Source organism: Coccinella septempunctata, chromosome 1 (genome assembly GCF_907165205.1).
Source record: "Coccinella septempunctata chromosome 1, icCocSept1.1, whole genome shotgun sequence".
NCBI lineage: Eukaryota > Metazoa > Arthropoda > Insecta > Coleoptera > Coccinellidae > Coccinella > Coccinella septempunctata.
Genome location: NC_058189.1, coordinates 51,014,711 through 51,158,889, shown reverse-complemented (window position 1 = coordinate 51,158,889; position 144,179 = coordinate 51,014,711). Strand labels below are relative to the sequence as shown.

At 35.7% G+C, this 144,179-nt stretch overlaps 7 protein-coding genes across 8 annotated transcripts; 2 read left to right on the top strand and 5 right to left on the bottom strand.

Annotated features, from left to right (window-relative positions):
• Positions 1-9,606: 9,606 nt before the first annotated feature.
• Positions 9,607-20,544, top strand: LOC123317881 (probable cytochrome P450 6a14). The gene is made up of 5 exons (XM_044904493.1): positions 9,607-9,753; positions 12,076-12,615; positions 15,901-16,488; positions 18,465-18,716; positions 20,259-20,544. Exons 2-5 carry the CDS (start codon positions 12,084-12,086, stop codon positions 20,438-20,440), a joined length of 1,554 nt encoding a protein of 517 aa, XP_044760428.1. The 5' UTR covers positions 9,607-9,753; positions 12,076-12,083; the 3' UTR covers positions 20,441-20,544.
• A 19,251-nt stretch (positions 20,545-39,795) lies between these two features.
• On the bottom strand, positions 39,796-64,040 carry LOC123313595 (cathepsin B-like). Of its 2 annotated transcripts, XM_044898554.1 has the most exons (6): positions 63,973-64,040; positions 52,670-52,748; positions 52,247-52,612; positions 43,696-43,896; positions 41,535-41,796; positions 39,796-40,169 (listed from the first exon to the last, which is right to left on the bottom strand). In XM_044898554.1, the coding sequence occupies exons 3-6, from the start codon at positions 52,601-52,603 to the stop codon at positions 39,964-39,966; spliced, it is 1,026 nt and encodes a 341-aa protein (XP_044754489.1). In that variant the 5' UTR covers positions 52,604-52,612; positions 52,670-52,748; positions 63,973-64,040; the 3' UTR covers positions 39,796-39,963. The 2 variants fall into 2 exon arrangements, with proteins under 2 accessions (XP_044754489.1, XP_044754482.1); XM_044898547.1 differs by lacking the exon at positions 63,973-64,040 and having other exon boundaries at positions 52,670-52,757.
• Positions 55,716-64,051, bottom strand: LOC123313588 (cathepsin B). Its single transcript, XM_044898534.1, has 5 exons — positions 63,894-64,051; positions 63,471-63,836; positions 61,339-61,539; positions 56,502-56,763; positions 55,716-56,089 (listed from the first exon to the last, which is right to left on the bottom strand). Exons 2-5 carry the CDS (start codon positions 63,825-63,827, stop codon positions 55,884-55,886), a joined length of 1,026 nt encoding a protein of 341 aa, XP_044754469.1. The 5' UTR covers positions 63,828-63,836; positions 63,894-64,051; the 3' UTR covers positions 55,716-55,883.
• A 10,581-nt stretch (positions 64,052-74,632) lies between these two features.
• On the bottom strand, positions 74,633-96,247 carry LOC123315539 (two pore potassium channel protein sup-9). Its single transcript, XM_044901272.1, has 7 exons — positions 96,037-96,247; positions 88,455-88,677; positions 82,514-82,796; positions 80,368-80,572; positions 78,716-78,889; positions 78,489-78,655; positions 74,633-75,066 (listed from the first exon to the last, which is right to left on the bottom strand). The coding sequence occupies exons 2-7, from the start codon at positions 88,579-88,581 to the stop codon at positions 74,934-74,936; spliced, it is 1,089 nt and encodes a 362-aa protein (XP_044757207.1). The 5' UTR covers positions 88,582-88,677; positions 96,037-96,247; the 3' UTR covers positions 74,633-74,933.
• A 10,487-nt stretch (positions 96,248-106,734) lies between these two features.
• Positions 106,735-114,773, top strand: LOC123313771 (cathepsin B-like). Its single transcript, XM_044898781.1, has 4 exons — positions 106,735-107,084; positions 109,063-109,242; positions 111,042-111,300; positions 114,463-114,773. The coding sequence occupies exons 1-4, from the start codon at positions 106,761-106,763 to the stop codon at positions 114,666-114,668; spliced, it is 969 nt and encodes a 322-aa protein (XP_044754716.1). The 5' UTR covers positions 106,735-106,760; the 3' UTR covers positions 114,669-114,773.
• On the bottom strand, positions 114,761-116,855 carry LOC123313780 (60S ribosomal protein L7-like). Its single transcript, XM_044898792.1, has 4 exons — positions 116,708-116,855; positions 116,184-116,465; positions 115,626-115,971; positions 114,761-114,899 (listed from the first exon to the last, which is right to left on the bottom strand). Exons 1-4 carry the CDS (start codon positions 116,716-116,718, stop codon positions 114,789-114,791), a joined length of 750 nt encoding a protein of 249 aa, XP_044754727.1. The 5' UTR covers positions 116,719-116,855; the 3' UTR covers positions 114,761-114,788.
• A 1,597-nt stretch (positions 116,856-118,452) lies between these two features.
• On the bottom strand, positions 118,453-135,550 carry LOC123319342. The gene is made up of 5 exons (XM_044906260.1): positions 135,392-135,550; positions 121,389-121,575; positions 119,728-119,951; positions 119,111-119,413; positions 118,453-118,902 (listed from the first exon to the last, which is right to left on the bottom strand). The coding sequence occupies exons 1-5, from the start codon at positions 135,402-135,404 to the stop codon at positions 118,733-118,735; spliced, it is 897 nt and encodes a 298-aa protein (XP_044762195.1). The 5' UTR covers positions 135,405-135,550; the 3' UTR covers positions 118,453-118,732.
• Positions 135,551-144,179: the final 8,629 nt, after the last annotated feature.

Here is a 144,179-nt window from a genome sequence, read left to right as displayed (position 1 = left end):
ATAATATGTAAATAGTTTGATTTATAACCTCAAATTATACAGGGTGTCTCATTCAAAAGTGTCCACCCTCAATAACTCAACAACGAATCAGAATTTGTGAAAACACTCAGACATGTCGATTTTTGATGACAAAGGGACACGATCTGGGATACAAAGCTTGTTTCTACTAGCAACTCCCCGGAGAGGGTTGCAATCCCATCAGGAATTTGAATAGGAAAAGTGGGTAGTTTTGTAGCACAAATGCAGAACATGTCATAAAAAATCGACTTGTCTGAGTGTTTTCACAAATTCTTATTCGTTGTTAAGTTATTGAGGGTGGACACTTTTAAATGAGACACCCTGTATATATTTTACTAGCAAATTTTTACCTTCAATCTTAAGCAAACTGCATTCTCACGAATATATGACACCACTTTACCAAATAAGTGTTTCCTGGTAAAGTTACATGCTTTCATAGATGAGTGAAAGAATATTATTATTTTTTTATTGGAAGTGCTGGACAGTTGAAGAAATAGCATTTTGTGAGCATGTTCTACCAATGAAAAGGATGTTGTGATCTTTCAGAGGGGTGGAACATGCAACCCCTGTTCTATTTTTCACTAGAACTTTCATATTAAATGAAATTTCTCAATTTGAAAATATCTGTTCAAAAAATGATTCACTGCAAATCTTATATGGCTGTCAAGTCGTTTTGATTCCTATTGCAGCCTTCTTATTGGTAGAACAATGCAACAAAATGCTATTTTTTTCATCAGCACCTCTTTCGAGCAAAAATAATTAGAATTGTTTTTCTCAATTCTGTGTAACTTTTCGAAGAGAGCTTCAGTTCACATGAAAGGTCCCCTCTAATTTTCGCCAAAAGACCATAGCAACGAAAAATAACTCATTAGAAGTGTCAATGTGATGTTTGATGTCAAAAAAGTAAACCAGAGTTAGTAGTTACGCAATGAATTAAAATAAAGAAGATGTCCACCGAAATTGTGAAAATCGAAAAATTGGAATATCGAGCCATCATCAAGTACCTGTATTTAAAAGGGTTAAGTAAGCAGATTTACAAAGATATGCTTAATACCCTTGGTTATCATCAATGTCCTTCTTATGCGACCGTGAAAAATTGGACTGCAAGCCACAAAAGAGGTAAATTTTCCATTGAATATGATGACCGATCGGGAAGGCTAGTTTCTATGTCAATCCCCGAAAATATCGATGCAGTTCATGACATGATTTTAACCATAGACTTATTACTTTTAATATGTCTATGAAAAATCATAAAATCTGTTAAAAAACAGACCGTCAAATTGGGCTAAAACGGACATCTGAAGCACTGAATATTTCATACGAACGCGTTCATCATATAGTTCACGTCAATTTGGACATGAGAAAAATTGCTGCAAAATGGATCCCCAAATGTTTGAAAGTTGACCAAAAGCGGTCAAGGTTAGAAGCATCGCATTCGATCTGTGCTCGATTTGAAAACGATGTAGACTTCTTAAACCGAATTGTTACTATGGATGAGACTTGGGTACATTTCTACGGTCCAGAAACAAAGCAACAATCGATGGAATGGCGACACTCTGGTTCTTCAAGACCTAAGAAGTTTCGTGTCCAAAAATCTGCTTGATAAGTTCTTGCTTCAGTTTTTTGGATTGCCATGGAGTTATCATGATCAATTTTTTGGATAAGGGTAGAACAATATCCGGAGACTACTATTCGACATTACTGACCACTCCACGGGAAAAAATTAAAGAGAAAAGAAGCGGAAAGCTATCCAAAGGTGTTTTGTTTTTGTAGGACAATGCCCCTGCACACAAATCTCATGTTGCCATGCAGAAATTTCGTGATTTAGGGTTTGAATTACTAGAATACCCTCCATATTCACCAGATCTTGCTCCATCCGACTATCATCTATTTCCTCAACTGAAAAAAGTTTAAAAGGTCGTAAATTTTTTTCCAACGAGGAGGTAATAAAAGGTGTGGAGGTCTGGTTTGCAGAGCAAGAAGGAAAATTTTTTTTTTAAGGTTTAGAGACGTTGCAGGTTCGCTGTAATAAATGTATCCAATTACAAGGAGAATAATATGTTGAGTAATAAAATATTTTGACATTGAAATTTTGTTTGGTTCTACAGTATGCTAAGAATTTTTCATGATTGAAACGGACGTCTGATGAGTTCAGCTCAATGATTATTAAAAATATGAATAATAATAAAAGTGTACATAAATTACTGTGTATGTAGAATTGAAATGGAAATTATGTGTAAGTAAAATGGACAATTTAATCGAACGATACCTAACTTCTGAAGTGTATTCTGCAACCAAAATAAAAAAACACAGCATTTATCGATTGTGCAGGCTCTGTATGACCACATTTGGCATCGACTAATGACCTAGCACCAATCAAGACGCGAGGTATCATCAAATGGAAGCGCACCTTAATGATGATCTCGTTTTTCATCCCTGTCCCGACACACATCACATGTTGAAGGGGATAATGATGTTACGCTCCTCGCCCCCATTAGCACGTGGGAAACCGCAGTCTCCCCTTCATTATCCTGACTTCGGGGTAACGGATGGGTTCGTCACTTCTTCGAGAAGCTTCTGACAACGCTTGGATGAAGAATGGGGAACATACGCAGCCGGTGAAAAATGGTCATGGGGTGCTATTTCGGGGAAGATGTGGTCGAAGACTGAGATTTCAGGTTGATTTCAGGAAATTTTCGCATCCAAAACAAGGTTGAAGAAATTGCTTTTTCGGAAAACATACAGAGACACTGTAAATTTATTTAAAAAAACTGTTTCTCTGCTCAAAAGACTCTATACACAATTTTCCGGCTATCTTGAAGAGCTCCTAATAGACACATACGAGGATATATTGAAAAATTCTTAGCCTACTATAGAACCAAACAAAATTTCAATGTAAATTGAAATATGTATTTTATTACTCAACATATTCTCCTCTTAGTTGGATATATTTATTACAGCGAACCTGCAACGTCTCTAGACCTCTCAGAAAAAATGTTTCTTCTTGCTCTGCAAACCAGACCTCCACAGCTTTTATTACCTCCTCGTTGGAAGAAAATTTACGACCTTTTAAATTTTTTCAGTTGAGGAAAGATGATAGTCGGATGGAGCCAAATCTGGTGAATAAGGGGGGTGTTCTAGTAATTCAAACCCTAAATCACGAATTTTTTGTATGGCAACATGAGATTCGTATGCAGGGGCGTTGTCCTACAAAAACAAAACACCTTTGGATAGCTTTCCGCGTCTTTTCTCTTTAATTTTTCCGTAGAGTGGTCAGTAATGTCGAATAGTAATCTCCGGATATTGTTCTGCCCTAATCCAAAAAAATCAATCATGATTTGGGTTTTTACTATGGATGGTCTCATCCATAGTAACAATTCGATTTAAGAAGTCTACATCGTTTTCAAATCGAGCACAGATCGAACGCGATGCTTCTACCCTTGCACGCTTTTGTTCAATATTAAGACATTTGGGTATCCATTTTGCAGCAATTTTTTTCATGCCCAAATTGACGTGAAATATATGATGAACGCGTTCGTATGAAATATCCAGTGCTTCAGATGCCCGTTTTAGCCCAATTCGACGGTCTGATAAAATGATGTCATGAACATCGATATTTTCGGGGACTGACACAGAAACTAGCCTTCCCGATCGTTCATCATCTTCAATGGAAAATTTGCCCCTTTTGAAGCTTGCAGTCTAATTTTCCCGGTCGCATACGAAGGACATTGATCACCAAGGGTATCAAGCATATCTTCGTAAATCTGCTTACCTCTAAACCCTTTTAAATACAGGTACTTGATGATGGCTCGATACTCCAATTTTTCGATTTTCACAATTTCAATGGACATCTTCTTTATTTTAATTTATTGCGTAACTCTGGTTTACTTTTTTGACCTCAAACTTCACACTGTAACTTCTTATGAGTTATTTTTCGTTGCTATGGTACCGCATAGCATTTTTTATGCATGGAACTGGTCTGGGCTGACTAGATATCAATATATCGTCGTACGTTTAAAAAAACGTCGCATTTTTCAAGTAACGCTTTTATAATTTATCCTCGAATGAACGCAAAATATAGTAAGGAAAAATACGTTCTATCTTGGTTTCATAGCAATATCACCATCATACGTTGATTCGTTTGTTACACGTAGCAACTATCCTATTTGTAACCAAAATAACGATGCAAATTCGTTTCGAAATAACGATATTGAGATATAAATTCTATATATATACACCATCAATTTTAGTTTCCCTTCAAACTTTTCCATTATTATTCCACAGGAATCATAGATACTAAGTAGAAAAACTCCATATTTTGTTGGTACACTATAGGTAATCAGATAATCATCGATTGAATCATAAATTCCTTTCTTCTTGGTTTTGTCATCCATATATACACCATCAATTTTAGTTTCCCTTCAAACTTTTCCATTATATTTCCACAGAAAACTAAGGATACTAAGTAGAAAAACTCCATATTTTGTTGGTACACTATAGATAATCAGATTCGAGATGAAAGTAGAATCACACTATCCCAAACACATCACCTTCAACAGGTAGATCCTATTGAACATTATTATCAGTTAGTGGTCTGATGAAGTTATTAAGTCATCATACTCAATGATGAGAAAAGAGATGGAACATATACTTGGAAACTAGAGGGGTACGCCAACGAGAAACTGAATTGGGAGAAAGAAGATTACAGTTTTCTTGAAACCACAGGCGTAGAGCATCGATAGAAAGGGGGTAGAGCGCTTCAACGCTTCAAGGAAATAATGGATAATTAATAGATATATAACTCCTTACTACTAGATAAAAGAAAGATGTTTATCTCAGTGGGAAAGAAACGTGGTTATTTCCTCAGAAAGTAATGTTTTTTATAAGTTGACTTTTTCCAGATAACCTATGACTGCGATCAAATATAAAACTCGTAACCAAAGATTATAAAGTAGAAAGATGGGAACCGAAACGACTGAAGTGATGTGAGCGCCATCTGTGTTTCAAATGTGTTACTAAGACCCTAAGACTGGTTGAAATATTAATTTGAGGGCCATTTGCAGAAACATATTAAATTTTGTAAGATTTCACATGGCCATTTTGATCAAGATGGTTTTGAATGTTTCGATTCTCGTACCGCTTTTTGTTTAACTCGCTCCTTCTAGTTGCTGATATGCTGATTATTAAATTTTTTTTTTCTAATTTCTTGGTGAAAACCTCAAAATATCCTTCGATAATTATTGCATGGTGAAGAACTGTGGATCAAATAAAATGGATTTTCCGAAATTAAGATTTTTACACTAAGAAAAATGTAAATGTTAGTATTTAAACTCGTAACATGTCACTCGGTCATTCATTGATTTTTATATTCAGTGCTCCGAAATGGATAAAATTTTCAGACTTGGGCAAACACTACAAAACTACACCATGTGCAGTGAACATTTTACTGTCGATTGAGAACTTTCATCCACTCAAATGATGAATACGTCTATTCAGTGATTCTTTATTTGTTGTCCATGATTGTAAATTTTTGTAAATTTTTATAAATTGCAAATATAGCACATTCCGCAGCGTATTTCATTGATATCAATTGATTCCAAACAATCTTCAGATGAAAACTAACATCCTGATCGCAAAACAAAACCATGCCTTTGTTTTGTCGCTCAGGATACTTGTTTTCTGCTCTCAACAAAGTCGATATTGAAATTCAATTGAGGTAGTGGAATTCGAATTTCGCGCCCTTCAATTAAAAAACAGAAAACTGTTATCAAAGAGTTTATCTGTATTGACAGTATATTTCCAGCTCCATCTCATTGTCAAATGTGGCAAACACAGTCCTAACTGTAGTCGGGTTTTAGTACTAGAGATGTGAGGGCGTTTCCTATCTTTCTCCTTTAAAATGTTTGCTCGTAACACTTAAAACCTTTCGTTTTCTTGGATATTGTTATGATGGTTATTGGACCGATCTAATTGGCAGATGGCATTCACGTGTTGGCCATCTCTCCATTAGATTGGTTAGTTTCTTAGGTCTTTGTTCTTAGGAGCTCTGCATGAATACACCATTACCTCATACCAGCCTCAGATCATCCTATCTCTCACTCTTATCCACCCAAGTGTTCAACTGGCTTGGTGCAGAGACCTTGAGTGGAATAACATTATCTATAGTGCTGAATTCGGGATTTGTATGGGCATGCATGATGGTCGTGCAGGGATGAAAAGACCATATTCTCGATCGATTTTTTTGTGGAAAGGCATGTGCACCACACTGTCGTGTGGTATGAGGGGATATTGCTTGTGGAAGTAGAGACTCTTTGGTATTCATCAGAGGCAATATGACCGCCGTGTGTTACATCACGAAGGCGATGGAACGGGAACCACATGTTCTATTTGATATTTGGATACTGTCCAACCCATTTTTCCAGCAAGATGTAGGCAGAATCACGTTGGGTGATTTGAAAATCTATCAAATCAATTTGTTGCATTCGGGAAGATCAGGGGACCTCTCATAAGGAGTATGACCGACTTGTTCCTGAGTTTATAAGACATCGTGGGGGCACAATTTTTGCCTCTTAGTGGGAATACTAGGTATCCTATCTACTGCAAAGATGCGTAGTGTGGTACAACGTACATAACCTCAAAATGTAGACCTCAATGGAACAGTCATCATCTATGTATGATGAAGCTTCAGAAACTCACTCCTATTGAGCGATTTGAATAGTTCGTTGTATACTAGCGAAAACTGAAGTTAGGCTGCCAGAAAATAGAACACACGAGGGCCTGAAGATCCTTTCTTTACTTTCTATACCTACTGCAAATATCAAATTTTCAAGATGGTACATCGTATGTGTTTCATCGTTGTGATGATATTTAATTCCCCTCATGCTTTCCATCCAGAAGCGAGGTACGCCAATGATGGCCGATGATCTGGCCAGTTGTTCAGAGGAGTGAAGAGATGCCAGGCGCTCGGCTAGCGACAGGTAACAAATCAGTTGAAGACCAGATCGGTCTCACCTGGCCACCCGGTCGGCCAATGCGACGAGGCCACCTCGATCAAACCACGCCCATATGGATCAATCCCAGATATGCGTCAAGACACAAATGCCGACCAGATAAACCCATCGGAATTTCAAAGAGCGCTCCGGTCCAGCTCCGAGGATGAACACGACCAGTGATTCACACAGGATGGCATAAGGGAATAAAAACTTACACCTCTTGAAATTTCACATGAGACCCTGCAAATCTAGATGACCATCCACATCTCCATCAGCTTGGTTGTGTGGAGATGTTGAAAGAAGCTAATTATTGAATAAGGTCTTCATTCCTGTTTTTACTCTTCATCTACTACATCATATCTAAATAGGTACGAAGACTGCACTCTTGTCCATACAAGTTCTAGCTCCAACTATACCTATATAGCTTGTATGGACAGGTTGCAGCCTCAACAGATGAGATCGCGGTGAATGGGCATGGCAGCAAATATCTTATCTCAATGAAATGCATGATAAATATATAGAATCTAGGGTTTGGTCTTTCAGTATATCTTCCCACTATGTTGAGAAACAATGGTGCTGTGATATAGGGCTTCTGCAGAGCGCATGCCTTTCAAGTCTAGTGGAGTTTTGTTTCTACTCAAGTAAAATTCAATTGCTGAATCCGTTACACTCATGCAGTGTATTTTTTGATGCCTTCTCTTCAATTTTCAACTCTCTACTGGGAGGATCGTTATTGCAAGGTGTGTAATGAAATTTCGTCCTTGAGATACGTCTAGCAGGTTTTGAGTAGTCCCGGACGACAATGAGGATATGGATGTTTTTCACTCATTTACGAAATTAGTATCTATAGGTACAGAATAAGTCTAACACTCGTACAAATAGTTTGACAGTAGATTGTTGAGGTCAGAAGAATCCTTTCCTTTCCTCTTAGTTGGAATGGGGAATTCTCCTCAATTTGGGTTATCACAGTATATGCAAGTTTAAACTGAATAATTATGAGTTTCATTTATGAATTTTTCAAATGCACCGCGGAAACTATTCAAAATCATTCTTCAAATATGAGGTTTTAAAATTTGAATCGTTTCGTTTCTAGTTTTCGATTTGGCAACAGCGCCTACTAGAAAATAAAAAGAACAATGACTTGTTTATAAAATAACAGTTGTTGATTTACAGCCTTCATAAGGCGCGTACTCACTGGCGAGCCTCAACAGTAACCGGCCATAAAATTTCCCATAAAATTTTACGACCTTCCTCGTTCGTCGCAAACTTCATAGACAGCCATCTTTGTCTATCTCATCAAAATAGTGTATTTCTTGTCCTTTATTATCAACGCATATTTCAGTCGATGCTGCCAAATCGTACAATAGAAACAAAACTCTTTAAATTTTAAATAACCATTCTTATTTTTTATTTTTGAGTATTTAAAATAATTTTTTTTGGGAAACGGTTGAAATGGTTATTTCAAAATGTGACGTTTCAACGATATTGTATAAAAAATATATTATTTTCGTTTCAAGGAGTATTCCCTATTGTGTTGTTTCATTTTTTTTCCTGTAATTGAGTTGTAACCTGTTGGAAATAAATGCTTGTTATTATTATTTTTATTTACCTTTTTTTTCGGAATCGGCTCGGTTTAAAAGAAACAGGCTGTTACAAAACCATGAAAAAATGATATTTTATTTATCGAATGAAATGAATTTCGGGATATAGTTTTTCATTAGGTCCTTTCGTTTGCATAAAAAGTGTAGCACTTTTCTACACTCGATTTCATTTACACCAGTGTAGAGGAAATGTAGTTTATCCACACATAGTCAAAAGGAGATGTAGACAAACTACACCTCCTCTACACTGGTGTAAATTCAATCAGCAAACGAATACTAAAATCGAGTGTAGAAAAATGCAAACGAAAGGACCTATTCATTTGATCAATCTTTTTCGTACACAAGATACCCACGTGTTCTAGTTTTTCATTTTATGACCATCACGTACTAAGATGGGCGCTATCTAATGAATATTTGAACGTTTTGTATAATAAAAGTATTCTTCATATTTTCTCGTTTAATGCACCGTTTTCGAGTAATTTGATATTCATCAATTGAATTATGTGTGGAATTTGAAAAATTGGGTGCTCTGGCTGAACACAACTCTGTTTTAAAGATCCACAGATGTGTAGTGTCACAGATTTAGCTAGTTATCCTGAAGGTAATTTTGTTTAATGGTAGCACAGCTCATTATGAAAACAAGAATCTACTGTTAAAGTATTTGTACGAGGCAAAGACTCACCCTGTATATTTTCCAAAATTTATTGATTTATTTTATTTTAATATGGGTACTAAATATTGAATTCAACATGGAAGAAAAGAACGGCCATTATGTTCATGATTTCAACGTTTCATTGTAAAATAAATGTGATTATTTTATGCGAAATGATTTGCTCGAAGTGGAAACCTTCCTCAACACGATCTAGCATTCAAATAATTTCGACTATTGATTCAGAAAACACGTGAAACTGATTCCAGACTTAGGGAAATTACTTTTCATAATCGAATTATCGCACCTATCTAAGCCAAATATTTGTTTTTCATTTTATGAGAACAGACGGTTTTGTTTCACTTATCATAGTGCTATCTTTCATTTGCTTTGTATGGATAAAATCGTCCAGTAACAATAATTCATTTTATATTCATACAAATGACTTAAAAGTTGTACATTCCTCTAGTTAGTTCTCTTATTCTTCCACAAGGTATGTTTTTGATCTTATAAATCATTTAGAACTTGAGCGAAGCTCGAATACCTTGAACTCAAAGAGTATGTGGAAGGCTGTACCTTCAATTTAGGAATACCCTGTGAATAGTTGTAGAATACGATATCTTAACTAATAAATAATACAAATCTTTCATTTTAAATGACATTTTAATTATTTAATAACTTATTAGCTACATATTGCTCACAGGGATTCACGGTTGATCTTGAATTAGTGTGCATTGTTAAGGACTCTCCTCCTGGAGCCGAACTCCTTCTATCTCGAAAACGGTTGACCGTATGGAAAAATGTCTGAAAATTTGTGGCAAATTTCATTCTCAATAGCTTTGAATATGAATAATAAAATCGTTGGAGCCATATGAACCGAGATAATCGCGAAAAACCGATGTGTTCGGCCTTTGACCTTGAAAAACTCACGAAGCAGACACGAGATTTGACTAGACTTTTGAGACAACTTCAAGAACGTCAAAATGAAGTTGTATACGAGTTTCCAGCTTACTATCTCTCATTCAATATAGTTGGGGAGCCGAAGAGGGAAATTCGGGATTTACTCGAGCGTGTCAGATTAATATAAGGGGACATACCTTGGACCCTGTAGAGTACCTCTATCAAAAATTAGACCTGTATATAGGGGGAATTGTCTAGGACAGCCTGTCAGAATAGTAAAAAAAAAAACGATCGTAGTACATACTCGAGCGTGTCAGATTAAGATATATGTAGTTAACCCTCTAATACCCAAGTCCGCCTTGAGACTGGTTGCATATAAGTGGATACAATATTATTCTGCCCATGTCCGCCTTCAGTATAGGTTCATTTTGTGAGTATACAGGTGTTAATGTAAATCAGTTAACTATTTGCGAAAAAAAGATGTAGATTACATAAGCTAATTTGAAACTATACGGAAATAATTTTAAAAAAGAAAAAAAAACTTGGGCATTAGAGGGTTAATTACATGATGAAAAGTATATATTCACTTAATCTGACAATTTAAGCGTGTCGAAAATGTGTGGGAAGGCGCCAAAGTTGCAAAAAAAAAGCGTCACGTGTACATTCTCGAGCGTGGTGGCGTTTTTTCTTATTTTGAAGCTAATGATTCCAGAATAACGGAGAAAATATAATCTGACAGTTTAAGCAAGCCGAAAAAATAAAAATTGGCCATAAAGGTCACGAAAATCAGTTTTTTCGAATTATCTCCTTCCTTGGGCTTCAAATCTTTTTCGCATTCATTATGAAAGTTGTAGAGCATAACATTTTCTACAAATTTTGTCCTTAGCATTTTCACGTTCAAACCTTTTTGAGATATATGGCGATTAATACGAGGTGTTTAGCGATACATGCTGAAGCGAAAATTCACTCGTTGGAAAATAGTATTATACATTCTAAGGTTCAGTCACAGACAACACTAAAATTTTCGTGACTAATTTCGAAATTGTCATCATAGAAATACCTTGTCATTTTGACAATTGGATGAATGTAGATTAGACTGGGATTCTACATTGACCTAGCCTTTTCGCATGTGTGGCTAAGCTTTTCGCCCTTATCGCCCTCTAACTCGAGAACGGTTAAGAGTCAATAAAATTGCTTCAGACAAAAGTTGTGTAGAATTTTATTATCTACAACTTTCATAATGAAAATAAAAACGATTAGAGGTACAGGCACGGAACTATTCGAAAAAAAAGAATTTTTATCATCTTCAAAGTGTCAGATTTAAAAAACCCCCCCTGATTAGTGTCAGATTAATGGGTCAACACGTTTACAACACCGAGATTAACCATCTGTATGAAAATCTGACACGCTCGAGTATGTACAAGTAACGATTTTTTTTTACATTTTCAAAGGACTGCTGTGACCTTGCGTCACGTCCAAATTGTCAGTCCCTTGAAAAGTAGCTTCCTTTGGGTCCAATTAACATATCCTCCAAAAAGCTGACACGCTGGAAATTTTTTTTTACCATTTTCAACTCTTCCGTACGGCCAGTCCCACCGCGCCAACTGTCAGATAAGCAATGAATTCATTATCAGAGACACATAGGGCATAAACAGTATCTTAATCTGACACGTTTGAGTATGTACACCTGACGATTTCTTTTTTACATCTTTGAGAACCTGCAAAGGCTTTCCCCACCGCTGAAAGTGCATACATCATAGAACCTTTTTTTCTTTCCACCATCTAATCTTCAAAATTCACTAGGTCTCCACGACGCTCGAGTAAATCCCGATTTAGCATCGTCGGCTCCCCAACTAATAGGGGTCGACCCCTATTTTATAGCAATATGACAGGACTAATCCAAAATCTTTTTCAGATACATAAATGGCTGTGATAACAACACTTTATTTCATATCGATCTGCATCGTCTTGTTATTAGTATGGCTGAAAAGCAAATTATCCTACTGGCACAAACGCGGTCTTCAGAGCCCCTCGTTTCTCCAACTTTTAATCAACATCAAAACTAGCCTTCGACACGAGCAATCGGTGATCGACAAGGACCTGCGATCCTACGAATGGATCAAATCTCGTGGCCTCAAACACGCCGGTCTTTACAGGATGTGGAGACCGATCTACCATCCCGTAGACCTGGACATCATAAAGCACATTTTGCAAAGCGACTTCGATCATTTCGTCGACCGAGGAATGTTCGTTAATGAGAAGGGAGATCCGTTGGGGGCGCATCTTTTCAGTTTGGCCGGCAAGAAATGGAGGTTGTTGAGGAATAAGCTGACCCCGACGTTTTCATCGGGAAAGATGAAGATGATGTTCGAGACGGTTCTCGATTGCACCAAGGGAATAGAAAAAGTTATGGATAAGCAAATTGGAAAGCCGGTACATATCAAAGAGATTGCAGGTAAGGTAACACTTCATAGTGAATACATCGACCATGTATCAAGTCCTCTGGTTACAGAGATTGAGCTCGCTAGCAATGTCGAGATTTTCTGTTACTAGGTGGCCAGTTTTTCTTTCCCCTCCATACAGAAACTACACTCTTGGATTTGTGCTGGACTTATGCATATTAGATGCCTGAGGGGCAGTTTCCTGGTAGGGCTTCATTGATAAGGTCTATCAACAAAACATATTCCTTCCTAGATCTACGAGGATATATTGCAAAATTCTTAGCCTACTATGAAACCAAACAAAATTTCAATGTCAAAATATTTTATTACTCAACATATTCTCCACTGAATTGGATACATTTATTACAGCGAACCTACAACATCCCTAGACCTTTCAATAAAAATGTTTCTTCTTGCTCTGCAAACTAGACCTCCACAGGTTTTAGAACCTCATCGTTGGAAGAAAATGTATGACCTTATAAACTTTTTTTCAGTTGAAGAAAGAAATGATAGTCGGATGGAACCATCTTTCTCTTTATTTTTTTCACGTAGAGGGGTTAGTAATGTCAAATAGTAATCTCCGGTTATTGTTCTACCCTTATCCAAAAAATCAATCATGATCACTCAATGGCAATCCCTAAAAAACTGAAGCAAGAACTTTTCCAGCAGATTTTTGGACACGAAACTTCTTAGGTCTTGGAGAACCAGAGTGTCGCCATTTCATCGATTGTTGCTTTGTTTCTGGATCGTAGAAATGTACCCAAGTCTCATCCACAGTAACAATTCGGTTTAAGAAAGAAGTCTACATCGTTTTCAAATCAAGCACAGATCGAACGCGATGCTTCTACCCTTGCACACTTTTGGTCAACTTTCAAACATTTGGGGGATCCATTTTGCAGCAATTTTTCTCATGTCCAAATTGACGTGAACTATATGATGAACGCGTTCGTATGAAATATTCAGTGCTTCAGATGGCCGTTTTAGCCTAATTTGACGGTCTGTTAAAATCATGTCAAGAACTGTATCGATATTTTCGGGGATTGACATAGAAACTGGCCTTCCCGATCGGTCATTACTTCAATGGAAAATTCACCTCTTTTGAAGCTTGCAGTCCAATTTTTCACGGTCGCATACGAAGGATATCGATCACCAAGGGTATTAGGCATATCTTCGTAACTCTGCTTACCACTTAACCCTTTTAAATGCAGGTACTTGATGATGGCTCGATACTACAATTTTTCGATTATCACAATTTCGGTGGTCATCTTCTTTCTTTTAATTTATTGCGTAACTCTGGTTTACTTTTTCGATCACAAACTTCCCACTAAAACTTCTTATGAGTTATTGTTCGTTGCTAAGGTAACGCAATATTTTTTTATGCATGGAACTGCATGCTGTCTAGGCTAACTAGATATCCTAAATACATCCTCGTACATACTTTTCAGATCGTTCAGTATTAATGTTCTGAAAAAACTTGTCGAAATCATTCATATCTGGAAGGTTCCAGCAGAGATCTTTTGATTTTTTGAAATTCTTTCTTGTAGATGCATTTTCCTATGCCACAGAAAAGTTCTGGGCTATCGTGCTTCCTTTCTGGCAAGAGTATTGGCCTCCTCGTGGCCAGGAGTCGATGCTGAAAGTTCTATTCTTGCCTATTTCGTTGACAGTGTTTTGACACTGCCCTATTATCTTTGAATTGATGACGTGATGAACATGAGAGCTCAGTGCTTTGAGAGCAATTATTTGAGCTTCAGAATAAAGCATTATGTGAGATCATTTACTGCGGGTTTCACAAAACATTGATTGCTCGATCAAAGACTTGACAGTCTTTTGATTTCCAAAACGAAATCACTAAAACTTTTTCACTCATGCTATTAAAGGAATAGCAATTGAGGATCATTATATGGACGTACATAGATAATAATTTGATGCGAAAATGATATTCTGAATGGTCAAGACTTAATTATCGATTGAAAACAAATTGAAGTTTATTTGTCAATCAAGCGTTGATTCCAGGATTAAGCTTTGTGAAACCGAGGTTGATAGTTTCTTTCTTGCTTCATTTTAACTCATATTTAACAAGACAGGGGCCCAACAAAAGTGATCTGTTGATAGTGCCAGGCCAGCCATGAATACTTCAGCAGAGTAAAACCCTTGTTTATACAGAGTGAGTCTTTGACTCGTATATTTTTATTATTATTATTATTTGAACCGGAGTCGTTAGACTTTCGGGAACTGCGACCATGCAGATCTTTTGTTCTCTACCCTACTCTTTCATAGGAAACCAAGGACGTCGTCAATGGTGTTGATAAAACTGACAAAATCCTTAGGGGCCTTAGCCGTTACCTAGTGAGTATCCAGGACCCGTTTCCCCATATGAGTGGTTCTTAGGTCCGCCAGCTCTGGACACTTGCATACCATGTGTTCAGCTGTTTCTGCTTCTGATCCACAGAGCCTACAAATTGTCATCTGCTGACTTACCCATAAGGTGCAAATGATATTTGTACCGACAGTGCCTGTCAGCAGTCCCACTTTAGCTTACTTTAACTTTAGCAGTTTTCTAATGTAGGTCGGTGAAATCATCACGAATTTCTTTGACTGAGTAAGTCCAGGAGTGTTTCTCCAGAAGGTTGATCTGTTGTTCAACTCCCATTGTTGGACCGCTGCCTTGTATTGGTACTTTCCAAGCCCACAGGAAGGCTCAGGTCCAGCAGGTATTAACATTGATGCTCTTTTTGCAAGTTCATCGGCTTTCTCGTTTCCTTCAACATCACAGTGCCCTGGTACCCATAGTAGAGTCACTTTGTTGTCTCTGGCCAGTTGATTTACGGCACTCCCATGTCAGCAGAGATCTCTGGCAGTGTCCAGGGACCTCAGCGTGACCTTGCTGTCCGTGGTGATATAGATATGCGCACCTTTGAGTATCACTTTAAGACACTCCTGAGCGCATACGTAAACAGCCAGTGTCTCGGTCTGTAAAATAGAGGGTTCACTTCCCAGGGCTTTGGAGATCCTCAGTTTAGGTCCATATACGCCAATGCCGGTACCCCTTTCTGATTTTGATCCATCAGTTAAACACGTGGACATATGTCCAACTTAGTTTCCGGGTAGGAGATTCCCGTTAAGGGATATTCTTATTGCTTCTTATGAATTGGATGGTTTTCAAACATTGTAAATGTTCAACATTTTTAATGTTGGGCTTAAATAAATAAAAGGGAATATTTCATTATAGAATTGTTTTCGTGATTCGCTAGCTTCTCTTATAATCACCCAATTATTTATTTTCACGGATTTTCCAGCTAGGTTCACCACAGACGTCATAGGCAGCTGTGCATTCGGTATAGAATGTAACAGCCTCGAAAATCCTGATTGTGAATTCAGACGTAAAGTGGGCGTTTTCTTCAAAGAAGATTTCTTCCAGAGCTTGAAGTATATAATGATGGGGGTATTCCCAAAGCTGATGCGAATGCTCAACGTACAGTTTTTCCCTAAAGAAACATCAGACTTCTTCATGAACTTGACGAGGGAAACTATTGAATACAGGGAGAAGAACGACGTTCGTAGAAAAGATTTCATGGACGTGATGATTCAATTGAAGAACACGGGCAGGATCATAGATGACGATCAAAAACGGAGTAACGAAAATGTTAGTGAAGAAGAAAACGAAATAACCATTGGTGTTATAGCCGCCCAATGTCTGATTTTCTTCGCTGCTGGCTATGAAACTTCGTCCTCAACGATAGCGTTCTGCCTGTATGAATTGGCGAAAGCTAAAGCTATTCAAGACAAAGTTAGGGCAGAAATTAAGAGAGTGATTGCGAAGAATGGCGGCCAGCTGACTTATGATGGTCTGTCGGAAATGAAATATCTGGAGCAATGTGTGAACGGTAAGCATTTCTATTTCAAATCAAATATGATGACTGAACTACAGAGTGAAAAATGAGTAAGGCACGAAATTCAAATATATTTTCTATTTTGTGAAGAAATGCTCAGATAAGACAATTTTTATTTTAAATTACTTATCTTTTCATGCATAATTGAGAATTTTGTCCTGTACTCTCTACAAGTGGTAGAGGGTAGATGAATTTTTTAAGTGGCAACCTCAACTTTTATGTCATAAATCAATAGAACTTTTGTTGCCGAGGATGATTTGGTCCTTAATGAGTTTTTTATTATTGAATTCAAATTTGAAATTGAATATGTACCTATCCGATACGTTCTCTATATGTGGAATTAAAATGAGCACCATAAGGCACTACTTTATAAGAATTGAAGGTTTCAATAAAGCAAGAAGTCAGAAACTGTATTGAGGCGCACTGACAGTGTTTATTTCAGGTTGGCATAATGTCAGGTCTCGGGTCGTTAATGGTCTTCAGTTTGAACATTTAGTTCATGCACCAAATAAAGAACCTATCAATTACATTCCCATTCATTTATGAAATTGATTGATTTTATTTCAGATGATTTTCAATTATATATGTGGAAACCAATCCAATAGAGGTGGTTCAATTAATTGTTCCAATAATTAAGTATATCTTCGTGTATTTTGTTGGCTACGTGGAACAAAGAGCAAAAAACAAACTCAATTCATTTGCCGACGTTTCGTCAAATTTATTGACATCTTCACAGGCTAAAAATCAAAAAACAAGAGACATAGTGAGAAGAAGGAATCAAGAACCGAACAAACAACAAAAACGGTCCGATTAAAAACTAACAATGATTGACAATTGAAACATTAATAAAAAACACAAGTGGAATGAAAGTGAGAAATTACAATAAATAATTTGAAATGATGGACAGAAAAACTATTGAAACAAACATACAGTACCTCAAATTGATCAAAAATATCTAAATTCAGACATTGTTCCTTGAATGAAAATTGAAATAATTAGGTTCTTCATTAAAAAACATCATTACTGTGTCAGCGACGAGTTAAACAATCAGAATGATTCCAGACAAGCGGGCAAACATATGAGACGCAAACATAAAAAATTCAAAATGTTAAATATTCATCATTATGTAGGTGTTATTGGTATTATACTAGGTGGACCTTCTGAAATCATATCTCAACTTCACCTTATCAATTAAATGGCTTCTTCTCACTATGTCTCTTGTTTTTTGATTTTTAGCCTGTGAAGATGTCAATAAATTTGACGAAACGTCGGCAAATGAATTGAGTTTGTTTTTTGCTCTTTGTTCCACGTAGCCAACAAAATACACGAAGATTTTCAATTATTACCCTGCGAAGACGACATGTTTTCGATCACACTTAGAAAAAATCAATCACTTCTAAAATATATGACTTTCATCTCAAAATACAAAAGTAAAAATTACAATACAATAATAAATAAAAAAATAATAATCATCTCATCCCTATCTTACAAGAGGGTTGATAAAAAATCCCAAAACTCCATCAATGACTGAATGATGCTCAGCAAAAAGAGGTCTATTTCCAGCACAAAATTATGGTTACCATTGCAAAAAACTCATCAATCCCTCTCGTAGAATGTGCATAACAAACTCCCTCATAATACATGAGAATCTGCGTTATTGAAAAAAATTGAGCTGTTTGAGCATTTTTCTTCAAAATAGTAAATATCGGAAAAATAACTTTTATGCGTTACTTTTTACTCGTTCTGCATATTTGAATAAAGAATTTAAGCTCGAGGAAAATATAGGTAGATCATTAATGGAAACAAGTTTTATTATCAGAATACTTTTTATTCACTTAAACTCAACCATGTCGTACTCAGGAAAAAGCAATTTAGTTTTTCAAAAGTCTTCAGGATTTTTTTTAAGTTACGAATAGCTTCAACTTCAAAACGAAAGTAAAACAAAAGTAAAAACACATGATTTCTTTCAGAAACTCTTAGGAAGTATCCTCCGGAACCACACTTACTCAGAATGTGCACCAAAGAATACCAGATTCCCAACACCGATGTTATACTCGAAAAAGGAACCAAAGTATTGATAAACTCGGTGGCCCTACAACGCGACCCTGATAATTACAAAGAACCGGAAAAGTTCGATCCTGACAGATTCAACGAGGAAAATTCGAAAACAAGACCAGCCTGCAGTTTTCTATCCTTCGGTCAGGGTCCACGTAATTGCATAGGTGAGAAATATTCCAGAAACAGAAAACAGCCAATCGTTAATTACTGAATTGATGATGCCGATACTTGATGATAATCCATAATTAAAAACTTAATTTTCTCTAACACGAGTTAGGGGAAAACTTCACCCTCCTGAAGATGGTACTGTTATAGCACTGATAAAAAAACACGTGTAAAGGTTAAGAATTGGTCGAAGGATATAATATATAACTAAATTTATTCGAAAGATAAGTCTTATTCATAAAATAAGTAAAAATGCAGTCTTTTCAGTTTCAGATAGTGTTATTCATCGAATAAATTTGTCATTGAAACTTAATTAAAAGAGTTTATTTGTCATAGATCGAATGTCGGTTCGTCATTTTTGGTTGAATTTTTTAGATTCTTGATATATGGTTATTCTTTATGTGATTTTCACGAAAAATTTGCTTTCTAGTTGGAATTATGACAATTTCTACAATGCGGTGTCTTATTTTACATTAATCAGTGAAAAGTATTAATAGTATACCGTGTTTTCATAGAATTGTTATTCGTCAAATAATTTCATCTGAAAGCACCGAAATAAGGTATCCTTCAGATATTCGACAGATACTTATTGACAGTGAATAAAATTTATTCGAAGGTGAAAGTACCGGGCCTTAGTGAATGTTGGACAAACCATAGATTAATCTATGGGACAAACTCATTGGACTCTATTTTTCACTTGGCTTCAACTACAGTGAAATACTGTCTTGTTCAATGTTCTGACATGGTATTTTAATCTAATGATCAAGCCATCAAAACGATTATGTAAAATTAACCTCTAACTGCAACAGATTTATTCCACCATTCTATTGCAATTCAAAATTGTGGGTTGCATGTCCAAATTCTGACTTGTACCTCAGAATTCCGACTATCATCACAGAATTCCCACTTACAACTCAGAATTCTGACTTGTGTCTCAGAATTCTGACTTGTTTTTCAAAATTCCTATTTGCATCTCAGAATTCTGACTTGTATCTCGGAATTCCTATTTTCAACTGATAATTCCGAATTGCATCTCAGAATTCTGACATGTATCTCAGAACTCCGTCTTGCATCACATAATTCCGTCTTGCAACTCATTATTCTGACTTGTATATCAGAATTTCGTATTGTATATCAGAATTCTGGCTAGTTATTCAGATTTCTGACTTTTTTCTCAGAATTACGATATTCAACTCAGTATTCTGACTTTTATCTCAGAATTTCGACTAGCATCACAGAATTACAACTTCCAACTCAGAATTCTGACTCGTATCTCAGAATTCTGACTTGGAGCTCAGAATTCCATCACAGAACGCCGACTTGCATCTCAGAATTTTGACTTTATTCTCAGAATTCCGACATACAAGCTAGAATTCTGACTATAGTATCTCAGAATTGCGATTTGCAAGATAGAAGCAAAAAAAACCATATTTTACAAATACACTTAACTCAATTCAAATATTCCGCTGTTATTGAAACATTAACAATTATACAACCATGCTCAAACCGTATCCCCATATTCATCATTCAACCTTTTGCAGGCCAACGTTTCGGAATGATGCAGACCAAGATTGGATTAGTGGCATTCTTGATGAATTACGAATTTTCGCCAAGCGAAAAAACCAAAGAGCCCTTCGAATACGATCGTAATTTCAATTCGATGACTGTTAAAGGTGGAGTTTGGTTAAATTTCAATAAAATAGCATCTCAACCACTCCACTAATTTTTTCATTCTGTGTTTGATGGATGGATCTTGAAACAGAGGAAAACTTGCATATTGTAAATATTACTTTCCATTTTAATAAAGAATATATTCAATAAGCCGAATTTTTCTGCGTTTTTTCTGTATTTGGCTAGAATGGAGGAACCTTCTGATATTGTGTCCTCAGTACTAAGAATATTTCACCGCTTTTCAAGCTATAAAAGTCTGAATTGCTACCGGTGTTAGCTCCAGTGTTATCTTGAGGCAAGATGATCATTTCTCTTCGAAGATGGTGAATGATATTGGAGACCAAAACTAGGCAGGAGAAGTGTGGAAAGGCCTATGTAAAGATGGAGGAACGACATCCGATCTCGGACAGGAGCAAAATGTGTGCAATTAGCCCATAATAGGTGGAAATGGAAAAAGCCAACTTCCACCAGTGGATCCTAATAGGCAGATAGTGATCGTGAGTCAAGTTCTACAACATTAGCTCGCATCTTCTTGTTGAGAAATAATCAGGTTTCAGTCCAGCCACTAAGACCTTCAAATATTTGAGTTTTTCATTGCTTTCACGCCAATCTCTGAAGTTTCTTCAAGGTTTCTTAATTGTTCGAATAGTTTACAGTCGATGTAAAAACTCATTGTGATACTGAATACGGTATCTGAAGAAAAATACTAGCAAGATTGTTAATTTTAGATTCTTTGAGTAATCTTTCACTACCCTTCGATCTCAAGGTCTATTGTGTCCCTTATAATGGCTGTTTTAACCGCTACGCCATCTATAGTTTGTCTGCCAGTTCCAGTGTTTCTAATGAACTCCAGTGCCTTATATGGCTTCAATGAGGTATTAACAATCAACACGAAGAAAAAGTTTTGTAGGACCCAGAAATGTTTCGCTTCTCCATATTCATACCCTGTACAACATGACGAGCTTGGAAAAAACGCAGTTACGTAAAGACTAAGGAAAATGCTGGCGAAAAACACATCATAGGCGAAGAAATTCGAAGGTATAGCTAGAATTTTAAGAAAGAATTGTGATTTGATAAATTGGCGTCATTTCTATAGAGCAACGCATTGTGTCGAAAAAGTGGCAAAGAAATCTCGAGATATTGACCTAACAAACAGCCCAGCATCAAAAACAACTTTGTGATCCTCTAGTATTGCCAAATCCTTTGACTAAAAATGGATATTTGCACAACAAGAATAGACTGAAAAAATACCCTGATCAAGGGACATACAGACAAGTTGAAGTTGAAGCTAGTTTTTTGTCCCACTTTTGCTGTTTAGCTTAGATTTGAATAAGATGAAATTTGGCGCAACAATATCATTGCATCAAAAGGCCTAGGGGTGAAGAATAATGTGAAAAATAGCCTTCGAAGCTATTTTTAATATTCGTATTTCGAAATTATAACTCGTACCTTATCTATCCAATGATTCAATAACTTTTCTCCGTAACAAAAACTCAGAAAAATATTTATATTCACGCAAGCTGACGCAAACCAGTAAATCCCAGCAGGATATTAGGCCTGGATGATTTCCACTATGCGTGAATACGACCATTATCCGCCTCGTATCCATGGTGTGGTTAGCGGATTAAATGACGAAAGCTTCCCTCAGGTAATTTGCGGGAATAATGGCTCATATTAAGTCCTCTATTTTCCCTATCAGAAGTTGGCAATAACAAGGCAGCTGTCATCGGAGGATTACGGAAGACCCCATAACATATCGTACATCGAATGGAGGGGGGAACAACTGAAGTCGATGATGAACATTTCAGATTAAGGGATTAAGTAACTGCCAACTTGGGAAGGATGGCTGAAGTTTGTAGCATGTTGGTCTCGCAGAGGTTGTTTCCATTGTTGCGAGTCACACCACAAGGCTTAATATGGACGTATTCATTACTGTTCTGACAGTTGGGTGGGAAGATATCAGTTCAACGACTGATATCGTTTTCCATGAAATGTCGGGAATTATTCAAGAAATAAATCAGAAAATCGTTTAGCGATTTCATATTAAAAAGTTCTTAGATTCTTGACGTGAAATTATTAATGATGAAACATTTATTATCAGACCATTTCTATCATTTTGGATTATTCTCCAATACATTGGTCACAGAGCCATCTTGACGGGTATACATATATACAGGGTGAGTCTTTCACTCGTACAAATATTTCAACTGTAGATTCTTGTAGTCAAAAGAAACACTTTTTTCTATATCATTTTTCCCGATTCGACCCTGATAAAAAGATTCAGCTCTTTTAAGTTTTCATAGGGGTGCCACCCCTGGGAAAACAAAATTACCTTCAGAATAACTAGCTAAATCTGTGACACTACACATCTGTAGATCTTCCAAAATGAGTTGCATTCGGTCAAAGTACCCAATTTTGAACATTAAATAACTCGTAAACGGCGCATTATACGAGAAAATATGAAGAATACTTTCATTTTACCAAAAGTTCAAATATATTTATTAGATAGCGTGACGAAGGTGATATCTTGTGTTCCGAAAAGATTCATTAAATGAACGTTTTTGAGATAAAACTAAAAATAACGTTTTATTTTATTCTTTTGACCTCCAGAATCTACTGTTGAAATATTTGTACGAGTCAAAGACTCACCCTGTATAGTGTGTCCATTTGAAAAGGTATCACATTTAATATCTCGGTGCCCATGTAATCTTGAAAGGAAGGAGGGGTTACCTTGTTTCATAGGTAATACGAATGCCATTTCTAAAATACCATACACTTGCCCTTCTGGGAGTACAACCGAAAAATAAGAAAGAAAAAGTAGAATAGTAAATAGTACATAATACGAAAAGTTGCTATGAAACATAAAAATATTGAAAATTTTTCACTATAATCGATTTCAAAAATGTTTTCCATTATTTTTACAACTCATTTTCAAATTAGGTCCTTACGTTTTGGAAAACTTCAACTTCATTTCCTCGGTATTTTTGCTTTCAATTCTTCTACATCTTTGGTCTGTGTTTTATACACAACCGACTTCGAATGTCATCAGAGAAGAAATCTGAAGGTTTCAAGTCTGGGGACCGTGGTGGCCATTCAATCGTCCCTTTTATACCAATCTATTTCTCTTGGAAATAATCCGTGAACTTTACTGCCCCATTAAATTTCAAATGATGTTTCCATCCTCATGCTTTTACAAGAAAACCTCATTCTCTTCCAATTAGATAGTTCCCAACTTATTACTGTCATCCAGTGCCAATTGAATTGCCACCTTTAGTGTGTTATTCGCAGTTTACAAACTGAACGAACTGTAAAATGATCTGTATTTTAATAGCGTCGTAGAAAACATCAGTTTGCAAACTGGCTGATTTTAGTATCAGACTAAGACAGATCCGACAATCAAACGTTAATTTGCCGATCAAGAGGAACAAATCCAGAAACATTGAATTTGAGGCTTGAGTATTGGTTTGATTTGCAACGATTTATATACATACAGGGTGAGTCTTTGAGTCTTACAAATATTTTAACAGTCGATTCTTTCTTGAGGTCGAAAGAAATACTTTTTTCCTTTTCCATTTTTCCGAATCGGCTCAGTTTACAATATATTACAACAACTCTATTGAAAAACCATAAAAATGTTATTTTTAGTTCTACCTCACAAACGGTTTCATCGAATGAAATGAATTTCGGAATATAGTTTTTCATTTATTTGATGAATCTTTTCCGAACACAAAATATCACCCCGTCTTTCAGTTTTCTCATTATGACTATTATACGTACCATAAAAATACAAAAAATTCAAAGAACTGAACTCAGGAAACTGAATTTGACGCTGTTTGATGAATATTTGAACTTTTTGTGAAATAAAAGTAGTATTCTTCATATTTTCTCGTTTTCAAGTAATATGATGTTCAAAAATTAAATAGGCCCTGAGAAATTTGACAAAAGGGGTAATTTGGCTGAATACAACTCTGTTTAAGAGATGCACAAATGTGTAGTGTCTAAGATGTCTAAAAACATCTTAGTAGTGTCACAGATTTAATTAGTTATTCTGGAGGGGATTTTTGTTTTTCCAGGGGTGGAATAGCTCATTATGAAAATTTAAAATGGCTATATCTTTTTATCAGGCCGAATTGGAGAAAATGGTATATGAAAAAAGACTCCTCCTGCATTATTATTTTTTTAAGAGAGTTTGACTGAATATACTTAATACCACTGAATTAATGAAGATGAAGTCCACAATGGAAAAGTCGTAATTCTGTTAATTCTCTCTTAGAATAAAGAATCTGTTATTTGAACACAAATCTCTTCATTAGTTCATTATCACGCGACAATCAGCAGCACTAATAATGATAGTGTTCAATTCCAAGAACGCCTTTCATTTTCATGTAACATGTATTTTGTTGGCTCGGCTCCCTATATGACTCAATTTCGTTTGCGAAATCCAAAAGAAATCATCTCCGGTGGTTCTAAAGCGCTAGAGCGCTTCATATCAAAGAACCCTATCGGATTCTTCCAAATTATAAGCCAAGTGCTAAATTATCTCCTTTCTATCCACTCAATCACATGATGGTGGCCTCCCCAGGTAAACGACGTGTGTGTTAAACACCGTTCATTTCCATATATCTCCTTATGATATCGTGAAAAAAATCTGAATATTCCTGAGCAAATATTCGGCAAGCTCTCCTTTATCGGATCTTGCGGTTTCGATACAGGCGCGAATTTCAAATGTCAGTTGATCCTTCAAGGTGATAACCACATCATCAGCGAATATTCGGCAGAAATAAAGAGCCATAAAATTAGGAGCCGTCACAATGCTATAATTTCGAAGCTATGATGTAGGTAGCTTGTTTCTGGAAGAAACAAAGACATCATAATTAGCATCGAAACCAGTGGCGGCTGAAGAATGCGGGTAATCTTGGCGATGAGGTATGCAAGAAATAGTCTTTTCTCGTTTTCTCACTCTTCTTCGTGCTGATTTTGAACATTTTATTACTTGTTAATTAATCACCTGGAAATAAACAAAACTGATTCTGGTCTGGTGGTAACCTTTTGAAATAAGAAGTAGGATCATGCACAGGCTTTCCGAAACACTCTATACAGGGCGAGTCTTTGAATCGTATGAATATTTTGACAGTAGATTCTTGAGGTCCAAAGAAACACTTTTTCCTTTAAAATTTTTCACGAATCGTCTCGGTTCAAGAGATATAGGCTGTTGAAAAACCATTAAAAAAAATGTTATTTTTAGTTCCATCTCAAATTATATTCGATAAAGCCAAACGGCTTTATCGAATATAATTTTTCATTTATCTGATAAATCTTTTTCGATTACAAGGTCCACGTCTTCCAGTCTTCTCATTATGACCATTAGGTACCAAAAAAATCCAAAAATTCCAAGAACCCAACTCTTGAAGCTAGTTGGACGCTATCTAATGTAAATTGGTACGTTGTAAAATAAAAGTATTCCGGGTATTTTCTCGTATAAACACTGTTTTCGAGTAATTTAAAAATAAAAAATATCTGTGAAATTCGATAAATTGGGTACTTTCACCGAATGCAACTCTTTTTATAAGAGATGTTGTGTCATACATTTAGCTTGTTATTCTGAAAGGTATTTTGTTTCGACAGGAGTAGCGTAGCTCATTATGAAAACTTAAAATATATATTTTTATCAGGGCCAAATCGGAAAAAATGGTACAGATAAAAAGTGTTTCTTTTGACCGCAAGAATCTACTATTAATAAATTTGTACGACTCAAAGACTCAGTCTGTATACCTAGATTCCCAGGATTAATGGGAATAATGGATATTGGTTCAGAACCTCAAAATAAGAGGAAAATTTTACATGGAGGTATGTCTGGGAACGCTTCGTTGAAGAGTTACGTTGCTTCAAGACTTGATTGAATTCATTCAATTTTCTATGGTTTCATCAAAGAACACATTAGTAGTTGAGGCGTTCTGTGATGAAACCATAGACTAAAAATAAATAAATTATGAGTCTAAGGATGAAATCATAAATAATATAATCCACGAAACACGGAAAAAACATGTGAATAATACAAAACTCACCTTGAAAATTCAATATGAATTTCCATTCAAGAATAATTGACATCTCGAGTGGCTATGGAAAATCGAATTTAAGTTGGTAATAGCCCATAAGTTAAGAATTTGTGTTCAGGAATTCAGGTTGGTATTATGAAAGAACAGGGATCTATTATATGTGAATCTATGCACTAAGCCAATGACTGACGATAATTTGAATTTCATCAATTTTCAATCAATCAATTCTGAATGCAGATTAATATACTCTGAATTTGAATATTTCCTCTTTTCAACTGCTTTTCTAGGTTATATTTATTTATTCCAGTTCTTTGATTAAAACTACAGAAATTATTGAAGCTCTTTTATGACCAGATATTAACCTGCGTCTGGACTTTCAAGACCTACTGGGATGTCAATCTTTCTTGAATAGACTATATATATTTTTTAAAAATTTAGTTTCCATTGGTACAGTGTAGTCGAATATTTACAAGGTTTACAAACGTTTTTAAAATCGTCCATTCCGTATTTTCTCTGTGGTTTATAAGGATGAAGTCTTGTCTGACAATTCCGAATTTTTTGAATTTTTTCTAGTTTACCAAATTCTGCACTCTTTCTGGAATTGCTCATGATGAACTTCTAACTGGATTATCTTCCGGTGAAGATCACTTTTTACTTAGGATTTCTTCCATCAATTCAATTCCTTTCTTCTTTCTTGCAGCAAGCAGCAACACTTCAACCTTTATTTTATACTAGCTGACCCGGCAAACCTAGTTTTGCCATTTAAATTATTTCTAGGGTAGATAATAATAACTAACTCATCGTGATTGCTCGATTGGTCGTAAGAAAAAGGAATACCTTTTTTTCTGTTCTGTACAATTTTTTTTGGGAATATTTTGTTATATAAACCTTGCCCTAACAATAATAAACACAACAAAAAAGAATTGTCCAATTTGGTGCGATAGTTTGAACAATAGAGCATTTTGAAGTAAACCATAGATCCTCTTTTATTAATATAGATTCTTCCTACTATTTCAATATCGTCCAATTATATCAAATGCATGGTTGTTTTTACAATATTTCATTCACTTAAGTTTAATTTCACATCAATCGATAATTTGTTTCTCAATTGTCGAAAGAAAATTTTAGCAACTTCCCTCTATGAAATATACACTCATTGATTTTTTCTATTTATAAATAATAATCATCCTTCAACTAACTAACCTAAACACACCGCAATTATTCTTTCAGTTAAGATCTTTCATGATATCTGAATGAATACTACATAAAAAAGGTATTTTTGATTGTTACATGTTTCTTATTAAAACTCAACGAATTGGGGCACCAATTTAAACAGCCAACAGCCAAAAAACTAGTTTTCACTGATAAATTGAAAACAAAAGGAAATGAAGACGGATGCGGTTTTGGCCATCTTTTGAGAGTCGAGGTCAAAAATATGACATCCATATCAATATTACTCTAACAGATACAGAGCTGCCATTTAATCCCATCGAATATTGCCCACTCTGTACATACAAAGAGAGTCGGTTTTGCCTGAAATTGGAAAGAATTGTATGTTATGATTTCATACGGCAGTATTTGCATAGGTACCTACACTCAAAAATGATTTCGTGAGATATGTTACTACTCATTTTGCTTACAACATAGGTGCAAAATATTCTGAGGGGGAATATACACCAATGAACTTGCGGTTAAAACACGAGCAATAAGTCTGAAGTACCTACCTTAAAAAAAATAATCATTCCTCTCTGAAAACCTTTATTTCCGGTTGATGTGTCACGAACAACAGTTCCCCGATCCGTTGTTAGCTGCCGGCCGGCGCGACGAACGCTAAAGAGGGATCAGGTTTTAGAATATTTATGGTTATAATCCTCTTTGCACAAATTAGCTCTTAATCTCCCATAGTGGCCGCGGTTCTCGCATGGAGTAACACGTAAAATGTCGCTTTCTGTTGTTATGCGAACGATCGCCGTTCGTTATCCAAAAAAAGAACTCTTCTTGGAAATGTCCCCTTTATCGGCGCAGAACGCTCATGTGCCCCTTTGCTACTTTACACCTTGAGAAACCGACAGTGTTGAAAAATTTCGCGGTTTTGAATCTGAAGACGAATCCCCAGGAAACAGTTACATCGAATAAAATTTGAACCGGTCTCGTGAATCGAAAACTCGATTTTTCTATATACAGGGTGAGTCTTTGACTCATACTAATATTTTAACAGAAGATTCTTGAGGTTAACAGAAACATTTTTTTTCTATACCATTTTTTCCAAATAGGCTCGGTTTAAGTTTAAAAGATACTGTTGATGAATGTTAATATTTTTAGTTCTATCTCACAAACGGTATTAAAGAATGGAATGAATTTCGGAATATAGTTTCTCATATCACCTACGACTTCCAGTTTTCTCATTATGACCATCACGTACCATAAAAATATCAAAAGTTCAAAGAACCCAACTCTTGAAACTAAGTTGGACGCTATGTAATGAATATTTGAACGTTTTGTAAAATAAATGAAATCTTAATATTTTCTCGTACAATGCGCCGTTTTCGAGTAATTTGATGTTCAAAAGTAAAAAATATCTGTGAAATTCGGAACATTGGGTACCTGGATGAATGCAACTATACTTCATTCACTTTTATTTTAGCAGTCGGTTGGCCATGGAAATTTGACACATTTCATTCTGTATATTAAGGAAATGTGGGGTTATGACGCTTGTCAAAACATTTTTGGGTTTTAAATCAACGCTATGTTGCCCGTTCTACGTAAAAGTTTCTGTTATTACGTTTTTATCACAATATCGAATCTCTTCGGAAAATATGTGACGAACATAATTGAAGTTTATGCGAACTGATTGAAGGCATACCAAATCTAGTTATTTGCATGGAAAATACGAGAGATCAGTTTAATATCATAATATGTACTAGCTTGAGGAGAGTTCATGTTCGTTATCTTCTTTGGCTAAAGTTTGAATACGTTACATCAGTTGTAGATTTCAAAAATATTAACCCGAAGATGAAATGTATATGTTGCAGTGGTTAGGAATGGGTAAAGAATGTTGAATTTTTCAACAAAAATCATCTTGCATCAATATAAGTAAAAGGAATTAAAGGAAGTTTCAATCAAGATGAACTTCACCTTTGAAGTCAAATGAAAAATAGAAAAATCAATTTTCCGGAACTTATTATACGATGACATTCATCGAGAATCCTGTAGTGAACTTTTCGCATTAATTCACTCAAATATAAAATTCTCAAATAAATGCCACCACTTTTTTGGTTCTCCTACTAGAAGGAAAATCTTTGTCATCCTCTTCATTCACAATCTTTTGTTGGAATTTTGGAAATATTCAGCTGAAATTTAAGTCGTTTATTTTCAGATAAAACATTATATAAATTCTCTATTCTCTTATATTGGATATGTTCGCTACCGTCCGACGTATTGTGGATTTTAGAATATCAGGGTATAACTATTTGAATGAGCGGACCTGAATTCTAATTCTAGCACTTTCTGAAAGCCTGTCTCTTTTTTCAATCGGCATGTTCGTAATATTAATTGATATAAGTTGTGGCAACGGCGTTATGACATAAACGACATTTCATGAGTGCCAACCTTACTCCGTTCCAGTTAAAAACTTGAGAAAATCATTTCATGGCCAACCGACTGCTCAAATAAATGTGAATGCTTAATATGTTTAAAAGATTCACAGATTTGTAAGCTTGTTATTCTGAAGGGGATTTCGTTTTTCCAGGGGTGGCATAGCTCATTAGGAAATTTAAAATGGCTATATCTTTTTATCAGGGCCAACTCGAAAAAAATGGTATAGGAAAAAAGTGTTTCTTTTAACCTCGAGAATCTACTGTTAAAATATTTGTACGAGTCAAAGACTCACCCTGTATAGTCTATTCAGGAATGATTGACATCTCGGTTGGCTATGGAAAATCGAATTTAAGTCGTTAACAGCCCATAACTTCAGATTTTTGATGCAGCATTCAGGTTGGTATTGGCAATAAACATTGATCTATAGATCTATTATATTTAAACTCGATTATTTCAACTTAGAAGCGATCAGATTATGTAACTAAGACCATTTACTTTGTTCTCCACAATCCGAAAATTATTATCTATTGGTAACCTATCTTTGACAAAGAGAAAAACCACTTTTTAGTCCAAATTTGGAATTTTCCAATCAATTCCATCATATTTTATTGCCAAAGTTATTCGAAGACATGTGTGACACCTCAAAAGCTTTGTTCTTCGCAAATACGTATTATAATAGGTATGCCATTTGAGATAAGAAAGCATATTGATGTTTCCGGTATGACCAGAAGTGGCTCTACGATGGAATTATTTTAACTGAATAGATTAGAGTCCAAAACCTGTTGGTGCAAATTTTCAACTCAATATTGCTTCTCGTTCTCCCTAAACTTCTTATATATGGTCTACGTCATCACTCTGTATAACTTATTCAATTTTTTCCATCCATTTCAATTTTTTGTTCATAATATTGGAGAATATTTTAACTAACGGCTTATTTGCTCAGGTACTTAATATTTCAGTGCAAAACGCTGGTGCAGACATATTTGAAATAATGAATAAAAGCTATAAAAGCCTGAAATCAACAGCTTCCTTCACGACATGTTTATGAAAAATACCTAATTTCGTATTACATAATATCTTTTAGGTTTTGTTCTATTCAGATATATGAGCTATATACAGGGTGTGGCGTAATGAATGGATAATATGGTGCCTGCGGGTAGAGGACTCTATGGCGGTTCAGAAAAATATATTTTACGTTTAGTAAAAATGCCTTGGTTTTCGAGATATTGGAGATTTTCGAAAATTCAAGAGAATTACACCATTCGCCACTCGTTTTGCAGGCAAGACTCCAAATGAAGAAATTTTTTCAAACTGTATTTTGGATAGTATTCCTGGATAGATGATTTATCGAATGTAAATTATTATTTTTGAGGCACATGAATAGTTTATCATGAAAAAGAGATCTAACTCAACTTTTCCGTTTTGCTAATTTTTTTTCATAAGTTCAACCTAGCGTGGTGTAAAAAATAAAATGGTTACCTGGAAGCCAATGCAAGAAAAAACGTGCCCGTTTCATTGAGATTCCGAAATGGTATGATTTTTGTGCTCCAACGTTCATTAAATAATTTTAATATACATATATTGAATATTTAAAGTTAAGATGGCGTGATTCAAAAAAGGTGGAACAATTCTTGATACATATATCAAAAACAAAATTCCAAATTATTGGCACCTTTACAAAAAAATTGCAGTCGTCAAACATAAGGTGACACCAGTTCGAAACAACCTGTATATCAGAAATTATCTAGAGCAATTGTTCGATACCTCCAACTCTTTAATGTTCAACAATTAATCGATGAATAAAATTTCTCCACTTGAAAGTCCCTATTTAAAACTTCTCAAGCCGCAGCAGGCGTGGCACAAGCCAACCTCTTCAAACTAACAATAAACAAGTTAATTCGCGCCAGTGTGTTTGTAAACAAACAAAAGACCCTAAATACATTGTTCCACGGAATGGAAAATTCGCAGTCAGATCGAATTTACGCAAAGTTCAATTGGTAATCGGTGAAGCGGAGAAAACGGTTGATATTTGGACTATTTTTCCGATTGAATATTGTGAAAGGGTTAAGGGAGGTTTCTTAGATTGAATGCCAGTTAATTCATGAAGTTCCGCCCTGTTGTATGACGGCATTCGATTTATATTTATTATTAGTATTGATTCAACACCACCAGGTCGGCGGTATTCACATCAATGAGCTCAAAGGGTGTTATTGTTCTATATGCAAAATGTTTTCTTCCCCATGCTCACTGATTCCGTCGTGTGCATAGATGACCACAGATGCCTTTGGGAGTAAATTGGAAGGTACACCAGCCAAATCACCCTGCCGAAAACGAAAGCATACTACAATGTACAGTTATTTGATACATTTTGAGTACAATTTATTAGACCGGGTTCGAAGTTTATTTTATACTTGACATCTTTAACCCTTGAGGTTATGGTGATAGCACACTAGAACTCAGATTATAATTTATTACAAATTAATTGTTGGATTTATGGGTTGATTCAATCAGCAGAACGTTTAAAATATTTATTCTCTGTAAATCCCAAAGGTCTCTAAGAACTCTATTTTCTCTAATATTTGTCAACCATATATCTATTATATTATAATATAATAGATATATTATATGTTGTCAACTCACATCCTGACAAACCGGTGTTCAACAAGTGTGTTAGGTTAGATCAGCCATTCAACCATAGACATAGAGGCATGGACTGAGCAATGTCAGCATGAAATTGGCTTTTTTTATAGAAAGAGAAAAATGATCGTCGGGCATTTACCTTCTCTTTTTTGTTCACATAGAGGTGAGTGTGGACCAATCAATATTCTAGAAAGAGACAACTTCATTCCCGACGTGCGTTTCTCTCTGTCACTTTTTTTGACCGTATTTCATGCATAGATAGAAAGGGAAGGCACAGTCCATGTCTATATGTATGCATTCAACGAACCATCTATTTTTTTCTTTTCTTTTTCTTTTTTGACCTTCCCAATATAAGTATACTGTGGTGTATTTTGGGTTGTCAAAATTGCACAGAATTGTCAAAGTTGAACTGCGCTCAAACTTGAACTCAGCTTGAACTTGAACTGTACAACTGGGCCTTACATATCAATTTGTAAGGAAAAAATAAGTGGAGTCTTTTAAGGGTTCCCTATATCCAAAATGTTTCATTTTCGTGATATTCGGAAATAAGTGTTACCTTTTTTTTGTATTCCAACTTTGGAACTCTCATTTGATCTTCGTGTACATCAAAAAGTAACGTTCTCTACATAACGACGTAGAATATCTTTTCGGTAACAAAGCTCAAAAAACAGATCTAAGATTGTGCGTTGCGCTTCTATGAAATCCTCAGTCTCCTATACAAGCCTCCATTTATGATTTTTTCAAAAAACTGTAAATAACTCGAAAACGGCTCAAGATGGAATTTAAAGATACATTCTTCTGTCATAACAGGATGTTTCATTTGAAATAAGAAATTTGTTGCCATTTCCGGTACAACGGAAAGTCATTGGCATTTGAAAATATTTAAGAAATGAAGTTCTAACTGACTTATATCTTCATACAAAATTTGGAAGAGATCAAATTATTATTTTTACATAAATTGTATTGCAAGTATTACAAAGGTCACTTTAAAATATACAAAAAAACTGCATGGAATATCACATCCAATGAATTTCTGTCGACGCATGCGGTTTAGAAAATGGCTGCAATTGGGACAAACCAAACCTGCGTGCACGTGCATTTCTTGGAAGGATTTACGACAGGCGTTTAGTGCGAACATAGGTAGCAATAAATAGAATGAAGTGGCAGGAACATATCCTTGGATAGAAATTATGAGTGCGGTTTTTTTGACCTTATAGTACTTGACTAGGAAACGTTTTCGCCCCAATTATGTCTTGAAATATTTTCATGGTTGAATTAGCACCTACAGATTTATTCTCAATCTTTTATAGGCAATATTCTTTATTATTATTATTTATGTGGTAGATAGAGTGCAGGAAAAAATATTACCTATTGAAGGAATTTCTATCGACGCAAGTCGTTTTGATAATGGCCAAACCAAATATGCTCCAGCATATATTTTTTTGAAAGATTAATTATAGGCATCTACTGCAAAAATACATGTTTTAATGTATTATAAATTGATCTGCTAGAAAATACCAATATATACACAGGGTGTCCCAGGTACCCAGAATTAATGGGAATAAATTCGGATAGGTGTTCAGTTCCTCAAAATGAGACGGAAAGTTCCGATGGAGTCATGCGTTGAAACCCTCCGTTGAAGAGTTACGTTGTTTCAAAGATGAAGTCTTCATGATGGATTTATTATATATTTATTATTTTTTCAGAGAGACAGAGATAAACAAATGAAATTTTGCAGTATTATTTTTCAAATAGATATGGACCCTTTTTCATTCATCCCCCATAGATACAGAGGGGTGAATTCGACAACCCTTATTTATTTTCCACGATAATATTTCATTCAGGCTTATCAAAGAATATGTATCGAATTATGGGGAAGCTTTGGAAATTCACCATAATTTCGAAATTGAGAACATTTCTGAGCCAAATTTCTCGTAGCTAATGTGTTTTTTGAGGTTTGTTCAAATTATAAATCGGCTGTGGGGTCATTGTAAAAATGATTATGAAACACTTTGTTTATCTTGAAAAAAAAATATTCCTTCGGTAAGGATTTGAAGCCTGCGACATTATATACCATAGCAACTGGCTCGAGAAAAAATAACTTTTATTTATTTATTTAAGTAATATGCCATTCCACAGCCTAGGCCAATTATAGAATGGGAGAAATTTGTAATGTTTTTTTATCTGAGTATTCTGACACCACAGGTTTCACTTCCGAGTTTTAAATTAATTCCTTCGAAAAACACCAATTTAAGTTCTTCCACTAATGTATAAGAGTTCTTCACATTAAATCTTGATGTTGACAATACATTGCTCAATATACCATGTAGAAATTTTCCAATTTTATAGCTAGGAGACTTAATGCTACTTACTACCGGTCTTAAGTTAATATTTTGTTTGTGTGTTTTTCTTAAGAAATAAATTTTTGGTGCCACACTATTGTGAGTAATTAATGATTTGTATTCTATTTCAGATATACTAGAGTTTGATTTTAAATGATCCTACTAAAAAAACACAAGATAAAATTAACAATTTCTTGAAACATTTAAAATCAAACTCTAGTATATCTGAAATAGAATACAAATCATTAATTACTCACAATAGTGTGGCACCAAAAATTTATTTCTTAAGAAAAACACACAAACAAAATATTAACTTAAGACCGGTAGTAAGTAGCATTAAGTCTCCTAGCTATAAAATTGGAAAATTTCTACATGGTATATTGAGCAATGTATTGTCAACATCAAGATTTAATGTGAAGAACTCTTATACATTAGTGGAAGAACTTAAATTGGTGGAAGTACCAGAAGATTATGAGTTGATTTCGTTGGATGTAGTATCACTGTTTACAAATATACCGAAACAACTTGTTAGCATAACCATAGCATCACAGTGGCATTACATAAAAAACTTCACTAATTTAAGTAGGAGTGATTTTTTGACCTTGGTCGACTTATGCTTTGACGGTGGTTGTTTTTCTTTTAACAATGTTCATTACAAACAAATTGAAGGTACAGCAATGGGTTCTCCAGAAAGTACCACTTTCGCAAATTTGATAATGCATGCTTTGTTTGATTTTGCGGTCGCAAGATTGGATTTTGCAATTCCGCTGTTAAAATTATATGTTGACGATACCTTAATCTTGGTTCCCAAAAGCAAAACCGAAGAAACTCTCGACGTATTTAACTCATTTCACAGAAACATTGTATTTACCTTAGAAAGAGAATCAAATTTTAGAATTACCTTCTTGGACATAGTAATAATCAGAGATAAAAATGAACTCAAAACTAACTGGTACATAAAACCCATAAATTCAAATAGATGTATTAACTTCTTTTCCAACCACAGTGCCTCACAAAAGAAAAACATTGCAATGAATTTAATAAACAGAGCAGTGGTGTTGAGTAATGAAGAATATCATTTTGAAAATCTCCAAAAGGTCACAAAAATACTGACAAGTAATAACTATCCGATACATTATGTAAAAACATGTATCAATAACTATCGACAAACAAGAAGACCAAATGTGACAACAAATGCTGACACTCAGGACAATACAGACAGACCTCACCAACAAACATCATCATCACAGACCACATTGAAAAAATTTTCCAAGTTAGTATTCTACCCAATTTTGTCATATAAAATTAATAAAATTTTTAAAGAACACAATTGTACTGCTGCGTTCTATAACAAAATGGATAATAAAAGATTGTTTTACACCAAATTAAAGGACAAAACACCTCTTTTGAAACAATCAGAACTGGTCTATAAGATTGAATGCTCTAATTGCCAAAAATGCTACATAGGACAAACAAAACAACTTCTACAAGAACGAATCAGACAACATACTATTGACTCAAGGAAATTTGACAATACACAAAAGACGGCACTGACGGCACACACTCACACAGAAGGACACAGATTTGACTTTGGCGGGGTTACAATATTGGACGTAGAACAACATTACAACAGAAGGTTAATTAGTGAAATGATTCACATCAGAACACACAACACAGTTAACTTCAGAGAGGATACTCAACACCTCAGCAAAATTTATGATAGTTTAATGAATAATAATGGTAGAACTTAGAGTAATGGTTGGTGGGTGGTTTTTGACTATATTTCTCATCAAAAATGAAATTGTTTAAGAATAGTATTCTTTAATCTTTGGAAGGTGGTAGTGCTGTGATATATTTTTAATGTTGTTAATATTCAGAAAACTTTGTAATGCTCGAATAACTGTGATCTGTCGAAATTATATTTGAAGATTTATGTAACATCATTGTATTTGTATTGTTGCCCAATTGATTGTTTATGTGTGTTATATTGATTTGTGGATTGTTTGTCAAATCCTTTTTGATTTCTACATCACGCTGTTTTAATCATGTTGATGCGGATGGCGCTTGGGAGGGCAGGATTCGGATGCCCACCTGGATCACAAACCTTGAGAAAAGAAAAAACAAAAAACATTATTCTATGCTCCAACCTAAAACTTTGTTGTCCGTTCATATGTTCACGTACTTCCGAAAGATAGAGAAAAATCTCACCAAATGCGTTGCAAAGTTTTAAAATTAATGATCATTCTTCCAAAAGCTTACATGTTAAATTAATGAAAATTCGAGGTGGGTACCTGTTTCGTGCTCTTCCGGGTGAACTCTACAATTTTATACTTTGTTACATTTTAGCCTTGATAAAGGAACAAGTTTGTGTCCGAAACGTCGGCGAAGATTTAAAGTAATTTAACATCCACAATAAAAGTCCAAATTCCTGATAATTGGTTTTTATTTTTTTTTTATTTTTTTTTTATTTTTTTTTTTTTTTTTATTACTTTTCATTTATATTATGAAACTTACATCGCAGTGGTCTGTCTAGATCACTCGGTCACTGGCGGTACTCGAAAGCAGTATATTCTTGGAAAGTCCCGATGAATTCGTTTGAGGACACAAGGTATTAATCAGCACCCATTGTCGCAGTTTGACGCATTGAACATCCGAAACACAGACATTCAAGGAAAAGACCGATCATTATAATAAATGAGCTATCAAATTTCTCGTCATGTACTCAGATGGCCAGATATCCACCGCCTTCATAATAATGGAATTGGATTAGCCCTTCCAACAAACCCCGAAGGACAAAGCGGAGGATAAGATAGACTGAACATATTTCATTTCGCTGTTTTCGAATTGAAAGCACGTATGTCAAGATAATACAAAAGCAAGGAGGTACCGCCCAACGGTGTGACTATGATAATATAGAAATATAAATGTGATGTACATACATGTTTTGGCTGTTCGGCCCACGCCTAACGGGTGCTCTTTGATGTAATTGAGATATCATCTAACATTATACGAGAAGGATTCTTTTTCTGACTTAAGTATCTGTATAATTATGTTGTCTACTTCCTACATAGAAGAGCTGTGGGTGTATCACTGCTCCAAGATAGGTTTATGGAATGTGGAAATAAATATCTGCAGAACACAATCACGAGCTCCATGTTCTCAAACAAAAATTTCAACTAAACTAAGCAGCAAATGAAGTAGGACAGCTGAAAAATTGCCTAATTTTGAGTAGTTATAACTTCGATATCACTTTGATGATGTTTGATTTTGACCCTGAGATGCAAATCCTTATCCTTCACCTATATGCCACTGGCATAGGGCATTTCTTTTAAAACTCTTCTTGTTGTATAGGGTGTAAATGTGAAGCAGCCAAAAATGTCCGTTTTTTGACGAAGAATTTGAGAATATTTCATGTCTTTACAAATCTGTTGAGTGATCGCATCCATATTCACTATTCAATAAAAAATTTCAGGAATTTGATGCAATTGAAAAAGTGTATATTGCTGTTAAAACATTTACAACTTTGCCAACGTCTCGGACATTATTTGTCCTTTCTCAAGGCTGCAACGATACAAATATACAAATTATTTATCTAGACAAACACTCACCTCGTTATAATTTGAAAAAAAAATTTTGTCTCTGCAATAAATTTTGTTATCAAAATTCCACAAAACATCACATTTTAAAAACAACGAAAGTAGAGAAAACATAAAATTTGATTTGAGAAGTTTGATGTCATGAATTAAAAATAATGTGAGCTAGAAATTGTAGGCTAAAAGTATTAGTCGCAAAATTGAAATTGTATCTATAACATTCTTCGTCGATGTTGGATTTATCAACTGTGATGCATAGCACAATTCTTAGTCTATACGCAACTGGCCCAAGGTATTTTTTTTTCAAGTTCTTCTTGTTGTACAGGGTGAGAATATAAAGAAGCGAAAACTTCACATATTTTGGTTGAGAGTTCAGAAACATTGAGGGCCTTACAAAGTTTTTCTTTATGTTGGGTGGATCGTTAAGTCATTACATCGGGATGTTTTCGTAATTATTTCGATACATTGCGTTGCTGTGGAAATAACCCTATTTTATGAAATTTGTTTTTCCTCGAAAAATTCGTCCAGCTCCAGAGCTTAAAATTCATTTTTTTTCCTTCTTTTCCTTCGAAAAAAGAACCAGAATTGACCTAAGGCTATTTGTACAATTCATTTAAAGATTTTTTTCTGTTAGATGCAGGGCCTGATTCAGACTCGATAAAGACACTATTAAGCATTCGGAATATGGGTCCTTCAAAAGTACTGATATATAGGGTGTTCAGATTTAACGTCACATACTTCAGGGGCGATTCCGGAGGTCAAAATATAAGAAAACTTCATATCAACTAAGGTTATAAAATGCACCCCAGGGACCCTAGAGCCTCTCCAACTAGACCTCCATAATCCAGTCAATTTGTGAATGCTTTGTCAAAAATTGGCGCATTCGAATGAATTTTAGTACATGAGAGTTTATGGAAAAACTTAATCGTCCGGTGATAAAAAAATGGCTCGATTAACATCATCCAATGATTGAAATGAATAAATAGAAAATATTGAGCTCTAGTCGTGTAGTCAATCAGAAGAATTTCAAATTTCAAACTCTCATTGGCGTTTACACCATTCTGCGCCATCTATCTTCCGAATTGGTAAACATCACAGTGCCTGACGTATTTAACTCAAGGTTTATATCAAACTGATCTGTTGTAGATGGTTATATATAAAATAACAAATAATTAAAACTAAATCCCAATTCAATTTATTGGCCTCTCAAAATAAAGATCACAATTTTCAGATCACATTTCTTCAATAATCTATAATCCTAAGCCTACTTAAAATATGTATTGCATGAATATGACGCTTGAAATTTGTTCGATAGAATATAGTAAGAAAAGAGAATATTGTTTATATTCAAACATTAGGCAATCCTGCAACAATACCACCCTCAATTCCACATTCATCGGATCCTCGGAGTATTTTGAAGGTACCATTATCACCCCAGTCAGAATTCCAAGAATTAGCGATCAGCCAGTATGGAGTTCCTTTTTCAACACCCCAACCAATGATCCTGATAGCATGTCCACCCAAAACTGAGCCTTTTACGTGTTGGTAGACACCTTGGAAAAAAATTCAAGCTGATTTTTTATGAAATTTATCAATCCCGAACAAGCACCATAATCTCAAATCCAACTTCAATCCATTTTAACTGATAAATGATAGTTTAAATTCTAACAAATTCATTGTTTGATTTGATGCAATGATCAATATCTACAGGGTGAGCCTACGGTGCTCGATAGGTAGATAACAATTTTGGGCTACGAGAATGATTCAAACTTTGGCTGAATTGACACCTCAAGAGTTATTCGAAAAACTAAAGAAGACTTGGAAAATCTTCGAGAATTTAATTAAAAATAATGATATATTCATTTCGAAGGGTTTTCAAGATATGATCTCTAGTTGGAATTTGTGGAATTTGTGGGAAGTGGCCTACCTATGTCAAAAAGGCACACAGATAAATTATAACCTAAAAATATTCACGTCCTTATCAGTTATGAAAACAATGAATTATTGCTATATTTAAAATGTCAGTTGTTCCATTTCTACTCCTGTATTTCGTTATTTTTAAGTTTGATGTTTTCTGCGATTTGTTGATCATGTTGTATATTCGACTGAGATTTCACTCATACCCTGTAAATTCGAGGATTTGGTTAGCCGATTAATTTTGGCGTGAAGAAGTCTGAATATACAGACGAAACGTCGCTTGATCAAGAAGTTATTTTTGAAAGGCCGTCCTATTCCCATTATCCTTCATTGTTTTCATAAATAACAAAAAATGGGAATTTTCGAAATCAGAATTTCATGTAGATTCAGGATATGATATAAAAATAGGGTATTCAAATTTGAATGAAAAAGGAAGGACTGAGAGAGATGATTCCTCGATGAAAATAAGCAGGGGTAGTTCCTATAAATTTTTCTCGAAATCGACCTCCCTTCCAAGATACAGCCTTTGGAAGGCGATGGCGAGTTGATAGTTTTTAATTTTTTTACGGGTTCTAAAAAACACTGAATCATGAAGCAATACATAATATGAAGCACTAAGTAGATGTTACTCGTACAATTTTTTTGAATCTCATAACTTTATTATTAGGGGTTCAAAATAACAACCCCTTCATGATTTTTCTTCAAACATTGTTACCGTGGGATAGATTTTCGAACAATAAAATTCTCTTATGGTTTCCCATTCAATTCTGGAGAAAAAAGTCTCCTGCAAAATTTCGATACAGTCGATACTTTTCTCGGAATAAATAAAAACTTACAATGCCTTCCAATGGCTGTATCTTGAAAGGGAGGTCGATTAAAAAAAAAAAATTATAGGAACTACCCCTGCTTATTTTCACCGAGGAATTATCTCCCTAGGTCCTTCGCATTTGTTTACAGACACCCTGTTTAACGATACGAAGCACACTTTACTTATTACTTACCACTTTTGTATTGCAACAAATCTTCATAAACAGTGAAAACTCCTTCTACTGGCCCATTTTTGTATTTCTCTTTACGAATATCATCTTGATTACTGGATAAGGAGTAAAATGTTTTTCCGAAGTATTTGTCTTCATTGTAAACTAATGGATAACCTTCCTGGCATTTCTTCAGGCATTTTGGTGTTTTCCCATCACCATTACATGGTGGACGAGTTCCATTCACATGATGTTCACAAGGTGCTACTTCATATGGCCTACATCCCTAAAAAAGAGAAAATGTGCTTCGTCTTATAATTTTTATCTATACTCAATCGATCGATCCATGATGTGATCATAATCTATCCGTTCCGAATATTTATCAATCACTTGTGATTTATGAACCATTATTCACTGGTCTATGAAACTTTATGGTCGCAAAAATAGACTAAACATAGATATTTTATTGTGAATGAGGAAAGATATTCTGGAAATAATCGTTTCATAATCCTAGATGAAATACAGTATTCTACTCGAATGATATTACCTATGGCTATTATTCACTTGGACGATTTACCAAACGAGACTCGTCTCCATCATAATATGCTCGTTGAATATATTAATTCTTAATCATCTTTCAAATTGAGTTTATTATCTCCATTGAGGGTGTTTATAAATGATTGTAACATCGCGGTTAGGTTTCGCAACGGAAAATTGAAGATTGTTCATGAAAAAGGAAAATTTGTTTGTCTTTAGTTTTTCATTTTTGAGATACAGGGTGTCGAATTTTTTTTTCTTCTGCCAATATCCTACGAACCGTTTAAACTACAGGACTTTTCATTGATATTATTTTTTTTCGAGTTTGAATTCTAACTGTTGTTAAATTTTTTTGAAATTGTCAATGATTTAGTGCGGTTATTGATCGAGAGAAGCATTTTCAAAACGTTCATAAAAAGACCATTATTTAAATATTCGTTTTCATAAATAAAAAAAAATAAAAATTATTTACTATCTATTTTTTTCGAAGAAGCATTTTCAAAACGTTCAAACTGTTTGTTCTTGTTCATGAAAAGCATTCAAAAGGTTATTTTTCTGAAATTTCATGTCAAAATGTTAAATTTTTCCAGTGGCGTCAAAATCAGTGGAGAGGGACTCTAATCTTAAGATCTCCACTATATAATGGCCTAATGAATACGGAAAAGGTGAAATAATCTTAACCTAATCATTAACAGTCGAAATTTTGGTACAGAAGCTCAGTTCATACACGGTATATAACGTATATTCATAAATCGCTTACCAAAATATTGAGAAAAACCCAAAACAAATTTATTTTATACCCTGTATCCTAAAATCGAAGAGAAAATGGCATAGGAATAAAATGGAATCTACATTTTTCCGTTGCGACCCTTATATAGGATAGATCCTAGAGTTGAAAAATTGATGCCCATTGCGATTGTTCGATCATTTCGAAGAACTTGTATTATTTTCTCCATTTGCATAATAGGTATTACTAAAAAAAGGGAATGCTTCAGCAGAGGAACAAAAAGATAGGTACGTATTGAAAAAACAATTTTGTACAGATTCACTTTCCATTTTATGTGGTGGCATTTCGTTACGTTTATTTAAAATCAAGTGAATCAACAAAAATTAGAGATAAATCTTTGTTATTCAGGAAATAGGACACGAGCAATAATTCCTCATTCATTGAAATTTATTTCCAATAATCAAATTGGTGGAAGATAAAATATATTGAGTATTAGATATACTTCCAACGAAAAGCATTCGAAATCATTTGATTAAAAAATTTTAAAAAAAAACAAGAACACAATTGTTCATCGATTTATCTGGTCTTATTTTCTCAAAACAAAGAAATAATTAATTCTGTAATCAACAGCCTGACCCCCAACCTATATAAATATAGCAATCAAGTTAGAACTAAATAGGTCTATCTGAGGAAAGAGAAACTCATGAATAATTTGCAATACAATCACATGTTTGTTGATTACAGCTCAGAAAAATATTATTTTAATGATATGAACATTACAGATTGGTACCAAGAAACACTTCGAATGAGCAAAAATTGATTTCCAATTATGTGAAAAATAGATTACTTACTGTGAATATTGGATTATGCAGAAAATCCAAAAAGTATATTATTGATTATTCAAAGAATCAATTCACTAACCTGTTTGGATCCAAACTCTCCTCCTGAAACTATTCCTTTGTGGACCCAATGATACCAAGCCTCTCCTGGATATCCCCCATTGCATCCCAATCCACAGCTGAAACAGCAAGAAACTAAATCATCCGCAGATAGATGAACATGCACTTTGCCCTTAGAATGAATGCAAGTTCTATCTGACATTGCTTCTACAGCTCCAAATGCCTGAAATTTCACTTTTCAGTATTAAATCAACTTTTGCTGAAATGGTTCTGAAGTTCTGATAAATGAACCAAATCTGTAGGTACACTTTTCTGGTCAATGAAAATTTTGTTATAATGTAGAAGTAATTGAGCAAATTTATAATCTTTGTTTGTATCGAGAATATAAATATGATGATTAAATTTCATAGGTGGAATTTTTTATAAGGAATCGAATGGTATTAATTTCAATGTGTGAAGACTTACAGCTTTTTTAAATCTTCGTAGAATGCGTGGTAAACTCGTGGCATTGTGGCCACCCAAGGTTTTTGTCATTTTTTCAATTTCTTCTTGGATACAGTAGGATATCCATTGGTACAAGCCTCATTCTCGTGAAACCCCCAATTTGAAACTTTAATTTATTCTACAACTGAAGGTGTTCTCAATGATGATTATTTTTATCAGAATTATGCATGCATATGTTATCCACTTTCAACGGTTTTCTTCAATACAAATGTTTTTTCCCAGCAGGAATAAAAAAAGATGATATTATCAGATTTTGAATGTATTGGCTCCATTCTTAAATCGGTTGTTCTCGATCAATTCTATCGATCAATAGTTTTTCTTTCGTTTGATTTTCTATACTCGATCGCTATGCAACGCGAAACACGCAATTTGACCCAAGAGGAATGTGCCCAAGCCACGGGCGTAGCCAGGGGGGCGTAGCCGAAATAATATAGGTACACATGATATCAGTTTCAAAGAGTCTCACTTTATATGTCAAAATCAGAAAATTTTCATTTAAAACCCCCCCCCGAAACTCAACCCTGGCTACGCCCATGGCCCAAGCGGTAGTTTTGCGAGAAGAAGGGTGGACATACACAAGAATTGCAGAAAGGTTTGGAGTTTCCCATACAAGTGTGTCCAGAATGTTGCAGCGATTCAGGGAGACAGGTATGAATGTCCGAAGAACAGGACAGGGTAGACCACGGGTAACAACTGCCACTCAAGAACGTTACTTGATAGTTTCTTCGTTGAGACAACGGTTTGCAACCGCTCGCCTCCTTCAAATTCAGCTCATGAGGTGCAAATTAGCACTCAGACAATAAGAAATCGCCTCAGAGAATATGATTTAATAGTCCGGGAGGTGGCGTCACTTTTGAACTAGTGATCGATCTTCACACGAATTTTTTAGGATGAGTAGTTCTTCACTTGTACATATGAGGTCCGCGCGTCAGTCAGTCCAATAGCGGTGGGCGTGGGCGTGGGAGGCGGTGAAACTCGCCGGAAAAATCTCAAAAAAAAGTGATTGATCTGCACGTGAAACTTTGTAATAAGGTAAATTATTCATGATTATGAGTGAAAATGAGCGTCAGTCACTTTCCCGATGGTGGAAACATCGTCAGTCAGGCGGTTGAAGATGGTCGTAAAAATCTGAAAATTGACAAGTGACCGATCCTCACTTGAAATATGATTATTTTAATCAAGTTGAACGTAAAAATGGACGTCAGTCACGTTTATAGTGGTGGATTCTGCGTCATTCAGGCTTCCAAAGTCAAGGGCAGTGACCAGCTTCCTTTGGCGCGCTGCACCTTTTGCAGTTCGAATGACGCATATTCCACCGTCATCGTGCCGGCTGACGATTATTTATCGAGTGTACATAACAATTACTTGTTTATACAGGGTGTTTAATCATATAAATAAATAAATAAACTTTATTGATTCTTTTGGACACTTAAGAAATGTATAGGACAAGTTATATTATATATTATAACAAATTGAAGAGAAAAAAAAAAATAACAAATTCAACAAATGGAGTCCTTAAGGAACTCCTCCATTCTGTAGTAACACCTGTTAAAAGGAACTTAACTGCTCTCTTGAAAGATTTTCCACTCATTGATTTCAAGCGACTGGGCAAATGGTTATATAATTTGATGCCTATATAACTCGGTGAGGACTCATATTTAACTGTATGATGCCTGGGGAAGGCTATGGAATCAGTGTGTTATGTTTCGTACTCATGAAAATCAGAGCATTTCCTGTATTTTCCGATGTTCAGGTGGATATAAACAAGATAATTAAGGATGAATTTACAAGGGAAGGGAAGAATACGAAACCAACTGAAAATCGGACGACATGAATCCCGTTGCTGAAGTTTGAATATAGGTAAGCCTTATGACGCTTTTCTGAGAAATGAAAACTCGAAATTGTTGAAACGTTTCCTGATTGTAGGAAACTACAAGGAAATTGTTCGAAAATTGTGTTCATTCAGAAAATGAAATTCAATTTGGAAACAAAAAAAATCACGGACATCGAAGGTTTTCCGCCATTTTGAATTTTTTTTTTCGGAGTTCTTCATCTTTAATGAATTGAGCACTCAAAAATACTCCGATGTGACCAGAAACCGTTACTTTGAGGTTTATACATAACTGAGCCCACTCATTAGAATATTGCTCAAATACGACGTTGAACACCTTATTTCTCGCTTATGCGTCGAAAACGGGGTATATGTCATAAAGAAAAGTGATTCTCCCGGTGTCATTTACCCACTATATATGTTTGTCCAGTTTATGATGAAACACCCTGTATAAACAAGTAATTGTTATGTACACTCGTACAGCCAGCACGATGCCGGTGGAATATGCGTCAGTCGAACTGCATAAGGTGCAGCGCGCCAAAGGAAGCAGGTCACTGCCCTTGAATTTGGAAACCTGACTGACGCAGAATCCACCACTATAAACGTACTGACGGCCATTTTTACGTTCAGTTTGATTAAAATACTCATTTTTCAAAATTTCAAGTGAATATCGGTCACTTGTCAATTTTCATTTTTCCGACCATATCTTCAACCGCCTGACTGACGATGTTTCCACCATCGGGAAAGTGACTGACGGCCATTTTCACTCATAATCATGAATAATTTACCTTATTACAAAGTTTCACGTGCAGATCGATCACTTTTTTTTGAGATTTTTCCGGCGAGTTTCAACGCCTCCCACGCCCACGCCCACCACGGTCGCGCTGACTGACTTTCGATTTCGAGTACAGTAATAGTGCAACTCTCTAATTAATCACATTTGAGTTGCAGATAAATCACTAATGAAAAAGTGACACCACCTCCCGGACTATAAGGCCTCGTGTCGCGGCAAGAGGCCCAGCTCTTACCCCAGCCCATCGAAAGGCGCGTTTGGATTTTGCGAGAGAGCATATCCATTGGAAAGAGGCCGATTGGGAAAGAGTTCTATTCACAGATGAGTCTAGATTCTGCCTCTACCATTGTGATCGACGTTCCCTTGTAAACAGACGTCCACATGAAAGATATGCTCAGTGCAATTTCCTGAATACTACTGGTTTCGGGGGAGGATCGATTATGGTATGGGGTGGAATATCTTTGACTGCTCGCACAGACCTAGTGGTCGTTGATAATGGAGCTATGAATGCTGATAAGTATAGAAGGAACATTCTTGAAGAGCATGTAGTGCCATTTGCCCCATACATTGGTGAACATTTTTATGGACGATAATGCCAGACCCCATCGTGCGCGCATCGTTCAGGAGTACCTTGAAGAGGTTGAAGTCTCTTGAATGGAATGGCCAGCAAGAAGTCCAGATCTCAATCCGATTGAGTAAGTTTGGAACAACCTCAATAGAAGGCTGAGAAGTTCAGAAAATCATCCAGCTACTCTTAATGACTTAGGAATCCAACTCGGAGAAATCTGGGAAGGATTAGATCAGAACATTTTAAGATCACTCATTTTGAGTATGAACCGTCGTTGCCGATCTGTAATTGACGCAAGGGGTGGAAATACCAAGTATTAAATCACTTATCAGCATTTCAGTATTTTGAAAATTGTTCAATTCTCTTCTTTCACATAAGATTCGGTGAAATCCTGAATTTTTCTTCCATTTAATGTGTCTTGTTTCGTTCAAAACCTTCCCGAGAGAACATAAAAAATAAGTTATAAAGTCAATGTAGAGTTAACTTTCATTAAAATTGAGATTTTCAGAATGTGCGTTAATTTTTTTGCGCAGTGTACATTACAAGTACATAAAAATGTCATGAAATGTTATTTTCAGTGTTTGGTGCTTAAATAAATGAACCATTGCATAAGGTCATTTCGCAGTTCTTCCAAATCTCAGCATTTGTTTTTCTTGTCGAATGAACACATCAATTTAATACCTAACTAATGAGTCTATAGTGATCAGAAAACTATTATTGAGTCAACAGGCGTTGCCGGATTGTAATAATGACGTAGAATGTTTTTGGGAGAACACTTCTGTAATCGGAATTTCCGTAACCAAATACAGACAAAATACAATGTCAATATTACATAGAAAAATGAAAAGTTTCGATATATTTGAGATGAGGATTTCAATATTGATACATATTTTGAAAGTTGTTGGAAAACGGCCAATTGTCTCCTTGCGATGCCCGAATCTAATCGTAGGTATATTTATTTCACCAATGTCTATAATTCTACGAATGATATTTTCATGCAAGACATTGTTTTTCCACTGACCTAACCCAAAGTAACCTCAAAATTGTTGGGTTCTATTTTCATCCACATTTGATCAATACTTTTCACATTTCTCCCAATAGGTAATTGGGACAATGCTCGAATTAATTGGAAATTACGATAGCCTAACATTTAATGTTTTAATTTAACGCATTCTAGGTAATTTTCAAAAAAATTACTGATGCTCAACGATAAAGCCTCTTGTTCATAAGTAGATACGATATCCGATGATCCGAAAATGCTGCTACTGATTAATTTGAGATGCTTAATAATTGTCCAATCGGGAGCAATTTTGGATCATCGTATTATGGGATTCAGCCATAGGCCTTGATCATAGATACGATGTTCCATGATACGATGATTCGAAAAGGCCTCTGATTGGTCCATTAATTTCTTATGAAGAGTTCTATTAAAACAATAACTATCAAAATATGTGAAGGGGGGCTACAAGGGATGTAGCGAATGGAAATTGGTCACTAAAAAGACCAAGAGATCGCCAAGATCGAACCAGACCAGCTCGAGGCCAACACAAAATACACCGAGGCCATCCCCAAACTCTTCGGAAGTGAAGAAACCCCAGGAAACTGCAACCGAAGCAGTCAAAGAGACGAAGAAACCAGAGAAAAAGACGGAAAAGGCAAAAACCGTCAAAAAAGCCGAAACCAGAAAAGCAATTTCTGGAATCACTGAGGAACTGGATAAGTTCACGAAAAACCTCCTCAGCACGATGATGCAGAATCTGGAGAAAGAGATTGAGAAGAAGATGCAGCAAATTATTAAGAATATTTAATGGCTGACACGACGATAAAGAACAATCTCATAATCGTCTCTTGGAACGTCGAAGGATTGAGAGCCCGCAGATCAGAATTCGAAGAACTGATTGAAGAGAAGAGACCGGATGTCATAGCTCTTCAAGAAACGAGACTTAACCCCAACGTTCGGATAGCATTTCCCAATTACGATATTTACAGAAATGATAGACCTAACAGCACAGGTGGCGTTGCTATACTGGCTAGAAGGAATATGGATCACCATTTCGACCAAATATTCAATGGACAAGAAGTAGAAGCAATATCGATTATTGTGAATACTAATCGAGGGCAAGTGAAGATTATTTCAACTTATAAATCGCCGGATAAGGACATGCTGGAAGAGGATCTAAAAATGCTACTAGAAGGAAGACACCCGAAAATCATAATTGGTGATCTTAACTGCAAATCGCAGGAATGGAACAGTAGGGTGGAAAATACAAACGGGAGAAGACTGAAGATTTATGCTGAAAAACTTAATGCAGTTGTGATAGGACCTGATATACCGACCTACATACCAAGAGTAAATGGACTACCCGATGTACTGGACATTGTCGTAATGAAAGACATCACTGAAGAAATCAGCATTGATACAATAGAAGACGGAACTTCAGACCACAATCCCATAGAATTCATAGTGGGACATGGCCCAAGAAACGAAGAAGAGACACAAACCAAGGAACGCACAGACTGGGAGAAATATAAGAATTTACTTCAGGAGAAAATCAGGGAAATTCCCCAAATAAACACCCAGGATGAATTAGATGAAGCAGTTGAAAAATTGGAAAATCATATAAAAGAAGCCTATGAAGAAAGCACCAAGAGAATAAGGAAACCAATTCCGAAACATTCACATGGAGATACGCCAAGGGATATAAAGGAACTTATAAAAAAGAACAGAAGACTCAGGAAAATCTACAGAACAACAAAAAGAGAAGAAGACAAGAAGAAACTGAATAAGCATAGTCAGATATTGAAAAATGCTTTAACAGAACTGCGTAATAACAGATGGCACCAGAGATTAAGGGAACTGAATACAATAGATCACTCGGCTTGGAAAATGCAAAAACGCTTACGACGAGAACAGACAGTTATACCTCCACTGCATGGAGCAAACGGAATGGTATATACGAGACTTGAAAAAGCCGAAGCACTTGCCGACACAATTGAGAGAGAAGCCAGAATAAATTACAGAAATGATGATGACAATGAAGATCTAGAAGAAGAAGTGGAGGCAAACGAAGAACTGATGATGGAACCACCGGAAACCGAAATCATTCCAAAACCGGCTTCACCAACAGAAATCAAAGAGATCATAATGAAACTGAAAAACCGGAAAGCACCGGGAGAAGATAGGATAACGAATTATATGTTGAAGAAATTGCCTAGAAAAGGAATAGCAGCCTTGACGAATATAACAAACGGAGTGATGAGGACCGAATACTACCCAAAGAGATGGAAAACTGCAGAAATGATAGTTTTCAACAAGCCTGGAAAGGAACGGAAATTTCCTCAAAATTATAGACCAATCAGCCTACTATCAGCACTAGGAAAAGTCGTCGAGAGGGTTATCGCCAAAAGGCTGAATGAGGAAACAGAAATGTTGAAGATAATCCCACCCGAACAATTTGGATTTCGACGAGAACACTCGACTGAACTCCAATTACTACGGCTCATAGAATACGTCACCGAAGGAATGCAGACCAAACAGGCCACAGGATTAGTTCTGATGGATATCGAGAGAGCTTTTGATAGAGTATGGCACGAAGGCCTAATCTACAAGATGAAAAGAGCAGGATATTCGACCAAGCTATGCAAGATTATAAGGAATTATCTGAGGAATAGAAACTTTTATGTGAAGATAGATGGAGCAACCTCTCAAACCAGACAATTGGAAGCGGGAGTGCCTCAAGGATCGGTACTTGGACCTCTGCTTTACGTAATATACGTTTATGATATCCCGAAGAATGCTAGGAATATGCTCACCTTGTACGCAGATGACACAGGAATAGCGTTCAGACATCGACGCCCAGAGATCATACACCGGAGACTGCAGGAAGCCATAGATGAATTACTCAAATGGTGCATCAAATGGAAAATCCAAATCAATGGAAGAAAGACTCAAGCAATATTACTGCAAAAGAGAAGATTGAGGATGGAAGAAAACCTTGAAGTTGATGGACAAGAGGTTGAATGGAAAAATGAAGCAACATACCTAGGAGTGACGCTTGACAGAGGACTTACATGGAAAAACCACATCAAATGTGCTGTTGATAAAACAAAAGCCGCAATGAGTAAACTTTATCCACTCATAGGCAGAACAAGTCATATGAATAAGAACATCAAGTTGACGATGATTAAAACTATTGCGCGACCACAACTCACATATGGATCGGCGGCATGGGGCTTCGCAGCCAAGACCCACATCAAGAGAATACAGGCCACTGAGAATAAACTCCTTAGAATGGCGATGGACGTACCCTGGTTTGTTAGGAACAAACAAATCTACAAGGACTTGGAATGGGAACCAGTTACAGAATTTATGAAGAGAAAGGCGGAAAGGATATTCGACAAAGCCAAACAACATCCAAATGAGGAACTACGAAGATTAGTCGACTACGATCCAACAGAAGAAGCTAGAAGGTCAAGAACCTACCACCGAAGACCGAGAGATCAGTTAAGGATTTAAATGTAACCAAAGAAGAGCTTAACCTATAAAAGCTATAGGCAGCATACAACTATCAACACGACTATGATCGTGTGAGAGTCCAGAAACCATAAGAGTCAACTGGTTAATAGGCAAAATGCCCGGAACCTATGGAGAAGCAGTTAAGGGTTTTTAGTGGGTCTCGAGCTCAGAGAGTGAGAATCCCCACACTGTTCCCCCTCAGCAGAGGGTGTGTTCGTCTGTTTGCAGATTTTCCCCCTGCTACACCAAAAAAAAAAAAAAAAAAAAAAAAAAAAATGTGAAGGGGAGAGGGGAGAATAAAATAACATTCTCTTTTTCCGTAATAAAATGAATCATTAAGAAAATATAAAATTATTCTCACCCAACAAGATCCACAAGAGCCTTGGTCCCTTATTTCCTGAATAGTAGGACAGTCAGGCCAATTTTTTCTCGCATCAAAGTCAGTGGGGAGATCCATTGGTTCTTCAGTTGATTCCAACACTTCTGGTAAATACGCCTTATGGTTTGACAAGACTCCCATCAGTTTCTTGATGTATGACATCGATAAGTTTTCTGGAAAATTTCTTCCAGCTGTCCAAGTACTTTGGGCATTGTTGATTTCGTTGATGAAGTCATCTGACAACGGATTGTATTTCTTTTCCAGTGGTTTTTTCTGCGTGGTTTTGCATGAAACGTACGAGATGCAGCAAAATACTGCTACAAATAGAAGAACCCTCATCCTTTGGACCTGAAATATTTGGAAATTATCAAAGAAAGTGAGAAATGGTTCTCGAACTCAACATACCGATATTATAATCTTTACGCTTTCACTTCCAGTGGTCGAATGACTTCTGAGTCCAGAATTTATCTCTGGAAAGCAGAATTTGTTTATGATATAGTACATATAGTGACTATATATAGTATATAGTCACTGTACCCAGCAGTGGACAATACTGCCATCTGTTATGAGTATGGAGAATGTGAACTAAATATTGAATTGATGTGGTTGATAGGCCATTACTTGATGAAAACTAAAGAAACTCGGATGAGTTATTTAACCGCTACACGTAAGTTTACCTTGATCCGCCTGAAGATGCTACTGTGATAGCGAAACAATTGTAATGATTGTAATCATCTTAGTAAAAACCATGTAATTCGATTTTTTGTTTGTAGATTAAATAACCTATAACTATATTTGTTTTTTTATACTATGTAGTATGTTCCTATATACAGAGTGTTTCATGAACATTACGTATATTAATAAGGATAAATTCAGATGCATACCACCCGCCGATATGAATATCAACAAGTGTTACGATCTGAATTGAACTAGCCAATTTGCCATCGTCAAGGCCCCAAATGGAGTACGCTCCATCGAAGAAAAGCAGACCATGGTTTCGGTCTCATTTGACCTCATCAGAGCAACATAGCATTTTTCTACTATGGAACTTTATTCAATATTGGCAAGTGGTACTGGGTACTATACATTTACCCAGAGCGCCATCCAATATGAAACGGTATCCGATTCAATCCCCTCCATATAGAAACCAAGACGAAGACAATAGCATATGTCCCATATTTTCCCTAATTCCCTAATATTGAATAAAGGTACATCAATTCCAAACGTTCTCTATCGTAGAAAAATGCTATGTTGCTCTGATGAGGTCAAATGAGACCGAAACCATGATCAGCATCTGCTTTTCTTCGATGGAGCGTACTCCATTTGGGGCCTTGACGATGGCAAATTGGCTAGTTTAATTCAGATCGTAACACTTGTTGATATTCATATCGTCGGGTGGTATGCATCTGAATTTATCCTTATTATTGTATTCATTGCCTCCCTGTTATTAGGCGTGATCATTCTTTTATTACGTATATTGTTCTCTCAAAAGTCCAGTCTTCTCCTTATGGAATATTAATGGAATCAACAATTCCGAAGGAATTGTCGTTCCAATAACGTGAGTTAGTCATGAACTATCATAGGAAATCCCAGAGAAGTCGAAAAATTCAAGTGCAACTGTAGACCGGTTTCGGGATCATTTTCCCTCGTCAGTACAGTATAGCACTGAATCTCTCGATCGGAGGATGGTGGTCTTATGCGATCTTGGGACGTCGCTTTGAGATATCTCGTATCGTGATGAGATATCTCAAAGCGACGTCCCAAGATCGCATAAGACCACCATCCTCCGATCGAGAGATTCAGTGCTATACTGTACTGACGAGGGAAAATGATCCCGAAACCGGTCTACAGTTGCACTTGAATTTTTCGACTTCTCTGGGATTTCCTATGATAGTTCATGACTAACTCACGTTATTGGAACGACAATTCCTTCGGAATTGTTGATTCCATTAATATTTCATTCTTCCGATGCGTCCGGTTAGGCGCTTGGAGTACTGTATATCTTTTTATACAGTATTCCTTCTTTTTGTATTCTCCTTATGGGTTGCGAAACTCAAGGAATTTGTGATTTATTCGGAGAACATATAACGCCCTGTATCTTGGATACGAAGTATTTCCAGACAAAAGCCCACTCAGGACTCCAAATAAAACAAAGATTAATATCCTGATTTTGTTCGCAAAGTTTATGAAACACCCCGTGTACTATATTAACTCTGATGTCAACAAAATACCGTAGATTGATGGAGAATTTTTTTCAAGTATGCCATTCTTATTGTATAGAGTGTGAATGTGAAGCAGCAAAAATTTTCGTTTCTTGACGAAGAGTTGGAGAATATTTAGAGGTCTTTACAAAGTTTTTTTTGATGCTGGGTGGACTGTTAGGTCAGCACCTTGGCACATTTCCGATACAATGCGTTGCTATGGAAATATCGCCATTTTCTATGTAATCACCTCATTTTATTGAAATTGTAACTTTAACTTTGACATTTCTTCGCCGATGTTGGATTTTTCAACAGTGATGCATATCACAATTCTTAGTGTAAACGCAACTGGCCAAGGTATTTTTTTTCAAGTTCTTCTTGTTGTACAGGGTGAGAATTGAGAATATAAAGAAGCGAAAAATTCACATCTTTTGGCTGAGAATTCAGAAACACTGAGGGCCTTACAAAGTTTTTCTTTATGTTGGGTGGATCGTTAGGTCATTACATAGGGATGTTTTCGTCTTTTTTTCGATACATTGTGTTGCTGTGGAAAAATTCTATTTTATGAAATTTCTTTTTCCTCGAAAAATTCGTCCAGCTCTAGAGCTAAAATTCTTTTTTTTTCCTTCTTTTCCTTCGAAAAAAAAACCTTTATCTAAGGCTATTTGTACAATTCATTTGAAGATTTTTTTCTGTTAGATGCAGGGCCTGATTCAGACTCGATAAAGACACTATTAAACATTCGGAATATGGGTCCTTCAAAAGTACAGATATATAGGGTGTTCAGATTTAACGTCACATACTTCAGGGGCGATTCCGGAGGTCAAAATATAAGAAAACTTCATATCAACTAAGGTTATAAAATGCAACCCAAGGACTCTAGAAACCTCTCCAACTAGACCTCCATAATCCAGTCAATTTGTGAATGCTCTGTCAAAAATTGGCGCATTCGAATGAATTTTAGTACATGGGAGTTTATGGAAAAACTTAATCGTCCGGTGATAAAAAAATGGCTCGATTCTCATCATCCAATGATCGAAATTAATAAATAGAAAATATTGAGCTCTAGTCGAGTAGTCAATCGGAAGAATTTCAAATTTCAAACTCTCATTGGCGTTTACACCATTCTGCGCCATCTATCTTCCGAATTGGTAAACATCACAGCGCCTGACGGATTTAACTCAAGGTTTATATCAAACTGACCTGTTGTAGATGGTTATGAAGAATACAAAATAACAATTAATGAAAACTAAATCCCAATTCAATTTATTGGCCTCTCAAAATAAAGATCACAATTTTCAGATCACATTTCTTCAATAATCTATAATCCTAAGCCTACTTAAAATATGTATTGCATGAATATGACGCTTGAAATTTGTTCGATAGAATATAATAAGAAAAGAGAATATGGTTTATATTCAAACATTAGGCAATCCTGCAACAATACCACCCTCAATTCCACATTCATCGGATCCTCGGAGTATTTTGAAGGTACCATTATCACCCCAGTCAGAATTCCAGGAATTAGCGATCAGCCAGTACGGAGTTCCTTTTTCAACACCCCAACCAATGATCCTGATAGCATGTCCTCCCAAAACTGAGCCTTTTATGTGTTGGTAGACGCCTAGAAAAAAATTCAAGCTGATTACTTATTAATTTATAAAATTTATTGATCCCTAACACAGAACGAACACCATAATGCCAGATCAATCCAACTTTTCAATTCATTTTAACCAATAATAATAGTTTAAACAACAACAACTAACAAATTCATTTCAATATATACATATGTTAAAACAATCATATCAAAAAGGAACACAGATAAATTATTATAAATGGGGTATATCGAAAAGTATTTCATGTAGAATCAGAGTATGATATAACAATTGGGTATCGCACAACAGTACTCGATCGATCGAGTTGAGTCACTCTGTATAAATTAATTAATTAATGGTTCGTTCTACGGAAGCCTGATAAAGAAATCAAAATTTTGTGAAACCGAACATTAGATCTTAATTTGCATGGGATTTACTTACCACTTTTGTATAGCAACAAATCTTCATAAACAGTGAAAGCTCCTTCTACTGGCCCATTTTTGTATATCTCTTTACGAATATCATCTTGATTACTGGATATGGAGTAAGCTGTTTTTCCGAAGTGTTTGTCTTTATTGTAAACTAATGGGTAACCTTTCTGGCATTGCTTCAGGCATTTTGGTGTTTTCCCATCACCGTTACATGGTGGACGAGTTCCATTCACATGATGTTCACAAGGTGCTATTTCATATGGCCTACATCCCTAAAAATGAGAAGTGTGCTTCGTCTTATAATTTTTATCCATACACGATCGATGCATGAAGTGATCATAAAATCTATCCGTTCCGAATATTTATGAATCACTTGTGATTTATGATCCATTATTCACTGGTCTATAAAACTTTATGGTCGAAGATATTTTATTGAAAATGAGGAAATACATATTGGAAATAATCGTTTCATATCCTAGATTAAGTATAGTATTCTACTCGCATGATATTATATACCTATGGCTATTATTCACTTGAACGATTCACCGTATAACGAGACTCGTCTACTTCATAATATGCTCGTTGAATATATCAATTATTAATCATCTTTCAAATTGAGTTTATTATCTCCATTAAGGGTCTTTAAAAATATAACATCGCGGTTGGGTTTCGAACTATGCAAGGTGTTCCTGATTAAGTATCGCAACGGAAAATTGAAGGTTGTTCATGAAAAAGGAAAATTTGTTTGTTTTCATTTTTGAGATACAGGGTGTCGAATTTTATTCGTACAAAAATTTACATTGATTTTTTTTCGAGTTTGAATTCTTTATTTCTCTTTGATTTAACTGTTGTTAAATTTCTTTGAAATTGTTAATTATTTACTGGTTATTATTCGAGAGATATTTTCAAAACGTTCGTACTGGTTCATAAAAAGCATAAAAATTATTTACTTGATTTTTAAAGGAGCATTTTCAAAACGTTTTATTTAAATATTTATTTTCAATCATAAAAAACATGAAATTATTTACTAGTTATTTTTTTCGAAGAAGCATTTTCAAATCATTCAAACCGTTTGTTCTTGTTCATAAAAAGCATTTAAAAGGTTATTTTTCTGGAAAACGGTGTCATTTGGAGCAAAAGACCGAGAAAATCGTTTTTGTGTAAAATAAATTGGCACTTTGAAATTTCATGTCAAAATGTAAAATTTTTCCAGTGGCGTCAAAATTAGTGGACAAGGACTCTAACCTTGAGATCTCCACTATACAGAGTGTCTGTAAACAAATGTGAAAGACGAGGGATATGATTCCTCGGTGAAAATAAGCAGGGGTTATTCTTATAATTTTTTTTCGAAATCGACCTCCCTTCAAAGATACAGCCTTTGGAAGGCGATGGCGAGTTGACAGTTTTTTTTTTAAATTTATAGGAACTACCGCTGCTTATTTTCATCGAGGAATCATCTCCCGAAGTCCTTCGCATTTGTTTACAGACACCCTGTATAATGGCCCAATGAATACGGAAAAGGTGAAAAAAACCTAACTTAACTTAACCTAACCTAACCATTAACAGTCAAAATTTTGGTACAGAAGCTCAGTTTGCGTATATTCATACACGGTAGCATATAACTTATATTCATACACGGTAGTATATATAACTTATATTCATATAACGGTTCCCAAAATTTTGAGAAAAAACTACAACAAATTTATTTTACACCATGTACCTATCTCAAATTCGAACAGAAAATGGCATACAAATAAAATGGAATCTACATTTTTCCTTTGCGACACTTATTTAGGATAGATCCTAGAGTTGGAAAATTGACCGCCACTGCGATGTTTCGATCATTTCGAAGACCTTGCATTATTTTCTCCATTCACATAATAAGGTATTACTCAAAAAAAGGTAAGGCTTGAGCAAAGGACCAATTATACAGGATGTTCGATAACTGGACAGCCAAAATGAAATATTATATCTAAAATAGAATTCTAATCATAAAACAAAAAATACATTTTTTCCATCTCGAGCTTCGTTTAGGAGATAATCAATTTATAAAAATATTTCAATAAATTATTTAACATTTATTAATGGTATAAATATTTATGTTTATAAATACAAAACTATGGTAAATGTTCAAAAATAATGGCAACTGCTTGTGCAACATTGTGTTGTTCATGTGGACCTCCAGTACGATGTTTATTAATTCCAAACTCACGAAGCCTTCGAAAAGCATTGGAAAAAACTTCACGATAAGGCTGCCGTCTATTTGGAAATCTTAAGCCATATTCCCGACATGCAGCTCTCATCACAGTATCCATAAACGTAAATAATATCAGCAATTTCTTCATTACTGAACTGCATTTTGAGAAAAGTACTAACCGAATGTCATGCACTTTATACAAACATAACAACTTGAAATTCCTACATGCTTACCTTTAAATTTTGTAGAATATCTATAACATGCATTTTTTCGAGTTTTTTCAAATATCTCCAAAACGAAGCTCGATATGGAAAAAATGTATTCTTTGTTTTATGATAAGAATTCGTTTTTAGATATAATATTTAATTTTGGCTGTCGAGTTATCGAACACCCTGTATAGATGCGGATTGAAGAAACAATTTTGTACAAATTCACACTTTCCATTGTATTTGGTGGCATTTCATTGCGTTCATTTACAATCAAGTGAATCAAGTATGTTATTCAGCAAAGATTAGATATTGATCGTTGTTATTTAGGAAATAGGACACGAGCAATAATTCCTCATGCATGGAAATTTATTTAAAATAATCAAATTGGTGAAAGATAAAATATATTGAATATCATTATAGGTATCTATATGTACAGGGTGGGCAGAATTCGTTGTCTACTGAGGGGATCTCGAGAACTATAGCAGCTAGAAGAAAACGGACGGCACATTCTCGAGCTCTTTTTTCCTTACTATTCCAAATCTGAAAACAGATCCAGCCTAACGGTCATTGATTTTGAGTTATGAACGAAATTGTCATTTTCAATGAAGTTGAATAACTCGCTTATTCGAACTCGTATTCGAAATCCGTTGTTACATTCTTTTTTATGAGGAATTCGAATATGATATTACGAAATTTTTCGATCCAGTCATTTTCGAGATACGATAGGGATTTCTGATTTTTCAAATGTAAACTATAGTTGAAAGTTCTTTCATCTTGCTGCAATTTTTTTTCTGATTTCAAAAATGTATCATATGTCGCTATTCACATGAATGTTACACGAGAAAAAAAACAACACTTTTTCCTGCTTTTCGATTCTCTGTTGGATTATAAGTAGGTTGGGTTACCATAGCAACCGTTGAATTTGCCTTATATTTTATGAACCTGAGCCTATAATCGAAATAACGGATTGCTGAATAAATATTTCGATGATTAATTTGCCATCGTTTGTTCTCGCGATGTTTGGCATGCTTATCTTATGATGGTTCACAATTCGAACACTACCGTTGACAGAAGTACCTATTTTTCATCATCTTACTCTTGTAAAAATTATAATTATAGATAGCTATCGTATTTTATTTATAATATTACTGACTATTGAAGTTTATATTTCATAAATAGAAAAACGATAATTGAATAAATTTTCTTCTTTAATAATCAGACGAAAGTCTTCTACTCTCTTCAAAAAGATATCGATCTCGATATCGATAGATAAAAGAAATAATTATTCGTCAGTCGGTGATTCCTATCGCAGAAGGTTGAGTTCACATAGGATTATGTGGAGTTCACGAACCATAAATGAATTTTCAACGGTCGCTATGGTTACGTCAGCCTACTGAAAATTCAGCAGTGAATCGAAAAGCAGGAAAAAGTATTGAATTTTTTTTCTTACGTTATATTCATGTGAAAAGCGACATATGATACATTTTTGAAATCTGCAAAAAAATTGCAGCAAGATGAAAGAACTTTTCACTACCTATAGTTTATATGTGAAAAATCAGAAATCCCTGTCGTATCTCGAAAATGACTGGATCAAAAAATTTATTGATATCATATTCGAATTCTTCATAAAAAAATGCCTGTAGAATGTAACAACAGATTTCGAATACTAGTTCAAATGAGCGAGTTATTCAGCTTCATTGAAAATGACAATTTCTCAATTTTCGTTCATAACTCAAAATCTATGAACGTTAGGCTGGATCTGTTTTCAGTTTTGGATTAGTCAAGAAAAAAGAGGTCGAGAATGTGTTATCCGTTTTCTTCTAGCTGCTATAGTTCTCGAGATCCCCTCAGGAGACAACGGATTTTGCCCACCCTGTACTTCCACTGAACAGGAATCGAAATCATTTGATTGAAAAATGAAAAAAAAACAAGGACACAATTGTTCATCGAGCAATCTGGTTCTTTTTTTCTCAAAACAAAGAAATAATTAATTCTGTAATCAACAGCCTGACCCCCAACCTATATATAGCAATCAAGTTAGAACTAAATAGGTCTATCCGAGGAAAGAGTAACTCATGAATAATTTGCAATACAATCACATGTTTGTTGATTACAGCTCAGAAAGATATTATTTTACTGATATGAACATCACAGATGTTACCAAGAAATCATACGAATGGGTAAAAATTGATTTCCAATTATGAATGTGTATACATACTCATGTGAAAAGTAGATTGCTAACTGTGAATATATAAAGGATACCACTTTATGCATAAAATCCAAAAAGTAGGTATATTACAGAAATTATGATCGGAAGTCATCAAATTTCAAAATTAATTATAAACAGGTACAATCTCTAATTTCAAGAGCCGCTTTAAATTTCCAAGAGTAATTTAAAGAAGGGGTGAGCTTCTGCCTATCCAAAGAATCAATTCACTAACCTGTTTGGATCCAAACACTCCTCCTGAAACTATTCCTTTCTGGACCCAATAATGCCAAGCCGCTCCTGGATATCCTCCATTGCATCCCAATCCACAGGTGTAACAGCAAGAAACTAAATCATCCGCAGATAGATGAACATGCACTTTGCCCTTAGAATGAATGCAGGTTCTATCTGACATTGCTTCTACAGCTCCAAATGCCTGAAATTTCACTTTTCAGTATTAAATCAACTTTTGCTGAAATGGTTCTGAAGTTCTGATAAATGAACGGAATCTGTAGGTACACTTTTCTGGTCAATGAAAATTTTGTTATAATGTAGAAGTAATTGAGCAAATTTATAATCTTTCTTTGAATCGAGAATACAAGTATTTTAGGTAAAAGTGCGGGTTATGCCCTATCACAAATTTTGATGATTATATTTTATAGGTGGAATTTTTTATAAGGAGTCGCATGGTTATAATTTCAATCTGTGAAGACTTTTTTTAAATTTTTAAATTTTCGTAGAATGCGTGGCAAACTCGTGACATTGTGGCCACCTAAGGTTTTTGTCATTTTTTCAATTTCTTCTTGGATACAGTTGGATAGGAAATCTACTGGTACAAGCCCCACTCTCGTGGTACCCTCAATTTGTGACTTTCATTTTCCGAAAATTTGATCAAAATACATGACAAGTATATCATAAAAATGTCATGAAATATTATTTTCAGTGTTTGGCGCATCAATAAATGAACCATTGCATAAGGTCATTTCGCAGTTCTTCTAAATCCCAAAATCGAATCGATAATTTATTATTATTATCCATCTCCCACGTGAAGATTCGACTCAAAATTCAGTTAAAACAAAATAGATCCTTCGATGTAAAATTTTGAGCCGAGAATTCTCTAGAGAATTTACTCGAGATTTCATGCGCCGTGAATTCTTTACCGTTACATACGCACTTTCGGTCGAATTCTCTGTTCAGTTGCATACAAAATAATCTCTGCCGTTTTCATACCAAAATTTGGTAGAGAATTGTCCAGAGAATTCTCGGCTGTTACAAACGGGCTGTAGAATATAAATTCGACAGCAGTGGTCGATCAATGAGATGAATCTTCTTGAAACCGATGAAATTTTCTGTCATCATTTGTTTTTCTTGCCGAATGTGATACCACATTAATTTAATACCTAACTAATGAGTCTATGGTGAACTATTATTTAGTCAATAGGCGTTGCCGGATTGTAAAAGTGACGTAGAATGTTTGTGAGAGAACACTTCTGTAATCGGAATTTCCGTAACTAAATACTGACAAAATAAAATGGCAATATCACATAAAAAAAGAAAAGTTTCGATATATATGAGATGTGAGGACTTCAATGATACATATCTTAAAAGTTATACTAAAACAGCCAATTGTTTTTCACGCTGCCTGAATTTAATTGTACCTATGTATATTCATTTCATTAATGTCTATAATTCTACAAATGATATTTTCATGCAAGAAATTGTTTTTGACTGACCTAACCCAAAGTAACCAAGCTAACCTTTAAATTATTGGGTTTTATTTTCATCCACATTTGATCAATACATTTCACATTTTTCTCAATAGGTAATTAGAAAAATGCACGAATCAATTCGAAATCACAATGTCCCAACATCTAAGGCCCGGTTGTTCAATTCGTGATTAAAGTTAATCCTGGATTAATTTTGACATTTCCGTTCAAATCTGTCACGTTAATCCAGGATCAACTTAAATCTCGGCTTAATCCTGAATTGAACAACCGAGCCTAAATGTCTTAATTTAACGCATTCTAGGAAATTTTCAAAAAATTACAGATGTTCAGCGATAAAGCCTTTTGTTGATAAGTAGATATACGATGATCCGAAAATCATGCTACTGATTATTTTGAGATGCTTGATAATTGTCCAATCAGGAGCAATTTTGGATCATCGTATCATAGGATTCAGCCATAGGCCTTGATCATAGATACGATGCCCCATGATAAGATGATCCGAAAAGGCTCAATCAATTAATTTCTTATGAAGAGTTCTATTAAAACAATAACCATCAAAATCTGTGAAGAGGAGAGTAAAATAACATTCTCTTTTTCCGTAATAAAATGAATCACTAAGAAAATATAGAATTATTCTCACCCAACAAGATCCACAAGAACCTTGGTCCCTTATCTCCTGAATAGTAGGACAGTCAGGCCAATTTTTTCTCGCATCAAAGTCAGTGGGGAGATCCATTGGTTCTCCAGTTGATTCCAACACTTTTGGTAAATACTGCTTATGGTTTGGCAAGACTCCCATCAGTTTCTTGATATATGACATCGATAAGTTTTCTGGAAAATTTCTTCCAGCTGTCCAAGTACTTTGGGCATTGTTGATTTCGTTGATGAAGTCATCTGATAACGGATTGTATTTCTTTTCCAGCGGTTTTTTCTGCGTGGTTTTGCATGAAACGTACGAGATGCAGCAAAATACTGCTACAAATAGAAGGGCCCTCATCCTTTGGACCTGAAATATTTAGAAATTATCAAAGAAAGTGAGAAATGGTTCTCGAACTCAACATACCGATATTACAATCTTCACGCTTTCACTGCCAGTGGTCGAATGACTTCTGAGTCCAGAATTTATCTCTGGAAAGCGGAATTTGTTTATGATATAGCTATCACTGTACGAGCAAAACACTCTGTTTACAATTCCATTGTTGTATATTGATTAACATGAATCACCGTTGCTACAACAGACTCTGACAGCCTGACCCAGCAGTGGACAATACTGCCATCTGTTATGAGTATGGAGAATGTGAACTAAATATCGAATTGATGTGGACGATAGGCCAATACTTGATGAAAATTCATATTCAAACTAAAGAAACCCAATTACATGATCCACCTGAAGATGCTACTGTGATAGCGAAGCACGTGTAATGATAAATCATCTTAGTACAAACTTTTCAGTAAAAAATTCAAAACCATTTGTTATTGAAAAAATACTCGAGTAGAGCAGTCGAACAATGAATTTTATATTATATATCAAAAAGTTTTTCAAATTACAAGACTTGATGACAATTGCCGCCTTCAGCTGGATACAAAAGTCCAGTCTTCTCCTCATGGGTTGGCGAACTCAAGGAATTTGTGTTATTCGGAGAACATATAACGCCCTTTATCTTGGAAACGAAGTATTTCCACACAAAGGCCCACTCAGGACTCCAAATAACACAAATATTAATATCCTGATTTTGTTCGCAAAGCTTATCAAACACCCTGTGTACTAACTCTGACGTCAACAAAATACCGTAGATTGAAGGAGAATTTTTTTCAAGTATGGTAGACAAGAAAAATTTTGCAGTTTTCAGGAGAACCGGGAGTTGATATGATATTGTATAAGGACAACATGTCCTTTTCCAATCTCTATACAGGGTGAGTCTTTGAGTCGTGCAAATATAAAAAGATATAGCCATTTTAAGTTCTCATAATGAGCTGGAAAACTCAATTTACCTTCAGAATAACTAGCTAAATGTGTGACACTACACACCGGTGGATCTTTTAAACAGGGTTGTATTCAGCCAAAGTTCCCAATTTTGCGAATTTCACAGATACTCTTTAATTTTTGAACAAAAAAAAAAACCTTCAAATGTTCATTAGATAACGTGCAACTTATAGTTTCAATAGTTGGGTTCTTCGAATTTTTGGTATTTTTATGGTACGTCAAAGTTATAATAAGAAGAAAATGTTTGTGAGATAAAAATTTTGATGGTTTTTCTACAGCTTGTATCTTTTAAATCGAGCCAATTTGGAAAAAATGATAAAGAAAAAAAATGTTTCTTTCGACCTCAAGGGTCTACTGTTAAAATATTTGTACGAGTCAAAGATTGACCCCGTAATTTAATTGGAAAACCAGTGAAATCTGGAAAAAAAAAAATTTATAGGACTTTCCATGCCATTTTAATAGTTATCTATAATTAACACTCAATGAATAAGTCACAAAATCCAGCGACCCGCTTACGTGAAATGCGCTGTACAGGATGGGCAAAATTGGTGATACCTGAATTACAACTTCTTCAACCCAACGAGATAGAGGAAAATGCATAGCACATTACGGTCGTCTTTTTTCGAGAAACTAATAATGACTTTGGTCATTATCTCCGTTTCTGTTCAAGCTAGAATGTTGAAATGAAAACATTATACAGACACTTTTTCGATAGCAATGCAGTGCCGTACTATGATTTTTTAAAACAGGTATATTTGCTGAGCTATAACATAAAGATGTATTTCTTCTTATGAAAACAGAAGTTAAAAATGACTTAGAAAGACTGAGGATGAAGTATAATATATTTCTGAAACGGTAAAACAATTGTGATTCTTTCTAAGTCATTTCAAACTACTGTTTTCATAAGAAAAAACACAACCTTATGTTATAGCTCCGCAAATGAACCTGTAGGAAAAAATCATAGTACGCCACTGGATTGCTATAAAAAAGTGTCTGTATAATGTCTTCATTTTAACATCCTAGCACAAACAGAAACAGAGATATTGACCAAAGTTGAAATCGCCTAAATTTGAATTTTGGCCTATAACCCCAAAACAAAAGAAGATAGAGGAATGCAGTTCATGGCAATATTAGTTTCTCGAAAAAAGACGACATGAATTGTTCATTCATTTTTCTCTATTTCGTTGGGTTAAAAAGTTGTAGGTATCACCAATTTTGCCCACCCTGTACATTTGTACAAAAAGTAATGCTCTCGACTCTCATTCCGAGGAACAAAAATTCCGAAAATCGAAGTATAATTATGGATGTATAATGTACTTTACTTCAGTAGAAATAGGAAGCTTGGGGAAAGTGTTAGGGTAGATTTTATTGTTGCGTGAATAAATTCTATATGGGTATATCTCATATATATTTAATCAAAATTTGATGTGCCTTCAATGCACACGATGAAAATCAACCACGGTTGAATAGAAGAAATATAAATATTACTTTTTCACCATCATAATAAGGAAGCAACAAATATTAAAATTTGATAAATGTCGATGTAACTGGCCAAAAATATGACAGATATATTCAACGTAAAACATTCAACAAATGCTTCTTCATATCAGTTTTTCAATACAACTTTTTTTACACCACGTAGTAAATGTTTAGAGAATTTAGCGACACTTGCAGTTGGCACACTTGTATACAAAGTTTATATAATAATACAAAAAGACAACGAGTAACAAAAGAAATGTTTCATTCTAATGAATTTTAACATTTGATTGAAACAATTGATCACTTCATAACTATTTACAAGTAAAAGAACAAATCGCTCGCGGAAAATCCATTATCATCCAACATCATGAAGAAATGATAAGTAGCATCCTTAGTTATGCAAATTTTTCCTACTATACATTTCTCATATGTAAGTGCTCAATTGAAGTCCGAATATGTACAGAGTTTAATTCCTACCAAATAATGAAATATTTACATTCAAAATTCCTATAATCATTATGGAAATGTAGCAATGAAGATGAAGTTTTCCAATATCTTTTTCATCGCAGTAAGGTACCAACATCTCTGAATCTTTCTCCATAGAATTAAGGAAATGTGGAAAGATTCATTGTATCATAATTTTCGATTATGGAATATTGATTAATATCACAGTAACAAAAGTATCATCTTTGATAAAAAGAATCACAAATTTCATTTGGAAATGATAACGATTGTTAGAATTCGTATTGAATTTGATTGAAAAAGTGAACTTTTGTTCTTGTGTACTTACGGTATTCTTACAAATCACACATTTATTACATTTGCGTCTTATGTAAGCTAAATAAAAAAAAAATTAATATCAGTTGACCGATAATGAAAATGCTCTCTACTGGTCTTGCAGATGTGTGAAAACTTGTTTACTACATTTTATATACCATCTTATGATATTGAAAAAACTTCACTCTAGACGCCAGTTGAAGTGTTAGGTAATTATTGATACCATAAGATACCTTTTGTTCTTTTCCACCGATTAAAAATGTTATCAAATGCAATATAATCTCATTTGGAATATTCTCAGGGGACAGTTCGATTGGAATTAAAACATTTTTAGATATGAATACCATAGATAGAGGAAACCTCTTCTATCTACAATAAATACTTGGTTTCACTTCAAGAGTGTCTAGCAAATTAGGCAAAGTTGAGCTCAATTATAACTCATCTACATTATCTCAAATAGTTTATGATGTGGCGGTTGTAGCTACTATTCACAAACAAAATAGGGTAGGTACTATGAAATCTTTATGCCGTCTAAATCGAATTTGGTATAATGATTTATTGTTGTCACATTGGGACAAAATGAATTAGATTTTTCAAATGAAGGTTGTCTATACACATCTAACGAGAGGCAGTGTAAGACTAGCTTACGTGTGTTGGAACAAGCATATTTTGATAATGGAATGAAAAACTATTCATTATAAAACCATAATTTTGCAGATAATCCACTAGATATTCTTGGGGAACAAGAGAACAACGAAAAAGAACAAAAATGGCCATGATGTGTAAATTTAGCCAAAAAACATGAATCGTTTGTAATTCAACGAGTTTTTCATTGTATATTTATATTACTGTGAATGTTGGTAGAAATGTTGACTAAAAGAATGAAATTAAATGTGTATTATCATCTTTTCCAGCAGTCTTTTCTTCATTCTTATATCATTAATCATCAATGAATCAATTAGCAAGGTTTTCAAGCATAATTTTCTGTTATCCAACTGAATAAACCAATATCTATATATATTATACCAAATTCGATAAGAGTGATATTCTCTCTATGAATTTAACTGCAATGAAGATTGTATCAATAAGATAATTAATATTTTAAGCACTAGATCTTATACTTTGTTCCCGAAGTTAGAGGGTTCCTCCCGTAGAACCCAACAAATCGTATCATAATATCATAGATAGTCGTGATTTCAAGCACTCAACATCATACCAATCCACATAATGAAAAATGAATCGAACACTCAGTATTTTTAATTTTATGGTAAGGAAGACAATGCCATTACAATATTTTTATAATATCGATAGGGTGATGAGCAGTAATCATAATGAAATATTTTTATGATCATTATTTTTGTGAGATATTTCTCTTCTGTTTTGGAAGATTCATTATAACTGCTCAATACCAAGTTATTCGATATTTTATCAAGCAAATTTCGACAAAATCACATTCGAAAAAATTATGGTGAACCGTTTTCTACCAAATAGCTTCCTTCAGTTCCGGTAACAAGTTACATAACTGTTTTAGATCACGGAATTAAGTTTTCGCAGTTTTAGCAAATTTCTATGAGAGAATACATTTTAGAATTCTCACAATGTTGTCTTTTTTCCACCCCATAGGATAGGAAACAATTTGTCTGACGCTTGGGTACAAGAACATTTTTTTTTCAATTCGTGTTCTTATATTGGGGTGATTAATTCAATGTTCTACTTCCTGTTGAGTTACAATCTTTTACTTTGGTAAATTAGTCACATATTTCATCAAAATTGATTATCACAAGAGAAATTTAAAAATATCATTGGAGAGTGACTTAAACCTACACACGCCAAATCACCATGCCAAAGCAGGAAGCATACTACAATGTGCTATATTTCTTTCACAATTTATTTCACTCACCATTCCCAAGTTATGCTTGTTTGTCGTAGGTTCCATCACAGCCCTCTTAACACACGTTTGAGAGGGCTGTGGATGTGTCTGAAGCTGCACCCACCATCCACTTGTAACTTTTGAGGTAATTTTAATAATAGCGAAAATAGGATTTGAACTTGAACTTATGACAAAATCACGACCTCAATTTGAAGCTGTTTACAAAGCAGTCGTCCTCCCAACGCTTCTTTACGGAAGCGAAAGCTGGACGCCCTACAGGCGACATATTAAACAGCTTGAACAAACGCAAAAACGTCATCTAAGACAGATAATGCACATCAGATGGTTCCACAAAGTTTCGAATGCAGAAGTCTTGCAACGCGCGAGTTGTACAACAATTGAGACTCAAGTAACAAGGGCCCGACTCAGATGGAGCGGCCACATTCTGAGGATGCAAGACACATGACTCCCCAAAATAGCTGTGAATGGCGAATTGACAGAGGGAGCCATAAACCAGGAGGCCAGTATAAGCGGTTTAAGGACACACTACATCAATCCCTAAAATCAGTTAATGCCAATCATAACAGGGAACAACCAGCGTTAGACAGGTTACTGTGGAGGTCTTTGTTACACAGTTATAATGGAGACTCGAGAAGGATACAGCAGCGGCCAGATCTGGTTGGTGACTATCCATGCCCTGAGTGTGGAAAGATCTGTAGGTCACGGTTGGGTCTCTTCAGTCACACGAGGCCACACAGTCGCAATTAGCCCTAACAAATTATAAGTCTGTTCTTTTTTATTTCTTTTTGTAGATTTATTCCCGGTAACAGGATACAGCAATGATGATGATGATGACAAATTCATTACAACTGACTCATCAATTCGAATCCCAATTTTGATTTTGCTGAAGACGTCCCATCCTCGATAAAATATTCTGTGGTCGTGTATTCCAAAAGCTACTATTATTATACCTAGTCAAATATTTTATTACACCAGAGCACGTGATGATGAATAGCCACAGCATACTGTTTCATGTAATATTTTTGATGACCAGCGAATCGGTTGGAGAGAAATGTGAAATTTTGACCGAAAGATCACACATTTGTTTTGGTGTATTTGGAAAACAACGTTTTCGAAGTAAAATAAATATTTTACTACACAAGACCACCTAATATTGAAGGTTCATAGCACCTATCACCCTGTATTATGTTATATTCGATTCGGTTGGAGACAAATTTCCCATTTTTCTTCAGCTCAATGGTTGGTCATCTCAAAGATTACAAAAGACAGGGTGTTGACAACCTTCAACAGTTTGGTGTAATAAAATACTTAACTTTGAGAAACGTTTTCGGGTCAAACTTTCACATTTTATCAAACGGAGTTGGTCATCACAAATATTACATAAAACACAGAGCCGGAGCGAGGGCGTGGCGAGAGAGGCGGTCGCCACGGGCGCTAGCGATCTGGGGGCGCAAAATAAAAATAATAAAAAAACAGTATTCTCTCCAATCGAATATTTTTCATTTAATATTTAACACAAAACATAATATTATAAAAATATGCCAAACACATTAAACATATGTGTGTGAATTAAATCAATGTGAACGTAAACGAACACTATACAGGTGGAATTGTAAACAACGTCCGCAGTCCACAGCATGGACTGGAGAATAATAATCAAATACTTAATAATAATAAATTATTAAGATATAGTCCACACCATCAATCTGAAAACAGAATGCGTTGTCACAGCCTTCTAAAGAACGTCTCTATTGACGGCTGTGGCGTCGCATAACAACGCGATAACAAAGGCCATGTCGAGATCTACTTACAAAAAAACTATCGGAGACCGATTGAGGCGCAAAACCTTAGCCGATTGGGGGTATTTCCTTCAGAACATAGACAACAATAGCTCCTGGAGAACTGGAGAGCTGGTAAATTATCACAGATAGAGGTTACAGAAGAGAAAAAGAGAAGAAAAATAAAATAGCCTGGAGGAGAAGCTGATGATGAAACATTTTAATTTTGACTAGAAGAATAAGCTGAAAAAGGACCTCATTCAAGTATTGAACTATATTTCAGTGCAACTCGAAGAAAGATTCAGTGTTTTGTCAGAAGTTTCTGAAGACAGCTTTCTCGAGGGAATATGTTTGCAAGGGTTTCTACTTGGCGAATTAAACAAGAAAGCATTGAAGTATAGTCCCGATTCAGATCCATACAAATTTATGTCCACTCAAAATATTCTTGACTTTATCAGTAACTACAGCTGCCACAGCTACATATTAACGTTCTTTCAACAAATTGAAATTAGTGAAAACCTATTTAAGGTCTTTAACTGGACAGGAAAAGCTGACTTATTTAGCATAGCAGTCCCATCAATAGCAAAGAAAAAGAATCACGACATCATTGATATTCTTGCAGAAACCAAAGCAAGAAAAGTCAAATTATAGTTCATTTTGAATGCATGTTATTGTTATTTCGTATCCCTTTTATTTTGATTTTATTTGTATTAATTTCTTTAAAATAGGAATGATTTTTCCCAGCAAAAAAAGCTAGGTATTCGATTATGAAAGATAAATACAAATCAACATAGAAAAGAGAATTTCTTAGGGGCGCATTAGGAGAATTCGCCACAGGCGCCAGAATCCTAGTTCCGGCTCTGATAAAACACATCATTCAGGTGGTCCCTGTAATGAAATCTTTTCACTATGATAATGATAGCTCTTGAAATATTTGAAATCGAGTGTAGGACTTCCAAGCAAAGATCAAGATTGGGATTTGAATTGACTAGTCAGTTGTAATAAAATTGTATTGAAGTCTAGTCCGAATCCCATTGCGCTATCACAAATAATTAAAATTTCAAAAGTTGCGAGTGGGTGGTGCAGGTTTGATATACATCAAATAGGAATAATTCGGGAATACCAAGTGTAATAAAATTCGAATCTGATGTATTATTATTACAATTACAATTACAAATTGTAATAAAAATTCGAAACATTATAGTGTATGCTTCCCGTTCTGGAAGGGTGATTTTTTGTGTAGATTTAAGTCACTTCATAAGTGAACAGATTTGATAAACAGTTCTAGAGATTTGTAGATTTCGCTGACATTGTTTGTTGAGAAAATACCTGATTTCAACCGTCAAAATATTTTATTTGGTACGTCAGCTGATTCTTGAAGAAAATGCCTTTAGTTTTTAACTCCTGTCTCAAGGCTACAAATCCAAAGTTTTTCCTTTAGAATGTTCCTGATTAACGGCAGTAGAAGTGGAGCTAAAAAAAGCTCTCCGATGTTGAAATAATGAAATACTGTAACACGATCATGACAATCAATTAATGTTCGTCGAAAGGAAGGATGATTCTACAACAACTCTCCACGACTTTCATTTTGAAAACATCGAATATACAGGGTATCCCAAATTGCTTGATTTTGGCTGTTTCTGGTACTTCTAGACCAGATAAGTAAAAACGTTGAAAGGAGTCTTAGGCTCGATTTTCGTGAAAAGTCCATAACTGAAAACCGTTTCACGATATCTTCATTTGTCTTGAAGGTATGACCAAATTTTGATATTTTGTCGATTTCGAAAATGTGCCGTAACTTCTTTATTTTCGAAAATACTTTTTCATTGGAAATAGGATATCATACTCAACGTTTTTTTATCTCTTGTACTAAGGGTGGAAAAAAAACAATTTCGTCATTTTAAATACGAATGCATTCTTTTTTTGGCCTCATATCATCCTAAAAACAATTAGCTTTTCAAAAATATATATATCGATATATTACTTTCTTACTCAAGGGGTAAAATCACCATTTTATTAAAATTTTTATATTTGATGGAATTGTATAAAACCATTGACCATTGAATATATCTCGATATATTACTTTCTTACTCAAGGGGCAAAATCACCATTTTATTAAAAAAATTTTATATTTGATGGAATTGTATGAAACCATTGACCATTGAATATATCTCGATATATTACTTTCTTACTCAAGAGGCAAAAACACCATTTCATTAAAATTTTTATATTTGATAGAATTCTATGAAACCATTGACCTCTAAATTGTCCACTCCCAATAAATCTCCATCTCTATGATATCTTATTACCTATAATTTTATTTGTTAGCTGAAACACCTATAACTTTAATAAAATCATGTAATTCATGTTACACTCAATTGGAATAAATATCGAACAGAATTTCTATGATAAATTTTAGTATAATTTATGAAAAGTTCTCAGATTGAGTTTCATTATACTGTAAACAAATTCTACTTCTTTTTCTAACATAATTAACTGAATTCAACAGCATATCTGGGGAAATGTCTCTGATGGCGTTCCTGACTCTCTGCTCTAAATCAGCCCTATTAATGACTGGAGTCTTGAAAATTTTATTCTTAACATATCCCCACACGAAGAAATCTAAAGGATTGACTGGATTGAGGTCTGGTGATCTTGCAGGCCAGGCAATATAGGACCATGCATTTCCATCTACTGATTCCCGAATAAACTATTCAATTTGATTTTAGTTCGTTGCGAATTATGGGCAGGTGCGCCATCCTGCTGATAAGAAAGCAACCTCGATTCACTGAGAGGAATATTGTCAATATACTCCTTATTTCTGAAATTTTCAAATAGGCCAAATTTTCTTCATATATTTTAGGTCCCAGAAATCTTCCATTCACAATTGCAAGCCATACATTGAATCCAAACCGTCCTTGCCTGATTTTTTGTCTACAAATTTTCATTTTGGTTTGACCAATAGTGTTCGTTATGATCCCCACTTTATCTATTTAAACTTATATGAACGGAAAGTTTCAATTCGTTTCATAGAGATGGAGATTTATCGGTAGTGGACAATTTTGTGGTCAATGGTTTCATAGAATTCTATCAAAATGCAAATTTTACTGAAATGGCGATTTTGCCTTGAGTAGGAGAGTAATATATCGACATTGTGGCGGCGTAGTTGTACCCATGGTAGAGGAATACTTCATCTCACCATGATGGTACCAAGGGTAGCCAAACGATGGCATCACTGCGCACGACGGTTGCGATCACAGGGTAGATTATACGTCCATTGCGGTGCAGCATACGCCAAACGATGGCGCCACCGGCGACGCACAACTCTATACCCTCGACGTAACCGGCGTTTATAGCAGGCACAAACTACGCTGCTTCGGCGATTGTCGTAGGTAGCTGCTAGGGTTCATTAACCTACCTGATGAGTCCGACCCTAGCAGTGGGACGAAACAATCACCCCAAGAGCACGCATTTCTTCAAATAGCGTGAACTCACCCCAGCACATACCGCCAAAACATATATATATTTTTGAAAAGCTAATTTTTTTCTGGATTATATGAGGCCAAAAAAAAAGGGATTCGTATTCAAAATATCGAAGAACCCTTAGTACAAGAGATAAAAAAAGTTGAATATGGTATCGTATTTTCAATGAAAAAGTGCCTATAGAAAGTTTTTACCGTTTTCAGATATTTTCGCAAATAAAAAAGTTACGGCACATTTTCGAAATCGACAAAATATCAAAATTTGGTCATACCTTCAAGACAAATGAAGATATCGTGAAGCGGTTTTCAGTAATGGACTTTTCACGAAAATCGAACCCAGGATTCCTCTCAAAGTTTTCACCTATCTGGTCTGGAACTACCAGAAACAGCCAAAATCAGGCAATTTGGGATACCCTGTACAGTGTGATCTTTCGTGATGTAGATGACATTTTGTACGCCACTCGAGTAAAAGTAGCCTTTTGATATGATTAATCGTGAAGGAAGCTATCAGGAATCAACGAATCGCTGTTCGAATTCAGACTCTTAATACCCTGGTATTTATTTCTCATAAAAAAACGAAGTTATGCATTCGGCAGTAAAAAAATTTCCGTGTTCATATTAAAATACTAATCCGCTTTTTCTGAGCCGAAGGGTCTCTTAATCTTCTTATCACAATATCACGTAGTTCCATGAAAACGAGAGCACTTTTGAGTCAAATAGAGGCCCTATGATTGGGATATATCGCCGGAGGGGGCACCACTGTACCTTGGGGGAGATGCAACTCGTGCATGGGCAATACCGGAAGTAAATGCCGGATCTGCGTTGGGGACCGCTTCATCGAGAACCTGAAAAGAAAAAAATATGGTCATTATCATACCTTCACTGCACTGCACCTGTAAACTAAGCTGCTGGACTGTATAAACATTGCCCAAGTTTGACTCGGTGTAACTTCATTATTACTCTGCTGCTGATATGTAGATTTTCACCCCGATGCAAAAGTATTGTCCATTGTCTGAATACCACTGACGTACTGATTACTGATTGCTGGGTGTGTTGGACGGATAAACCCAAACCTGCCACTGCGACCAAGCGGTCTATTGTAGCACACAGGCAAGCTCATAGAGCTAGATCTCTCCCTCCAGTCCCATCCTGCCCAAAAAGGAGATGATGTCGGAGGGGGAGTGATTCTTGAGTTCCTCTAGGATCATCTTCGGAGAACCAAATACTCCATGTCTGACCCTGTCTGCCGCCGGGCAGTCACAGAGGATGAGCTTAATCGTTTCGTCCTCCTCTAAGCAGAGTCTGCAGAGCGGGTCGTTGAAGGCTGAGTTTTTTAAGATGGGCTCTGAGCCTATAATGTCCTGTGAAAGCCGCCATTATAGATCTCAGATTTGTTCTAGAAAATCCTAGCCAACGACTGGTGTATGGGCTGGGATGCACTGAAATAGCCCTGTGCGAGTGACGCAGTCCAGGACGGTTGCGCCAGTACTCCAGGACCTTTTTTCTTATCCAGCTGTTGTTTCGGTCCCTGATTAAGGAATTGGAAATTTCTATACTGGGTTCCGGGCCAATAAGCGTTGATGTTGCGCCTTCTCTGGCTAGAGCATCCGATGCATCATTGCCACTGAAGCCAGAGTGTCCAGGTACCCAAATCAGTTGCAGTCTGTTTAAACTTCCCAATTTGGAGAGTTTAGATCTGCATTCAAATACCTGTGCCGAGTTGCATTTGTCTGCCGCGAGAGATTTAATCGCAGCTTGACTATCCATTCGGATTTTTATTGATCTGCCCGCCAAACCAATGTTAAGCAAATGGCTTGCGCATAGATCAATGGCGAAGATTTCTGTCTGAAATGCTGTCGCCGACTTTCCCAGACTGGCACTGAGTTCAGTCAGCGGTCTACGACTGTAGACTCCGGCTCCAGATCCCTGACTGGTTCTGGAGCCATCAGTAAACCAGCAAGGTCCTTGTAGATAGAATGAACTAACGTAAGGTATTTTTTTCTCAATCCCTTCTTGTTGTACAGAATGTGAATGCGGGACAGCCAAAAATTTTCGCTTTTTGGCTAAGAATTTGGCATAGTTGTAGGCCTCACGAGAGTATTTTTGATGCTGTGTAGATTTTTAGTTCAACATCTCTGTACAGAGGTTTTTTATATCACTGAACTCCAATGTGTACCTATAGTTCAACAAAACTGCAGAAACTTTCAAATGAAATCAAGGTTTTCGCTTTTTTTATATCACATGTACCTCTCTGCAGGCATTAGCTTTTGATCAATTTCACCACAGAGTGTTCCTTGATGTATACTCCATTCACTTTTATTTTAGCACTCGGTTGGCCATTGAAATTTGACACATTTCACTCTGTATAGTACGAAAATGTGGGGTTATGAAGCTTGTCAAAACATTTCTGGGTTTTAAATCAACGCTATGTTGCCCGTTCTACGTAAAAGTCTCTGTTATTACGTATTTTATCACAATGTCGAATGTCTTCGGAAATTGATATTAGTTGTGGCAACGGCGTTATGACATTAACGAGTGCCAACCTTACTCTGCTCTAGTTACAAAAACTTGAGAAAATTATTTCATGGCCAACCGACTCCTAAAATAAATGTGAATGGAGTATAGTTTACAGTCAATCTCTGCTATTGTTTTTCGAATGAAAACGAATTTCACGATAAAAACGAAATTTCATAAGATTCCGTTATTTCCATCGAAACGTAATGTAGCCAGAAAATGACTCAAACATTTCGAGGTAATGACCTAACATTTGTGAGACAGTGAGACATTGACTGTTTCTAATAGCTCAGCTGAAAAGTGAAAATTTTTCGCTTCTCTTTATTCACACCCTCTACATCAAGGAACGCTTGAAAAAAATCCCTGTATAAGTTAATTAAAGACTAAGGAAGGTTCCTTCATACCACTGACCAAAAATCCAGCATCGTCAAGAAATGTCGAAGTTATAGCTTGAATATCGAGAAAATAGGGTGATTTGAAAATATGGCTATATTGCCTGCGAAATGTCGCAAAGATGTCCCGAGGTGTTGAGCTAACAATAATCCACCACGCATTAAAAAACCCTTCAAGGTCTTCTACTATTACCCTGTATAACAATAGGAGAAAAAAAAATACTGTGCAATAGTGGCATGCAGGCGAAGGATAAAGCTTTGCATCTGGGACTGAGAATCCAATATCACCTAAATGAAGTCAAACTCAGATAGATCGAAGATATTTATAAACAGAGTGAGTTTTTGACTTATACAAATATTTTAACAGAAGATAGTGTTGCGTTCAGCCAAAATACCCAATTTTCCGGATAAAACACAAATTTTTTATTTTTGAACATCAAATTACTCGAAAACGGCACATTATACGAGAAAATATACTTTTATTCTATAAAACGTTCAAATATACATTATATACAGTCCAACTTGGGTTGGGTTGTTTGAATTTTTGGTATTTTTATGGTACGTAACGGTCATGAAAACTGGAAGACATATATGTGTTCGAAAAAGATTCATCAAATAAATGAAAAACTATAGTTCGAAATTCATTTCATTCGATGAAACCGTTAGTGAGATAGAACAAAAAATAACATTTTTTATGGTTTTTCAACAGCTGTATCTTTTGAACCGAGACGATTCGAAAAAAATTGTGAAGGAAAAAGTGTTTACTTTGACCCCAAGAATCTACTGTTGTACTGTTGAAATATTTGTACAAGTTAAAGACTCTTCCTGAATATATACGGATACTTGACGCGTGTAAATACTTTTGTATGAAGGCACCAATGATGAATCTGAATCTGAATAAGATGATAATTTTCGAAATTTTTATTAATAATAAAATTTTTTTATTTTAGGATTGAATCATCAAGTAAGAATATTCTGAATTTAGGACGCAAAATCGTACGAAAAACAAATTAGATTTCTCACACTTACACAACATTGTTTCAACATTATTTCTTACTCAACAAAAGTAACTGCTTTCAGTCGCCTATTCGTTTTTTTTTTTTCATTCTTTCATTTCTCACATGGTGCTACATACATAATTTCTTTTTACAAAATATTGGTATGTTATTTTATTTGACATTGCTCTTTCCGTTTTTAATTTTTTTTTCATAGTTTTTTCGATGAAGGAAATACACACAGCTCTTTGCTGCATACCACCCTTTAAATATTCAAGTCTCATTTAGTCATTTGAGTGACTTTTCGGGTCTAGGGCAAAAATTATAGAGTTAGGTTAACTCTTTAATCTTTGGTCTAGGGCTTACCGGTTTCTCGATTTAGATGCGAAGCATCCACAATGACAGGAACAAACAGAAGTTTCTTCTATTTCTAGGGATGTGGTTTCTGTACAATGATGGCCAAACTGACCGCTGAGAATGGAGCCATTAGCTGTAATGACGTCTCCTTCCAAACGTACAGCACCAGCTAAAGCCTAGACGAATGAAAATATATCATTAAAACTAAACTAATTTGTGGTGGAACAATTACTTACTTGCATGGCTTGAGCCTCGTCCCTCCTTTCATCTTCCGTATTCATCGTAACAAAACGCAAAACTAGTAAATTTAATGAGGCTGCTACGATGGCCAATCCAAAGAGTATGAATATGAGGGCAAACATCACATATTCGGGCTTTTTGCTCAAGGCGTTATCCTTCTGCAACGCCACCTGAAAATAAAATACGAATGGAATGTTCAAGACTTATTTACGCCCAACACACTCGCCAGAAAGTTCTGAAGCAATGAAATATTTTTCATAATTTTCAGGGCGACAACTAGCGCTATCAATGAACACTCAATTCTTTTCAAGAAGAAAATATACCCTGTATCTCGTAAATGAGAGTTTTCTAGCCTAAAGAACTAGAAAGGGAAGGTAAACGAGGATGTATTGATATCTAGTTAGCCTAGACCAGTTCCATGCATAAAAAAATATTGTGTTATCATAGCAACATAACTCATTAGAAGTGTCAGTGTGAAGTTTGAGGTCAAAAAAGTAAATTGTGAAAATCGAGAAATTGGAGTATCGAGCAATCATCAAATACCTGTATTTAAAAGGATTAAGAGGTAAGCAGATTTACGAAGATATGCTTAATACCCTTGGTGATCAATATCCTCCGTATGCGACCGTGAAAATTTTTAATGCAAGCTTCAAAAGAGGTAAATTTTCCTTTGAAGATGATGACCGATCGGGAAGGCCAGTTTCTGTGTCAGTCCCCGAAAATATCGATGCAGTTCATTACATGATTTTATCAGACCGTCGAATTGGGCTAAAACGGATATCTGAAGCACTGAATATTTCATACGAGCACGTTCATCATATAGTTCACGTCAATTTGGACATGAGAAAAATTGCTGCAAAATGGATCCCCAAATGTTTGAATGTTGATCAAAAGCGTGCAAGAGTAGAAGCATCGCGTTCGATCTGTGCTCGATTTGAAAACGATGTAGACTTCTTAAACCGAATTGTTACTATGGATGAGACTTGGGTACATTTCTACGACCCAGAAACAAAGCAACAATCGATGGAATGGCGACACTCTGGTTTTCCAAGACCTAAGAAGTTTTGTGTCCAAAAATCTGCTCCAGTTTTTTGGAATTGCCATGAAGTAATCATGATTGATTTTTTGGATAAGGTTTAGAACAATAACCGGAGATTACTATTCGACATTACTGACCACTCTACGGGAAGGAATTAAGGAGAAAAGACGCGTAAAGCTATCAAAAGGTGTTTTGTTTTTGCAGGACAACGCCCTCACACAAATCTCATGTTGCCATGCAAAAAATTCGTGATTTAGGGTTTGAATTACTAGAACACCCCCCTTATTCACCAGATTTGGATCCATCCGACTATCATCTCTTTCCTCAACTGAAAAAAAGTTTAAAAGGTCGTAAATTTTCTTCCAACGAGGAGGATATCAAAGCTATGGAGGTCTGGTTTGCAGAGCAAGAAGAAACATTTTTTTTAAAGGTCTAGTGACGTTGCAGGTTCGCTGTAGTAAATGTATCCAATTAAGAGGAGAATATGTTGAGTAATAAAATATTTTGACATTGAAATTTTGTTTGGTTCTATAGTAGGCTAAGAATATTTCAATATATCCTCGTACGTAGACAAGAAAATGAACGAAACGTTTATGTCTGCCAACTTACCATATCACCAAATCCAATCGTTGTCAACGTGATGAAACAATAGTAAACAGAGTCGAAGTAGCTCCATCCTTCATACTTTGAAAAAGCTGCAGCACCACCGGCTATCGTCAGGGAGCTCAATGTTGTCACCACACAAATGAGGTCCAACTCGGAAGCGTTTGTATGACGGCAGTGTAATGACGACTTGACAGATCTTATGATGACGCTGAAGAAATAAATCGAATTGGGAGTTTGCAATGGTGAATAAAAACTCTATGAGATAACCCTGTCACGTATAGTAAATTGAAGTACCTTCTTATTGAAAGCTTGTTACTGCTTGAAATGAAAACACAGTCTGATCTTGTAGTAATGGCAGCTGGCAGGTGAGAAGAATCGAATCTTTGGAATATTAGGTTGGGAAAAAGTAGTAGATGTAGGTCTATCAACAAAATAAAATGCCTGCCAACGAACCATCAAACATCAGTTAAGTCAAAAATATACTTCTCCACAAGAGTTAGGGATATCGTATTCAATTGTTTTTAAAAGTATGTAATCTTCGAGAAAATCGCTGTAACATCATTTGAAACTCAATAACAACTTGAATCGATCCAATAAAAATCAGTATGAGACATTTCGTCAATCTGGTCGCCTTTTTTCTGAAGTTTGGTTCTTTGCATATGCTTCATGAATGTTCTTATTTTGAAATGAAGTCAGTTTATCAACGGCTTCTATTTGAAACGAGTTTTCTGAAAATGCCAAGACGTAAATCAACAAACGCCGATGCTAATAGGGCTATCGGAATGCTACAGGGCGGCCTAACTCAGGTTGTTGTAGCGGAAAGGCTCCAAGTCAGCCAAAGTGTGATATCTCGACTTTGGAATAGGTTCAGGGAGACAGGTTCCGTGTTGGAAAGACCAAGGCTTGGTGGGCGACGAAAAACAACATCTGCTCAGGATCGTTTCATCACCGTTTCGGCGAGAAGAAACCCTACATCTACGTGTAGAATGCTACGGAATACTCTTCAAAATGCAGATGGGGTCCAAGTTTCCATCAAAACCATTAGACGACGTTTGAGAGAGGTGAATCTAGGTTCTAGAGGTCCATTAAGAGGAGTTCCATTAACACGTGACCATAAGCGTCAAAGACTGGAATGGGCAAAGCAACATATCAATTGGAACGATCAATGGCGTAGTGTCCTTTTCAATGATGAATCCAGATATGGACGATTTTCAGATTCTCGAAGAATAAGGGTATGCACAATCCCACGCATACCCCGTAATCGTAGCTATGTCCAAGAAGTCCATCCATTCCGAGGGGGTAGTGTTATGGTATGGGCCGGGATATGTTTCAACGGACGCACAGATCTACACATTTGTGCTGAGAATATGACCGCCTTACACTATAGGGAGCATGTCATTGACAATGTTGTGCCAAATTTTCACGCTGCTATTGCTGAAACTTTTCAATTTCTAGACGATAACGCAAGACCGCAACGTGCAGCCATAGTTGAGAATGCGCGCGAGGAACTTGGTATTCCACATTTACCAATACCTCCGCACTCACCAGATTTGAATTGCATAGAACATGCATGGGATATGCTCCAAAGAAGATTAGATAATCATCAACTTACCCCAGAATCCTTAAATGATCTGAGAGAGCTTCTACCCCGTTTATGGAACCAAATTCCTCAAGAAATGTTCAACAACCTCGTGTGTAGTATGCAAAGAAGATGTCAAGCTGTTATTGATGCCCGTGGAGGCCATACAATGTATTGATCTTAAATGCTTGAATTCTCTGGGAATAAAATTTCGTTATTCTACTCGATTTTTCTTAACCACCCTGTCTACGCTACAGACCTACAGGCTAAAACTAATTTGCAACTTGAAATCATATCAATATGAATTTTCATCACAAAAATCTTATTTTAACTATATTTTTTTGCAATTTAAGTCAATATCCCTAACTCATGTGGAGCAGTTTATTTTCTCTACGTTACACCAAGGAAAACCAATGAGCTTCATCCACGAAATTATCTGAGGATTGCGATCGATTTTCGAAAGAACACTTTTCATCACTTCGAAGTTTAAAATGTTTTTTGGTCACTTCATTTTTCCCACTAGTTTATACTACATATTGACATATCGATCGCTTCTTGGGAAATGAATACCTGCTGAGCTTGTTGACTCTCTCTCCGATGCTTTGGAACATGACCAGGCCCAGAGGAATGCCAACCATGGCATAAAACATGGTGAAGAGTTTCCCGCCAACTGTAGCCGGGGTAGAGTGACCGTAGCCAATGGTGGTGAGCACCGTGGTTGCGTAGTAGAAGGCCCCGGTGAATTTCCACTGCTGTCCGGCTCTGTGAGGTTCCGACTTCAGGACAACCGTTTCCAAGATGCGAAAATCCTCGTTGGTTATGTTGTATTTTTTACGAACAATTGCTTGGATTTCTGCAATGAAAACGAATAGATTCGTCAAAGTAGGTAGTTCCTTTATAAATAGTGTGTAAAAAGTATGGCGCAAAATTCATATCCTCAGTATTTAGTTTTTTGTAGAAAATGCCCGAACAAGGTCAATTTTGTTTCAAATTACTCAACTTTTCACGTATAATTGAGGAGTTTGTCATAAACATTCTACGATGGATGGAGGGTAGGTGAGTTGATTTGAATGGCAACCCTAAACCCTAACTTTTGGAAATGAAAGTACCTTATGTTGCTGAGGAGAGAGGATGTTTTTCGTTGGTTATTAATTGATGAAAGATTAAAGAACTCATCAGGGCGCGTCTTTGACTCGTACAAATATTTCATCAGTAGATTCTTGAGGTCAAAAGACACATTTTTTTCCGATTCTTTCTGAATCGGCTCGGTTCAAAAGATACAGGCTGTTGAAAAACCATATAAAAAAAAAATATTTTTAGTTCTCTCTCGCAAACGGTTTAATTGAATGAAATGAATTTCATTATGAAAATTCAAAATGGCTATATTTTTTTATCAGGGCCGAATCGGAAAAAATGGTATAGGTAAAAAAGTATTTCTCTCGACCTCAAGAATCTACTGTTAAAATATTCGTACGGGTCAGAGACTCACTCTGTTATTAGAGTTCATTCATTTTTGTATTGATTTTATTTTCAGATTTATCAATTACTACCTCACGAAAAAGCATATTTTTGATAACACTAAAACATTAGGTATCACTGCTAAAGTATTTGTCATATACCTTAAAAAAGGAAAAATTCAAATTAAATGAGTTTAACCATTTCATCCCTACAATAAGAAAGGGTTAATAAAACCCCATTCTCAGAAACAAATAACATAACGTCTCTCCATTTCTAGCACAAATAGTTGAGTGTGCCAATTAAAAAACTTCCTACACCTCGTTAAGTGAGCATGACAGAGTCACAATTATACCAGAAAAGTGGCATAAACGAACTATTCTGAACAAAAATGCTATTACTGTTCAATTTTTCTTTCTCTGTCCCGATATATAAATTTTACTTTTTCTCATTCTGTATAGTTTTTGTGCACAAAAGTGTGTGTACTTAGTCTTCCTAAATCTTTATATAAAATAAAAAACCCAATCAAATTTCTTATATAGTAGTTTATAAAAATAAAATAAATAAAACTAACGATTGTATATAATACTACACATGTGCCAAATTTTTAAAAAAATTTCTTGAATATACCTAAATTTAATTGAATGATGACAAATATGATAATCTTAAAGTTGTTTGGTTTTGTAAAAGATTGGATATCTAGACTAAAATTTGTCATATACAGGGTGACTGGTGGCGTAAGGGACAACGGCAAAGTGGAGATAGCGGACCTCAAACGAGAATTTGAGTTTTAAATGTCCCGTAAGCGTATTCGTTTCGGAGATATAGGGTGATTTATGAAAAAATGCTAAATCTATAAATTCCCATATTTTCGTTAATATGGTAGAATTTTGGCTGACATTTCACAAGCTTGTTCCTATAGGCATTCACCGTCAGCACAAAAAAAAAATAGAAAAGATTGCAGACCCGTAATCAAAAATTTCAATTCACTTGTCAGGTGAGAAATATCACACGGTATATGAGATAAAAGAAATTCAAATAGGAATTTGAGAATAGCGGAAAAAACTGATGGAAGATCTGTTTTTTGTTTGAATGGCACAAATTTTCTATTGTTTTCATGATATGTTGAAATCAGAATATTACAATATTTTTATATTCACATCATGAAAAATAATATTTCTGATAGAACAAACACTGAATTCAAGGCGCTAGAATGAGTCTGGCTTCAAATATTCCTTCAAATCTTGAAATCCATTTTTATTATCGAAAATCATTATTTTCTTCAATATTCTGTTGTTTGCTAAAGAAATTCATATGTTGGATGAAAGAATGTTCTAACCTACTCAGAAACTGTTAAAAGAAAATTTGTCCTAATAAAGTTGACATTATTAATATTATTTGTTGGAAACATACGAGGCGGATTATTGTTCTACATTTTTCAGTTCAGTAGAATGAGCTGGAGTTCTGGGAGTAATTAAAGTAAGTCAAACTTATCTTAGGCGAGATGTGAGGGGCGTGGTGAGAACAGCTCTGTTAGGGGACACAATAGACCTTGGGGATGCCGTGAGATGTAACTATCAACTATTCTTTGACTCGAATTAAGTGTTTTTGTTTTATCAGGATATTATTTTTCATGATGAGAATATAAAAATAATGTAATATCTTGATTTCAACATATCATAAAAACAATAGAAAATTTGTGCCATTCAAACAAAAAACAGATCTTTCGTCAGTTTTCTCAAATTTCTATTTGAATTTATTTTATCTCATATACTGCGTGATATTTCTCACCTGACAAGTGAATTGAAATTTTTGAATACAGGCCAGCAATTTTTTCAATTTTTTTTTTCTTGAGCCGACGGTGAATGCCTGTAGGAACAAGCTTGTAAAATATCAGCTGAAAATTTACCACATTAACGAAGATATGGGAGTTTATAGATTTAGCAATTTTTCATAAATCACCCTATATCTCCGAAACGAATACACTTATGGGACATTTGAAACCCAAATTCTCAATCAGTTTGAGGGCCTCTATCTCCACTTAGCCGATGTCCCTTACGTCACCAGTCACCCTGTATATCTATAGATTAATTCGTTGAAGAGATCCAATTATTCTTCAATTACTACAAAATTAATCTTACGGTGAATTCTAGTTTATTTTCACAAATTCTTACACTTTTTTATCACCATAACCCGAAATGTTCAATGTGCTCAAGGTCGGTAGAACCAGCAGATTATTTTTTATACTCCATCACATTGGCGCACCCAGGAGGGGGGCACGAGTATACGTGCACGAATAACTGACTTTGCCAAGGTAAAACCTTAAAAAACTCCTCCGGAACTACATTCATCAAGCATGCAGCTATATTTTCCAGGTTAAATGAAGAAGCTCTTACCTATGTTGTCTGGAAGGAAGGCTGGAAACGCACCGGATGCAACATTTTGTTGCGAGACGTTGCGGGATGTTGCGAGATGTTGCAAGCTCCGCATTTTCTTCAGAATCAAATGGGACGGCACGCACCGCTTGCAACACGGGTTCGAAACGTTGCGAGACGTTGCGAGATGTTGCGAGGTGTTTCGCATCAAATTTAGTAGGTGCTCTACCGAAGGTTCGAACTGATCGAATGCAACATTTTGTTTCGAGATGTTGCAAGCTTCTCGTTCCCTTCAGAATGAAATGGGAAGAAAGTTGTTGCGAGACGTTTCGCAACAAAAAGGCGAAGCAGCCCTGCCGAAGAGGTTGCAACATTCACCTTGCAACATACTAGAGGATTGATCTATTGATCGAACTTCTGTTGTCCAGATGATGAGTAGAAATAATACAAACTATACTTTAGTCAATAGTTGATTTAGGTCACTTTTTGCTTTTACATTATGAGGCATACTGTATCTCATTGCGTCACCAATGCAAGAAAATTTTTACCTGTACTATTCAGTGCAGTTAATGTTTTTATTTGTTTCTCATTTGTAAACGTCAGTTTCCAAAAACACAATATTAATCAAGAAAGTCACTAACTTGTAAAACTGACAGTTATCTTGCAAAGTTTTTACAAGTTAGTAGTATTATTTACATTAGAAAATTTTGTTTGGTCGTCATATATGTTGAAAATCATGGTACAATTGTTATTTCCAGTAACAAAGATTTTTGATGATGAAAGAGTTGATACTGATAATGATGAACCATCTGTTGACTCAGAAACTGCTGAACTCGAGGACTGCAGAACATTTGTACTCTCCTTACTACCAAATAATTTGCTAGACATTTCGATTTTTTTGTTGACCGAATCATCGACATAACTCATCGCAATTTCGGTGGTCTTCCACCCTCCTGCACGCTTTAGTGCTAAAATATCTCCACCCGAATCCGCAACCATAGTGGCTCCAGTTCTGCGAAAAGAGTGGCCGGTGTATAACTCTGGGTCTTTTAAACCTAAATATTTCGCTATTTGCTTTGGGACACCACCAATAGTGTGCTGGCCAGCATTAAGGGAAATGCACTTTCCATGTCGGTATGTCGAAAAAAATCTTAGGCTTTCTGTTCCAGGAGGCCGAAGATTTACATATTTTCTGTATAACATGCAGGGCTTGAAGCTGCAGCCATCATCGGTTATGGTGAATCTTCTTGTTGTTAAATTTTTTGTTTGCCGCAATGTCACAATAACGTATTTTTCCATATCTTCTACTTCATTCATGTTTAAGGAGAGAATTTCGTCACATCGACAACATCCAAAAATCCCAAATATTGTTACAATTTTCGCCAGCAATCACTGGTCATCAGGAGCATGTAAAAGAAATGGTTCAGCCTCTTCTTTACTTAATACCTTGGCCTTTTTTGGCGTATAACGCTCATTTTTTCGTTTCAGAAACGCTATTACCTTTTGAAATCTGCAAATGACAACTAAACGTCATATTTTTCAATAAATTTTTTAAGGAAAACAAACTTGCGAACAGGGGCATTCTCTTTCATTTCCAAGCAGCTTTTCAGCATAGATCATTTTGCCCATAAAGTATTAGGGTTGAATATAGCTGATAGTTGATTCAAGTAGACCAACAAAAGAGTTACCCCAATCACACTATTTTTGTTTTTCCACTTTTTGAAGTCGTCGTATTCTCGCTCGTACCTTAAAGCTGATTTTGCAGGTAATAAACTTGAAGCTACACTGCTGGCTGCCTGAATAATTTCTTTGGGTACATTCATTTTCGCTTTCGCCAAAACAAATGTAAAGAAAAATAAACAGACATGTTCATGGCAACGCTTCTATAGCTTACGACATTTGCGACAAATTATTGAGATTTTTTTGGAATTTATCTAACCTTTTCACAAATGAGAAACAAATAAAATATAAAACAATACACGCAAGGTAACGGGTTTGACTGGCTCAAGGAGGTGAAAACCTTCTTACCTTGCTAGTAATGTTATATACTATAGGACATTTCTCAATAGTCTTCATGACCTCCAAACTCTCCGAAATAATAATAATTATGAATAATAATTATAATATGAATAATAATAATAACTCGTATCTTGCTTGCGAATTTTTTCTTTGATTAAACTCAAAAGATGGTCGAAAGTTGCGATGTTCATTCGGCAATAGTTATAAAATTTCTCTGGATCATTCCTGAGCTCTCCAATGAATCCCAGTATGTTTCTTTTTTTCTTTAAAGGATGTATCCGAGTCTTCTTTTCAGGTTCCAGTAAATGAAGAAATTGCCATATAAGGATATTCGGGTCCATTTTCTATCGTATACAAATTAATTCACCTCGAAAACAAGAAAGTCGAAATACGTGTGATCCTGTTAAACTTCAGAAATACAGTAGGAAAAATTTGTTGCAACCGAAATGTTGCAAGCGAAAGATAGTTAGATTTTAGCTTGCAACATTTTGTTGCGAGACAAAATGATGCGCAACGTCTCGCAACAAAATGTTGCATCCGGTGCGTTTCCAGCCTAAGGCTTCGAAAAGCTATCGGCGTCAAACGAACGTTTTTTTCTAAATCAGTCTCAAGAGAATAAAAAAAAAGTTTCCATCATCAACAATCAATCAACTGTTCCTAACCTTGAAGAACGATCTTCCTTTGATTTTCCGTCTTGGACTCGAGAGCATCAAAAACTGCTGCCCCGACAAGAAGATATGTAAACGTACAAACGATGAGAGATAACGTCCGAACGTTTTGCTTCTTCATTCTCTAGCGCGCATCATGCTGGGGCTGGGGGGCTCCCTCGCCGCTAGCTCCCTTCTGCGCGCCACTGCCAAACCCGTATCTTCCTCATCTTTTCTCCTGAAAAAGAATTTTTTGAAATAAATCATTCCATCAAAAATCGTATACAGGTGGCCTCTAATCGTTTACGGAGAACTGATCATAGGATTTTTCTGAAAATTTGGATACTATACAGGATGTTTTCAAAGGTGAGGCTTTTTTTGACAGAAGTAGAACTCATCAAAATAATAATAACTTCTAGTACGGGACTGTGGAAGGTGACTCCGGCATCGCAAAAACGAAGCAAAACATAAACATATGGCTGGACAATTAATGGTTCAGTACCAAGTTCATCGGATTAGATGCATCAGGTCATTTCTAAGAAAATCATAATTGTTATATAGTGCAATTTAGGGTGAAAAAAAAATGTAGAAAATCGAGGCAGTTTCTTGAAAGTGCTAATGTTAGTTATGTTGAAAAAGTGCTTTGATATTTCCCCATTTCATCCCATTTTTACGACGATTGTTGGAATGTTCGAACAAAAAGATGTGATGCCCACTGTGAAAAAATTCGTGAATAATTTAGAAGAATTTTATTGGTGAGATTTTGAAGTATTATTCTATTTTTTACACTTGTGTCTTAAGTCTCTTCTGTCAGTTGGTATCGAAATGAGCCATTTCATAAAATCGTGTAAGTAACTAAAAAATAATGAGAATAATTCGGCAATCCTAAGTTTCCATTTTCATTACCACGTAAATATCGAACGAGCCAATATCCTAAACGAAACAACATGGTCGAATCAGGAGGTCGAATCATGCGATAATTCAGCTAACAAACGGTCTAGGGTCGTATTAAGATATATTTCAGTAATCATTTTCAATTTTTTTTTCAACTTGGTCATTTTGAAAGTTTTGTATAGGTGATTTTTGGTGAAACGCGACATTCTGACCAGTTCTACCTTCTGTTGAAAAAAGCCTCACCTTCAAATACACTCTGTATAGACTTTACGGTTCTGATATATCTGACTGAAATACACTGCGCAAAAAAATTAACGCACATTCTGAAAATCTCAATTTTAATGAAAGTTAACTCTACATTGACTTTATAATTTATTTTTTATGTTCTCTCGGGAAGGCTTTGAACGAAACAAGACACATTAAATGGAAGAAAAATTCAGGATTTCACCGAATCTTATGTGAATGAAGAGAAATGAACAATTTTCAAAATACTGAAATGCTGATAAGTAATTTAATACTTGGTATTTCCACCCCTTGCTTTAATTACAGCTCGGCAACGACGGTATTCATACTCAAAATGAGAGATCTTAAAATGTTCTGATCTAATCCTTCCCAGATTTATCCGAGTTGGATTTCTAAGTCTTTAAGAGTAGCTGGATGATTTTCTGAACTTCTCAGCCTTCTAGTGAGGTTGTCCCAAACCTGCTCAATCGGATTGAGATCTTGACTTCTTGCTGGCCATTCCATTCGAGAGACTTCAACCTCTTCAAGGTACTCCTAAACGATGCGCGCACGATGGGGTCTGGCATTATCGTCCATAAAAATGAAATTTTCACCAATGTATGGGGCAAATGGCACTACATGCTCTTCAAGAATGTTCCTTATATACTTATCAGCATTCATAGCTCCATTATCAACGACTACAAGGTCTGTGCGAGCAGTCAAAGATATTCCACCTCATACCATAATCGATCCTCCCCGAAACCAGTAGTATTCAGGAAATTGCACTGAGCATATCTTTCATGTGGACGTCTGTATACAAGGGAACGTCGATCACAATGGTAGAGGCAGAATCTAGACTCATCTGTGAAGAGAACTCTTTCTCAATCGGCCTCTTCCCAATGGATATGCTCTCTCGCAAAATCCAAACGCGCCCTTCGATGGGCTGGGGTAAGAGCTGGGCATAGCGATCGAGTGTAGAAAATCAAACGAAAGAAAAACTATTGATCACTAGAATTGATCGAGAACAACTGATTTTAGAATGGAGCCAATACATTCAAAATCTGATAATATCATCTTTTTTTATTCCTGCTGGGGAAAAACATCTGTATTGAAGAAAACCGTTGAAAGTGGATAACATATGCATGCATAATTCTGATAAAAATAATTATAATTGAGAACACCTTCAGTTGTAGAATAAATTTGAGATTTCCATAATGTGCGTTAATTTTTTTGCGCAGTGTATTTTCAATGTTACGACATTGTCGCTTATACAAAAAATACTACAAACTTCGTTATTTCGAATGGGACACCCTATTTATTAACTTTTTTCGCTTCTCTATTCCATCTGAGTATTTTTGTCTAGTACTTCCCTATCTTAACCTGATACTTTCGGAGGTATTAACGGCTTTCCACTGAATATTTGGATTGGTGAAAATAAATATCTACATTTTCTTCAGCATAATTTGCCTCAGCATCTAGAAAATGTCCCTCTGAATATCAGACAGAGAATATGGATTTTTCTCTTTCCCACTGGCAACGAAATGTTCGTGCCATTTAAATAATGTATGTCCAAATAGGTGGATAGGGCGTGGTGGACGAATTTTTTGACCGGATCTGCGATTTCGCTCTTCGGAATCATTAGAAATTCTTGTTGTATCATGAGACTGGCGGAGACTGTTAAAGAACTGATACATCGCATAGAAATTGCTTGTGAAGTTATTCGCGCGGACAAACATCAAACATCATTGTGTCGCTCATTAATTAGGCCAGAGGAGACTTTGCGCACTTCCAACGAATGGTGACCACGGACCACAGAAAAATTTCTGTGAATAATTTTAGAGGTGTGTTTTTAAACTTCGGAGATAAATTGACATATTATTATGTAATATGTAGCTCTCGATTGTAGGTCGCGTTGGGATCATAAAAGTAACACAAGATCAAGGGAACTTTTAGCAGGATATATTTGATTTTAATGATTTTTTCGACTTAGTTATTTAAAAGTTTCATACACGCAATGGAATACTATATGCATGTTAGAAATTTCTGAGCTTTCAAGTCGTGGTGCAGTTGTCTCTGATTTGTTCCACCTGACATTTTTCCCACTGAGACAGGTGGTAAGGAGTGCCAAGGACAAAATGAATCCACATTAGCAACCGGCTATTTATAGACTACCTTGCGATTGCGGTAAGGTTAACATAGGAACAACCAAAAAAGTCACAAAGATCACAAAAGAGATGACACTTAAGTTAGCCCTCGCAAAGTATAGATACCTTGAAGGGTCGACGCAACATCATATTTTTGAGAACACCCTATAGATATCTCCTAAAATGCCTACAACAGTTGAAAGTTGTGGGCGAAACGTTAGGTGAAATACCTAAGATGTCTAAAACTCTGGTGTATTCACTGATTCGATTTTGTTTTTAATTTCGTGGGGATATCGGATCAGTTTCATTTTTCCCAATGTAGGTAGCGCTGTTCAGAATTTGACAGAGCATTGTCAACTGATATTTGAAAATTATTTGAATATTTTCGTACGACTTACGAATATGTTGTATTTATAAGCGATTTTTGGTGTGTGAAAATGTATTAGTTTCAAGAAAGGGATGTAGAACATTCATTTACTCAACAATACAATCAAGAACTACAGCTAAGAATTCGATGTTGTTGGAATTTGAGGCAGAACCAAATCAGATGAATGAACATTCGGGGCGGATATAGCTAGGTTTATGGCAACTTCAGCAATATTTCAAAGAAACTGTATTGGAAATACGTAATGTGAATTGCGGGCATGTATTGAGAAACAGAAATACATAAATCTATTCTAGTCTGTTCTTCAAATATTCTTCATGAGTAGATATAGTGAAAATTTCCTTTCCGTCAACTGAATATATTGGACATTTGACCAATCAACTGTGTTTTATTAAAATCATATTGAATTACCCCCCTCATGAATTCAATTTGTGAAACGGAAATTATCTTGAAGAAAAATAGTAAATACTCCTTCGAACCCTCATTCAATAGTGTTGAAATATTGACAGATTTGTTTTTGCAACAGCTGACAAAATGAGCCAGTTCATATTTTGAATTCGTTGATCGATGTTCGATATCAACGCAAAACAAAATAAAACGGGAGAGTATCATTGGACTTCCTTTGGTAGAACAAGGATAGAACGAAGCAAATGACATGGTGGCGCCGCCACGAAACTGATCCCATATCCCCGATTTTCTGAAATGTTGATGCTTGCAAAAAGTGACAAGTGCACACACCAGTGTTTTAGACATCTTAGAAATACCTAAGAAGCTTAAAAATTTTGATAGAATCATAGCAACCACAAACGATCTCGATTGTCAACGGCAATTCATGATATTCCTTGATCAATGTCATCTAAACTTCATTTGAATAATTTTTACCTTTCATTTTAATTTCTAGTTCAAATCAAATTTCCCGTGATGAACGAGAAAAAATTTCGTTGAGAAATATTAAAATCTAAATCTTCATGATAGATATTGCACATGATTTGTTCCGTTTGTTACAAAATAGAAATGAGGAAAATTTAATGGGTCTAAATGGTATCCAATATTTTCTCATGGATTAATTTCACTGAGGAAGTTTGCATTTTCCTGATCTCCTCGGCGTTTCACTAAAATTGCTCGTTAAATATTCATAAGATAATTATGGAGGATGTTCAGAAAGCAGTTAGTTTCAAAGGATTTGTCCTCTGTCGAAGGAGCTTTGATAACCGCGACTTCACTTACAGGCATGCTTTAATATTTCATTACGTTTCGAATAAAGTGTATTGCTGTGATCATTTAAAAGGATACCCTTGGTTTTATGATTTTTATTTCCTTTCATTCAATCTTCTCTAATACAGGGTGGGCAAAATTCGCTGTCTACTGAGGGGATCTCGAGAACTATAGCAGCTACAAGAGAACGGATGACACATTCTCTAGCTGTTTTTTCATGACTAATCAAATCTGAAAACAGAATCGGCCTATCATTTTTAGATTTCGAGTTATAAACAAATATTGAGATTTCGACGATTCCGAAAAGTTCTTATAACTTTTTTGTCTTTGAAGTTACAGATCTGAAACTTGAACCTTCTTAGGTACTTTCATACGTAGAATCTACTGACAAAAGATTTTTTTCCAATTCAAAAATAACAAATTCAATAAAAGTTGGCATTCAAAAAAATGAAACTTCACCTAATGATTCAAAACAAAAAAATATTTTGAGCTCATCAGTGTATTCGACGTAAAAAAGTGTCTGTAGAAGGTTCAAATTTCAGATTTGTAACTTCAAAGACAAAAAAGTTATGAGAACTTAACGAAATTGTCAAACTCAAAAACGGAGTATCGTAGGAGGTTGCGGTTTTTACCATTCTTTGTTTCTCTGAAAATGAGCTCGGAAATGTGTCATCCGTTTTCTCCTAGCTGCTATAGTTCTCGAGATCCTCTCAGTAGATAACGAATTTTGCCCATCCTGTACATTCCTTCATTCAACAACTGAAAATCCACTACTTGATTCATAAGTGTACCTCACAGTATTTTTACACATGATAACTTCTGACAGATAACCCATCGGGCAGAGGGTGAAAGAGAACCATACGTCGGAGTCAGAAATATGCACCCAAATATCCATTTCGCCTACTAGTTTCTCAGATACTGAGTGTTTCCTGAAAATCGTGCACATTCAAAGTCCTAAACTTAATTTCTTAATTCTTGAATCGATTTGGATGATATTTTGCAAGCCCTCCACAAAAAATATAATTTTTTGAGACCCCACCGGTTCAACTGCCAAACACAGGATTTGTCTTTCTATAAGGAAGCATTTAAAAAAAAAATCAAAAATTGTGCATTCCCTAAAATTTTGTCACTAGACTTTAGGAGCTCCTTTTTTCCACGACGATTTAGGTAAGATTCGAAATGGAAAAGTAAAAGCACTTTGAGTCAGAAGGTTATACCATTGATTTTCTTGAAATGTATCAATTTGGAATTCTGTATCGACAAGAAACAAAAAACGAAGAATTTATCGAAAAAAACCCAGAAGCCTCGCAAGTGAAGCTCATTTAAATATGTCAGTGAACCACCCACTTCTAAAGGCAAATGCCTCTAGACATTAATAAATTAAGACGGTTAGATCAGAAAGTAAAAATGACTATTTTATGTACGATTCGTACATATTTCTAGATCTATTGAAAAAACTCATGTGAGGAACATTTCCCAAGTGAGTATACAGGGTGAAAAAGAATTGTTGCGAAACAATGCAAGGGATGATTCCTTGTCAAAATAAAGTGTGGATCTTTCATATACATTTTTTTTCTGGGCAGCCCCTGCATAGATAGAGCGCTCTAATGATGGCACTTGACAAGATGTTTTTAAGAAGCCAAAAAACTCATAGAAATGAAATTGAGCAGACATTTGATCAGAGCGAGAAGTAACGGCTCTTGAGAAAAAAAATGCATCAACAGGTAAGTAGCATGAGCCGTATAGGCTGGAATTATCTTGAAACTTAAATTTACCTAGTAAGCGGATATCATGCTGACATTAAAGGGGGACACTAACAAATTTGTTTCCCGCTGTCAAAGAACCTCTGCTCACTTTAATTTATGTCAGTTTTCCATCAGTTTCTAAGAAAACATCAAAAATTGCTTTTCAGGTACATTCTATTTTTAGGAGGCTGTATCTAAGCATACAAAATATTTTTTTATGAAAGACACACACTATTTTTCGACTAGGACACCTCTTATATTTTGTCCCAACAACCCTGTATACACGTATACTCAACTTTTGTTTTTGGACACTGTATACATTTTTTTAATTAATACAGATATCTTTCAATGAATATTTATCTGCTCACTCAATTCGAGAACCCTTTGAAAATTAATCATCAAAATCTTATTTGTCGCATAAAACCTTAACAGTAAAATTATTAAAAAACAAATAAGGTTAATAGGTAACATTGAAAGCCTTCAAATGCTCCCAAGATAGTAACTACCAATTTTTCATCAACTTTCGAATAACAACATGAACATTGTCCCAAGGCTACTGCCCCAATAATGGGCACTTGACGTGAGCTGTGAGGAAATTAACCCCTTAAAGGGGTTAGCGGATGTCGTCAACATGAACTGATATCATTTATAGTCTGCATCATTAATATACGTATTTGGAATTTTCCTTTTTCTTCAATACTTGAATGTTTTGTGTATTTAACAATAACCTTTTTCTTCATTTGAAACAATTATAGGTCCATTTGAATTATGTGCAAAATTACAACAATTTTTACTTCTATCAGACAAATAAGAATTTAATCGTGAATTCCATAAATAGAATAGAAATAGAAGAAAAAGAAGTAAAGTAATATGATAGCAGGGTGCCTCGCATAATATATCTACAACCGCTCTATAACAGAATAACTTAATTTTCCTCTTATTCACCAAACCACTTCTTCGGATCCTTCCCTGCTGGGCACAGTTATTTTTACCTGTGCTGAGCTGCATCCGGAAAAACCCCCGCACCTACTGGACTCGGCTCTCCGGAAAAACCAGAAGGAAAACCACTACGGGCATCACTTTTCAACAGCGAATCGATCCGATCTTACATGTTTTTTGTTATCGTTTCCTTAATAGGTCACTTTTGGGGTTTTATTTACGAAAACTACTATGCAGATTGAAGAACTGAAACGTACACGAGGTTTCGCGATCGATAACGACGTCGCAGTGACGTAACGGATTCATCTCTCACAGATTCATCTCCGTATCAGTTGGCTGTGGATGGACCGCACGCAGGGGCGGGAAATTCGAAATTTAGCCGCAGTGGATGGGGGTGTTCCCGGAAACATCGACTGATGGAAATTTTGTAGGGGCTGGATTATTGTTCGATTCGACTCTCACTTACATGCTCATTTAGGGCATTTTCCAGTCACAAATCCTTCTGGTTTGTTATTTACTACCAATTCATAAAAATATCCCTCTCTGGAATTTTCTCAATGAATGTTTTATTGATTTTTCGAACCACATAAAAGAGGAATTGACGTGAAATAATTTATAATGGACAATTTATTGTAGGATTTAGTCGGTCTTCTTCATCATTTTGGATTAATCATTTCATATAATCTCTCATTTTTAACCGAAGAAGTCGTCTATTCAGTAACACTTCGTCCATTACAAGAATGGGAAAAGGAATATACAATACACTTACCAAAATTTCAAAGTTAATACCCTTAAATGGTACACAGATGGTTCAAATACCACCATAGAAGCTGGAGCTGGAATACACTTCTGCTCCTGCTCCTGATCGAGTGTTTTTCAGGCGGAAAAAACTTCAATCGAAAGATGCGTAGACATATGCCTACAAAGAAACTGTCAAGGATGTGACATGGTGATCCATTCTGATAGTCAAGCACTGAACTCCTTTGTAATCGACCAAGTGTTCACTATCGTTCCTGCTCGAGTGTTTTCCAGGTCAAAGATGTGCCATAGTGATATTAATAATAATAATCTTCATCAGTCCATTTAGACATAGCTACAATTATGTATAGAGCAGGTCAAGTGTTTACATCAACAAAAAACAATGTGCACGCATTGAGTTTCAACAAAACAAAATATAAAAACAATAAAGAACAGATCTCTAGTCCACAATCATCAAAGTATGCATCAACAATGTAATAGGCCTTATGTAAGAGTATCATTTTCACTTTATTTTTATAATGCTTCTCATTGAATAGGGTGGAACAATGGTGCAAGATTAATAAATTGTCTCTCAACATAATGAAGTCTCATGTTGTCATCTAGTCGAAAATCCAACCTTATATATTTCATTTATGAAATTAAAACGGAAATCATTGAACGCAAGTCAGAAATTAAGGATTTGGGTATAATCTCTCAAAACAATCTGAAATTTAACACCCATTTTTGAATTCATTACCAACAAAGCTTACAAGTTACTAGGTTTAGTATAAAACTCTTGTGAGACCACACCTTGATTATGCTTCAGTGGTATGGATGCCATTAACCATAAGTCATGTTGATATGATTGAAAAAGTTCAGAAAAGATTTCTTCGATATTTATATCTGAAAAAATACAATGAGTATCCTTTCATAAAGTCATGTATTTCAATGTTGGAAGACTTCGATATGTGCACATTGATTAACAGTGCAACTCATAAAATCATGCTTATATGCAATGAGTTGATTGAAAAATTTGACTTGGATTTGTTCAATACTAGTTTGGGAAATGTGAGAAGATTGTTCTCCTAGGTTAAGTAGTTGATAGTGATTTTGTGTTGTTCTGCATATGTAATTACCTTCTTGGCAGGCCCGGATCTAGGGGGGGGGCAAGCGGGGCGCTTGCCCCGGGCGTCAGCTTAAGGGGGCGCCAAAATCAACCAGAGGTTGAAATTTTTTTTTAGTTTCTCGGAAAAAATTAATTTCCTAGAGCTAAAATCGAAACTGTAGAATGGAAACATGATAAACCATCACTATGCCAAAACTCTTCAAAATCAATGAGGGATCAATTAACTCTATATGTATTATTCAGTCATCTAGGAATGACCGCCACACTTGGGTGGAATAGGTTAAAAGATGGGATATGTCTACAGTAGCTTTGTTTTGGTTCGCACTTGAGGCGGTTCCGAATCGGTTCAAAGTAGTGGAGCAGCAATGTTGTGGGAAGCTACACGCATGCTACGCGCGAGCTTACGCTGAATAAATAAATGTGCGACTGTTTTGAACCGTTCTGGAACCATCCTAAAAGCGAACCAAAACAGGCCTAATGTGTCGCAAGCATGGAGCCAGTAATTTCTTTGCCTGGGGAATTACCGACTCATCCCCATTTCATCTGGAACTAAGGGCCAAAATTTCCGATTTTTTTATGGACCATAACTTGAAAACTAATCCTTTCAGCAAAATTCTGTTCGCATATTCATAATCTACGCCCTCGATTTAGTAAATACAACAATATTGATGGAAATCGTAGAGATCGAAAATTTTTCAAATTTTCCATACTGTATGGATTTTTTGAAAAATATTTTTGGTCTCCGATCAAAACCAAATTCGTACTGTACACTAATACGAGGGCGTAGAACACGAATATGCAAACAGATATTTTTTAAAAATTAAGTTTTCAAGTTATGGTCGATGGAAAATCGGAAAATTTGGAACTTCGCGGAAAAAATTATAAAATCTAAACTGTTAGCGGTAGATGAATGAAGTGTGGTTTTTTCTATTCGCAAAGAACCAATCTATCACAAAAGAATCAGCATATGACTAGTGCTTTTTTTCTGGCTGCTAGACCTCCTCAAAGTTGACCAATTTCTTCGAAATTTTGCACTTAAAGTTATTCATTTCTCAAAATACTGATCCTACAAAAAATCAAATTGCATATTCGTGATCTACGACCTCAAATTAATAAGTAAAATGACCCGGGTCGATATATATATGTCGCTGAAAAAATTAATTTTCGTTCGTAAAAACGATAGGTGAGCGAGAGTTGCAAACGACATTCTTGTAAAAACAAACTTTTTTATTTTTCGAACGATTTCAACCCGAGTCATTTTTTCTACAAATTCGTGGTCGAAGATTACGAATAAGCAATTAGATTTTTCCTAAGATGAGTACTTTGAGAAAAAAATAACTTTTAATGGAACAATGGGAAAAAAATAAGAGTCATTTTTCCTAAAGTACTCATTTTAGGAAAAATCTAATTGCATATTCGTAATCAACGACCACGAATTAGTGAAAAAAATATATCGGGTTGAAAATCGCGATGACGAATATGCAATTATATGTTTTTAAAGAACCTTAGAGGGGCGGGGGAGGGGCGCCATCATGAATTTTTGCCCCGGTCAGAAAAAACCGTAGATCCGGGCCTGCTTCTTGGGTGTATGTGTAGGAATAAATAAATAAATAAATAAATAAAATAAATTTAAACCCTTCTCACAACAGGGTAAGTGATTATGCAATGAAATGGGCAAGAACAAGGTCATTTTAATCTGGGTTCCTCACACACTTGCCAGAAAGAGCAAGGAGATATAGGAAAATCCACCTAAACAAGGAGTTTCTAGAAAAGGCGAAAGCCAAAAGAGTAGCACTCTGAAGGAATCTTCCAGGAATTGATCATTCCAAAAAGTTTCTCCGGAATTTTAAAAGTGGAAGATCCAAGAAGTATTTGGATCTGAGTAAGAATAAGTTACGTCTCCCCACTGGCTTACTCACAGGACATTGTCGCCTTTAAAAGCATATTATGTTATGAGAATGGGTTTATCAGAAACTGCCGAGTGTAGATTCTGTGTGAAAGAGGAGGAAACTCATGTTCACCTGGTTATAGAATGCCTCGCCATTGCAAGTCTGCGCAAGGAGTGTCTCGGACGAGAAAATTATAGGAGGAATGAGGACCATACCTCATTGAAGCCCTCTCAGGTACTGGAGTTCATTGGAACTCTGCGGAGTTGGAGGGCCAGCTGTAGATGGCGCAGTTGGGAAAACAGGTCTGAAGGGAGGCACATAATAGACCTTAAGGTCGCAGTGAAATTGTAACTCCCTCTCCAAACCATAAACTACACCTCATTCACGAAAAACTTCATCATATTTGCGGCGTAATATACTTTAAATGTTAAAAATAAATTAATAAATTCATTATTGAAGATGAAACGAAATACACTGCTCAACAATTTATATGGATCACGTATAAGCTTCTCTTTATTCGTGGCTTTCTTTAAGTTATCAGAAACTTCTGTTATGCATATGTTATTTCAGGAAAACGGATTCATTTCAAGTTGTTTTTATCATATTCTTCTCTACTTTATCAAGGTCTTGCCTTCGCCCCCTAAAATTAATCAAATGTAGTAGGCTGCAGATATGTAGAGTGGCATAGAAAATCAAATGATATTTGTTGTTAAACATATTTGTCTCGTTTGAACGCATAAGTTCGATTGGAATTGAAAATAATTGAATTTAATATACAGGTTGTCTGTAAACAAATGCGAAGGACTTAGGGAGATGATTCTTCGATGAAAATAAGCAGGGGTATTTATTTCCATTGAGGAATCATCTCCGTCAGTCATTCGCATTTGTTTACAGACACTCTGTATAACTCGTTGAATTATAATTTCTTCTTTTATCGCGTATTGTGAGGTCGATCACGAACATTTTCGGTGAAAATACAGCGAGATACGCCAGGTTGAAAGATTGCTAATTCAGGTAAGAAATTTGATTGAGTGTAAGACCGCAGTACCACGTGACGGCAGCCTCTTTGTGAGTTCATAAAAGGAATAAAAATAGTAATTAAAGTACCTATAGTACTTACTCATTCAATTCTGGAGAAAAAAAGTCCCTTGCAAAATTTCGATACAGTCGATACTTTTCTCGGAATAAATAAAAGATTACAAGCAGTTCCGATCACTGTTCATTCCATTTCATTGTATAAGTGTTCCATAGAATGACTACATCCCACTAAAATACATGCATCACCTCTCTGCCAAAGATTATAGAGTTAGGTTAGGAAAAAAAAAGATTTTCACTTATACGATGAAATGGAATGAACAGTGATCAGAACTCCTTGTAAGATTTTATTTATTCCGAGAAAAGTATCGACTGTATCGAAATTTTGCAGGAGACTTTTTTCCCCAGAATTGAAATGGAAACCATAAAAAATTTTATTTTTCGAAAAACAATCCCATGAAAACATTTTTTGAAGGAAAATCATAAGGGGTTGTTATTTTTAACCCCTAATAATGAAGTTATGAGATCTAAAAAAATATGTGAGTAACATTTACTTAGTGCTTCATATTATGTATAGTTTAATTACTCAGTGTTTTTTAGAACCCGTAAAAAAGCCTTCCAAAGGCTGTATCTTGGAAGGGAGGTCGATTTCGAAAAAAATTCATAGGAACTACCCCTGCTTATTTTCATCGAGGAATCATCTCCCTAAATCCTTCGTAAACAATCGTTCACAGACCCTGTATGTGTTAAATTTTTACAATTTTCTACAAAGAAATTAAAATTTTCCTCATTCGAACTCTCAAGTTCAGTTAGAAAATGCTTCAACTTGACTTCTTAAGCGCCCTATGGACGAGTAACCTAGTTGACAACTTTGTTGTCAACACGACGTGTTGACAACCAAGTTGAACGTCTGTAGGACGGTTGGTGGTTGATATTCCTTCAAACTCGTATGGTTTACAAGCTCGTTGACAACATAGTTGTCAACTAAGTTGCTCTGTGGGCCGCTTTAAGCGGCCTACAGACGAGCAACCTAGTTGACAACTTGGTTGTCAACACGCCGTGTTGACAACCAAGTTGAACGTCTGTGGGCCGGTTGGTGGTTGATATTCCAAGTTGACAACTAGGTTGCTGAGAGATCAAATCGATTTGATATTCGATGGGCGGAACCCGATGTTGTCAACAAAATTGGAGCGTCTGTGGAGTAGTCAGCAACGCGGTTGACAACATCATTTGAAGTTGTGGATGCGTAGGAACAAGATCTCATCTTGTCTTTGAATTCAGCAGACGCATCCAAGAGAAACTATCAAATACACATACCTACCATATGAGCAATAATCCAGTTTGGGGCAATATTTTCTTTCAGTACCCTGTTTATGATATTGAAAGTTTCGATTATTGTTGTTGCAAGACTCTGTGGCCAGTAAGGAATTCGAGACTCTTTCATCCACTTGCTAAAAATCGCAGGATAGCAGGCAGGCGTTCATAATTATGCAGTTATACCAATTCTCAGAGCTGTGTCATCCTTTTCAATAATAAATGAACTTTATCCAATATTTCATCATATAGTCCCTTTACTTTTATAAAAGCATTCGGTTGGCCATTGAAATTTGACACATTTACATTGTATACCCTAATAGCACAAAGTAGTCCTATGGACATCCATAGGACGTCCTCTTCGGACATTACGGACATCCATGGGACGTCCATTTCTGGTACAATGGACGTTCTATGGACATCCGAGGGACGTACAAATGTCACAACTTTGAACAGAATTCGGACGTCCATCGCGGACGTCCAATGGATATCCCGTTGGGACCATCATTAGCAATCTCAACGGTACAAAAATTTACGACGACGTTGGCTATCCTATCTACTAGAATTTTAATGTCCTAGAACCCAATGTCTTACACTAAGACGCAGATATTATTTTTTCTGTGTTGTTCCCATTTTCATCCATACTTACTAGAAAGTTTTTACACTTGGCCCGGATTCGAACTAGCGAGTACGTGGGGACACCGCATTACTGAGTCTTCGGTGCAACCGTCCTAGCCACCGAGACCATACGATATACCTACTTGTAGGAACATATTCATTATATTGTTAACTGATTTATGGAATAGTAGTCGATCAATACAGAAATACCATATAATAAAAACTGAAGTCTTGAAACTCGAATATAGATTATTTTATAATAGTAATTACTCAAGTATTTAGTCTTCGTTCATCATAACGTTATACATAATATAATATTCATAAGAGATTCATATACTACAAAGCGGAAAAATGGAGTTTAGTGAAAAATAATATTAAATTTTGGTGTTCATTGATACACATGTATGTATTATTTGGTCCATATTACGGACTCCTAGTGAATATCCGGTATGGACATTCAAAAGATGTCCCTACCGGATATCCACTAGGTGTCCGTGATGGACGTTATACGGACCATGTAACATATACATGTTATTTGGTCCATATTACATCCCTTACGGACTCCTAGTGAATATCCAGTATGGACATTCAAAAGATGTCCCTACCGGATATCCACTAGGTGTCCGTGATGGACGTTATACGGACCATGTAACATATACATGTTATTTGGTCCATATTACGTCCCGTACGGACTCCTAGTGAATATCCGGTATGGACATTCAAAAGATGTCCCTACCGGATATCCAATAGGTTTCCGTCATGGACGTTATACGGACCATGTAATATATATGTACAAGTTATATGGTCCGTACTATGTTCATCTCGGACTACTAATGGATATCCAGTAAGGACATATATTTGACATTGCATGTATTAAGTCGGTCAGGGACCATTTTGGGACTACATGATACGGACATGTGTCATATGGTCCGTATTATGTCCATCACGGGCATCCAATGGATATCCGATACGGACATTGTACATAAATTGGACTAACAATGGATATCCATCTTGGACGTCCTAAAACTGTCCGGAAACGGACGTCCAAAGGACATACAAATCAAGTACATGGACGTTCCGACGTTAAATGGACATGAATTGGACGTCCCAAGGACGTTGAGTGCTATTAGGGTAATATGAAAATTTGAGGTTTATGACGCTTGTATGGAGTAGCCCCCATAGACGCTTGTCACAATATTTCTGGTGTATTTTGGTTATAAATCTGCGCTTTGTTGTCCGTTCTATATAAAGGTCTTATTATCCAAGTATATCTCGCAATGTGAATTTATTTCGGAAAATAAATGAATTGGAAAATATGTGATGAACATAATTAAGGTTTATATAATCTGATTGAGGGGAATCCTTATCTAGTTATACATGCAGGAAAGTACAAGAGATCAGTCAGTATATTTGTAATTTTTTTTTCTTTACTATAAAAGAAAATTGAATTATTGACATATGATGTAGAGATCCTTGAAAATACTTAATTTTAGTTATCCCTTTGAGCTAAAAGTTGAAGACTTCACGGCGTTCACAGTTTTGGTAAATGTTGCATCTAGGAACACAAATCTGATATTTCACAAGAAATGTTGCGTTCTTTCACACTTTTGTATTTATGGTCATGGTCCATGGATTTTGAATTTTTGAATACTGTTGTCCATTTCCTGTTGTATTCCAATTTATTATTGGCATAAATGTCTGTGTCTCCCACAAGAAGAAAATTCTTTATTATCCTCTTAACTCACAATCTACTTTTGCTTCTATGAAAGTAAATGGACTAGCTAATTTGTTTTGCCATCCATTCTCAGGAAATTTTTAAAATCATCAGTTGTACTGATACTTCTTTCATTAAACTGCAATGGGAAAGCAGAGTCCATTTTTGTATCACCCCTTTGACCAAATTCTCCCCTTCTTAGAAGTGTGCTTAGCTTATTATTATATATAATAAAAGATCTTCCTCCATTTAATGATAATTCCTCCGAATCGAATGACTAGTTCACTCGACGGAAACCACCATTGAAATGATGTTTGCAACCTGGTCGACAACCGCTATTTTCACCCTCGTATGGTTTACAACCTTGTTGACAACATAGTTGTCAACTAAGTTGATCGTCTGTGGGCCGCTTTAGGCTGGCAACACGGATGCAACATTTTATTGCGAGACGCAAAGCGGGACGTTGCAAGATAAGGTGTTGCGAGATGTTACAAGGTGTTGCGACATGTTACAAGGTGTTGCGAGATGTTGCAAGCTCCGCGTTTCCTTCAGAAATGTTGTTGCGAGATGTTCCAAAAACATCTCGCAACAAAATGTTGCATCCAGTGCGTTTTCAGCCGAACAATAGCTCCTTTATCCCCATCATCATCAATAAGTTTAACATCTTCATTTCAAATGACAATTCTGTTCATAAAGTAATAATTTGGTAATGTCTACACAACCTAATAACATTCAAATTTATCCGAAATTGATTTCAATTAAAATCGTTGAAGCGAATAAATTTATTTAGTTATGTGGAAAACTGCATAATTTTTTTTACTTATGGATTCCTATGTCGGGATTATTTGAAATTTCGTGCTCCTTTTTAGGTTCCGAAGCTACTTCGTTGGAAATAATAAATGAAAGTCAACAATACCTATCACAAATAAGAAAACGGAGATCAGATAAATAATTATTAATCCCTGCATTTTTTGAATAGAATCACGGTGTATCTACTGCTATCAAAATCTATGGAATATCGAATTTTCATTATTCATTGATCCATCTCATAGATTAACAGCATTAACTAGGATCTAAGGTACAATAATCTCAAGTTCTTCAGATAACTGATATGAGGGACAAATATATTGACTAGGTTTCCGAAAAACATACAAACGTCTGATCAGCATCAGGTGAGTTACGAATTCATTCATACAAATCATACATTGTACATTATGTATAAGTATACAGAGTGAGTAGAAAGTGACGCACAAGATTCATATTTTCGGTTGTACTTTATTCAGTAGAGAAATGTCTTATCAGGACAATTTTTATTTAATTATTTTATTCATATTATTTATTTGAATAAGAAATGTTACGCAACTTTACATGTTTAATCATGGTTAAGCGTTTATCATGTACCTTCTAGGTGGGGTGAAGAATAATTGAGATTTTTTAAATGGCCATCCTCTCTTTTTGTGCCTGAAATAATGCTTAGATCTTGTTCTGAGGATTATTAACTATTATTAATTATAGTGATGAAATGGTTAAACGCACAGCATGCCTTTTTAGTATGGTAGTAACTATTTGAAGTAAAAATCGAATTGGCCATCGAGGGTGTAATTTGAAAAAACTCAACAATACTCTCCACCTCTCATAGAGGATGCATTACAAACACCTCAATTATTCATGAAAAGTAAGCGTAATTCAAAGGGAAAACTGACCTATTCGAACATTATACATCTATACAGAGTGAGTAAAAAGTAACGCACAAAATTTATATCTTCCGTTTTCACTAATCAAATTTTTATTTTAAACTTTTCAATGAGATTGTTATTCATAATAAGATATAATCGATTAAAGATCCATGTGAAGGCGTAAAGTCCGTGAAATTTAGTGAAATTTATTTCAGAAACATTTCCTACAGTAAAACTAGGTTAGGTACTTGAAATCCTGGGGCAACTAGATAAATTCATACGCGATATGTTAAAATGTACTAACAATGAGTAGTAGAACCAAAAAAGTTGTTGGATACTCAGCTGAAGGTATCTACATGCAAGTTGGTTACAAGGATATGTTTATGGGTATCTAGTTCGTGTAAAACACATTTGTTGAATTAGGTAAGAAAAATCGGGTTTTGGCTTTGTGATACTTGAATACTTTAAAATGTGTAGATGAAGAAGAACTTGATGCGAGCGGACTATAACATAACACTGATTTATAAACCAAAAATGTTTTCACAAGCAGCATAACCTTACATTTTCGTACTATACAGTGTGGAATGTGTCGAATTTACAAAGCCAACTGACTGCTTTTATAAAAGTGAATGGAGCAGCCCTGCTCAAAATTCAACCTTTTTTCAGAATGCAGTCCACAATATTCGTACTTCTTGTGATAGCGGCCGTTTCTTTCGCCGCTATAGAGGAACATCCCCTCTCCGACGAGTTTATCAACAGGATCAACAGCGTCCAAAACTCATGGACGGCAGGTAGAAACTTCGACAAGGACACTCCCATCTCCCACATCAAGGGCCTTCTGGGGGTTCCGGTGGGTTACAAGAGCAGGCTACCCAAAAAGTTGGAGGAGCCCCTCAAAAATCTGCCATCCAATTTTGATGCCCGTGAACAGTGGCCCGAGTGCAAATCTTTGGACGTCGTGTGGGATCAGTCAACTTGCGGTTCTTGCTGGGTAAGTTTATATTACATGGGTATAACAAGGTGTTTCATACAGGGAGAGTATTTGACTTGTATATATATTTTAAGAGTAGATTCTTGAGGTCAAAAGAAACACTTTTTTCCTTTGCCATTTTTTTCGATTCAGCCTAGATAAAAATATACAGGCTGTCTGTAAACAAATGTGAAGGACTTAAGGAGGTGATTGCTCGATCAAAATAAGCAGGGGTAGTTCCTATAATTTTTTTTCGAAATCGACCTCCATTCCAAGATACAGCCTTTGGAATGCGATGAGGAGTTGACAGTTTTTACTTTTTTTAACGGGTTCTAAAAAACACTGAGTCATAAAACTATAGGTACATAATATGAAGCACTGAGTAGATGCTACTCACACAATTATTTTACATCTCATAATTTTTTTTATTATCTACCTATATAGCGTTAAGAGCTTTGCAAAAATTCAGTTCACACAAGGTGTTCAATTTTGCCGACTTTAACTTCGATTTTCTAAGGGCAACCTATATTTTTTCTGAATCATTCAGTTTCAACATCGAATATATAGGATAAGTATTTCAAATTTGGTTTTTTTTTCCGGAAAAAAACTTAGTCGACTTGGACTTGGCAACCTTTATGCACAAAAATGGAGCTTTTTTGCGGTGTCATCGCATTACGTAAAAATGGCTTAACCGATTTTGTTCAATTTTTTTCCAAAACCTTCCTCATACTTAGTCGATGGTTTTAACGGATGAAAAATTAGCAAAAGTTGCCTAAAAACAGAACTAAAACTAAATGAAATTTTAATTTCGCGTGCTAGTGTATGTTGGGTAGTCTACCCACCACGGACAACTAGCTGTTGAAATTTGCCATCTGAATAATTTATCTGAATCATAGAGAATTGATTCAATTTTCTCGAAGATCAGCATATTGGTTATCGATGAATCAATTATTGTGAGTCGGAATAATTCGGGAAAAATATAGGTTTGCATAAGAAAAAAAATTTTTGGACCCGCACGAGTGAAACCGATCACCCTATGTGTTACTTTGTAACTCGTACTCGTACAGCTAGTTGTAACAGAAAAAAAATCTAATTTTTAACACTCTTCTAAATAGAAATAGGTATTATAAAGCTATTCGAAGTACAGGGTGGGCAAAATTGGTGATACCTGAACTCAGACTTTTTCAACCCAACGAGATAGAGGAAAATGAATGTACCATTCATGTCGTATTTTTTCGAGAAATGTCATCAACTGCATTCCACTATATCTTCTTTTGTTTTGGAGTTATAGGTCAAAATTAAAATTTCAACTTTGGTCATTATGTCCGTTTCTGTTTGAGCTAGGATGTTGAAATGAAAAAATTATACAGACACTTTTTTTGATAGCAATCCAGTGGCGTACTATGATTTTTTCCAACAGGTATATTATTTGCTGAACTACAACATGAAGATGTATTTTTTCTTTAGAAAACAGTAGTTTAAAATGACTTATAAAAACTGAGGGCTATGTATCATATATTTCTGAAACAGCAAAAAAATGGCAATTCTTTCTTAGTCATTTCAAACTACTGTTTTCATAAGAAAAAACATAACTTTATGTTATAGCTCAGCAAATACCTAAACCTGTAGGAAATAATCATAGTACGCCACTGTATAGCTTTCAAAAAAGTGCCTGTATAATGTTTGTATAATGTCATTTCAACTTCCTAGCTCAAACAGAAACGGAGATAATGACAAATAATGTTGAAATCGCCCAAATTGAAATTTTGATCCATAACTCAAAAACAAAAGAAGATAGAGGAATGGAGTTGATGGCATTATTAGTTTCTCGAAAAATGACGACATGAATGGTACATTCATTTTCCTCTATCTCGTTGAATTAAAAAGTTGTAGTTCAGGTATCACCAATTTTGCCCACCCGGTACATGAAAGATTTCAAGTTGAAAAATTGACTTTTTATGGGCTCTATAAGTTAACTTTTCAATTATTTGTGGAATAGGCTTTTGGAGCTGTTGAAGCTATGAGCGACAGAATTTGCATTCACTCCAATGGTACCAAGCAGGTTTTACTGTCAGCTAGGGACCTATTGACTTGCTGCTACAGCTGTGGTGATGGATGTGATGGAGGATATCCTGACTCAGCTTGGGAATACTGGGTTACTGATGGTATTGTAACTGACGTAAGTTGAATAAGACAGAGTATGGACAAAATTTACGCATCATTTACTTAGAATTTGCTTTTTACGTTCAAAAATTTCTTACCGCGTTGTTTATGGTTCCCATCCAGTGAACTCTAAAAGAACATTCAGAGTTCACTGTTCGCATCAGATTATATTCATCAAAGAGTTTCTAGCGGCAAATGAAAATATGATGGATGTGATCTAAAAATTAAACTACTTTGTCATTCCTGCTGTTTGGCCCTCATCTTTTGGGGCATTTTCTGAAATTCTTTTGGGTTATTTGAGCTACAGAACCAGGCTAATAATCATAATGTACCTAGCCAAATTTTTGTCACATCTCACCTTCCATTTAAATATGGAAATATTCATTGCGTAAACTTCATCAAGAAGCCACAGAGATGATATTCTTTATCGGGTTCATCAGTTCAAAGTTTGAAAAGAAAAAGGTAATTCATTTTTTCGTATCATTATGTGAATTTCGAAATTCCACACTGAAAAAGAAATGTCTCGATGAAATAAATCTGCTGTTTTTTCGTCAAATACAAGACTGTTTGGAGGAATAATAAAAAGGTTACATTTCGGAAATTTTATATATTATTATCTATTCAGGCTGAAGGACCCTTGGTCGATGGCCATTTGTTTAAAGACAATAAAGAACTGTTATATACATGGTGGTCCAGATCGTAACCAAGAAATTTAAACCACGTATTCTACATTAAATATAAGCCCTAGTTTGTCATATAAATATATGTCGAGAAATGTTTCCTCTCCGAGAAACGGGGTGTTAAAATTATAGAAAAAAAAAATGTTTTTCATTGATAACTTTCACATTGCTTGAAATATTTTTATGAAATTTGAGCACTTTTTCCATAATATCATTTCTTTTCTATTCTACCAGTGGCGTCAGTACTGCAGCGAGACTGAATATTTTCAGAAAAAAAATGATACGCCACTGGTTTTTCCGACAATAAAAATTACTATTTAAATCCTTATTCAATTTCGAGCAAATTCGTTCTCTTGACTTTTTGCTGAACGAGGCACCGTTTCCGGTTAAAAAAATAAAACACATTCTCATGCACGAAGAAATCGCCAAAATTTGATATGGTAGGTACATAATAATAAATAATAAGACCGTAGTAATCTTTTTATTGCTATATCAAATTTTGGCGATTTCTCCATGCATGAGAATGTGTTTTATTTTTTTAACCGGAAACGGTGCCTCGTACAGCAAAAAGTCAAGAGACCGAATTTGCTCCAAATTGAATAAGGATTTAAATAGTAATTTTTATTGTCGGAAAAACCAGTGGCGTATCATTTTTTTATATGAAAATATTCAGTCTCGCTGCAGTACGGACGCCACTGGTAGAACAGAAAAGAAATGATATTATGGAAAAAGTGCTCCTTGACGCACAAAACCTATGTCTCAAATTCCATAAAAATATTTCAAGCAGTGTAAAAGTTATTAATGAAAAACATTTTTTTTTTCTATAATTTTAACACCCCGTATCTCGGAGAGGAAACATTTCTCGACATATGTTTATATGACAAACTAGGGCTTATTTTTGATGTAGAATACGTGGTTAAAATTTCTTGGTTACGATCTGGACCACCCTGTAGGTATATTATTATATATTCAAGGTAGGTCCGGTTTCATGAAAAAAAAATAAATGGATTAAAGAACAGGTCTCAAATAACCCTACAAGAAAAAACTACCGATTGACTTTTTTTTGTGTTATTAATTCGAATTAATAATTCGATTAACGATTACGAGACAGAAAAAACTTGAATTTCTATTACAGGGATGCCAGGCATATCCGTTCCCATCCTGTGAACACCACGTGCCAGGATCCCGTCCGCCATGTGGGGACACGAAACCTACTCCAGAATGTATGAATGAATGCGATGCACCCTCGACAAGGGACTATACAACGGACCGTCATTTCGGAAAATCCGCATACATGGTAGACAATGAGGACACCATTAAATCAGAAATATACAAAAATGGTCCAGTCGAAGCATCATTCAGCGTTTATGCTGATTTCTTGAGCTACAAGAGTGGCAAGTATTTCCTGGTATATTCATTATTTTGAAGGCATTTTTATTTGTTGGCGATATTGCCGTACATTTTTCAAACGTTTTGAAATTCAGTCAAAGTATGAAATTGTTAATTTAACATTTGAAAAAAAAAATATTGAAAGTTAATTGTACAGTGCATCCCATTTTGGGTGAGACGCCAGGTTTCTCTCTTGTTATTTAAGATATAGAGCCTTGCAGTTTTCCTGTCCTACTTTTTTGTGAAACCCAAGTTGGGTTAATCAGATTTTGCATAACTGTTTCTGTTTATGAGATACGGGGCGATTTTGGAAATTGATACTTTTCGGACCCTTCCTTTATCTCCGAAGTTATTAGAAATAATGCTGAGCTAAAAACTGCGTCTGATACAGAATTCTGCGTAGAATCCAGGGGCGTACTCAATTTTTTTTTCCAGGTATGATTTTGAAGATACGACACAAACCAATATTTTTTCCAATTGAACACCCTGTATTTTATTACTTCGTTGAATTTGTTATTTTTTTCCCTTCAAAATGACGTATGATATTATATATACTTCATTCAATTTTATTTTAGCAGTCGGTTGGCCATGGAAATTTGACACATTTCACTCTGTATAGTTAGAAAATGTGGGGTTATGAAGCTTGTCAAAACATTTTTGGGTTTTAAATCAACGCTATGTTGCCCGTTCTACGTAAAAGTTTCTGTTATTACGTATTTTATCACAATGTCGAATCTCTTCGGAAAATATGTGACGAACATAATTGAAGTTTATACAAACTGATTGAAGGCATACCAAATCCAGTTATTTGCATGGAAAATACAAGAGATCAGTATAATATCATAATATGCACTAGCTTGAGGAGAGTTAATGTTCGTTATCTTCTTTGGCTTACATCATTTGTAGATTTCAAAAATATTAACCCGAAGATGAAATGCATATGATGCAGTTGTTGGGAATGGGTATCTCCCGAAGGAATTAACAGATAATTACAAAATGTTGAATTCTTCAACAAAAATCATCTTGCATCAATATAAGTAAAAGGAATTAAAGGAAGTTTCAAGTCATGATGAACTTCACCTTTGAACAAAAATTTCACATGAATAAACAATTAATAGGACAACTGGCGCATATTTGTGGCTGTTCATCTTAATACATTGTTGTAATAATAATAATTAGGTATTTATTAGTACCTTAAGACATTTACATTGTATAGGACAAGTCAAATGAAAAATAGAAAAATCCATTTTAGGGAACTTATTCTCCGATGATATTTATCGAAAATCCTATAGTAAATTTTTCGCAATACTTCACTCAAATAAAAAATTCTCAAATGCCACCACTTTTTTGGGTCTCCCAATAGAACGAAATTCTTTGTCATCCTCTTCATTCACAATCTTTCTGATTGTGGAAATATTCAGCTGAAATATAAGTCGTTTAGATTCAGATGAAACATTAGGTATATAAATTCTCTTACATTGAATATGTTCGCTACCGTCTGACGTATTGTGGATTTTAGAATATCAGGGTATAACTATTTGAATGAGCGGACCTGAATTCTAAATAGCACTTCCTGAAACCCTGTCTCTTTTTTCAATCACTTTCGACATTTTCGAATTTTCGTAATGAAAATTGATATTAGTTGTGGCTAAGATGTCTAAAACACTGGTGTGAGCACTTGTCACTTTTTGCAAGCATCAACATTTCAGAAAATCGGGGATATGGGATCAGTTTCGTGGCGGCGCCACCATGTCATTTGCTTCGTTCTATCAAAGAGTTGGTTACTCTTTGGTTCTATCCTTGTTCTATCAAAGGAAGTCCAAGATACTCTCTCGTTTTATTTTGTTTAGCGTTGATATCGAATATCGATCAACGAGTGCAAAATATGAACTGGCCCATTTTGTCAGCTGTTAAGGAATATTTGTGATTTACAGTTCAATTTTCGTTGAAAAAACAAATTTGTCAACATTTCAACACTACCGAATAAGGGTTCAAAGGAGTATTTACTGTTCTTCTTCAAGATAATTTCCGTTTGACAACTTGAATTCGTGAGGGGGGTAATTCAATATGATTTTAATAAAACACAATTGATTGGTCAAATATCCAATATATTCAGTTGATAGAAAGGTAATTTTCACTATATCTATTCAGGAAGAATATTTGAAGAACAAACTCGAATTGATTTATCAATTTCTGATTCTCAATACATGCTCACAATTCACATTACGTATTTCCAATACAGTTTCTTTGAAATATTTCTGAAGTTGCCATAAAACTTAGCTATATCCTTCCCGAATGTTTGTTCATCTGATTTTTTCTGCCTCAAATTCCAACAACACCGAATTATTAGCTGTAGTTCTTCATTGTCCATACAGAAACCTGAACTTACTGAACGACATGTTGAATAAATGAATGTTCTACACCCCTTTCTCGAAACTAATACATTTTCACACACAAATAATCGCTTATGAATACAACATATTCGTTAGTCGTAGGAAAGTATTCAAATTATTTTCAAATATCAATTGACAATGTTCTGTCAAATTCTAAACAGCGCTACCTACAGTGGGAAAAACGAAACTGGTCCGATATCCCCACGAAATTAAAAACAATATCGAATCAGTGAATACACCAGAGTTTTAGACATCTTAGTTGTGGCAACGGCGTTATGACATTAACGACATTTCATGAGTGCCAACCTAACTTCGTTCTAGTTACAAAAACTTGAGAAAATTATTTCATGGCCAACCGACTGCTAAAATAAATTTGAATGAAGTATAGGTAGGATGTTCAGAAATGCTAAAAAACGCTAAAACATCACATTATGATGATTTTTGTTAGTGGGCCATGGATTTCCCATATAAAAGATGCATATTTACAGCAAAAAATAATGTCCCAAGGGCTGAAATATTCATCCTCTCTAGTTCCTTATCTTCCGTTGGTTAAATTTAATGACTATTTTGGACATATTCATGATCATTCATTGTTTTGCTATTCACTAAAGAGTTTTCATGTTTCTGAACGTTCAGGACCGGCTTATTGACCCATCATTAAAAAATATCACCCTATATCTCATAATATTGGCAACTAAAGTTTGCCCTATCGAAAAGTAGCCACACCTGAAATGACAACCGATCACCTCATTAATTAAACATTTCTGTTTGAAGGAGTCTACAAAAACGTATCTGGCCAGTTTATGGGAGGACACGCTGTAAAAATCCTTGGATGGGGAATTGAGAATGGAACCAAATACTGGTTGGTCGCAAACTCATGGAATGAGGATTGGGGAGACAAAGGATTTTTCAAAATCCTTCGTGGATCAGACGAGTGTGGAATTGAAGATGGAGTTGTTGCTGGAATGCCAGCTTATTAATCAATATAGTAACAAATAGTCATCACTTATTATTCATTTGTCTCAGGTATAAAAGAATCATGAAGTGGTTATGTTAAATAATAAAGCTGGGATATTTTAACTGTTTTTTAATCGAATGTTTTAAACCATCCTTCTCAATAGTTCATTTATCTTATCTTCTCTGTTACCAAAATCTCCACCTTCTACATAATGGTTAGTTTTTCTGCGCCATCCACCAGTAGGTGTGTTCAACTGAAAAAACAAATGCAATTATTTTACATGCAAAATTGATGATCGAGTATCATTCAATAGTTAACAAAGTTATGCTACCTCAGTTTTATCAAATAAAAACATTTCAATTGTGTCAAAAACTTACTACCAAAATAAAATAATTCATTCAAATATAATGATTAATTAACATGTTGACTGCACAGCTCCTTTTTATGAAAGCCCTTCTCGCAAAGTGGGAAAATTGCGAGCTATTTCTGTCCTGTGTGCAAAGCAAAGTCACTATACTCTCCTTTACCTGACGACCTTATGTATTTTAGTAGTATACTGCAGATGCACAACCCCGCAAACTTAAATTCAAATGCAAAATGTTTTCTCACCATGTGCCCCGATGAAAAGTTTTTTAAAAAGAAGACAACTCATGGCTGTCATCTGGAAGCAGATTACGGACCACGAGTTAACCTGTGCTTGGCAGTCAACATGTTAAATTCCTAGTTTCATCTAAGAAATAAATTATTTCGTACAATGTCTGACAAATTGTAGTTGTAGCATGGGTTTCCAAATCCACACTTTCATGAAATAATAAAATGGGAAGGATATCCAAGCGAGTTTCTATACCAGTATTATTCAACTCAAAACCTATTGACAAGGATATCAAGAAGATCGTACTGGATAATTTCAAATTTGAAGAATGTTAAGTTAAGACGAGACGAATAAAATATTTCCGAACTAATGCAAATAATAGCTTACCTTAAATGGCCATAAGAAGTTCGACGCAAACTTGAATTTATCACCAACAGTAAAGATTTCATGGATCAAGTCTTCCACACAAATTATGTTGGACTTGCTAAGTCTCTGTTCAATAATTTCGTTACTAGTGATGGGCACTCTCTGTCCATTAATTTTGGCAAATCCACGTTTGTAAATAAGTTCACGAACTGATTTGAGATTGGGATATCCCCAGGTAATGTAGGGTTCACAAATCCTCAACATGTTGATGGTTGCCTTGTTCAATTTGACAAACACTCCATTGTTGATTTGTCTCAAGCGGAAAAGTTGCAATACTTTACGCACTTTAGGAGCTACTTTGTTGATACTGCAATGTAAAAATAAAAATTCAAAAATACTCTCTCAAATAATTCAATTATTCATTGTTAGCTCGAGACTGGTGACTCTTGATTTATGAAATTTCAAGAAACCAATATGGAGCAAAATTATTTTGGACATTTTGGAAAACAAGAGGCTTAATTCCACCAATTGTCATGAAACTGTCCTATTTACTACAATCCTCATCAAACTGAAACATACCCTCTTATCCTAATTACAAAGGCTAGCTTGGCTTCTCCAGGAACATAGTAATTTCCACGATTCTTTGCCTGTCTGATGAGGCGAACTTCATCCCTCTCTTTAAGCCTGTATTCCTTAACATAATGTTCGGCTCTTTTGAAGATTTCTTTACGTTTCTTCACCTGGGCTGCTTTCCTTTTGATAGCAGTCTGGACTTGTTTGGCTCTAGCCAAATCACGCCTTCTACGATGCTTCAAGACGGACTCGGGAACAACCGGGAGTCCCTTTTTGGTTTTTTGAACCCTAAAACATATTTGAATTCAGATAAAAACGTTAAGTACATACATAAATGTTCAAATATATCTGATATTAAACAATCACCTAAGAAAAATATAACCTCATTTGACGAATTAATTACGACAAAATAAAGAAAGTTTGTGGAAATTATAGTTTTAGAAGGCAAAATATGCTGTTTTCTTAACAGAATCTTTAAAATTCAGGTACGGATGACTGAGATTCTTTGAAATAAAATAAAATTTACTTACGTAGGAGCCATTCTTCCGAACCTCCAAAACACACCGAAAAGGAAAAGAATGGCAGTTGCATAGGTTATCTATGGACTCTTGTTTACGTCAACGAACTCAATGGTCAACCATAGAAAGTTATATGAACTTGAGATATGGGATGTTTTCCCAATAAATGACCAAATCAATCAAGTTTTAAAAGAAATAATGAATTAATCAAAAAATATCGATTCGGAAAGAAATAGTACCAGATATTGCAAATTCTATAATAATTACAAGGTTACATTACTGTCCTCAGTAAAAAGGCACAATAATACATGGGCGTAGTTTACGCTGGAGAAAAGGGTATTTACTCATTTTAAAAAAAAGGAAAGAAGAATATCCGAAAACACCTTATTCATTGATGAATTATTGACAATTGTTAACGAAAAGTTTTTGGCTTAGGAATTTTAACTCACACAAACATAAACTTATCAGATAGGACTATTGAGGATGAGTTTTGGTGAAAGTTTTCACAAATCACTATCCACCATTTCTTTCAGTTCCGTAGAACGGGGTTAAAATGTGCCTACAGGTCTTTAGAGGCCGGTTTATATGATAAGAGCATATCGAGTGCAAAAAATTCAAATATCTGTGGGAAGACACAGTGGCACATTTTCGCCTATGCAGGCACATTTTAAACCCTCCCTACGGTATTTAATTTATGTTAAAAAACTCCTGTTGAAATAATATTAGCAATAAGCCTGTGTTGGTTCACCTATTCGAAAAAGTTACTATAGTTTTCAAATGAATAAGTACCTACCTATTCATTATGCTCAAAGATATTATCCTGAATTTATCAGAAGGATGAAATGTTTGAAAAAACGTCAGTGCAAAGACTCAAGTCAAGAATAATAATTCCGCTTTCAAACCAAGTAGAAAAAATAAAGACAGTACAAAATTATTCATATATATAATGACAATGATATTTCCTGAAACATGCAAAAAATTAATGTCTTATTTATCGTGTATTGTGACATTTGCATGTTCGTCTTGACTTCGTAAACATCGAAGACTGTATAGGAATTTTTCATAATGGTCACTTGGTGATGGTGTTCAAAAAGCATCTCAAAATGTTTTCTAGCTACTTCATGACTTCAAAAACCTTCGATGGACATTAGCCAAGAATTCATAAGGCTCGAGTTAATATTCTTACTTAATTGAAAAGTAATTTTAGTTGTTTAGGCTTTCTCGGTTTTTCGATCCACATTTAATTTTGTTTCTGGCATACAGTTACTACTCTGCGTCCTCTCATTTAACCAGAAAGGCCACTTTGTAAACAACTCCGTAGCTTTTCACGAAGAGCACAATTTCAACTGTGCTTTGCTGTAGTTGTTTGTCGTTGATGTGTAGACAGTTTTTCATTACTTCCATCTTTTGTTTTCCCTTTATTTCAGTTTTTTTTTCTAGATTTGTCAAAAATTTTTCTACATCCTCTGTATCAGTTTAGCATAGAGTCTCTGAGTTTAGTTACTGGAGAATATCCACAGAGGATACTCCGGTAAACACATCTATATTAGTTTTGACAGTTAGGGAACAATGAAATTCCTTTCTGAGGACGAACAATGGTTCACTAGGCCCGGTGGGGCACCGCACGTAGAAGAAGAAGAAGAAGAAGAAGAAGAAGATGATGAATTTACCCAGAATGTGAAATCAACACTTTTTGTTGGTTCATTATCATTTTTAAGTGTTGATCCCGAGTAAGTTTATTGGAAATATAAAAAAACTGCCTTTTAAATACAAATTTATTGAAGTTGCCATAAATGTATAGCTGATGTAACATTAAGTTATCGATATTAATGAAATAAATATAATATTCTGAACAATTTAGGCCCTCAACTTACACATCTGTCGTACAAGTATATAAAAATAATTTAGGTACTTAACATAAGGCACCTAAAAGCTGAGTAACATACAGTAATGTGCTTGCTAATCATTCTGGATTGAATCCTACGCAGCGGTACATCAAACAAGCTTATCCGTTCGAATAGTTTCGCGAACACAATTTTACTGTAGAAGAATTTCGTACTCCTTGAAGGATAGCTCTTGTCCACCGTATGGTATATACAGACAACCATGACTAGGTTGAACTTTTCCAACTGTCAAAGCTCCGTCGTGGACAACCCTGCCAATGTAGAGGGGTTCGCCATCTTCACTTTGACCTCCGGGTAAGGCACCTAGAAGAAACGTGATTTAATATTTAGGTGAAATTCGTTACTGCCTGTTTTATATTTTTCATAACAAAACGCAGGAATACCAAATATATACTGACATATAAAATAACTTCCATTGCAGAATTTTGTAATTCTATACTAATCAATCACTTATTTGGTACTTTTAAAAAACAAATTACTTATTTGTCTTCACCTAAGCTTTGAAACTTACCACTTGGGATGTTACCACCTGCTGTTGCCACCCAGGTACCTCCAAAATCGCAAAGTACCTCATACTCGTAGACGGGATTTTCTTTTCCACCCCAAGCTACATAACCATTTCCGTGACTCGGAACCAATTTTCCGGGAATGAGAGCTCCATTGAACATCGATCTGCAGACATACAAGGTCTCCCCATTGTCTTCACCTCCAACGAAAGCTCTTGGAGGAACTTGTCCATTTCCACTTGCTACCCAACAAACATTTGCTGCGTTCTGTGGAGGCCTGGAGTAGGCAGCAGCAATGGGCGCACCGCCTGAAATGAAATAGTCAGTTGTATAATAAGAGCTACTACTTTCAATGGGCGAAATTTTGATTACGCCATTTCATGAAAATATAAGCATAACAAAAAAATAAACCATGAAGAAGAATTTATCTACTTGGAGTCCATCTACTCAATGCAGGAAAACTCCATTCGAAAAGTGGAAGGGAATTTTAGGTTAGGCTAGAGTTGCCTTACAAGAAGAGATGCCTTCCTGAGTGGCTAAAGTAAAGGCGTCATTATCTGTAGATGCTCTTCTATAAGGAATTAGATTTGGAAAAAAATCATGTAATGCAGTCTGTATTCACCTTCTCTTTGTTCGATGACCCAAGATCCACGGGCACCCCAGCCAGTGCAGTACCCAACATATTCAATTGGGACATTTTCATAGTCTGTAAAGCTGATGAATGGAGAGGCTTCTCCTTCGTTTCCAGCTGAGATGGTACCGTTTTCCCATCTTACCCAAAAACCACGGAAATCCTGATCGGACAGAATTCCCGGTGTTGGTACTTCAGCAACATCTGGTTTTGTTCTGAAAAAGATGGGAAAATCAACAAGATTATAGGTATCCTGAAATAAACGTGTAATCTCTAAATGAATTGTAACAATAAAGAGATTTCAATCTTCATGGCGCCGTGCTTATTTAACAAACAATACTGTTGTATTCATGAGCACTTCATAACGTCAGCTTACTGATCATTTCCAAGAGAAATGGATTGGTAGAAGAGGCCCACACTCCTCTAAATTTTTTTATCTGGGGACATTTGAAGTCGTTTGTGTTTAAAAAAACATAGGTAACCGATAGGACCGAGAGGTAGAATAATTTAAAGTAAGAATACGCGCAGCATGCCGATATTTTTTAAATTTTCATGTTTCATCGCAACTCTTTTTATCGTAACTATTCTACTCTTTTTTATTTTGAGTACTAACAAAAAAGATAAAGTGTATGGCATTTTTGGAAAGGCAGTCGAATTACCAAGGTGTCACTCAACCGCCCTTCCCATTTAAGATTTTAGGGGTTGTTATCATCACGCTCACATGGTTAATACAGTTTGAATGGAACCAACCGTATAAAATGTATCCAACCAAAGTTCACTTTTTTTCTGATTTTGCATGGGGGCGAGAGAGTACCTTTTCAAACTGGCACACTGTGTGACCTTAAAATTAAGAAAACCTTCATATATACTACAAATGAACTACCGGTTGAGAACATACAAAGTGACATAAAAAATTATCTCAATCTTCGAAGAAAGTTCAGATTAATGTAACAAGAACACGTAGTATTCAAACTCAAGAAACAAAATTTTGATCACTTATCGTCTTGGTTCTTCCTCTGAATTGTTTTATTTGTGAAAATCAAAAAAGGTTTTTTGGCTGCGAATGAATTTCGATAAAATAGACGTAGGACTTCACTCCGTCCCATATTTATCCATATTGACGATGTAGTGTAAAATATAAACAAACGGTCGACACGCCATGATGAACATTGACGTAACATTGATAAACGCATGAAAACATATTCATAAAGAATGGTACACAAGGATGAATCACGCCAAAAACGACGTAATGCTATCACACGTTGGATGACGAACTTTCGATTTAAAACTCCTATATTACATAGATGTATACCTGCCCGAGAAAAAAAACATAAAAAATATGAATGTGTACAAACATCCCCAACTACCGCTCTGTCTTTTCTGGAGCGACTTGAGAGACTGAGAATGAATGTATAGGCAACAAATGTTGCAAGAACAAGTATTGCGAATAGTCGAATGAACTATATTTGTGAATAGTGCAAAATAAATAGTTTTCAATAAATAAACAAACTTTATCGGATTTTAATAATATTTTCATCATAAACGAGTGCTTGATTATTTTCCGATGTACAACGAAATACTTAAAATGTGAAACTTTTTCTATTTCAGAAAAAGTTTGTGTATATAAAAAATTCAGGTATCACTTATCTTACCTGTTTTTACGGATAACAGATTTGCTGTTACCCCATCCTCCAATGAAAATTTCGTACATGGGGGTTGTTTCACAAGCGCTTGGACTGAGGGCTATATGAGCATCATTTGGTGCTCTGACCCTGAATTGGGTGATTCCAGTGCGGTTCGGCAAGAACTGATATTCAAGACGATCTTCGGTTTGCAAATCTGGAAAAAAAATTAAGTGATAATACCATTTAACAATATCTCACGCTATCTGATTTCAATAGTTCATGAGCTAGAACGTGTTTTGTTTTAAGATTTACAATCAGACTAGGTGTTCAGCATTCAGCGGTTTTTTTGATGAATACGAAAGTTACGTCCTTCCTATTCGAAAAGCCCATATTCATAATAAATGTTAATGATAGGGGTATCGTCAAACACATTACACGTGAGAACCCTTTGGCAGCAACTTAAATCGATTGATATCTATAATGAGGAATGACTCGATAAGAGAGAGAACAAAGTTGACTATGATACCTAGTTAAACTACCCATGAACACAATCGCTGAAAAAACTGAATTGAATACTAAGTAAAATGATTGATGATAAGTAAAATTGAAATTGACATTTTAATACATTTTTCCCTAAACAAGCTCCACTTTGGGTCTCTCGGGGTCTTCCTTTATATAGTATAGGGGTGTCCGGATTTTAAAGACTAAATTTTAGGACAAAATACGAGGTTTTTTCATACTTGACCTATGGAATCAAGTCATGAAATAAATTAACATCAAATTGGACCACTCTGTGTTACATTTCGATTTTTCTCTTACAGTCATAGTCTAACCCACCCTCTTCAAAGTAATGTACAGGACAAGGGGCAGGTTCGAGTCTAGCAAGAGTCGAATTTTGATTTGGAAATAAAATGATGAAGAATTCGCGTCGTAAAGACAATAAAAAAGGAAATACTTAACTGTGGAATTTGTAGGTTTTTTCAGTTCTGATTTAGAATAGTGAAATTTGGAATATTTCGATGATTTTGGAAAACCATAGTGTAAAAATTTAAGCAATATTTTTTCTCTATACATAAATCTTACGAACAAGGCCCATACGGACTTTTTCAACTGATCAAATTAGGATTTCTAACTTCGAATTCGTCTTGTAGTCCGTATAGTGCCTAGCTATAATTCGTGTGGACGCATTATTGGCTGAGTGAAAATATGTAAATATTAAATACCTCAATCGAATTAAACGCTAGTGCAATTTACAATATAAAAATATCTGAGGAAGAATTTCTAGTAGATTCTCGCGAAATACGAAATGCCAACTTTATCATATTTACTTGAACTATTTAAAATGTTATAGTAGAGAAGCCAAGAAGATGCTATGAATTCTTGGTAGAATCAAAGCATTACGTTCAAGCAAAGAATATCAATATCATCGCCTACTTGACGATAATTTTTTTTAACGAACGTTATGTGAATTAATATTCATGTAAAATGAAATCGGCTTCGGCAAACTTTCTTCAGCCTTTTCTGCATTCAACAGAGGTACAGAACGGTAAGCAACAGGAAGGAAGTTTGGTGAAATATATTTAAGGAAGTTGAAAAAACATCGGCTACGTGCAACGACCTTTTTATTAGCTTAGTATCTTGCGAAATTTCATTCAAGATTTAGTCCAATAGAAAATGAGCCTCCGTCTTAATAGATATATGAGGGGTAGATGTAAGCATAGGTTTACATCTACCTACTAGAATCCAAAAAAGTCACTTTTGAATTAATTGGTGATAAACAACTTCTAAGCCATTTATCTCAAAACTAGACTGCATGGACTTGGTTCACTTCAGCTATGAACCCCTCATATAAAAATATACATATTTCAGAAACTATTTGTTGGCTTGTTTATATCACTGTAAGAATAACTGATACATGAGAAAAAAGGAGTTTAAGTTCGCTCGATTGTTCGTATTCTTCAATTCTTGCGTGACTGATTCAATATCGTGACGATTTCTCATATCATTATAAAGAAGTTCGCAATGATCAATCATATTTTTCAGTTATGCATGCTAGTAGCAAGATTCTAATATTTAATGGAACGGTGTCAGCTTGAAAAAACGATAACTTTGATACCCATTTCAAGAATACAATTTTTTTTCTACTGACATTGTTCACACAACTGTAGGATTTCAACCATTTATAAACCATAATGTATAGTCGTAAAGTTACGAATAAACTTGAAAAAATCATGGATATTTGAAAAACTATTTTATTCATAATACAGGTGCAGAAGTTCATCTTCTCAATTCCTCACAAAAATAAAACTCAAATCGATCTTGGAGAACTTGCATGGTTGGGGATATTGAACTCAATATCATACATACCGACTATTTATAAAATGGAAAAGATCCAATGACCGAATATAATGAATTCTAATTTAACTCTGAAAATAGAACCTTTGATATTATTTCATGAACGCTTTCACCTAGTAACATTCTCTTAGTAGTGAATATCGTTTATTTCTCTTCAAATCAAAAATCAACTTTTCTTGATCAGTCAAACTCAACCCTTCTTGAAGTTGGTAGTCAAATACACGTAGGTATCAAAAAAAATGCTGCAGATCTTTCCCAAATATGAAAATATTATAACTATTCCAAATCAAGATTGGAAAGAAAAAATTTTTGAACATCTATATAAGTACGTAGAAAATGAGATACCGGATGTCACCTTTCGTAACCTCAGTCAATGGGAAATAATATGTGGGATCCATGCCCAAAATTTGAATCTGATATCTCAAAAAAAAGATTTATTGGGGTTTAGCCAGATTCCTGTGACACCCGGTATATTGTTACTATTGCGTGTTTATTTGTCACTTTTAAACACTCGATTTTTGGTCCAGATTTCAATGTTGCTTCGAAAATGAAAGATGGATTTTTCATAAGCATTTTGAAATAAACTTGTCTGGAAAGTAAAAAAAACAAATCCGAGAGCATTACGATCTTTTATGGTTTCAGATTCCAGAGGTTCACTATTAGAAATAAATAACCAAAAAAAGATACCATCCCGGAGAACGTGAATCAAAAGATTACAGACTTAAATAAACACATTGGTGGTGGAGTCAATCTCATTTCTCCTTACAAATTTTTGCACCCCATATATGGTGAAGCAAATTTTGTTGGATTTCTCCTCTCCCTCACCACCGATGAACTATGATGTAATTCGAGCCATAAAGATACTTGAATCGATAATCTCCACGAGAATGTCGTGGCGCCAGACAAGATGGAACCGCTTCGGGAAATAGGAACAGGAAAATAGCTAACTTGACATACCGAGATCTCGCATTCACACAGATCACAGTTCGTCCTCAAATGGCTGGCTGAATTCTTCCAGAGAGGCGGATTCAGTGGCATAAATTTCCGATTTTTAGTGGCCTCATAAAAAGCCTAGAAGCGACAGATCTGGAGATCTGGCTGGCCATTCTATACAACCCCTCAGAATATTGGATTGATGTGACCGATACCTGATGAAAATCCATAATTGAACTTATAACACATTACACGATTTTCACGAAAATGAGTTTTCCACAACACGTGTTTCGCTATCACAATAGCATCTTCAGGTGGGTGAAGGTATGCTGATAGATATTTGGTGCCGACCAAAAATATATAAGCAAGCATTTAACTCTACTCCTAAAAATCTAGAGGAATAATGACAGTTTCCAGAACATTCGAAGCAATTTTGGAGCAGGTACAAATCGGACTAGTGCTAGTATTGGTAAATTTCCAAAAACGTTCAGAGCAATTACAGGGCAGGTACCAACCAGAGCATCGGTCATAATATATAGAAAATGGAACTTTCTATAAGTTCATGATAAAATCTACATATATTCTTCGAAGTTACTGTTACAAGTAAGTTTATAATCTCAACATTTATCTACCTTATTCATTTGATCTTCATTATTCTTCATGTGTTTACCTAGAGTATTTTCCGTTTTAAAATCTAATTTGATGCCTTCCGATTTCAAGAAGTTTAATATTTTTTTCAGTAATCTTTCCTAAATAAGATATCACTTCATATTAGTGATTTTATTTCCTACTTGAAACTACTTTTCACACTACGATTTTGAATTTTATATTTGATCTTAAAAGTTGTTCCCCTAGAATCAAAAATCAACGTATCTTAGCGTTTCTATATACAGGATGAGTCTTTGACTCGTACAAATATTTTAACAGTCCTACACCATTTTTTCCGATTCGGTCCTGATAAAATGATTTAGCCATTTTAAGTTTTCATAATGAGCTATGCCACCCCTGGAAAAATAAAATTACCTTCAAAATAACTAGCTAAATCTGTGACATTACACATCTGTGGATCTTTTAAACAGAGTTGCATTCAGCCATAGTACCAATTTTTCAAATTTCACAGATACTTTTTAATTTTTGGACATCAAATTACTCAAAAACGGCGCACTATATGAGCAAATATGAAGAAAACTTTTATTTTACAAAACGTTCAAATATTCATCAGATAGCGTTCAAACTCTATACACTTTGAGAGAGAGAGAGAAAAAAAGTTTATTTTAATGGCCATCAACCTGAGGTCCTTCAGCCTATATACACTTTGGTTCAACCGTTAATGGTGTTAATACTCAATGGTTCAACTTAGTTTCAAGAGTTGGGTTCTTTGAATTTTTGGTATTTTTATGGCACGTATAATGGCCATAATGAGAAAATTGGAAGAAGTGGATGATATCTGCTTGTGTTCCAAAAAAATTTATCGAATAAATGAAGAACTATATTCCGAAATTCATTTCATTCGATGAAACCGTTTGTGAGAACTAAAAATAACATTTTTTATGGTTTTTCAACAGCCTGTATCTTTTAAACCGAGCCGATTCGGAAAAAATGGTAGAGGAAAAAAGTGTTTCTTTTGACCTCAAGAATCCACTGTTAAAATATTTGTACGTATATAATTCGGTTCTGCCAATCTACAGATTCGCTGTTCCTTTTTCAATGGCCCACTCTGTATTTGCCTGAAAGGTTTCATATTAATTAGTTCCATACCATTCCATTCCATGCATAGATGCAAGGATTGAATTTGTTTTTACGTTTAGCCTAGGAGTAGATCTTCTATACAAGAGGCGAATAATCAGCCTGAAATTTCTATTTGCGTTGCCAACTGTGTGAAATTATTTCATTTTATATATTCGTTTTGGGGCGTGCAGGTTGATTAACGAAGCGAAAAGTCGACATTGGCAGGATACTATTTGTGACATCATTTCTACCTAATTCACTGGAACCGTGAACAGGAGTAAAGTTGCCATATATTAGAACATTATCAATACAAGATACAAGGTTGCATGAGGTCCAAAAAAAAGGATATGATGCTGCACGATTTTCGAAAGAATAAACACTTATTGTTTCGTACTGCATATGTCTTAACAGTTCATGAGTTATTATTTTGAGATTACAAATTAGTTTAATCACAGTTTTGAAATTTTGTGGAATTTTCGGGAAAGAACGTATGAATTTCGTCATCAATATTGATAAAGTTTTAATGAGTCTCCTTACATACATACAACCATGCAATCAAAACATGTTTTATATTTTTTTGAGGAGCCAATGCTACAAATTTCCAAGAAAATCAATACCTTCCCCTCCTACAAACAAAAAAAAAGAACTTTTTTAAATTCCGATAATCATTGATTCTAAAGCTATGTAGGTGAACGGACTATTTCAAATTAACGATATCCAAATTCATGGAGAAATGATGTTATGCCTATATGCTTTATCATTTGATTACGTCTGAGGGCGGTGCTTCTTCTTGTGTATAAAACATAAAATTTATTGTTTCTTAGATATTGGACCTGATAATGAGTAAACAATGTGTCATGCAGCATGTTTTATACTTCAGATAATCTCATTAATAATGAGAATTATTTTTTATTTCTAATGAATATTGCATTGAAAAAGCAAAATTTGATCGTATGATTTGTCGTTCAGGATTTCACGATCTGATTACATCATTTTGTCTTGTCCTTCAAGAAGATTCACATTTAAGAAGTGACAGACCTCTTCAGTATAGCAGATATTATTTTTTTATTTGAAAAATTATCTTAAAAATCAGTTTATTCCTTTTCGAAGAATTCAATTATGAATATTGAGTAGGTAGTTGACAAAAAACATGTCCTTTCTTCTTGCATCTAAATCTAAATAATATATTACGTTTGTACATATATCGCCTTATATCTTGGAAACCAAGCATTTTCGGACAAAGGCCTACAGGACCTTTTCGACTCAAATTAACTCAGAGAATAATATCCTGCATTTGTTCACAATTTTTATGAAACACCCTGTATATTATTATGGTCGTACCTTAACGTTATTATGTGGAAGAAATCTTCGTCTGTCGGGAAGTAGTTTCAAGAGCATAGAAAATTCAATAATTTTTGTAATCACCTATGAATTACCTAAATATATCATTGTATCAACAGGAAATACTAGAATTCCTTCAACTTCTACCTACGAATGCATTATCGATCTCTGAGATATTTACGTATTGACATTAAAAAATGAGGAAAGCACTGATGTGATGTCAAATTTAAAGCTAGTACGGTCACCTCTCCAGGTACCGAACTTTTTCGACGCTGCTTGTAAAAACAGTCAAAAAATATCTTCCCAATATTTCCGAAAATTTGTATTTAGCACTGATATAACGTTCTCAAAATTCAAACAAAATTCGAGAGTCATCTAGCAAATGATTTAAGAAATTCAGCATTTTTTGTGAACTTTATTTTACTTTCCTGATACTCAAGAAATTTTGCATGAGCACCACAACTAATTTCTACTTCCTACTGGACCGCTATTGTTTTGACTATGTATTGAGAATTCTTCATCAATTTATCCAGATCAAAAATTTTCGACTCAAAATTCGAAAGTTGCAGATACTTAGGTAAAATGAAAACGGCGCAAAATTCAGAAATTTCGTTATTACCATAGACTTATTACCCTTATTATTATATTATTATTATTATTTAATATGTCTATGGTTATTACTCTGTAGAGATTTTCATAAACTCAGCTTCCGAAATTTCTTTCCTTGAACGATCTATAAATGACTCAATGTAAAAACATTGACCTCCTCTATGACTGTCCTCGATTGAGCGACCGGTTGTTATCAAATTCATGAACAAAGGGCATATTCCCACAATGGTATTTGCGATAGGATTCATTATTTATTGATGAACTTCCACGCCACCCAAAACAAAATAATCGAAGAATATCTGTATTCATTAATGAATCAATGGTAAACATGGTGACTACTAAGTTTCTCATGTGATGATTTTTGTTGTTTGTGTTGGTCATTTAGCCTCTTCAATTCAGGATGCCGCAACAGCTTAAATAACTCTGATTCATTTTTATACAGCGTGGTGAAATGAAATAAGTGCCTTGTCAAAAAAGTTTATTATTTACAAAAATTTCTGAGTTTGGGTTTTATTTTATTCCACAGTTTTTGACAATCGAAACTGGACAGAAGAGATAGAAGGATTATAACTGTTGGATGAATTTTTGTACCAAATTTCATCGAGTTACCTGCAGTAGTTATCCAGAAAAAAAATTTCATCTACATTTCTTTTTGTAAATCTATATCTCAAAACGTGAATTGTGACTACTCCCGGATGATTATATATGATTACATTTCCGTGATCGATTTCAAAGGTTCATTATTGAAATTATACCTAAATTATAAATGAATATATGCAAATCTTCCAAAAACTCTGGAGCTTTCAAGCGATAATACCAGAGTTATTCGCGTACAAAAATAGAATAAAGTTCGATGTGGTGATTTCTGATAATTTTCGACATCGAAAGATGAAAGCATCCATTTATATTTAGAACCAGCAGCTGCGTATGGAAGGAGTGCATTCCAGGGACAATCACAGATGATAGAATCAAATAATGTTGATGAAGTAATGAAACCTTAACAAGAATTTTGTCTAATATTAAATGAAATTATCCTTGAGGATTAAACTCTTGAATTGAATAATAAATAACTACTCTCGAATATATCAACATTGTTTGTTGGCAACTATTCTCACATAAAATATCTTTTCGTACAGCATTCTAGCCACGCTGGTTTCATGCATCGCTGAACGATTTCCGGTGAAATTAACTCAGAGATGAGTTACTAGCTATAGGTAGAATTTAGTTGAAAGTGCGGTGGGTCACGGCTTCTATTCATCATGACGATTCTGAAGTCAATATAATCAGAATGAAGTCCCAAATAAAAATATATTATGAGTGTGTTTCATAGTTCATAAAAATTATTTTTACATATGCCTTCTACACAATCCGACACACGGAAATCAACAAAATAAAATATTTAATTATCGGAAATACCAAATAAAAAATTTAATGGTAATCGGAATCAAAAACCATATCCATGTGAGGGATCACAGTTGGCTATAGAATTTTGCAGGTTGATATTTGGTCTAAGCGGAAAAATGGTGTAGTGGGAGCTAATAAGAAGCACATAACATCAACCTTCAACATTCCATAGCCTCTTATTTATCGACGAATTGTTTCAACACTCCTAATTTTCAATTGTCAATCATTATAGTAGATGATCTTTGTTCTAACCAATACACTCACAAGAACACTATTAAAAAAAAAAATTATTTATTTAAAATATTTTTAGAGAAATGAATATGTCAAAAGTGAACCAGTTTGTATGCATAGAACTGAAAGAAAAGGTGATACTGGTGATATAAAACGAATTTTATTCGAATTTCAGAATCTACCTTCCTAGAAGTTTCAAAACGGAAATAATAAAAATTCTGTTATTTTTTCTGGATTTATTAAAAAGGCGCAGTCGTAAGGATGAAAACATGTTAATAACCACAACAGCCCCAAGTGATACCAAAATAAACCTAAAATATTCACCACCCCAATTAAATTACAATAAGAACAAATGAGAATCTAATCGTATAAAACTATATGAAGTTTTTTGATGTGAAATAGTACCGAAACGGCGTCTACATATTTCGTTTAAAATACATATGTTCAATCACTGTAAAACAAAAAGAGTTCACATCGTGTTGTGATATACAGGGTGAGTCTTCGACTCGAACAAATATTTTAACAGTAGGTTCTTGAGGTCAAAAGAAACACTTTTTTCGTTTAGGTATCATTTTTTCCGAATCGGCTCGGTTTAAAAGATACAGGCTGTTGAAAAACCATGAAAAAAATTATTTTTAGTTCTATCTCACAAACGGTTTTATAGAATAAAATACATTTCAGAATATAGTTTTTCATTGATTTGATGAATCTGAATTTGATGAATGGATATCACCAACGTCTTCTCATTATAACCATGACGTACCTACACCTACCATAAAAATACAAAAAATTCATAGAACCCAACTCTTAAAACTAAGTTGGACGCTATCTAATGAATATTGGATCGAGCAGTTCAAATACTTGGGAAGCTTCATAAATACTAGGGCTAACCTTGACACGGAAATAAACAACCGTATCAATTCGGCATCACGGGCATTCTGGAAGCTGAAGGACAGAGTGTTCCAAAATCACGACCTCAATCTGAAGACCAAGACAGCTGTTTACAGAGCAGTGGTCCTCCCAACGCTTCTTTACGGAAGCGAAAGCTGGACTCCCTACAGGCGACATATTAAACAGCTTGAACAGACGCAGCAACGTCATCTAAGACAGATAATGCACATCAGATGGTTCCACAATGTTTCGAATGCAGAAGTCTTGCAGCGCGCGAATTGTACAACAATTGAGACTCAAGTAACGAGGGCCCGACTCAGATGGAGCGGCCACATTCTGAGGATGCAAGACACAAGACTCCCCAAAATAGCTCTATACGGCGAACTCACTGAGGGAGCCCGGAAACCAGGAGGCCAGTATAAGCGGTTTAAGGATACACTACATCAATCTCTAAAATCAGTTAATGCTAATCATAACTGGGAACAACTAGCGTTAGACAGGTCACAGTGGAGGTCTTTGGTCCACAGTTATAATGGAGAATCGAGAAGGATACAGCGGCGGCCAGATCTGGTTGGAGACTATCCATGCCCTGAGACCTGAGTGTGGAAGGATCTGCAGGTCACGGTTGGGTCTCTTTAGTCACAGGAGGGCACACAGTCGCAACTAGCACTAAGAAGTTACAAGTCTGTTCGAAGTTTTTTTTTTTTCTTCTTCTTTTTGTAGATTTATTCCCGGTAACGGGATACAGCAATGAATGAATGAATGAATGAATTGGATCGTTTTGTAAAATAAAAGTATTCTTCATATTTTCTCCTATAATACTTTGGCTGAATGTTTAAAAGATCCACAGATTTAGCTAGTTATTCTGAAGGTAATTTTGTTTTTCCAGAGGTGGCACAGCTCATTATGAAAATTTAAAATGGCTATATCTTTTTATCAGGGCCGAATCGGTAAAAATGGTATAGGAAAAAAGTGTTTCTTTTGACATCAAGAATCTACTGTTAAAATATTTGTAAGAGTCAAAGACTCACGAACTATATTTTATATGGTCTATTCATGAGTCGACTCCAATTCTCTAAAATTTTCAATCGTCAAAATTCTGCGACTGAAGAAGAAAGAAGCACACATGTAACCTAGTGGTTACATTTCTTCTATAGAATAGAATCGCTGAGAATTCGTGAAGGTATTGTAATTCACAGGTTCTTGAATTACGAGTCAAGCGTGAGCTGAAGTATTATCGTGCTGTTGTAGCCACATCATTACGGTTGTTTTGTGGAAATTGCCTCACGCAACCAGGAAAAACCTCAACCTTCCTGCTTTTTATTGATGAAAATTTTCCACTAACTATCTCTCAGAGGATCATTCTAGACAGAACCATCCTCTAGTTTTATTAGAAAATTACGAAAAAAAAATCTGCGTGCGTCGATGATTATGATTATTGTACATTAGAATGCGTTCTTGATTTTTATTAACGATGTCAATAAAACTTTCGTGAAATACTGATAGCAAAGAAAAATTGGGAATTGATAACCAAGAGTTATGAGGATTCCTTGTAACCAGGACACTCTTTGATTTGAATACTGTTTTCTGGAAGAAATGCAACATTTTCTGAGGTTATATTGTGGCATTCAAAATTTCATTGATCGTATCAATAATTTTGAGATTGGGCAAATCTCTTCTTTGAGAGTTCCCACATCGAGAAAGATACATATCGATAACGCATATCCGCAGAGGAATTGTAACCACAATTATACAGGGTGAGTCTTTGACTCGAACAAATATTTTAACAGTAGGTTCTTGTGGTCAAAAGAAACACTTTTTTCGTTTAGGTATCATTTTTTCCGAATCGGCTCAGTTTAAAAGATACAAGCTGTTGAAAAACCATAAAAAATGTTATTTTCAGTTCTCACAAGCGGTTTTAACGAATGAAATGAATTTCGGAATATGGGTTTTCATTATTTTATAAATCTTTTTCGAACACAAGATATCAGCCGCATTTTCCAGTTTTCCCATTATCACCATTACGTACCATAAAAATACCAAAAATTCAAAGAACCCAACTCCAACTATAAGTTGGACGCTGTCTGATTCATGTCTATCTGACAGTTTGCGATGTGGGACTGGCCGTACGGAAGAGTTGAAAATGGTAAAAAAAATTTTTTTTTACAGCGTGTCAGATTTTTGGAGGATATGTTAATTGGACCCAAAGGAAGCTTCTTTTCAAGGGACTGACAATTTGGACGTGACGCAAGGTCACAGCGGTCCTTTGAAAATGTAAAAAAAAATCGTTACTTGTACATGCTCGAGCGTGTCAGATTTTTATAAAGATGGTTAATCTCGGTGTTGTAGACATGTTGACCCATCAATCTGACACTTGTCAGGGGGGTTTTCTTAATCTGACACTTTGAAGATGATAAAAATGCTTTTTTTTCGAATATTTCCCTGCCTGTACCTCTAATCATTTTTGTATTCATTATAAAACTTGTAGATAATAAAATTCTACACAACTGTGGAGCTTAGCCCCACATGCGAAAGGGCATTGTCAATGTAGAATCCCAGTCTAATCTATATTCATCCAATTGTTAAAATGACAAGGTATTTCCATGATGACAATTTCGAAATTATTCACGAAAATTTTAGTGTTGTCTCTGAGTGAACCTTAGAATGTACTATTTTCCAACGAGTGAATTTTTGCTTCAGCATGTATCGCTAAACACCTCGCATTAATCGCATATATCTCAAAAACGTTTGAACGTAGAAAAAATTGGTTAGGACAAAATTTGTAGAAAATGTTATGCTCTACAACTTTTATAATGAATGGGAAAAATATTTGAAGCCCAGGGGAGGAGATAATTCAAAGAAACTGATTTTTGTGATCTTTATGGCCAATTTTCATTGTTTCGCCTTGCTAAATCTGTCAGAATATATTTTTTCCGTTATTCTTGAATCATTAGCTTCAAAATAAAAAAAACGCCACCGCGCTCGAGAATGTACATGTGACTTTTTTTTTGCAACTTTGGTGCCCTCCCACACATTTTCGACACGCTCAAATTGTCAGATTGAGAGAATATATACTTTTCAACATGTAATTAACCACATATATCTTAAACTGACACGCTCGAGTATGTACAATGATCGTTTTTTTTACTATTCTGACAGGCTGTCCTAGACAATTCCCCCTATATACAGGTCTAATTTTTGGTAGAGGTACTCTACAGGGTCCAAGGTCCCCTTATATTAATCTGACACGCTCGAGTAAATCCCGAATTTCCCTCTTCGGCTCCCCAACTATAGACCTAGACCAATATTCCTGATTTAAGGTTTAAACAAAAATAATACATATTTTGAGATTTGAGATTGCTTCCACATATGACAAAATATCTATATTTGGGCGCGGAAGTTTGAAATCGACCTTCTTCTTTCAACACATCTGCTTCAAAAATTGAGGAATGTTTTCTATTCAAATTACAAAACCAAAAATGAACAAGATAAATTTTTCCTATCATGTCCTGATAATGATAAGAAAGTAGGGAAAACTTGAAATTTTCTTCAAGACCTTTTTATGCGACTCAACAACCATCGAAACGAGATGGCCTCACTACTTGATTTTTTGCTGGAACAATTCGCGCCGTGAGAATGTGGAACATAATGTAACACTGCAGCAGAATACAAATAGCGTCCAAAATAATCGAACAATTTTATTATTCCTGCTGTATCGAAGTCCTTGTCGGCATTCAATGAGTAGGTATTAAATAACGATGACAGCATAGCTAAAAATAAACAACTATTGGAGGAGCTATGGTCAGTTCTAAGGTCAGGCCGCTGTCACTGCATGGGTGTGTCGATCTGGAAGCTTCTAAGTGGGTCAAAAACGAAGAAGAAGAAGCGTTCTTAACCGAATGTTGGGAAATGTTCGATTTTTCCTCAATTATTCATAGGAAACATCAAAAAGGGGGGATATTTAACGGAGGGAATAGGAAAATATCAATTTTTGCAGCAAAACAAGATTCCATCATAATTCCTGCTGACAGAAAATATGCGTTTTCAGCATGTTTGCAACGCACATTGGAATTTTCAGGCGTATCACTTTCCCATTGAGAATATTTTCGAATTTGGGAAACGCAAATGATGGAATTTGAAGTCAAAGAAGTCTTTTTGGACAAATCTGTCATCTTTTCGAAGCTGTTGTTACCCGGCGCATCTTTAAAACATTACGTAAGCATCTTAATTCGTCAAGGTCTAGCACAGGAAAAGAATAACAATCGGGAACGCAGAAAAATTATAGAGTCGCCCGAAGGTATTTACGAAAATATTTCACTGGAATTCGCGCTAAGTATGTGGATAATTTCATGTGAAATTTTTTTATTTCCACAACGGAAACCAAATTTGATTAGGATTATGGAAGAAGTATTTCTTGGATTTTAAAGATCGAATACCGAAATTATACCTTGTCGATTACACGCGATATGAAGAATCTTATCAAGTATTATCATCCTAAATTTCCTTCCAATCCCGTTATAAAAATAATTCCAACTTACCGACACAAGACATCTTGTTGTTAAACTTATACGACAATCACCAAACTTCAACAAATTCAAACTAACTCGGTGAAACGTGGACCGCGGATAAACCGGCAGGATGGTCAACAAGAAGTTCTATAAATGTTGAACGTATGCGCGAGCGCGACCCTCCGCGTAAAATTACACGTCGTTCAATCGGCGAAATGAGAAGTGCCCACTATTTTAATGGGTTTAATGGGTCTTGATTTTTTTTTCGTCTAGAGATGACTCATTTTTATCGTACCATTATTCCCATACCTTGTTTTTCGACGGAATTAGAATAGAATGCAATCGCTGTTATTATGATGCAATTAACGAATAGACAATTCGCCAAAAATTAAACTTGGGAGCACAGGAAAAATTATTATTCGTCAGAAATTCCCTCAGTTTGCGTTTTAAGTATATGGCTATCGGTATTATCGGCTATCCTCTTTTGGTTTCTCCGGAAGTCTATGCGAATGGCTAATAAGGAATTGCCTCACCAATAGATGAAAGCAGCCTTTGGAAATACAGGGTGGGCAAAATTCGTTGTCTACTGAGGGGATCTCGAGAACTATAAGAGCTAGAAGTAAACATATGACACATTTCAAAGAAACAAAGAATGGTGAAAACCGTAGCCTCATATATATGAGCCTTCGTTTTTGAATTATTAGCAAAAAATGAGATTTCGACGATTTTGAACAGTTTTCATATCTTTTTTGTCTTTGAAGAAACAGATCTGAAACTGAAACCTTCTTAGGCACTTTAATCGTAGAATCTACTGACACAATATTTTTTCCAATTCGAAAATAACAAATTCAACGAAAGTTTACCTATAATGATTCGTAATGAAAAAATATTCTCAGCTCGTCAGTGGCTTCTATGTAGAATAGTGCCTGTAGAAGGTTCAAGTTTCTGTAACTTCAAAGGTAAAAAAGTTACTTTTCGAAATTGTCAAAATCTCATTTTCTGCTAATAACTCATAAACGAAGAATCGTAGTTGGCTACGGTTCTTACCACCTTTTGTTTCTCTGAAAAAGAGCTCGGAAATGAGACATCCGCTTTCTTCTAGCTCTTATAGTTCTTGAGATCCCCTCAGTAGAAAACGAATTTTGCCCATCCTGTATATGTACATGCCGAGCGACCGTAAGGGTGCCCTAGGCCGTCAAAATTAATGAGGGGCTCCCTAGGGCCTCAAAATTTTGTATAAAAATGTTTAGAAACGCAGTACAATAGACCTAATTATCAGGAAAGCTCAATTTTCCTATACCATCAGCTAGAATGGTCCCTTGATGCAAACAACCATACAAAAAATACTAACAACTAGTGGCATAATCACTGTAAAATACCTAAACCCTTGAGATAAACAGTTTCGACCAGCCCTTACGCTTTTTCATTTTTTTCTTTATACCAAACATGTCAAGAACAGGCAGAGAGAAAAAACATTTTTCGTACTCTATTTGGCTAGACGCTATAGTCAAGAAAGAGTCTCATTATTCCATATTCAAAAAAAAAATTTATAACGGCCAGTTTCATAATCAAACTTGTCCCTTTAGTTTCAAAGCTTCCTTCAACCCTACTAAAAATGATACTGAAGGAAGCTTTACATATTATTGTCTCAAATCGATGATTCATTCGATCGTATCTTATACAGGGTGTCCAGGTTTAACCTTCACATATTTCAGTGTGTGATGCTAGAGGTCAAAATATGAAGAAGGGCGCTGGAGCCTTCCCCATAATCTAATCAATTTATACGATAATTTTGTCAAAATTTGGCGGATTCGATTGAAATTCAGTACTTAGAGGTTTTTGGATAAACTTATGGTGGTATTCTGCTTTCATCTGTAAGCCAGTCTGTAACTTTTCATAAGCTCACAGGAAAATTGCAATTCTGGACGGTTTTTATTGGTCTGTAGCTTACAGCAATCCGTAACTATTAAGATGTCTAAAACACTGGTCATAAAGTAAGTCAGTATGGGTCTGTTCTGTGACACTGGTGTGTGCACTTGTCACTTTTTGCAAGCATCCACATTTCAGATAATCGGGGATATAGGATGAGTTTCGTGGCGGCGCCACCATGTCATTTGCTTCGTTTTATCCTTGTTCTATCAAAGGAAGTCCAAGATACTCTCTCGTTTTATTTTGTTTTGCGTTGATATCGAATATCGATCAACGAGTGCAAAATATGAACTGGCCCATTTTGTCAGCTCTTAAGGAATATTTGTGATTTACAGTTCAATTTTCGTTGTAAAAACGAATTTGTCAACATTTCAACACTACCGAATAAGGATTCAAAGGAGTATTTACCGTTCTTCTTCAAGATAATTTCCGTTTGACAACTTGAATTCGTGAGGGGGGTAATTCAATATGATTTTAATAAAACACAATTGATTGGTCTAATATCCAATATATTCAGTTGATAGAAAGGTAATTTTTACTATATCTATTCAGGAAGAATATTTGAAGAACAAACTCGAATAGATTTATCAATTTCTGATTCTCAATACATGCTCACAATTCACATTACGTATTTCCAATACAGTTTCTTTGAAATATTGCTGAAGTTGCCATAAAACTTAGCTATATCCTTCCCGAATGTTCGTTCATCTGATTTTTTCTGCCTCAAATTCCAACAACACCGAATTATTAGCTGTAGTTCTTGATTGTCCATACAGAAACCTGAACTTACTGAACGACATGTTGAATAAATGAATGTTCTACACCCCTTTCTCGAAACTAATACATTTTCACACACCAATAATCGCTTATAAATACAACATATTCGTTGTACGAAAGTTTTCAAATTATTTTCAAATATCAATTGACAATGCTGTGTCAAATTCTAAACAGCGCCACCTACAGTGGGAAAAACGAAACTGGTCCGATATCCCCACGAAATTAAAAACAATATCGAATCAGTGAATACACCAGAGTTTTAGACATCTTAGTAACTATTTACGATAAGTAGTTCAAAGTGACACTGTCAAAGAGATAGTTACAGAAACATTTCCAGAATTGCATTATTTACGAATCTGTCAATCTGACACTTACAGATCGATCGTACGCTACAGATTAGTAACTTGCGGATGAAATGCAGAATACAACCATTAATCGACTGGTAATGAAAAAACTTACTGATTCTCATCAGTGGTGGATGAGATAATAGGGCGTCTTTCATAAAGCTACTTCTATGCGGAGTAGTATCATGTTTCACCACTTTCGGACCTCCCTATTAAGTCAAAAATAATTTAAGCTGGTGCGCTAATTAGAATCAATTCTGCCAAAGTTTTAAACATTCTCCTAGTTCAAAATTTTTAATGGTGAGTTTATGCAGATTTACAATTACCTAAGCAAGGGACCAATCTAATTGACAGATAGCAGGCACGTGTTTGCCATCCGCCCATGGGATTGGTCCCTTTCTTATACCTCAATTACACTCAGCCACTGCCACTGCCACTCGCGCTGCCGGAAATATTTCCCGAAATACTTCTGCGGCAGTATCGAAGGCAGTGAGTATTTACACTCTGCTCCATCATTTCTCTCGCGGCCAAGTTTCGGCAATGACGGATGAAGAGATAATTGCAGCCATATAGGTTGAAAAACATCATCTGCTCCTGATCCAGACTTAATGGACTGGATTTTTCTTCACAGAAGTGGTCGGAATGTGGCCATAAGTGATTTTTTTTTCGCCTTCAATTCCTCAATTGGAATATCCCCCATATTCCGACTGATCCTTTTCCAGGCGTCGTGAACCTTATGTTTGATTTTATGGGCTTTGTCGCTTTTATCCCATATCACCCTTTCACCTTCTATGAGTTCTAATAGCATAATTATTTTTTCATTGTTCCACTCTGTCGTGGACATTTTTCCCAATAATATTGATATGATATATTATATTGATTATTTTCGAAACCCTTCGCCGCTTACGTTGAGAGCAGCAACCCGGTTGAATGTAAACACGTACTGCCGCTCGCACTGCCGGTCCTTTGACTTCCGCACGAAAAACCGCCAATTTAGGGAGCGTAGGGCAGCGCGAGTGGCAGCGGCAGGAGCAGGAGAAGTGTAGTGATTACATTCTCATGCTGCCCACTTCCCTGCTCACTTCCCTGCTCTTTGCGGCTGAGTGTAATCGAGGTATAATACCTCGATTACACTCAGCCGCAAAGAGCAGGGAAGTGAGCAGGGAAGTGGGCAGCATGAGAATGTAATCACTACACTTCTCCTGCTCCTGCCGCTGCCACTCGCGCTGCCCTACGCTCCCTAAATTGGCGGTTTTTCGTGCGGAAGTCAAAGGACCGGCAGTGCGAGCGGCAGTACGTGTTTACATTCAACCGGGTTGCTGCTCTCAACGTAAGCGGCGAAGGGTTTCGAAAATAATCAATATAATATATCATATCAATATTATTGGGAAAAATGTCCACGACAGAGTGGAACAATGAAAAAATAATTATGCTATTAGAACTCATAGAAGGTGAAAGGGTGATATGGGATAAAAGCGACAAAGCCCATAAAATCAAACATAAGGTTCACGACGCCTGGAAAAGGATCAGTCGGAATATGGGGGATATTCCAATTGAGGAATTGAAGGCGAAAAAAAAATCACTTATGGCCACATTCCGACCACTTCTGTGAAGAAAAATCCAGTCCATTAAGTCTGGATCAGGAGCAGATGATGTTTTTCAACCTATATGGCTGCAATTATCTCTTCATCCGTCATTGCCGAAACTTGGCCGCGAGAGAAATGATGGAGCAGAGTGTAAATACTCACTGCCTTCGATACTGCCGCAGAAGTATTTCGGGAAATATTTCCGGCAGCGCGAGTGGCAGTGGCAGTGGCTGAGTGTAATTGAGGTATTAGGTATTAGTTCTTAGTAACTCTGCATAAAATCACCAAAGAGCTATCGACCGATCGAGCACTGTTGACTCCCCTGTATATCTTAAGAAGAATCGTAAATGGAAAAACAGATGAGGTTATGAAGGATGTTTGGATTTGTTTTCATTTTTTTATTTTTTGGTATCCTTGTTCATATGCCTTCCTTTTTTGTATCACACTATTTTTTAGTTCTTTTTTTTGTACTTTGCAAGTTTATAAGCAATATGCCTCCTTTCTTATTAAAATAAATAATAATAATAATATTCTTCTTCGCATACATTCCTCGATTTTGAGGCTATTTGAACGCCTCATTTCAGTACATTGAACTAATTTCCTTACATAAAAGGAATAATTCGAAAAACTACTTGATTCAAACCGGAAAACACCTATGTATGTGTAGATATGCGTGGTTCCACTGGCTTAGCATAGAGGAAAATCTAATTCACGCGATGAGTAATTACTAGGTCAAATGATGAGTCACGAATCATCTTCGAATTAGTGCTAAATGGAAGGAACATTCCTAAATAATGTCGTATAGGTGCACGATATAACGTCACGCAAATTTTGAAATCATACATGTATGATTGTAAACAAATGCGAAGGACTTAGATAGATGATTCCCCGATGAAAATAAGCAGAGGTAGTTCCTATAAATTTTCATCGAGGAATCATCTCTGTAAGTCCTTCGCATTCTTTTACAGACACCCCTCTATATCCACCCCCATGAAAAATAAAGAAAAAATAAAAAAGAGATTAAACTTTGGTTCGTAGGAGGACATTTTATTTGGTTGGTGCCAACCACATTGGTATTGGTATCAACCCTATGAGCATGATGACAGCAACCCCTAAAATCTTAAATGGGAAGGGGGGTTGAGTGACACCTTCTTCTAAAAATAATTCGAAAATGCCTTTTTTATTAGTAGATACTTCCGAAAAATATTGTGTACATTTTTCTCCACACGTGGGATTCGCTGGTATTCTAGGAAATGCTGTTATTGGACCAATATTCATCGGAGAATACCTAACTGACGATACTTATTAGAATCTACTTGAAGAAGTAGGTAATAGATACCCACGTTAGTAACACTAAGCTTAGAAAATGATCTTGACCAGGATACAAATAATAATAATAATAATAATAATAATAATAATAATAAAATAAAATAAAACCGCACGGGGGTACTACTTAGTAGTATACGGGTGTGACAATCCCGCGGACCCCGGTCACTCTCAGCCGATGTCGGAAAGAAATCAGCTAAGCCTCGGAAAACAGTCGCTGCCTGGGGATCGTCAGGGCACGTCTGGAGTTGGTGCTGGACGTGACAGCATGCGGGACACCAACGGCAGAACGCTGAGAAGGCGGGCGCCTGCCACACAAAAAGCTACGCCTTTAGACGAGGAGGACATCGACGAGGAGAGAGTTCAGGTTGTCGGTCGCATAGGGATTCAAAGCTCGCAAGAGCACCCCGTAGTCGGAACCGGCAGCCGAAACAGAACAGCACAAAGGGGACGCCACAAGTGGACGCCCGAGCAGCATAGCCTGCTGTCTGCGCTATACAGAAGATCAGGACCCGACAGAAGGGGATACATGAATAGGCTGCATGGTCTGTGGTGCGAAAATTGTCCAGACCTCAACTACATGACGCAGCAAAACCTGAGAGATCAGATCAGTCATCTCAAAAGAAGAGGAATCTTGCAGCGGCCTCGAGAGCAAGGAAGGTTGGAACAACAAGCTGAGGAGCAGGTGACAGATGCTTTGAGCCAACATCAGCAATTGACGGTTGACATAACTCAAGAACAAGCTGTAGCCCTCTTGAGTGATATCGCGGGCCGAACCAGGACTGGTACACGCTCCAACAGGCCAATAACGGAACATGTGAGAGATGTTCCAGACATAGAACGAGCTGAAGAGCAGGTGACAGATGCTCCAGACCAACAACACCAAGCGATGACTCACAGAAGTGAAGCTGTAGCCCTGGAAGCAAGGCCAAGAACGGAACAAGTGAGAGAAGTTCCAGAGATAGAACTAGCTGGAGAGCAGGTGACAGATGCTCCAGACCGACAGCAACAAAGGCCAAGGACAGTGAGAGATTCATCAGAGTTAACCGACAATACAAAAGAGGCTTTTGAGGCTGCCGTTGGAGACCCACTGATCAAACCCACCCGGATAAAATCAAGACACAAGGCTGAAGATCTAGCCGTTTTGAATAGCATCATTCAAGATCATCTTAACGAGACCTGTTCACTGGAAGAGGTGGAGGCTGCAGTGAGAACAGCCGCTTACCTACTATGTCCACCGAAAAGTACAGCTGCGAATAACAATAATAAGCATAGGAAAAGGCTAAATCGACTTGACATCAAAATAAAATCAATGAGGCAGCAGGCATCTTGGTACCAATGTGTCATAGATGTTATGAAAGGAAAAACTAAACCGAGCAAGAGAATGAGGGAGATGATTGAGGAGCTTCGTGCTATACATGGTACCGTTAACTTGCCCACAGTCCATCTACTGAAGCAGAAAGCTGTAGATAAAATAAGATCACTTGCAGCTGCACGAAAGAAATTGATAAGGAGAAAAAGATGGATCGAAGATAACAACACCTTCACCGCGGAACCATCGAAATTATTTCAACCTCAACAGCAAGAGGTGCAAAACCCACCATCACCTCAGGACGTCGAAGAGTTTTGGAAAAGCCTGTACGAACAACCAGCCAAAACCAGGGATACTCCAGCACTTCCCAGATTCCAGCAGATGTGTGATCAAACCCTACAGCAGAACGACGAACTTTCTGAAATATCAGCCGAAGATATTAGACAAGCCCTTAAGAACAAGAATGATTTCACAGCACCCGGACCAGACGGTATTCAGAACTACTGGTGGAAGAGCTTTCCGGCTGCACATAAACACCTGGCAAGATTATTCAGCGGAACGCTGATTCGCCGTGAGCCCATTCCTTCATGGTTGGTGGAGGGTAGGACAGTGCTGATACCAAAATCAGGGGACTTAGGGCAACCCAAGAACTATCGCCCAATCACTTGCCTCAATACACTGTACAAGATACTCACAAGTGTTATTCAAGATCGAATTCTGAGGGTCATTGGACCAGTGTGGGAAAGTATCTACGAACAGAGGGGAGCAAAGAAAGGAGTGCAAGGATGCAAGGACAACTTGCTGATCGACAAGAGCGTATGCCTAGACGCCAGACATTACAAGCGCGACCTACATACATCATGGTTAGACTACGCGAAAGCATTTGACACCTCGCCGCACGACCTGATCATACGGCTATTAAAAATGCTGAAAGTCCACCCTAACATCATCCATGCGATAGAAAGCATCATTGCGTTGTGGAAAACGAAGTTTGCCATGCGAGCAGAGGGACGAACCGTTTATACGGGATGGGTGAGGTACAGAAGAGGAGTGTTCCAGGGAGATTCGCTAAGCCCGTTATTATTCTGCATAACACTCATGCCACTATCAATTGAGCTGAGGGCAAGCAAAATAGGATACAAGGCCGGTCCACCAGGCAGAAGGAACCACCTGATCTCCCATCTTATGTACGTGGACGACCTGAAACTCTACGCTCCCTCCAGGACCGCACTACAGCAACTGTTGAATATCGTTTCCGAGTACACCTCTGCAGTGGGAATGTCATTTGGTTTGGACAAGTGTGCTGTTTTTCATCTCCGCAGGGGAAGGGTTGATGATCCAGGAGAAGATATCCAACTGGAAGACGGAATGACTTTTCGACGTCTGGAAGACGGAGAAACTTATAAGTTTCTCGGGATGAAACAGAGGGGAGTACTGGAGACAACCCAGATAAAGGACGCCTTATCAGCCAGCTACAAGAAGAAGCTGAGAGACATCTGGAAATCACAGCTGTCAGGAAAGAACAAAGTATCAGCTACAAATAT

Excerpts from the sequence above, each read along its gene's own strand:
- LOC123317881 (XM_044904493.1), top strand. The coding sequence starts at position 12,084 with ATGGCTGTGATAACAACACTTTATTTCATATCGATCTGCATCGTCTTG. Across the intron at positions 12,616-15,900 it reads ACATATCAAAGAGATTGCAG|CTAGGTTCACCACAGACGTC; the intron begins GTAAGGTAACAC and ends CGGATTTTCCAG. Across the intron at positions 16,489-18,464 it reads TCTGGAGCAATGTGTGAACG|AAACTCTTAGGAAGTATCCT; the intron begins GTAAGCATTTCT and ends GATTTCTTTCAG.
- LOC123313595 (XM_044898554.1), bottom strand. The coding sequence starts at position 52,603 with ATGAGGGTTCTTCTATTTGTAGCAGTATTTTGCTGCATCTCGTACGTT. Across the intron at positions 43,897-52,246 it reads GCTCTTGTGGATCTTGTTGG|GCATTTGGAGCTGTAGAAGC; the intron begins GTGAGAATAATT and ends GTGAAATTTCAG. Across the intron at positions 41,797-43,695 it reads GAGAGTTTGGATCCAAACAG|GGATGTAGGCCATATGAAGT; the intron begins GTTAGTGAATTG and ends TCTCTTTTTTAG.
- LOC123313588 (XM_044898534.1), bottom strand. The coding sequence starts at position 63,827 with ATGAGGGCCCTTCTATTTGTAGCAGTATTTTGCTGCATCTCGTACGTT. Across the intron at positions 56,764-61,338 it reads GAGTGTTTGGATCCAAACAG|GGATGTAGGCCATATGAAAT; the intron begins GTTAGTGAATTG and ends TCTCATTTTTAG. Across the intron at positions 56,090-56,501 it reads TTTGTTGCTATACAAAAGTG|GCGTCTACCAACACATAAAA; the intron begins GTAAGTAAATCC and ends ATTTTTTTCTAG.
- LOC123315539 (XM_044901272.1), bottom strand. The coding sequence starts at position 88,581 with ATGAAGAAGCAAAACGTTCGGACGTTATCTCTCATCGTTTGTACGTTT. Across the intron at positions 80,573-82,513 it reads AGAGTCAACAAGCTCAGCAG|CGTCATCATAAGATCTGTCA; the intron begins GTATTCATTTCC and ends TTATTTCTTCAG. Across the intron at positions 78,656-78,715 it reads ACGAGGCTCAAGCCATGCAA|GCTTTAGCTGGTGCTGTACG; the intron begins GTAAGTAATTGT and ends TCATTCGTCTAG.
- LOC123313771 (XM_044898781.1), top strand. The coding sequence starts at position 106,761 with ATGCAGTCCACAATATTCGTACTTCTTGTGATAGCGGCCGTTTCTTTC. Across the intron at positions 109,243-111,041 it reads CTGATGGTATTGTAACTGAC|GGATGCCAGGCATATCCGTT; the intron begins GTAAGTTGAATA and ends TTTCTATTACAG. Across the intron at positions 111,301-114,462 it reads TTTCTTGAGCTACAAGAGTG|GAGTCTACAAAAACGTATCT; the intron begins GCAAGTATTTCC and ends TTCTGTTTGAAG.
- LOC123313780 (XM_044898792.1), bottom strand. Across the intron at positions 115,972-116,183 it reads TTTGTAATTAGGATAAGAGG|TATCAACAAAGTAGCTCCTA; the intron begins GTATGTTTCAGT and ends TTTACATTGCAG. Across the intron at positions 114,900-115,625 it reads ACTTCTTATGGCCATTTAAG|TTGAACACACCTACTGGTGG; the intron begins GTAAGCTATTAT and ends TTGTTTTTTCAG.
- LOC123319342 (XM_044906260.1), bottom strand. Across the intron at positions 119,414-119,727 it reads GGTCATCGAACAAAGAGAAG|GCGGTGCGCCCATTGCTGCT; the intron begins GTGAATACAGAC and ends ATTTCATTTCAG. Across the intron at positions 118,903-119,110 it reads AGGTGGTAACATCCCAAGTG|GTGCCTTACCCGGAGGTCAA; the intron begins GTAAGTTTCAAA and ends CGTTTCTTCTAG.